This window comes from Euprymna scolopes, chromosome 37 (assembly GCF_053919585.1).
Source record: "Euprymna scolopes isolate OS-2025 chromosome 37, ASM5391958v1, whole genome shotgun sequence".
Lineage (NCBI taxonomy): Eukaryota > Metazoa > Mollusca > Cephalopoda > Sepiida > Sepiolidae > Euprymna > Euprymna scolopes.
The window spans coordinates 52,177,636-52,321,814 of NC_136518.1; the positions used below are offsets into that span (position 1 = coordinate 52,177,636).

Here is a 144,179-nt window from a genome sequence, read left to right on the forward strand (position 1 = left end):
ACCAATTCCCCTCAAACATTCAACTTCTGCTCTTCCTCAGCTATAATCACCTCTCTTTCTATTGTCCTGGGATCTGTCTTTCGTTGGTGGTTATTGTTCAACCGCTCAGAGGAGAGATTCACTGAAGATAAAATCCAACTGGTCTCTGGACATTGTTTCTCTCACCAAGCCAATCCTTACTTTTTTGAACAAAGAGAATATCTCTTGGGTGGTCTGACTGGCCAAGGATACTTTCAACTCTTTGTATCTTCCCCCTCTTTCTCTAGTCAAGCATCTATTATTGCAACGTCCGCAATTAACATGTATTAGCAAAATATGTGCTGTATAACACATTTACAGCTGTCTTGGTGCCTACACTGGTACCAATGCATACCTCTGGATCTGTTTCAATGCCTACATTAGATCCAATGGAATACATCTGGAGTTGTCCCAATGTATGAATGTTTGAAACTGCTTTGATATCTTATATTTTGCCGCAATGCAATTTTGGATGCTTTTGGGCTGTCCAAATACATATTTCAGGGACCACTTGAATATATGCATTGAAGGCTGTTTCCTCAGCATATACCGAGGTTTACATAAATTTGTGTCAGAGATTATTTGTATGTATATATATATTATTCCTTAATTGGAATTTTTTATTTTGAGATGAGCATTTTTATGTTAATTTTATTTTTATTTCGGACTATTAGTCTCATCTTTATTAGTTGTTGTTTGTTTGTTTTTATTGGTTCACAACGTTTCGGCCAACTTCCTCTGGCCTTCGTCAGGTGGTAACCGCGACGGATAGGAACTTCGAATCTCCTAACTGCATTCTCAGCCATCACTGCCATCCGTAGTTGTCGTCGTCTCACCACATTTTTGACCAATTACCTCTGGCACGCTTTGGGTGGGATTGAAACCGCTATCTTCAGACAATGTTCATCTGGAACCGTAGAGATTCAACGTCTCTATCAACTGCGCCACGGTTTACATAAATTTGTGTCAGAGATTATTTGTAAGTATTTGACTTTTCCTTAATTTCTATGTCTTAGCTGACCTAATCTGCCCATTAGAGGGCATGTCAATGTAATCGCTTTTACATTAAAAGAAAATTGTGTCCGGAAACATATCTGATTGTTAATACCGAATTGGAAAGAATTAGAAAATGTATGTTGGAATGTGTCATAATATATCCATTTTGGAACTGCTCTAGTATAGGTTAAGAGAACTACCTTGAGTATGTGACACTGTTGACCTGATACATACTTTAATAGCTATCCTAATATATATATATATATATATATATATGGCAAAGATTAGCCTAATATTCCCACTGGAGTCTGCCTTTATATATATATGTTGGAAATAAGACTAATAATTGTATTTGAAACCGCCTTAACCCTTCCAATCCTATACGGGCTGTATATTGGCTTTAGCAACATAACTAAAAAGACAGCGTGATCAATATTTCGAGCTAATAATGTTATCAAATTATTTTTTTTATCGCTTATCGTCTTCAAAATAGAAAAAAAAAGGTTCTTGTCTTCACACCAGGATCAAAGTGTAGTATCTGTTCGGATGCTGCTACTTTACTTTTTTGGTCTCTGTTAGTGGAGGAGAAATCCTTCATGACTGATACATTTTTTATTTTTGTTACTAACCAGAATGACCCTTTTTTCCCCCCCCCCTCACATTAAAAACCGATCTTGTGTCTAACCCTGCCCTCATGGGCAGACAAGTAAAGAAAAAAGAAAGAAATCGTCTTTTTGCCTAATTATTGCTGATTTGGGTCAGGGTCCAAAGGGTTCATACCTTCTGATCTGCTTGAGCAAAGTTCAGGAAGCTGCTACCAGGATGGTGCAAGAAGAGAGATGGTCAATTGAAGGCATGGCTCCCAGTGGTCAAAGCTGACTTGGAAGCTATGATCGACCCTTGTGTCTTCGGTGTGCAACGATCGAATTGTGAATGGCTGAAGTATGCTGAGAGGTCAGCAGCGGACAGTTCTGGATTGATTTTTGATGCATCAAATTCACTTGGAGCCCGCTCGACTCACCCCAGGTGAATGCCATCACAAGTATAAATAAATGAAGCTGCTGCTAATTCTTATATTCTGGTACATTTCCTTTAAGATTTAGGACAGTCTTTTCAGTCTCTATCTGTTCTGCCATGTGCAGTGAGACATGGATCCCAAGCCCTTCTGATCTGCAGCGGCTTCAGTGTAGTGACCATGCCATGATCTGGTGGACTTGTGGTAGCAAACTGGAAGAAAAGAATCCTGTCAACCGTGCTTCACTAGAAACTTTGTTTTGGTGAAATTATGGATGCCTTACACATTCCGTGCCTCAAGTGGTTCGACTATGTCCAGTATGTCACCTCATGTCAATTTCATAATGCACCTGGCTGTTCCAAGCACAAGGGAATATTGTAGACCGAGAAAGATCTGTTTTAAGTGCATCAAAATATATATCATTACATGCAATCTAACTTGGCCTTTTGGCCAAGATCAAAGTGTAGTATCTGTTCCGGCAGATGCTGCAAGCTATGACTAGCTATGACTAGCAAAGACCAGATGTGGGGGCAACCCCACATGCCTGACCATTAACCAGCTCCCATTTCCCATCTCTCGGGAGCTGGTCCCCTTTTTCCCTTCCCCCTCCCTTCACTCCTCACATTAAAAATCGGCCTTGTGCCTAATTTGCTCGGTGGGGGAGCAAATAAATACCATCTGTTCCGGCAGATACTGCACTTAAGATAATTTGTACCAGTCAATGGAGGGGAAACCCTCTATACTGGGACAATTATTATTTTTGGTAACCAGAGTGCCCCCTTTTTGCCTACTTTTAGGGGAGCTGGTTTTTACCTCACATTAAAAACGGCCTTGTGCCTAATTTGCTCAGTGGGGGAGCAAATAAACACCATCTGTTCCGGCAGATACTGCAAGCTATGACTAGCAAAGACCAGATGTGGGGGCAACCCCACATGCCTGACCTTTAACCAGCTCCCATTTCCCACCTCTTGGGAGCTGGTCCCCTTTTTCCCTTCCCCCTCCCTTCACTCCTCACATTAAAAATTGGTCTTGTGCCTAATTTGCTCGGTGGGGGAGCAAATAAATACCATCTGTTCCGGCAGATACTGCAAGCAAAGACCAGATGTGGGGGCAACCCCACATACCTGACCTTTAACCAGCTCCCATTTCCCACCTCTCGGGAGCTGGTCCCCCTTTTCCCTCCCCCCCCCTCCCCTTCACTCCTCACATTAAAAATTGGTCTTGTGCCTAATTTGCTCGGTGGGGGAGCAAATAAATACCATCTGTTCTTCAGATGCTGCACTTCCATTTCTTGTTCTCTTTCGGTGGAGGAGTAGTCCTTCACAACTGAGACAATTTTTTATTTTTGTACCTGTTCTCCACGTTAAAAAACGACCCTGGTGTCTAACTCTGTCCCGTGGAGAGGCATTGTAAATAGGTACATGCAATGTAACCAATATCAACCTCTTTGGATCAAACCAGATAGAGAGTAGTAGATGTTAACTGGCATTGCCCACTCTGCGCAGTGTTGGTGTACCTTAATAAGCCTGTTAGCAGACTGATATTTAAGAATCCAGTTTGATATCTGTTGCCAACCCAATAATCGGGGACAGTCACTGAATCCTAAATACTAAAATCAGATGATGATGATGATGATGATAAGAGCTGTCCTGAAATATGTGTAAGGGGTAATATTTGTATTTGGAGCTTTCCTAATATTCGAGCTGGCTCCAAGTGAATTCGATGCATCACAAATCAATCCAGATCTGTCCGCTGCTGACCTCTCAGCATATTTCAGCCATTCACAATTTGATCGTTGCACACCGAAGACACGAGGGTCAGTCATAGCTTCCAAGTTAGCTTTGACCACTGGGAACCATGCCTTCAATTGACCATCTCTCTTCTTATACCATCCTGGTTGCAGCTTTTAAGTTGCCCTGATATATGCTTTTAGCGTGTTAAACGTTCTCATATGTACAAGCAGCTGTACTTAATGTGTAGAAAGAAAAGTCGAGACACCTTAATAAGTGTGTTAAAAGACTGCCTTGATGTCTCAGAATCCAGCTTGATATCTGTTATACAAAGGGTAATTGTCTGTCTGTATGTCAAGCTAAAAGTAAAAAAAAAAAAACTACAGAACAAACGCCCACAAAGTTGGTATATTCTTAATCAACGTTGCTTTTTCATGGTCAACTATACCACAATTTCTTTTTTGGAGGTGGAGGTGTATGGGTCATTTTTAATGTTCATATGTACTAATTTGGATAGAAAGTGTCTACTCATTCCTCAATGAATTTATATGAAGGAGAGTTGTCTGTGTGTGTGTGTGTGTGTGTCCAGAAAGAGGAATGGGCTGGCCAGAGGAGAAAGATAGGGTTAGAGAGAGGGGGAAAGAGAAAGGTAGCAAGATAGAAGTTTTGACAGAAATGTTACCTTTTCTGCCGCGGGCAACGCCGGGTAGCCCTGCTAGTCTTAATTAAAGGCCATTCTGATATTTGAATCGTGGATAGCCCATGATTCAAATATGATGCGTTCAAAATCCGTGATCATCTTAACATAAGCTTTGAAATGTCTCTTAAAATGTCATCAACAATTCTGATGCTTGCGAGATGATTCATTAAATATGCTTTGCAAAACGGTCTTGTCCAGATGCAGAAGTGATGTGCATCAATATCGGCACATTTGTATGCATATGGACCATTAAAAAAAATATATTAAAAATTTGTATGCATTGGCATAAATCGGCAGTTGCCATCCTTTTCATATTACTATGGACCATTAAAAAAAATATATATTTTGGATGGACCACAAGTTCAAAGTTGCTGATGGTTTTGTGGATTGGTTTGATATTGAAGCACAAGGAGGAACACATGCTAGTGTAAATGGATTGAGGAAGTTCAGGGATTTTCTCCCATTATAACTAGCACTATGCTAATCAAAAGATTCTATTGGTTATGTGTATGCAGTGTGATGATTTAGAGCTAGGGCAACAGAATATTTTTATTGTTTTGACTCTCTAGTATATATGCGTTGATATCTTATATCTAGAAAAGGGAGAATGTGTGTGTGTGTGTGTGAGGACACTTCTCGACAAATTTTTGATTTACAGACTTGAAATTTAGTATCTAGGGTATTCAGACATATGGACAACTTTAATTGGTTTTCATCCGGAAAAAACGGCTGCTAAAGGGTCAAAATTAAAAAATTGGTATGTGGGGGTCATCAGATTTTTATCTGTTAATCAACTGTTTCATGAATGCGCATGCGTGAATTGTGTACATGACAGATTCCTTATGTTAAGAATAAGTAGGTTTGAAAAATCTTTTTAAAGGTCACATCAAGCTGGCCTAATGGTTATTGTACTTGACTCACTGTCTTTGGGTTTTAGTTTTGATCTCTCCATGAACTGTTTAGAAAAAACATAATACTTGCATGCATATGTGTCCGTTTCTTTTCATTTTTATTTTTTATTTTAAAGAATTTAACATTTGATTAATAGGAATGCTTATTGAGACGAATATTATTTATTCATTTTATTTATTGCGGACTATTATCCTCATCTTTTAGTTGTTTTATAATGTTATGGCCAAATATTCACCTGGCCTTCATCAGGTGGTAACCGCAATGAGATAGGAACTCTGAATCTCTTAACTGCATCCTCAGCAATTACTGCCTTCCATAGTTGTCGTCTCACTATGTTTTGGCTACCTAAGCTTCTGGCCAGCTTTGGGTAGGATTGAAACCGCTATCTTCAGACAATGCTCACCTGGAACCTGTGGCGTCTGTAAAGGTAACTCTTTATCACCCATGGTTATCGATGAGGTTCTCTTATTGTCCATGCCAGAAATCTATTCGCTGAGGTCAGAGAGCTGGGTTATTAGCTTATGCTGATAACTTGACTCTCCTCTCCAAGACACCAATGGGGGATGCCGAGGAAAATTAATCCAGTGGACAAAGCCTTGGACGCAGTAGGAATGGTACCCAACCCTCCGAAATTCCTTTTTGCTTACCATTAAGGCCTACAGGAAGCTTAGCACAAGTGAGGGTTCCATCAGAAAACCTTGTTTCTGGTGGCTCTTTGAGTATTTGGGTGTCAAGTACGATTGGAAGGACATCCTAGCCTTTCCTCCATCATCACATGATTCATGCCTGGATTGAGGAGCTTACGTCTGCTCTGCTGAAGCCACACAAATGAATAGAGGTGAGGAGCTATGTGATCCCACGACTGTTGCACATCCTTGTGCTTGGGAACGTCCACAGCAACACGTTAAAAGCCCTTAATGTTAACATCAGGGAAGAAGTACACTGATGACTAAGGCTCCCAAAAGATTGCCCAGTCAGCTTCTTTTACACTGCCATTTCAGATGGAGGGTTAGGTCTGGCAGTCTCGGTCCCTCTTATGAGGCAGCACAATAAGGAAGGCAGACTAAGGGCAACTGCCAGAATGGAGACTTTAGATGTCGAGGACGATGCAATCAAGTAAAGAGCTTGGGACACATCGAAATACACTGTGCAATAAGGCCAGATGTACACGCCAAAACAAAACAATGATTTCTGGCAAAGTCTCTTCAGCAGAAGGGCCTAATGGTTCAAGAAGAACCTAGGGCTTCCTTAAACCAAACCTTGTGGAAACCTCATCAAGCGACTTGGTACCGGATGTGACTGTCGTTGGTGATGACGGCCTTGGCCCAGCGTACAGTGGGGGAAAAAAGTACAACTTCCTCCAATTCAACGATACCCTTCGTTCCCAGGTGCTCAGAAAAAGCACCTCTTTTCCGGTGAAACCTGTTGTGCTCACGTACCCTAGTTTGTTCCACCCTACGAATGAATCCTCCCTCTGGTTTCTAGGTTTCTCCCTGCAGGATTTGGAAGACATAGCGTTCCTGTTAATAGTTGTGGACTCCTTTAAATATTACGAAACATATATGCGAGGTATGTGAATACCCAATCACTCCTGTTAGAAATAGGGTACTCGCTGGGGGAGTGTTCCCGCTATTTAAGACGTCCTACTCTCGGTCATCAGGTCGGTTGTCACGGGCTGGACACCTCCAGGTGTCTACTTCTGTGGATAGTCATAGTCATGCGCATGGTCAGCTGGCAGTCCCACCGTTGCCTGGAGGGTGCACACACCATTATGAGGAGGTGGTCAGTGCCCGGCTCATGTTCCTTGCCCTTGGGTGAACTTTCCAATCCCTACCGATTCCCTGTCTAGGTCAGTGGAGAGAAGGCAGACCAATGCCTGCTGACCAGCCACAAACAAACAAGTTACACTAGCAGGGTTAGTTGTCAAGAGGAAGTGATAAGGATGGACTTGAGGGAAAGAGGGATAAATAAAGGCCTGGCCAGAGGTAAGTTAGTATGGAAGTCAATTTCTAGAAGTTGTTCAACACCTGCCAGTATGTAAAATGAATGCTAAACCGAATATGATAATGATAGTTTCATTGGCTAAAAAGACATCTAATGTGTTCTCGAGATGAGAGCAGTTATCGGCAAACCTGCATCTCGCTGAATATTCTGTGTAGCAAGTTTAACTTCACAAGTAAAATAGCATTTATTGAAAAATGTCTTACGTTTTGTTCTTTTTTTTTTTTTTATAAAATCAATGGATAAAAAAAATTAATTTCAGAACTTTTCTATTGATTTTTATGTAATTTATTTTTACGTTAACTTTCGACTTAAAAGAACAAATGAAATTAGTTGTTAAATTGTAAAATAAGTCTAATTTCATATATTTAAGGATGAAGTGCTCGAACGGTGATTGGGTGGTTTGATCAGGAATTTTCTGAACTCTGGGCGAAAAGTTACGTATTTGTTGTAACAGCATTCACCCTGGTCGGCTTGCCTTCCTCTTGGTCTGCACTACAACTCGAGTCCTTCATGAGTGGTTGGATATGATGGCTAACTAATCGTAACTCCAACACTGAAGGCTGACTAATTGTGAACCTGAGAAGTCAGCCAAGTCCTCTTTGATGATCACTGTCCAGATGCTCAGCTGTCCATCGACATGCTTGCACCAATCAGATAGGAAAGATTAGATTATGAATTAGCTCTCTTTATCCAAGTGACGGGCTATGTGTCCAAACCATCAAAGTCGCTGCAACAGGATAGATCGCAGACCAGATTGAAATGTTGTTATTGTTCAGCAATGCAAAATGCAGGGGAGACAATGTCAAAAACTTCCACCTTCTACCGATCGGTCATATCTCGCAGCTGTAGAAGACGATCTACCGGTTGAGATTCAGCTCTTTGTTGATATTGATGTCTCAACATCCTCGTAAGGGCCACTGAAGGTGCATAAAAGGTGATATAGCTGACCCAACTCTACGATCGATCTCTGTTGCATCTTAAACAACGATAAACCCAAGGTACACAAATGACTTCATGTAGTTGAAGATAGTGGCATTTAGAGACTGATTCAGTCATTTGCTTTTTAGCAGAATCCTATTTAAAAGAATTTTTTATTGAAAAAAAGGTGAAATTATTTCATTTTTCTCTGAGAATTCAAAAAAGATATATATTATATATATATATATATATATATATATATATATATATATATATAATATCTTAAATTTATCTTTGAAGAGCCCATCTTTGAACATTTTTCATGAATTAATAAATATTGTAATTATTCAATTTTTATTTTCATCAATTTTTCTTATTTCTTTAAATGTTTATATATATATATATATATATATATATATACACACACATGCATAATATATATATGATTACTTCATTTAATCACAAATTAATATACGAAGATATAATTTTATGCATAAATTTTTCAGTATTTACTTCAACAGTGATCAATACATAGGTAGAGCTAGGTAGTAAGTTATGAAAATATATATGGCAATTAAACTACACAGAATATTCCACGTTTCATTTTCGTGAGAATTCAACAGTCTTAAGCCTATTATATATATATATATATATATATATATATATATATAATTTGGAAGTTATCTCCTGATTAATTTTAAGTTATTCCACTTACATACTTTAGATTTCTCAGGAGTACCTATCTGCCTATGCAGGGTGTTGTGTGTGTGTTTTTTTAAGAGGGGTGGAATATTCTAGTCGATTATAACTGAACAAATTGTAGAAAAAGAGAACTATTTTCTGCATTAATTTTATAAAATTAATTTAAATCATATTAAATCCTAACCTGAACCTTTCCACGTCTACAACTTTTCACGGCGTAATTTATTTGCTCACAGTTTTCGCAATCACAGTATATTTTTATTGAAATTCAAGCACTTGGGAGAGGCGGGTATCGGGGCTGACCTCTTGCATATTTTAAAAGGATCTCACTGATTTTATTTATCTGTTTGTTTGTTTTTTTTTTTTAAGCTTTTCTGCACATTTGAAAGTCGAACACGTCTAACAAAGGGATATTTCCTGAAATATAACACCTGAACATACTCACACAAGTAAGAATATATATATATAAGAACATATATATATATATATTGACATTTTGTCAAATTTTCATGCATGTATGATTTATCTCAAAAATTTAGTCTTCAGTTCATGTGCTAATTAGCAAAATTTATAAATTACATGAATTTCATTTTGCTAAATGAGGATATGAGCCATTCATTGAAACTCCATGGAATAAGGAAAAAAATTTATGTATTTTCGTGTTTTCTTTGTACTCTTTGACGAAAAATAAATTGTAAAATTTATTTTACAGAATTTAAATCCAATTGTTCTTATATATATATATATATATATATGTTATTTCTTTTTGTTTTTGCTATACATTTTGAATGAATTCAATTATTTACGAAAGTGCATTTGTACCTAAATGCGAGTTGGGAATAATTTTCCCTTTAACCAACTTTGTACCCCCACATGGGGAGTGGCATACATATTGTTTTTAAAATATAATTATCCACAGATATGCGTTTCGCCTAGCCACTCTGATGAGTCGTAGACGACGAAACGCGTGTCAGTGGATAATTATATAATGTATGTCTATTATGTTTCTGAATTTTTGAGATGAAGATTAGTTATTCGTATTTGGAATCTTTGGACTACTGTTCTCATCTTGAGTGTTGTTTTCACAACGTTTCAGTCAGTGTAACCTCAGACCTTCCTCAGGTATATCTTATCAAACTCGGGAATATTTCTGTTGGAGTTTGGGAATTCGGACGGAATTTCGAACGGAACCCTTTTAGTTCACGGGGGTAGCATGGTCTCATTTCGTCAGCCATGACTTGATAGAGGTAATATATTGTATTGATGAATCTTCATAGCTTATTCCACCTTAATTTAATTCAATTTGTGTCGATCCGTTATGTCTCTGCCTTGTATTGATTTCTATAAACCTAAATTTCTTTTATGTACATGTTAAACAATGCTTGAAGCAAACTACATTAAACTCTCGCTTATGTTTAAATCATACGAAGCAGACAGAAAACTCTGAAGATTTGAGCCAATTTTGCACATTAAATCCCCTCCCAGTATAAAATGAATACTTTTTAAGCCCCTAACTTCAGTTTTGTAATTAAAAAAAATTTTTTTTTTTTTAATCTTTTGGGGATCTGTTCACTAAGACTTCTGAAAGGTTCCAAGTGTTTCGTTATTAACTATCGTTGCAGTTAGTATTGTTTCAGCTATTTCGATACAATTCAGTTAACGGTAATCATTTTCGGAAGGCATTTTTACTAGTGTCAATGGTTCTTGTCCAGAATTCCTCGATATTAATAAAATAAAATAAAAACTGTATGATGTATGTACCTGTGACTGAATGAAAATGTCATATTCCAAAAATCATGTAAATTAATCAAGTAGTTAGATTCTTTTAATAAGAAAATCAGCTCTTATGAGTAAACTATCTTGAAACAAAGGGAGATAACTCAACAATAATTCAAACTTGGAAGATCAGTCTTGTAATGCCTACGATTTCCTGTTAAAAATAGTTTTCTTTATAAAAAATAAAACTGCTCGATTAATTTACGTGATTTTTGAAACATGATCTTTTCGTTTTGTTACAGGTATGTACATCATAAAGAGATAAGCATTTTAAGTTGTAAATATCAGTTTTGAGCAAAGTGGCACTATTTTATTTAGCCATTATGGACCTTGTTTCCTGTAGCTGAAGAAAATGGCTACTTTGCTCAGAACCCATATCTACGATAATTTTGAACGCTAATATCTCATCAAACAGGGTTTTTTTATGCAAATAGGTCACGAATGAGTAGATAAAAAAATTGTTTTTTTACTAATTTCCGGACTGTATTTCTTAAATAATGTGTGTCAGTAATAGTTATTATTATTCAAAATTATTATCTAAAAAAGCTGTACTTGTCTGGTTTTGTCCGGGATGCAGTGAAGTAATTTTAATTTGTATTTTTTTTTTTTTTTTTTTCCTGCGCAGGAGAAAAATAAAATTTACTTGTAAGAAGGTACTTGCTCATTTTTTAGTTATTAACTAAAAAAATCACTGCCGCATATATGGAAGCGATACTCCCCTCACCCCTGTAATTTTTTTTATTTTCGTCTAATTTTTTTTTTTTTTTCAGCAGATTATTTATCGAATGTTCACTAACCTACTAGATTATCAAAAAAAAAATTTTTTTTTTTAATAAATTCAATACTTAACAGTTTTTAAGGGGTGCTCCATTTCTAATATAATGTAAATCGATCTCCCATTTTGGAAGCATCGACTTTTTTCAGCTAAATTTTGTGAATTTAGCCTTTTTTTCTTCTTTTTTTTAAAAAGTAGTTTGGCCTTCAAAAAAAAAAAAAAAAGGTTTAAAAAAACTAAATTCGTGAAATTTAGCCGAAAAAAGTCAATGCTTCCAAAATAAATGGGGGTCGATTTACTAGAACATTGTATCAGAAACGGAGCACCCCTTAAAAATGTTGAATATTAATTTTTTTTTTTTTTTTTTTTTTTTGATAATCTGGTAGGTTAGTGACCATTCAAAATAATCTGATGAAAAAAAGACGAAAATAAAAAATGATATACATGCGCCAAATCTTTCATAACAGATTATTAGGCATCTCCAAACCGTTGTGTAGAATGTCATCATTTCGTGTGTTTACTATAGTCTGGATCAATTTCTATGAAAGATCATTTATGCAGAAATTTATGAATAAATAAAATGTACAATAAAAAAAATGGATAAACAATATAAGACTTACCTTTTATAAAACAAATAGATTTTTAATAACGAACTACACAGACGATAAAATTAATTTTAATCATTTCTGTTGATACATGTATCTAAAGATGCTGTTGCTTACAGGCGTCCATACTTTTTTGGAAAAAAGGTGCAAAATTTGATTATCACCCTCTGTCATTTTAAATAATTAAATCCAAACGAATTTTTATTATTAAGAGTCATATATTCTATTATATAAACATATTTTTTTTTATTATTTGTTATATAAAGAAATCTGTTTAAACTTCATATCGCGTGATATTTGAAAATAATATCATTTAAAGCTTTTTAAAAATAATTATTTTTTAGAATTTTTTTTTTCTTTTTGTGATTCAAACCGAGAAAAAAATTCTCAAGAATAAGTGTTTTTTTTTTAACAATAATATTGATTTTATATTCAATTTTATTTACAACTTTAACGTAAGCGAAAAAAAATAACAGGATTTTATATATATTTATATTAATTATTTGATCTTTTCAGCTTTAAAAAATGTTGAAATTTTTATCGAACTACATTTATTTTGTTTAATTTTCGGAACATGAAATATGGGGGTGGGTAGAACACCTTAAAAAAAAAAGATTTCCTCTAATATATTTAACGAGACCTACTTTTATTATGTAGTTTATTTAATAATGAATAAATACCGAAAATTTCAGGATAATATGGCAATTATTTGATATTTGCTAGATTTTTAAGACATGGGTGTGTCTACGGCTTAAAAAAACATCTCTACATAGGAACGTTGTTTTAAAGCGTCGATAATGTAAACACGACTTTTATCTCGCATTTACATTATTTTTGTATGCTGTAAAATTTTAGAAGCTTCTTTTGAATGGTAAAAAAGTTAGGATGATAATATTAAATTACACTTACATATGGGGTGGGGGGTTTAAACTGTGGCACGCGTTGGAGGTACTTATAGATTATGCCCCCCCCCCCCCAAATGAGCTATAATAATTATTACCAATAACACAGTACAAAAAATAACTGAAAATTAGCTAGTCAGAAACAAAGTCTGGTTTGACAGCTTAAATGACCGAGTTTAACTAACATGATTTTATGGATGTATATCAATTGGAAAGTTAAATATTTAAAATTTAATGATAGGAAACCAATATTTTCCTGTAGAATTAAGCGTTTATTTTGACTTAAATCCTAAAACATACCACTGGGCAGCATTTTAAATCAACTTACTGAATTATATTTAATGTTATTTTTTATTTTTTTTAAGACGGTAAGGTAAGACGTAATTTTTAATATTGTCAATTATAAAAAGTCAAACAGAAATTAAAGGGAAATAAATCTGTTTGTATTATTGTTATGTCACAGGGGAGATAATATCCGCCGTGTAACAATTTTTGGTGTTTGTCTAAAATCCAACCTGATTAAAAAAAAAAAAAAAAAAAAAAAAAAAACAACGATAATGTCATATTCCGAAAATTACGTGAATTAATTAGGTTGTTTTTTTTGTGTGTTTTTGCTTGTGCTTTTTTTTATTTCTTTTTTTTAACTAAGAAAATCAAACGAATCCGCTATGTGTTAGAAATCAAGGGAGACAACTCAATTCAACTATAATACCAAGATTTGTAATGGTTAAAAAATATTAATCGCTAAAAAGCTTAATTACGTGATTTTTTTGGAATTCTGCATTTTTCTGTTTTCTTTTTGTTTAATTAGGTTGAAGTTTGGATGTCTTCCCCTCCTTTTTATTTTATTCTTATTTTAACAAAATTGCAAAACATTTTCTTTATTTCCATTTTTATTCACAATGAGATGATCTCCTTTGTTCCGTCATACGAACATCTATTTACCTGCGTGAATTTGTTTTTATCGGCCATATTTAAAAAAAATTATGACTTTTTTTTTTTTTTTTTTTTTAAACGTTTACAATTCAACTTCATCAGAAATTAAAAACAGCAAAAGTGCAATATAGTTAACAACTGAAATACTAAAAAATAAGTAAAATATACACCAGAATAACTTTTACTAAGTACGGGCAAAATGAATGCCGATGTGCGCACCCCTCTCTTTACTTAAAAATTCACCCAAAAATCAGGAAATTAACCAAGTTTAATGAAATGTTCAGTATTTATAAAATAAGGATCACAAAATATAATATGAACCCATTATTTTTATTTAAATCTTAATGGAAATGTATTATTTTGTTTAAACAAAAAATACTTTTATTAAAGTTATAGCTTTCTTTAGTCAACAAAAAAAAAAAAATGAAAGAATTTATTTTTGCTTTTATGAAAATAAAGCATCCTAAATTATAACAATTTTTTAAAAAATTATTTAATTTTTACAGGAACATTACGAAAAAAGTCTGTATTAATTAATTCAACATAACTCGAAGAAAAATGAATTTCTCGACTTACCGATACTACTATTGAATTAAACATTGTTATTTAATATTTTCACAAAAAGAAATTATAATAGCAAAAAGATTTCTACTTTTTTTTTAAATTACAGATTTCGCATAATTTTTATATGCAACATTTTAATAATTTCCTTGCTTGCACGAATGTGAAACTTTCGGCGTAATATAATTTTATATAATCTCGAACAATAATTAATTTTTTTTTATTTAAAAACAGGGACATAAAAAATAATTAAATTAAAAAATGATAAAAATTGATACAAACGTAAAAGGAATGTACGGATGCACGTCTGGGGTGGGGGTGAAGAAATCTGACACCTCTACCTCCTTTTACTATCATGACTTCATTTTGAAATAGCGTTTCGATTGGCTAAAATTTTGGGTTTCTGAATAATTGTTTACAAACCTTTATTTGTTGCATTTTTTAGGAATGGCAGAATTACTTGCTTTTTGAAGGCTAATTAGCCCTCAAAAAGCAAGTAATTCTGCCATTCCCAAAATTCCTATTTTTTTGTACAAATAAGGTGGGTTTTTTTTTGGGGGGGGGTATTTAATTCAATATCTTAGGGCTTTACTTTGCTAATTATCTTTGAAATAGACCCCGAAAACTAATATTTATCTTCTAAAGGATTTTTACAATGAATTTATTTAACTTCAAAATTTAACTTAATTGGTTAGCTCGCCGTGAAAACATTTTCCATAACTTTTTTTTTTTTTTTTTTTCACGTGTACAAATATTTTTTCCCTTTAGGAAATCAACTTTAGTCTCTAATCTTTCAAATGCAATCAAAAAGTAGTCGAAAACCTACAAATAAATTATGATAAATCGGCTTTCAAAACTAGGTCCCTCTATCTTTATCTGCCTATATTTGCCTGTACCTAATTTTTACCATATAATTAAAAAAAAAACAACTTAATTTTCTATTGACCTGTATAGTTTTAAACTTCTAAAACTGTTTTGCCATTTTAAATTTTCATTTATTACTTTTACTTAGCCGAATTCATCAATTAAAATTAACGGATTAAAAAAAATGTTTTTAATTTCAGACTTAAATGATAGTTTGTTTTTTTTTAATTAAAAATAAGCCTACACTACCACTAACCTTAATGGTTTCGAATCGGATTTGGCTTGGTTTCTTTTTTTTATTATTATTATTATTTTTATGAAATTACCGATCACTTCAAAAAACAAAATAAATAAATAAAAAAAAATGTTAAAAAAAATTAATTAACGAATTTGACTAAATGAAAGTAACAAAACATTTTGAATAAAACTTTCAAAGGTTTTAAAAAAACTATGCAGGTCGGTAGAAATTATTATTTTTTTTTTTTTTTTGTAAAAAGTTATTTGTTGTATCTTTTTGCTTATTGTTTTATTCTTCGGCTGTTAACTATACTGCACTTTTATGAAGGAAACCCCCCCCCCCAAAAAAAAACCCATACAATTGCTTTTTATAATTCGAAATTTGTCTTATGTAGATGTAAAATTAATTGTTTGTAAAATGTATATAAAAAGAATAAAATTCTTGTAAAATATCCCAATGGCGTCAAGTATTTTTTTTTTTTATTATGAATATATTTTGTTTAAAAATTTGTTTTTATTAAAAAATATACACAGACGGCCTCTTTCGGGTTACTTGCTTTCTCTATAAAGAATATTGGAAGATCACTAATCATGATCTAAATTAATTTGCATTAATTTTAAAAAAATGCATGCATCAATTATTTACCAAAAATGTTTTTGTATCTTGATTATATGGACTACTGTTCTAATCTTGAGTTTCTTATAATGTTTTGGCCAAAGTAATCTTAAAATTTCTTCAGATGTATGAAGTGCCTTCAATAAGTTTCCATTTTTTTTTTTTTTTTTTTTTTTTCGTATAGGCACCACTTTTATTAATAGTAGTACACACATGAAATTTTAGAAGGATTTTATACAATCTTTTATTTGGAATTTCACTCAAGGACTTTGATATAATTCTTTATTCGGGAACTTTTCTCAAGGATGTGTAGCAGTCACAAATAAAAGTCTATCTCCCCCCCCCCCGCCCCCAGACAAAAGGTGGGTGGACCTGTAAATTCACCCTTGTCCGTTTGTCTGTCTGCACTTTTCTCAATAACTACGCCTTGGAATTTAAAAAAATTTTGCACAAACATTAAACATGATAATAGTAAAAAAGTAACAATGGATTTTCTGGGAATACTCTGGTTGCCCCCTAGGGGTGCCTTTCGGGTTAAAATGGCTAAAATTGACACTTTTGTGTTTATTAAAAATAATTGATGCCTTGGATTTTTATAACACTTTCTGAAAAGTTGTAACTAACTGATTTCTATATTATTTTGTTTGTCTATACTTCACAATAATTTTTGGGTGTACCCCAGGGGCTTTTTTATTTCTTTCCGGTTCTTTTGTTTGTTTTTTTGCCCGAATTATTTCATTTAATTTGTCTATTAAAAACTAGCAAGGGGATCCAATGTTTCCCAGGTGTTACAGGAAAAAGGGCTGTCCCCTTTTCCTTTAAGTAAGAACATTAGATAAGTGGAAAATGAAATTAGGATAAGCTGAGACTCGAACCTTGTAAGCAAGGTTCAGAGATAGATTCAGAAAATGGAATGTTAAATTTTCATATAAAATAGTTAAGATATTGTTTGTAAAAAAAAAAATTAATTGTTCATTCTTTTATGGAAATTGAATTAAAAAGGTCAGCTAAAAAAATAATAAACAATACAATTTAAAAATATATTGAAAAATAGGTTAGTGAGAATTCTTTGTCTGCAGAAGTGTGTTTTGGGAACATGTGCCTAGCCACGTGAGTCGATCATGTTTAGAGCCATACATATGGTGTGATAACAGAAAGGGAATTTCTCAACATAGGAGCTAGTCAGATCGAGAGTTGCAGTCAGGGAGATAGGTTCGAGTAGTCAGCAGAGTCGGTCGGAAAGAGCTGACATGGTCAGAGGAGGGTCCCCTCAGGGGCGAAGGGGTAGAAGTTTAACTATATAGAACCAACGTGGACTTCTGACAATCATCATTTCGACTGGTCAAATGGAATAAAGAACGTCATTGATTTTTGTAACTATTGTCTTCATGTCGTCATTCAAGAATTGAAGGTGATGTGTTAATCATCTTAATGAACTTTGTATAAAACTCATCCTAAGTAATGTGTCTATCATGAGTAATGATTCTTCCCCTCCTGTGTTAAAAGAACTGATCACCCTCCCTCCTCACTAATATATGTTATAAGAATTGACAGAACTGTAATATGTATAAATGTCTTCTCTCTCTCTCTCTCTCTCTCTCTCATCATTGTCAATCCTATATTACATGTTCCATCTCTCTTTAAAATGTACCACTATACGACACAGGATTAAGTAAGGACAAACGAATGTTCCGCTTCAAATAATTGTATTGTCATAAAAATAAGTGAAATCGCCCATTTTTCAATTAAATCAATTAATAACCTGCTCTAGTTGGAGACCCACCGCAATGCACCGGGAGGAAGTTTCACATGCCTCCCCACAGTGACTTAGTCGACAATACATTGTATTTTACATTGCACTGTAGAGAACCTACTGATTTTATAAAAAAAAAAAAATTTTTTTATATAATAGCCTGAATTGAAGTTTAAAATGCAAAAGTCAAGTATCATAGTTCAATTTTGCTCTAAACAGAAACATTCATTTAAAACATGTCCCTGTGACATCAAAGAATCTACTGTTTATAAGCAGGGCCTTTCTGCTTGTGTAGTAATAAAACTTCTCAAATGTACTTGCAATATTAGGCTGTATAACAGTTAACTTCTGTCAAGATCGGACTGTTCCTTCTTTAATTAGATTGTTTCAGTCATCGATACTTATGGGAGTAAACAAAGCCTATCTAAGAACACTCTCCGCAACATAAAATACATTTGTGTGAAAATTAAACAAAAAAATCGGTTCAACCATTTCAGAGTCCATAGGGAATGAACATGCACTCACAGACAAACCAGGTACCTTTTATACACAAGTAGAGATAGAGATATTCTTTTGGACATTAAATTAAGAGATACAGATTCTTTTACCAACAGCATTCTTTCGTATATTAAATTTCAAGAATGAGGTAAGAAAAAAGTATTTCCCAGTTGTCTCCCTTTATTAAATAATCAAATATCACCATCATCAACAGCAGCCCTGCCATTTAACAGCATTAGCAGAAAATTTAATACTTTAATAGCTTCTTTTGGAATTTCTTCCTTGCTTGGCCAAGCATCAAACATGCAAAAAATTAAATGTAATGTCAACAAACACCTTGCTGCCTAACTCCTCACTTAGGTCGTATCTTGCATTTTAAATATGGCCACTATTAAATAGCTTATGTTTCAGTGATAATATGACTTGTCTGTGGTGAATAGAAGAAAACGTGCCTCTAATCTGACGAGGGGATTCAGTGTCAATATTTACTTGACTCCTCATGAGAGCAGAGTTAGACACAAGTGTTTTTAATGTGGGGAAAATCGAGCTCTCCAAAAGAGGGTACTCTAAATTAGGACATAAATTAACAAAAAAAAAAAATAGTTGAGATTGTGTTCTCTGTGATATAAACATTGTTTAAAATGAAATACATATATTATACATTTGAAACCAAATTACAACGCAAAGATTTTGTAAAATAAACGTTTATTTATTTTTTTTTTTTTAAATTATTGATAATTTTGACATAATACGTCTTCAGAATATTTTTTTTTCTGTGTCATGTTATTATGATCTACGAACCCATCCTCAAATCCACAGTTCGAATCCTTGTAATGCAGAATCAACCCTCTTTTCCTTAGTAGAAAAAAAGAAGCATGTTTTCAATGCCTGAAGAAGCTTGCTGGTTGCAGCGACTGAAACGTTGTGCTAATAACACCCAAGATGAGAATAACAGTCCGATTAATCACAAGCAATATATATATTATTCCTTAATTGGAATTTTTTATTTTTAGATGAGCATTGTATGTTAATTTTATTTTATTTCGGACTATTAGTCTCATCTTATCTTTTTATTGGTGCACAACGTTTCGGCCAACTTCCTCTGGCCTTCGTCAGGTGGTAACCGCGACGGATAGGAACTTCGAATCTCCTAACTGCATTCTCAGCCATCACTGCCATCCGTAGTTGTTGTCGTATCACCACATTTTTGACCAATTACCTCTGGCACGCTTTGGGTGGGATTGAAACCGCTATCTTCAGACAATGTTCATCTGGAACCGTAGAGATTCAATGTCTCTATCAACTATCAGACAATGTTCATCTGGAACCGTAGCGCAGTTGATAGAGACGTTGAATCTCTACGGTTCCAGATGAACATTGTCTGAAGATAGCGGTTTCAATCCCACCCAAAGCGTGCCAGAGGTAATTGGTCAAAAATGTGGTGATATGACAACAACTACGGATGGCAGTGATGGCTGAGAATGCAGTTAGGAGATTCGAAGTTCCTATCCGTTGCGGTTACCACCTGACGAAGGCCAGAGGAAGTTGGCCGAAACGTTGTGCACCAATAAAAAGATAAGATGAGACTAATAGTCCGAAATAAAAATAAAATAAAATTAATCACAAGCAAATAAATGTTTGTTTATTTTACAAAACCTTTGCATCGAATTTAGCTTCAAATGTATTTTCATTAAAAAAAAAAAATTATTTTCATATAAAAAAAACTAAAAACTGCTTCAATGTAGAAATCTTTCTCCTTCATTGACTATTAAGAGAAAACATGAAGTGTAGTATCCAAACAGATACTACACTTTTATTCTAGCCAAAATTCAATGTCATAAAAAGAAAAAAAGAAATCCGTTTAAAATCGAAGTTTATTCACAGCCGTTTATATGTACATGTTATTTATAAAAGAGATTAGAACATCCCTGAGTAGATCGTCACACAGAGCACCTCGTGTTGGGTGGGGGAGAAAGGTGGGCGGGGGGTAAAATCCATATATTACAATTTGTCAACAAGTGCGTAAGTAGAAGAGGGGGCAGCAGGGAATAAGAAATACTGGATCTAAATAACAATGAGACGATGCTGAAAGATGGATGAAAAAAAAAACAAAATGGTAGAAAGTGTAATAAGAAGCAGCAGCGGATCAAGAAGATGAAGAAGGCAAAAATGGTCTTCCTCGAAACCTCTGCGTAGAATCACACATAAACGGGGACGGCGTCTTCTGGAAGATGCCAAACGCATTCATCAAACTGAAAAGAAATTCAAAGAAAAATAAAATTTTAACTGTAAATATTTTGTATTATTATTCATTCGACTACTGTTCTCATCTTGAGTGCGATTATCACAACGTTTGGGTCGATATAACCTCCAACCTTCTTTAGGTGTATCTTGTCGAACTTGGGAATTAGGAGGGAATTTCGAGTGGAACCCATTATTTACTTCATGGGGGTAGCGTGCTCTTGTTCTGTCAGCCATGACTGGATAGAGGTCCTAAGTATGTCATGGTTAACGGAACAAGAGCACGCTAACCCCGTGAAGTAAATAAAAGGTTCCGCTCAAAATTTTGTCCAAATTCCAGAGTTCGACAGAAACATTCCTGAGTTCAACAAGATACACCTGAAGAAGGTCGGAGGTTATATCAACCGAAACATTGTGAAAATCACACTCAAGATGAGAACAGTAGTCCGAGGAATCCAAATAATACAAATAACCAATCGTCATCTCAAAAATTCAGAAACGTCATATAAATCTTTTAAGTTTAATATTTTAGTACTGTTTTAACTATAAAAATTTATAATATAAAAATGAAGTCAGCTGGATTTTCAACTTCAGACTTAAATAACTTCCATCCTAACATATTAATATTTCAGTCTGAATAGTTATTTCCTTTTCTTTAACATTGATCCATGTTATTGAAATGAAAAATTGTAGTTCAATTTAATTTCTTTGCAAATGCAATTATTCCTGCTCAAATATTTTTCACGTGGAAGACATCTTTGTCTTTTCTGCAACAAATGTCAATTCCATTCTAGAGTATTTCATTCTGAATAGCCATTTCTTCTTCTTCATAGTTGATTGATGTTATTGAAAAGAAAAATTCATTTTAATTTCTTTGCAAATTAAATTATTCCAGCTCAAAATATTTCTTTCGGGAAAGACATCTTTCTTTTATGGTTCGTCCTTGTGCAACTTTCACTGTAAGAACTTGTCTTTCTTTCACCACTGTTAAAAACTGTCCTTGTGCCTGACATTAAATGGAATTTTCATGAACAGAATTTCTTTACAAGATTTCCTTGAAGACTACAACATGGTCATCTTCAAGTAATGTCATCAAATACAGGGTGACCCCCCCAAAAAAACGGGCCCAAACTCTAATTAGGCCCTGTTTCTTAGTGCTTTGTCCGAATGAAATGAAACTTTGGTCATAACTAGTTTATTATATTCAAAACATCACATCAAAACACTAGGGCCTTTTTTTTCTCCGTTGACTGTAAAATGCTCAGAAAAACAATTGAATGTCCTGTTTTTTTTTGGGTCGCCCTGTACTTTGCCATAGACCATTCCATTTATTATTTTCAATCCTCTCATAATATTCTTCATCATTCAACTGACAATCTATCCATCTTATTAATCCTTATGCTCAAGTGGCTTTTAGACAAGTGGTAACTTGTTAGTAAAAACAAAGGTTCTTGTCCAGAATTCAACCTAATTAAAAAACAAAAAATACAGAAAATCTGTGTGTGTCTATACCCATCACGGAATAAAAAATATCATATTCCAAAAACCATGTAAATTGATCAAGTAATTTCTTTTAAAAAAAAGAAAAAGAAAAAATCAAATCAAATTTTATGGGTAAGCGAAAAGGGACTGTCATGTGTCACCATCTTGAAAAAACAATGGCAGATTACTCTACATTTATTCAAACTTGTGAGATCAGCAATTTAATGATTTCACATTAATCACTTAAAAACGATTTTCTTTATAAAAAGGAAACATTCACAAAAAACACTCGTTTGGCTGAAAACACTATCAACAAATTTCCCCACTCTTTATCTGTGCCTAAACCTAAACGTAGATTCCATGAACAAAGATTCTTTCTTAGAACAGCACACCTGTGGAACTCTCTTCCATTTATCTGCTTTCCAGCTGACTACAATATGGCCGTCTTCAAGTCCAATGTAAACAAGTTCTTGATGACCTGTTCCCCTTAACTAATCCAATTTACCAAATTTACACTTCTAACGATTTCTATGATATTGTCCTTTTGACCAATGTACACTCTTTAATCCTTATCCTCGAGTGGCCTCTGGGCCTTGATAAGTGGGGATTCCTTTGTAAAACAAAAGAAAACTACTTTATTAGTGCAGACATCACAAAGATTTTTCTGTATTTTTGTTTCTTATATTTAGATTTAACTGTGGACTTGCACAAAAAAAAAAAAAAATGCTATAAAAACAACAAATCTCGATAAAATAAAATTATAAAATGTTTGATTTTTTTTTGTTTTTTTTTTAGCAGTGATTGCTAAATTTTTAAAGTTTAAGAACAAACTTTTTTAGCCCTAAAACCTGCAAGAAAATCTTACCTCATTGAATTCGTTTAAAGATCCGTTGCATGCATAGCTTTCTTCACTTTCTAAAGGGACATCAAAAAAGTCAGGAGGGACAAAATTTCTTAACGAGATCTACAAAGAAAAATAGAGAGAAATAAGTTAAATTCTATCAAGACATTCACATTTTGTAGACATACATTTTCTATCACTTTTGTAGGCATACATTTTCTATCCCTTCTGTAGGCATACATTTTCTATTTGTTTTGGGTTCAGTTTATAGAAATGTAGTTTAGTGCAACTGAATTTTTTTTATAGTACTTATAGACATTGGATACACAAGAAAACCAGTGGAATTACTGTTAGGTTAAGAAAGAATAAGAGTGGAACTTGTGCATTTGCAAGAATTCTCAGTTGCCATGCCAACAAGTTTGCGGTTGTTGAATAATGGGGATGGAAGGGGGGGGATTATTGATTACCCACTATTCACCACACAATTATAAATTTTCTAGAAATCAAGAATTCATAATTTCTGCAACTCAATACAGTTTCTGGGAGGCGACGGTTGTCTAGTGGTTAACCATATGAACTGATAACTTTGATGTTCCAAGTTCAAATCCAGTTCCTTTCAGTGAAATCAGTTAGGATGTTAGCAACCTTATTGTACCTATTTACTATGCCTCCCCACGGGACAGAGTTAGACACCAGGGTCGTTTTTTAACGTGGAGAAAAGGTACAAAAATAAAAATTGTCTCAGTCGTAAAGGATTTCTCCTCCACCGAAAGAGAACAAGAAAATGAAGTGCAGCATCTGAAGAACAGATACTACACTTTGATCTTGACCAAAAGGCCAAGCAAAGTCACTCTCGTAAGTACCTGTCTTTCTAGAAAGAATTCGGATTAGAAAATTATCGGGGAAACCAATGCTAACAATAGAATCTTCAAAATATGATGACGACTACATTTTTTGGTCATATCGGTATGCCTTATTCATTGCCTTTCATTTGTGTCTTCAAAGTATTATCCAGAAAGTTCTGTATGGCTTTTCCGGAACAGATGCTGTATTCTAATGATTTAGTACCGGTCTGTGAAACGTACTCATTAAGTTAAAGACTTGGAGGAATGCTATGGAAAGTAAAGGTTTTCAAGATAGTGTTACTAAGACATAAGTAATGATCAGTGGTTGTAATGTTGGAAAGCTACCGAAAAAAGGAAAGTTCCCTTGTTCAATTTGTAGAAAAAAAAAAAAACTTGGGTACAATTTTAATATTTTTGTTGTATCTGTAAGTATTGGGTACACAAGAATTACCGTGGAATTACGGGTAGGTTGAGAAAAAAAAAATCAAATTTGTGTGCAGGAAATGCAAAAGAATGGAGATTGATGAGAACTCAAAATTCAACGTGCTTCAGTAAGTTTCCAGAGTTTTTTTGTACAGGCAGGTTTCAAGTTCAAATGAACAGCTACAGCAGGAATCGGAATACACACTACTAAAGCCTGATTGTCACAGCTAGTGAATTTCAAAAATGCATTCTGGATGTGAGGATACTTTAGAAAAAGGATATAATTCTGTGTTAAACTTGGAAAAAATGCCACAGAAGCATACGGAATGCTAGACTTTTTATTTATATATATTTTTTAAGGTATTTTTCTTTCTTTCCTCAGTTTTTCAAAAAGTTTTGTTTTTGATAAAAATTTTTTTTTTTTTTGAGTCTGAACAAAAATTATTCTCAACTGATAAAAAAGTCTTTGAATTCTGGTGAAAGATTTTTTTTCCCTTTCTTTCCTTTTGAACCATCTTGCATGAATCGAGCATCAGTTTTTGATTAGCATAAGCGATTTAAGGAAGGCAGGAAGTCTGTGAGGGATGATGAGAGGTGTGGGAAGAGCAAGGAAGTCAGAACACCAGAGTTGATTGACCAAATAAAGAATTTCATGAATAAGGGCCGTCGTGTGTCTATAGAGACAATAAGTACATAGCTTGGTGTCAGTGTGGGAACTGTACACACAATGATTCGCGAGCAACTGAAGATGCGGAAGATTTGTGCAAAGTTTGTCTTAAAGATGCTCAGAGAAGATCAGAAAGAAAGACGTTGTCATAACAGCAGGAAGATGGTCAAGGATGCTCTGGTAACCTGTGATGAAAGCACGATTTACCGCTATGACCCAGAGACCAAGATAAAGAGTTCCCAGTGGAAGCATGCTGGCTCTCCCAGACCCAAGAAGGCCAAACAGAGTAAATCCACTCAGAAACTTATGATGATCCCTTTTTTTTAACAGCATGGGCATGGTCTACATGCACTGGGTTCCCACTGGACAAATAGTCAACAAGGAAAACTATGTTGAGGTTTTAAGGGAGTTCAGGAAGAAATTCCGTTGAAAGAGGACAGCACTCTTCAAATCGGATCAGTGGCATTTTTATCAGGACAATGCACCAGTTCACAACTCCATCCTTGTAACAGACTATTTGACCAAGATGGGCATCAAGGCAGTTCCTCACCCTCCCTATAGTCTAGACTTTGCTCCCTGTGACTTTTTATTATTCCCTAAGCTCAAGGAAAATCTTAGAGCCTGCTGTTATGAGACTATTGAAATTGGTATGCTCACACAGAAGGACTTCCATGGGGCTTTTCAGAAGTTGTTGGAACAGTGCAACAAGTGTATTACAGCCGGAGGAGATTACTTTGGAGACTAGAGTTTCGTGTGTGTATTATCAATAAAAGTGTCCATACGAAAAGTCTTATTGAAGGCACCTTATATATCTGAATTGCAGAACTTTTGAGAAGTCTAAGTACCTTGGAGTACAAAGTGCTTATAATTTTTATTTAACATGTAGATGGGATCCAGCAGATGCTACCATTCCAAGTCAAAGTGGACCTGCGAGTATTGGCAGCTAAAGCATGACCAAATTCTCCAGAGCTCCCAAATTTGGGCTTCAGCACTGAATTCACCTTATGGTCATGACAGAGTTTGAATAATTAATAGGGCTTAATCTCTTTCTCACAGAAGAGATGTTGCGAGTTTGCTTTATCGTTATTTTCATGGCAGGTGCTCGACTGAGCTTCAATCTATGGTCCACCCTCACCAAACTTTCACAATAAACACCCGTCTAGCTGAAAACACTATCACTAATTTCCCTCACTCTTTATCTGTGCCTAAACCTAAATGTAGATTCCATGAACAAAGCTTCTTTCTTAGAACTGCACGCCTATCGAATTCTCTTTCATTTTCCTGCTTTCCAGCTGACTACAATATGGTTGTCTACGTTTTCCTGCTTTCCAGCTGACTACAATATGGTTGTCTTCAAGTCTAATGTAAACAAGTTTTTGATGAGCCGTTCCATATAAGTTTACAAATTTGCCGAATTCCAATTACTAACGATTACTATATTGCCCAATTTCTACTGTACATTCTTTAACCCTTATCCTCAAGTGGCCTCTTGACCTTGATAAGTGGTGATGCCTATGAAAAAAAAAAAAAGGATAGAACTACGATCAAGAGGAACTAACACCTTTTCTGTTTCACACGGAGTTATTCCCCCCTTTTACCTTTTGTTCTCATTTCTTCAGTACTTTCTGTTGTTCATGTGCTACACACATATTCATCTTCGGGCACAATCTTCTGCAAAGCATTAATAGTTATGATATGTCAACGGTCCTATTCATAACAAAAGCATTGCTAATTAAAAACAAATTTGGGAGGCTGGTGAAGAATGTATTTCTTCTTACCTGTTTTTCTATTAATGCATTAAAATCAATGCCTTTAAAAAATGGAAGGTTCTGGAAGGAAAAAAGATCTGTAAGCCGTCGATTCGGGCATTTTGTTAACAACTGAAAAATAAAAATAAAATAATATTTAAAATAAAATCATATTCTATCAGTAATCTATATAATTATAATATTCTATTGACCTTGCTTGCTTTCTTGCATCTTGTCTTCGATGATCGGGCGATTCCAGCTTCTAAAAAAATGGGATGATAGTATATATATATATATATATATATATATATACGTAAATTGAATAAAATCACTACCGACATGAATCGAAATTCACTTATTTTGGCGTTAAGCTCTTACAGCTGTTTCGTGAAAGGATGGACAATTACCTCTCGTCCATAGAACTGTAAATCTTCCATCCAGTCACTCCTCAGAGACGCTTACAACTATTCCCAACAAGTTCTTCAATCCGTTGTGAACACGTTTATTTTTTCCCTCCATATTAAATGGAGCTCATATTTATACTTATTTTTTAGTTTCGTACAACCCTTACAGTCAAGAACATCTTCTTATAACTTAGTGGACTTTTAACATTTTATATATATATATATATAAAATGTTAAAAGTCCACGTACGCTTCTAGGATAGTGATTTAAAGGTTATGAGGGTTTTTTGAAGCATGAAAATAAGGTTACTTTGTGTATTTAATATATATTTTTTTTTATATTTCAAGCGGTCCTCTGCTCTTGATCACAAAAAAGTATCAAAATGAAAGACGTTTAAAAAAAATAAAAATTTGTAGTATGGAAAGCGTTCATTCCTAGCAGGTTTGTTGCTAGGAATGAGTATTGTCCATACTACAAATTTCCATTTTTTTCAACCTCTTTCATTTTGATAGTTTTTTGTGATCAAGCGTGGAGGACTGCTTGAAATATCAAAAAATAATAAAAAATAAAATTACTGCCTTCCATAGTTGTTTTTTCACCACGTTTTGAATAAAACAGCAAAAAGATGAGGATAAAAGTCCGCAATAAATAAATGAATAAATAATACTCATCTCAATAATGAATTCCAAGTAATTAAAATAATATATTGTCCGGAGCTATTTTTACAATAAAACAAAATATTCAATTTAGTGTGTTAAGATTAGCAGAGTCATTAAATTTAAATTTATTTGTTGCATCTTTAATGAAGTTCAATTTAATGCGTATGAGAATTGTGCAACAGAGTGTGTTAAACTAAAAATGATGAACCGAGTTCCAGTCTGTTTTTAACAGCAAGAAAAACAAACGATATGAGAATGATATGGACATGCGATTTCAACTTTAGTAACGAGCTTAGATCTGATGACCTCAGCAGAAAATTACATGTGGACAATACAGGGAGATGTGTGTGCAGAACAGGAGACTTTGTTGGTTTGGTCACATTGAAAAGTTCTTGAGTTAGTAGATGTCAAACAGCTGCGGTAGCGGGGTCAGCTGGCAAGGGAAGACAGCCCCCCCCCCAATAAAAAAGAGTTTTCAATCTAATAGATCCCACACTATCAACCAAACACAAACCTCTGTCCCATCACTGCAATGTTGCATCCCTGTATCTGTTTTACGAGTATTTTAATGGAATGTGCTCTGATGAACTCAGAGCAACACTTATGCCTCCTTGACATAATACCCCTAGACTAATCTGACAAGCAGCAAAATTCCACCCCTTCACTGTAGAGATTTTGCGATGCCTTCTACTCTAATAGTTTCTTACCTCGAACTGCTAGATTTTGGAATTCTCTCCTGTTCTCCTGCTTCCCTGAATGTGCTGACAAGCAGAAGTTCAAGTGTAATGTTAACAGACATCTCGCTGCTTAACTCCCTACATAGTGTCACTGTAGATATAGCTAAAATAGTAAACCTTTGTGTTGGTTGGTTGGTTGTTGGTTGTTTTACGGCATATCAACCCTTTTCGGGTTATTTAATGCCGAATCCAAAGATTCGGAAGAAAAATTTTTTTTTAATAGAATATATTTGTTTTCACGTCGATTTCTATTTAACCCAATAGTTGGGACCCTAACAGGTACTACCACTCCGGGTCAGAGTGGAACTGGGAGCAATGGTAATTAAAGGGTGGCTCCACACTCCCCAAAGCCTACAAGCTGGGGCCTCACCACTGAATATAGTTTAAGGTCATATCCAGGACCCCCATTGAGGGACTTTTACCCTCTGCAGGGGGGCAGTCGGCGTATTCTAATGCCCCACTGACAGGGCCCCTTTGTGTTTAAGTGGCACTGTACGTTGTTTGGGGTGAATAAGAATAAAAAAAAATCTTGTTGCTCAACTCCTTACATAGTGTCTTTGTAAATATAGTCTGAAATAGCAGACCTTTACATTCAAGGTACTGTGACTTGTTTGAGGTGAAAAAAAAAACAAAGAAGAAAAAAGAAAAAAAGCTAAAAAAAAAAAACCCAAAAGAAAGAAAAAAACAAAAGAAAAAAAGACAAAAGAAAAAACAAAAGAGAAAAACAGAACAAGAACAGAAACAGAAAAAGAACAGAAAGAAAAGAAAAAGAAAAAAAAGAAAGAATGAAAAAACAAAGGAAAACAATGATGAAAAGTTTTTTTTTGTTTAAAAAAAAAAAAAAAAAAATTACAAAAAATATTTTTTGAATGGAAGTTGTACTTACCCGACTGACTACATTTTCACATTTATCTGTAATATATGTTGGTAAATAGTATTCACACTCGGACACAAGGTTAGCCATTTCAAAATGATTTGCAGCTCCGTCAACTGGGTACTAAAAACAATGACAAAAATACAGTATAAGAATATAGTTAACGTGAAATGTTGATTTCCTTAAGGCTTTGTTCCTATATCCTTTAATAACACGAAATACATGCTAAAATATACTTTAGTTCTAGGATTGAGTTATGTTTGAAAAAAAATTCCATTTTAATGATTCTAATTTGCCATAATTTATAATTAACTGAACATATCACTCGTTTCTCTCTTAGCTATCTATGTATTTCTCTCGCTTCCCCACCTCTCATTCTATGCTGATTCAGTCTCTAATATTTCTTAATGTTTCTGTGAGCATTTAGAAAAAGAGTGACTCTCTCCGCATTCCATGTTTAAAAAGAATGTGTCCTCTATAGTATCAGACCTGACCGAATGGTTAAGTGTAGGTATAGACCGATTCATACCATCCAAAAAATTCCAGCAAAAGCCTTATAGCCAGCCAGGGTTCTTCCCAGAATGTGCTGCTGCCATCGCGCACAAAAATCACTTTTTCCATAGCTACCAACGTAATAGATGTACTGAGACTAAAGCTGCTTTCAGGACTGCCAGCAACCACTGTAAAAGAGTAATAAAAAATGCAAGACAGCTATATGCTTAGTTCGTTAAATCCAAAGTAGCTGAGCAGTGGCTTGGTTCCCACTAGTTTTGGCAAATAGTAAACAGGATCAACTATCATCAATTGACCTGAGGTCATCTCGTCAGCATCAGACAAAGCCAAACTATTTGCCAAGAACTTTGCAGCTAATTCTACCCTATGCGACCAAGGCCATCAACTCCCCATATTTCCTCCTATAACAAACAACATGCTATGCAACATATCTGTGCGTGATGTCACCAAGCTAATCAAGAACCTTGATTCCAGTAAAGTAACTGGCCCTGACGGCATTCCAATTATAGTGTTGAAAAAGTTTCAACCAGAACTTGCCCCCATACTTACAAAACTGTTTAAGTGTTGTCTTAAGGAAAATTGCTTCCTAACACCCTGGAAAACCTCATCAGTATGCCTTGTATTTAAGAATTCAGGTGATAGGTCATCTCCCTCTCAGTACAGACCAATAAATCTCCTGTGTGTCATGAGTAAGTTGCTGGAATCCATATTAAATAAAGAAGTAGTCAACCACCTCAGCAGAAACAACCTTCTTAATGACATGCTATATGGTTTCTGTTCTGCTAGATCTACAGCAGATGTGCTAATGGTTATATCTCATAAAATTTAATGAATCTCTCGACAAAGGCTTCCTTTCTAGAGCAATTGCTCTTGACATATCAAAGGCCTTCGATAAGATATGGCATAAAGGCCTACTTCACAAGATTTCTAGCTACGGTATAACTGGAAATGTTTTCTCAATTATTAAATTATTTCTCTCTCATAGGCTCATAAGAGTAGTGGTTGATGGGCAGAAATCAGAAGCCCACAGTATTAATGCTGGAGTCCCTCAGGGGTCCAACCTGGGCCCAACTCTCTTCCTGATCTACATTAATGATTTCCCAAAACACATACTTAAATCATTTGTTGACTATGCTGATGACATGACCATCTATGGCAACACATCAAAGGCAGTAAATGACAAAGTTCTCTGATTTTCTCTCATCTGATCTTGAGCGCATAGTACAATGGGGGAAGAGGTGGCTGGTTACTTTTGATGCATCTAAAACCAAGCTTCTATTTTTACATCATCAATGCTCTGATCCCCATCTGGCATCAACTGAAATGAATGGCTCTCGTCTTGGGGAGGCTCGATGTTTAGACAAGTTTCTGGGATTGACCTTTACTCCTAATCTGAAATGGAACATGTACATCAGATCTGTTGCCAAAGTTACTGGAAAAATGGTAGGATCCTTCTACCGCTTCAGTAGATATCTCACTACTGATGCAATTCTCTATCTATATAAAAGCCAAGTATGTCCAAGGATGGAGTACTGCTGCCACATCTGGGCAGGAGCTGCTAAAAACAGCTAATCCTGCCTTGACAGAGTACAAAATAGACTTTGTAGCTTAGTGGGGGATGCCCTTTTCTCTTCCCTGCAACCTCTCTCCCTCAGAAGAGACGTTGCGAGCCTGTCTTTGTTTTATCGTTATTTCCATGGCAAGTGCTCGTCTGAGCTCCAATCTCTTGTCCCCCCTTGCCAATCTTTCACAAGAAACACCCGTCTAGCTGAAACCACTGTCAATAATTTTCCCCACTCTTTATCTGTGCCTAAATTAAAATGTAGATTCCATGAACAAAGCTTCTTTCTTAGAAGTACACGCCTGTGGAACTCGCTTCCGTTTGCTTGTTTCCCACCTAACTACAACTTGGATGTCTTCAAGTCCAACATAGACAAGTTCCTGATAAACTGCCCCCTTAAGTAATCCACTTTATCTAATCTCCATTACTAACGATTACTACGATATTATTCACTTGATTACTGTACACACAATAACCCTTATCCCCGAGTGGCCTCCGGGCCTTGATAAGTGGTGACTACCATGTAAAAAAAAAAAAAAAAGTATCGGTACACAACACAAACATGTGAATTATATGGAAAAAATCAAGTTTCCATGTTTACATAATAATAATCTATATATCTATAAAAATGAAATTGTCTGTGTGTGTGTGTGTGTGTGTGCCTGTCTGTCTGTCTGTGTGTGTATATTTCCTACCAAAAAGAAATTTGACATAAGGGGTATTGAGATTTGGGAAAATCTTTTTAATCGGTTTTTGGCCAGAAATTTGGTTGCGAAGGGGTCAAAGTTCAATGATTTGAGCTTTGAAATCTCTATCAAATTCCTCCACTAATTTTGGGTCTAAACATTTGAAATTTTATATAATGGGTATCCAGACATGCAGGAAGTTTTTTTTAATCAGTTTTGGGGCGAAAATTTGGCTGTCAAGAGGTCAATGTTGAAAGAGTTGACCTTTGCAGACTCTACCAAACTCCTCCACCAATTTTGAGTCTAAACACTTAAAATTTTAGATGTAGGTTCCTGGACATGAGTCAAACTTTTTAATATATATATATATATATATATATATATATATATATATATATATATATATATATATATATACACACACACACACACACACACATATGCACATAAATTTATGTACAGTACATAGGGCTTGAGCAAAGCTGGGCTGAACTGCTAGTACTTCTATATAATAGTGGCTCACAAAGAAAAACTAAATAAGAAACATGAAGAAGTAAAACAAAAGAAGATTGAGACAATACAGAAACAAATCAGAGCAGTATAAGATTTTTGAAAACAGTGAAACCAGTTTTATCAAAATACTAGCAAGCTACCTGGCATTGCCCAGTCGTAAAATGTTTAATTATATTTTAATTCATGCAGATTTCGTATTTATTATTATAGCACCAATACTATATTGATTATTATAGTGTACCTAATACACAGTAGCGATTTCAAAAGTAAAAAAATGAATGACTTATGTGCCATCAGCTAGAAATGAAACCAAAACACAGCTCTCCGGCCTTATTTACCTAAACCCAAACGTATACAAAGCCTGCAAAAAATAATGTTGTTCAACCTATAACTTTTAAATTAGCGCATGCGCAGATAAAAATGGGTATCATCAAATTACACCAAGATCAATGTTCTTTTTTTTCAATTTTGATAACTTAGCAGCTATTTTACTGGCTAGAAACCAATTAGAAAGAGTACTACATGTCTAAATACCCTATATATCAAATTTCAAGTCTGTAGACCAAATATTAAGAGAGGAGTCTGGTAGAAAAGTCATATATACATATATATATACATATATATATATATATATATATATATATATATATATGCCTTGGAAGATTTTTAACCTTTAAAACTATATAAAAAACTTATTTAATTTTTATATTTTGTTATCTTTCGTTAGAAAACTATTTAGTCAGTAAGTCATTTAATCACCTGTAATCGCAGGAATTTAAAAAAACAGTATGACTCCCCAGTAGTGTTGATCAAACACCACTTTCCTTAATCACAAGAACAAAAAAAATTTTTGTTCCAGACATTGAATCTAGTTTCCTTCTCTAGATTAATTTAGCTAACCTGCATATTTCTGTGTGCTAGAATGTTTTCATCTTAAATTCTTTGCAATTATAAAGAATGTAGAAACTATGCATAAATAGAATTTAGCGTAATAATGAAATGAAACGAATCATTTAATAAGAAAGCATAAAAAAAATGAATAAATAATTAATTAATTAACACTTGTTTATCAAAGGAATATGCAAATTAGTTAATATTCATGTAGTCGCTTGCACGCCCACGATTGATTTCGTTTTAATAGTTTTTGAACAGAAAAATAGGCTTTTAATATCAATGTAAAAAAAAACTCAACTTGTGGAGAAAATACAAGGTCAGAACACCCATTCCCAACAGCATGAAAACATTTCTATGGCAAGATATTACGGAAGTAATAAGAACACAATAGAGATGCTGAATGGCTGAAAAACATGAATGTCTTCACAGCAAAACTACAAAATGAAGAAGCTCTCAAGGAAACTCAAAGAAAAATATCCAACCACATGGATCACGATAGAAGACTCTGATCCCCATCTGGCATCAATTGAAATGAATGGCTCTCGTCTTGGGGAGGCCTCATGTTTTGACAAGCTTCTGGGCTTGACCTTTACTCCTGATCTTAAATGGAACACATACATTAAATCCGTTGCCAAGGCCGCTGGAAAAATGGTCGGGTCCTTCTATCGATCCAGTAGATATCTCACTGCTGATGCAATTCTTTATCTATATAAAGGCCAGGTATGTCCAGGGATGGAGTACTGTTGCCACATCTGGGCAGGAGCTGCTAGAAAGGACTTATCCTGCCTTAATAGAGTTCAAAATAGATTTTGTAGCCTCGTAGGGGATGCCCTTTTCTCTTCCCTGCAACCTTTCTCACAGAAGAGATGTTACGAGTTTGTCTCTGCTTTATCGTTATTTTCAAGTGCTTGGCTGAGCTCCAATCTATGGTCCCCCCTCGCCAATCTTTCACGAGAAACACCCATCTAGCTGAAAACACTATCTCTAATTTCCCCCACTCTTTATCTGTGCCTAAACCTAAACGTAGATTCCATGAACAAAGCTTCTTTCTTAGAACTGCACGCCTGTGGAATTATCTTCCGTTTTTCTGCTTTCCAGCTGACTACAATATGATTGTCTTCAAGTCTAACGCAAACAAGTTTTTGATAAACCGTTCCATATAAGTTAAATTTACTGAATTTCCATTATTAACGATTACTATATTGTCCAATTTCTACTGTACACTCTTTAACCCTTATCCTCGAGTAGCCTCTTGGCTTTGATAAGTGGTGATGCCTATGTAAAAAAAAAAAAGAAAAGTACTGTTGTCATAGTTGGGCTAGTGAATCTGTGTCCCATTTGAAGGTTCTTGATAAATTTGTAATTTGACTGGCTTCAAACTTTCTTCTTCACTGCAACGTCTCGTTCACAGACGTGATGTTGCTAGTCTCATTTTTTTTTTATAAATACTATTATGACAAGTGTTCTTCAGAATTGTCTGATCTATTCCCTGCTTCCTTTGTTTCAGCTCGTTTGACTCATTGATTTAACAGTCTTCATCAATTTGTTGTTTTAATACTCCATTGTAATACAAATTTTTATTCCAGTAGCTCCTTTCTGCAAGATTGTGGAATTCTTTTCCTGCTCACTGTTTTCATTCTACCTTAGTCTTTTCAAGATTAAGGTCAATAGGCATCTCCAGTCTTTACAATAATCAGCTTTCATACTTGTTAGCTCCTTGCATCAAGTGGCTTCATACCTTGTGTAAAGCGATTTCCATTAAAAAAAAAAAAAAACAAGTGCATACTGATTTTAAAATTTCACAACCTTACATGAAAAGCTAATGCAAAACTTGAGATGTGTCCACAAAACAAAAATACGAAAAGACATTGATAAAGAACTACAGACCAATAACCTGTTTACTGACTATGTGGAAATTGTAGAGAACAGATTTATAACTCTCTTAAAAGTCATGGACTACTTCCAGAGGAACAGAAAAGATGCCAGAAAGAGAAAAAGAGAGATACATGACCCGTTATACATAGACTCAAAGATCATAAAGGAGGTAAATAGCAGAAAGAAACAAAAAACAAACATGGCATGGATCAACTACAAGAATGCCTAAACAGAAGCATGGACAATTGAATGCTTAAGGATGTACAAAATATACAAGAGTATTCATTTTATTTAAAAAAAAAAAAACTATAGAAAGCAATGGAAACCTGAAGACTGGAATTGCCAGCTGAAGGATAACACCTGACTGTGATTAAAAATACATATGGTGTTCTTTCAAGGAGACTATTACCATTTTTGTTTATTATAGCCATGATAGCACTGAACAACATACTCAGGAAATGTGATGCCAGATACAAATTTACAGACACAGAACAAACCACCTCATGTATATGGACAATTTGAACCTATTCAAACAAAAAAAAAAGGAACTTGAAAAGCAGATAAACATGAACAGAATTTTCGGCCAAGAGATTTAAATGAAATTCTGAAAAGAAAAATATGTAAGGGGGGGGGACTGAAAACAGCAAAAGGAATGGAACTGCTCAACCAAGAGAAGATAAGGGAATTTGGCGAATATGATATTTATAAATATTTGGGAATTCTAAAAGGAGACATCAGCAAATCAACAGAAATGAAAGACAAGATTGAAAAAATATATGTGAGAACAAGAGAATTCTTAGCAATCACACTATGTAATAATAATAAAAGGATATTCTGTACCATTGATATGCTAGACAAGAAAAGAAATTAGGCATTTCGATTAGGCATAGGAGACTAGGAAACTAATGACTATACACAATGCATTACACCTGAAAGATGATACTGATTGATTCTATATGAAAAGGAAAGAGGACTTGTAAGTACAGAAGACTGTGTGAATACTACAAAAAAAGAATTGGAAAAATACATAACTCAAAAAACACTAACGCTAGTCACCACGATAAGAGACAGTAACAAAATTAACAATTCAGGCAACAGCAAAACAAGAAACAAAAGGACAAGAAAAGAAAAGTTGGGAGACAAATCTGATGATTCACAAGAATGACAAGAAACTCTGGACATGGCTACGAAAAGGACAGAGAAACAGAATCGCTACTGACAGCTGCAGAGAACAACGTGATTAGAACTATATCAAAGCTAAAATAGACAAAATTAACCTATTTTGAACTCAGGTGATTGAACGCTGGTGGTTAGGTTTCTCTTAGTCTTGGTTTGACTTAAAGTGATTCTATTCTTCTCTCCCTTTTTTATCATTAGAATTAACTCCTTACAGCAAGCAGCTTCACACCTTGTCTGGAGTGATTTCCATAAAAGAAAAATCATCTGCACTGATAAAGATATGTGATGGATGCAAATGACGACACCACTGTAAAATTAAGATTTATGTAGAATTCTAAGAGGATAACAGAAACAAATGGGGTTGGATACTCTAAAATAAGAAGATTTCAAGATGGCCAGACTTCATCTTGACCAAGCTTTTGACCATGCGTGATAATAGATAAGAAAATGGTGATCAATATTTAAAACATAAAATGAATCTCATGTAATATTTATATTTGTGGTGTAATAAAAAAAAAAAAAAAAAAAAGAAAAGGTGTTTTTTTGGTATTAGAGAGAGATTCAAAAATCAAAATATTGAATTTCAAGTAAAATCAATGCTATCTACTTAATTGTCTTGTCGCAATAATGAACATATCCAAAAATTATGAAAAACAATAAGGTAGAAAATTAATTATCAATGAAAACAGTTTTTGAAGACAATTAGACTCAAGTTTCGCAAATTGTCTTCAAAAACTGTTTTCATTAATAATTAAATTTCTACCTTATTTTTCGTAATTTTTGAAATGTTCATTACTAAAACATGACAAGTAGATATCATTAGTTTTATTTGAAATTCAATTTTTCGATTTTCATTCTAATAACGATGAAATAAAAAATCAAAAAAAAAAAAAATCAGTGCTTGCAGTATAATCAGGTTTCAAAAAATGCATTCTAAGTTAAAACACTATTGCATATATTTTTGTGTTGAAATTAGTAAAAATTCAAAAAATATTGAATAGAAGATCTACTAGAACTATGTTTTACAAGAAAAGAAAAAAAAACATTTGCGGTCTGCCATTTTCTATTTTGAATTAGTGAATTACAATTATTTTGTCAAAACCATAGACTGCAGTTACCTCCCCTGGATTTAAAAAAAAGTCTTCAGCATTAACAAATACAATAAAATATTATATAATAATATAATTGGATAAATTTTATTTTCACTTGTAATTATCTTTTATTCTCATCATTTTTCATAGTTAAAAATTTTTTTTTTACTAATTTCGACAACACGCAAGTACGTAATAGTGTTTTTTTTATCTAAAATACATTTGTTTGAAATCCAATATTATTATACTGCATACTCATAGACTTATTACGCACATTATTATGCACAAGCATCCAAAAAAATATCAAACACTTACTTCTCCAGTAAGCATCGTGTACATAAGAACTCCGAGAGACCACCAATCTGCAGTGTGTCCGTATGGCATAACCGAGAGAACTTCAGGAGCTGCAATGGAATGCAATGGAAGGATCATAGTCACATTTGAAAAGAAGAATACAGAAAACAATTTAGATTTGTAGAGGATAAACTGGTTGCTATAATAAAGCAGTGGTTCCCATAGAATGATTATTGGTGTGCAGTGAAGAGGTTATATAGTTACAAGTTATTACAGGCATAAAAAGTTTTCATATCGTTATGTTTGTGTTAATAAATACTAACTCACACATTATTACTTTGTTTTTTTTTTCTTTTCCTTTATTAAGCCATGGTCATAAAACCATTAGCAATAGACAGAGGCTACTAAGCTAATTAGGGAATGCATAAAACTTAGGAATATCACGATAGACAATAAAGAACTCTGAAAATGTGACAGTGATACATGTTTATTCACCCAGTTCTGAGGCAGCAGGTTCAGGACTGCAGAACACAATGCAAAAAGAAATTGCCAATACATCTCTGAACAAACACCGGTATCATTATGCAAAGGGTCTAAGGTGAATGTATATCATTGCAGATTTGGTCTGTTCAGCCACAGCACAGGACGATATTTAAGCATTGCGGTGGGGCAAGAACCATGAAATAATCTGTAGACAACAGAAGCAACTGTTACATTCTGTCAAGTAGACAGCAGATATAATCAAAGCATATCATGTACTCCAGAGGGAACAGGGTCGCAGTAGGGAATATATAGTATATATCTGATGACACAATGTTATAGATGCTTAAAAGAATCAGAGAACACTTTGCCAACTCCAGCGAACACTAGGGACCCATATTCCAAGTGGGGACAAATCATTGCCTTGTAAAACCTAGTCAGCAAATGCCATTCACAAGGAATATGGCAGCTCAGGATATGCAACACTTACGTGATATTGATGCTTAAATGATAGAAATAAAATGTATATCCTTTGTTTGAATTGTTAGATATTTTCAATTTTCCAGAACAATAAACATTAGTAAATGTTGTTAAGCAATAAACATTAGTAAATGTTGTTTTACAATATTAATAGATTTAAAAAAAAAAAAAAATTTTAATTTCTTATTCGATGTTTATGTGTTAGGTGTTGTAAATTAATGTTTTAATTGAAGAAATAAAAAAAAATATGATTGAATATGATCAAAATTTCTTATTTGATATTTAGGTGTTTTAAATTAAGGTTTTAATTAAAAAAAAAAACAAAAAAAAAACATAAACAACATAAATGAATCTGAGAAAAATCTTCTTTGATTTATTATTTTATTCAATGTTACATTTAATTCATGTTTAATTTATGGACACATTTTCTAAAAAGAAAAGGTGATAATGACAATAATAATTCTATAACTTTATTAAAATAGCAAAAGTTGACCGATGCTATAGTGATGATTGCTTGAAATTTGGATTTCACTGGATTGGAGATGCACACATTCCTTCCCCACTGTGTTTGTGCAACCAAACGTTGTCTATTGAAACAATGGCTTCAAGTTAGATGAAAAGACACCTTACTACTAATCCTTTTAATCTCAACACTAAACTTTATTATTTTATTGCATAAAAAGGCTTTACGAGTAGAAAATATTGATTTTTTTTTTGTGATAAGTGTGCTGTGAGAATCTAAAGAGCTCAGTAGTGTGCCACCATGTAAAAAAATAAGTTTGGAAATCACTGCTATAAAAGGCTATGGGTAGGATTCTGATGCAATAGGCCCTCTTAAAAGGGGCATAACTTTGCTGATTATTAATATCCTCTTGATTAATTGACTGTCTAGGGAGGAGACTTCACCATCTTCTTTCATAATTATTTTCACATGGTGCACAGACTTTTTTCTCTGTATAGTCACATTCATCTATATATCTATAAAAGTGAAAGTGTCTGTCTTTGTGTGTGTGTGTGTGTCTGTGTATATTTCCCTACGCAATAACTCTGTCAATTTTCAGTCTACAGACTTGAAATTTGATATACAGGGTATTGAGATTTGGGAACATCTTTGTGATCCATTTTCGGCCAGAAATTTGGCTGCAAAGGGGTCAAAGTTCAACGATTTGACCTTGAGAACTCTATTAAATTCCTCCGCCAATTTTGGGTCTAAACACTTGAAATTTTAGATATCGGTTTTTTGGACATAGCTCTAACTTAATAACTTGATTTGAGCCTAAAACAATAAATGTTAAGGGGTCATAATAGGGATCAAAGTTTAAAAAAAAATTAACCGCTTTTGTCTCTACCAAATTACTCAGACAATTTCTGGTCTAAACATTTGAAATTTTATATAAAGAGTATTCAGAGATAGGGCAAGCTTTTTAATCGGTTTGGGTCGAAAATTTGAGTTACCAATATATAAATGTATGTATGTATGTTTGCATGTCTGCCTAAAACTTTTGACAGAGGCGATGGATTTTTACAAGATCAGTATAGTTTTGAAGTTCGACCTTTCAGACGACAAATATCGAAAAATTGGCTAAAAACATTAATGTCTTCACCTTCAACTGGGCATTTTTCTACCGGGGGGGGGGCGCTTTTTTTGCCGATATTTTCGAAAGTCATCCTCTCCTTTTGATTGCCTAGCCTTAATTAAAACCTACGTCACTTCCGGTTTGACGGTGGTCGTAACAGCAAAGACATCACGTTTTTTTCCTATTCTTTTCCTTCTTTGCGATTTGCGGTACAGGTTTGAGCTTGCCTGCCTTCCTACAACCATTTTTTTTTTTTGCTCAACATATACCTCCAAACACCCGGGCAACGCCAGGCTGAAATGCTAGTTCATGTATAAAGATTTGATTTTGATTTTTTTTTTTTTTTGATTTTTAAGTAACTGTTAAGGAGTTTGGCAAAAGAATACCTTTCTAAGTAAGATCATATTTATGCATGACATGAAAAGAAACTGAAATCTTTGAAAGATTTTCATCATTCCAGTAATTATAGGAACAACGAGACTCATTAAAAAGAACTTCAAAAACTACTTGGTAAGTATACCCAGTATACCAAGTGCAAGAGAGATCCAAAAAATTGCACTTAAAGGGACGGTTAGAATCTTAAAAAGATCTCTCAGTTGAAATGTATGAGAAAGTGGATGAATGTCTGACATCCGGTAGGATGCCTCATGAAATAAGAAAATTACAAAAACAAAACAAAAACAAAGTTAAATAAAAACATCTTTCTTCTTGGTATTTATATAGTTCTTGCTAAAATATAGTGTGGCACAAGGTTGGAAAGTGAGAGGAAAGTAAGCCAGTACCCCAGCAGATGGCAGGATAGCCTCTTAAAAATTACTTGAGCAGCTCGTTCGGCATTTCACAATGTGGGCGTCTCACATAGTTAGCTAACTCCTTCTCAAAGAGGGATGGTAAGGCCTGGAAGGGTAGACCATTTAGGAATACAGAGAAAAAAATATCATAGCCTGACCGATTAAAAATGGCCACTGAAATGACTCAGTTTACACCAGACTGATTGCAGAGAATGTATCCTCAATTGGTATTTTTAAGGAGATACGATTTTCGCTAGCTAAATCATTTTCTCTTATGGTACCTGACGAATGATAAACAGGACTAGAAATAAAATATTTCATAACACTTACCCATATACTGTAATGTACCGCACACAGTTCGAGTCCGTTCTCCAAAATTTAACCACTTTGCCAATCCAAAGTCTGTTATCTGGGTGTGGCCTGAAACAATAGAAAAATAAACTAGAATAGCACTTGATAGTGAGCATACCTCCACTAACAGTTTACTTTCATTTAGTCAATTCTTATCCAAAACCAAACTCAAAATTTTATCTATATACCTATAAAGTTGACTTTTTTTTTCTGGCTCTGACATTGAGATTAAAAGCTTGCTTTTTCTATGGGAAAAATTATTAAAACAAGCTTTTTAATATACTCAGTCATAGATATGTGAGCGACTACATGAAGGTTAACTAATTTTCATATTCCTTTGAAAAAAAAACCTTCTTTCATCAATTATTCAGTTTTTTATGTTTTCTTATTTTCTCTTTAATAATAAATATGAAATCTGCATGAATTAAAATATATTTAAGTGTATTTCATGACCGGGCAACATCAGGCAGCCTGCTAGTGTTTCTCAATTTTTAACAACAAATAAAACTAAACTATCAAAAATTCTAGTTCATTACTAAAATTTAAGTTTACTGGCTTTAATAATATGTAGCAGTACTGATAAATGTGGCCAAGCATAGTCTTATACAGGTTGGTGACTATAAAAATACTGGCTGTTGTTAGTTGATCTGCTACTTGTTACTGCTATTCTGCAGTTTGTGTTGTTATTTGTTGTGTAAACATGCACTAAGCAGTTGTATGTTTAATGTTGCACGTTTTTCGTTCATGCGAATAGCAGACTGTTTGGTTCATGTGAATAGCAGACTTATTTTTGGTTTATGCGAATAGCAGACTTTTTTTGGTTCATGCAAATAGCACTTTTTTTGGTTCATGCGAATAGCAGACTTTTTTTTAGTTCATGCGAATAGCAGACTTTTTTTGGTTCATGCGAATAGCAAACTGGTTTTTTGGTTCATGCAAATAGCAGACATTTTTGGTTCATGTGAGTAGCAGACTTAATTTAATCAATTCTTATCCAAAATCAAACTCAAAATTTATCTATATCTATAAAGTTGATTGAAATTATTATTCATCGGACTACTGTTCTCATCTTGAGTGTGATTTTCACAATGTTTCGGTCGATGTAACCTCCGACCTTCTTCAGATGTATCTTGTCGAACAGAAAACATTCCTGAGTTCGACAAGATACACCTAAAGAAGGTCGGAGGTTACATCGACTGAAATGTTGTAAAAATCACACTCAAGATGAAAACAGTAGTCCGATGAATAATACAAATAACCAATTCTCATCTCAAAAATTCAGAAACCTATAAAGTTGAGTTTTTTTCTTGCCCTGACATTGATGTTAAAAGCCTACTTTTTCTATTTAAAACTTATTAAAACAAACTTCTTAATATACTCAGTCATGGATATGTGAGCAATTACATGAAGATTAACTAATTTTCACATTCCTTTGAAAAATAAGCAGTAATATTAAATAAGAAAAGAATTGAAAATATCTAATTGTGATTTAGGCACATTCAAGAAATATGTCTTTATTTATTTGGTCGAATTAGGATAGCTGAGAAAGAACAAAATCTAAGAATTCTATCTGAAATACACATATCCCATGAGTAGGACAGGGCAATTAAAGCTGACCTTCTAGTCTTGAGGCAGACAGTTAAAGTTGGACGCGTGAGTGTTAATTAAATTTTTCTGCCTCTCTGAGAAAAGTTAACTTCTAAGCTCTAAACTAAGGAGATTGTGTTGTGGTTTCTTTAAGCTAAAAAATCTCATTTTGCAACCCTGCTGTTCACCCCCCCCAAAAAAAAAAATGAGCGTTATTTTAACCTCTAGGGGGGGGGGGACTCTCTAATAATTGCTTTTAAACTTGAGTGCACATCTCCCTTAGTCAGCTTCTGGGTGGTCAAATGGTGACCACTAACACAGGCTAGAATCTGAAATTTTTGGTCATGGAAAGAGTCCAAGAGACGGGAAGCATAGACAGTTAGAGCCACTTATGGACAGGACTCAGATAGTTGGATTTTTTTCCTGATGATTGGCAGTCAGTTGGATAGGCATGCCCCCCTGAGCAGCTCTTTGAGCAAGGTGGGTTCTTTGGAGTAAAAGATGTTGATTGGACTTATATATCCACTAGCATGGATATCCAGCGTTGCCAGGGTCAACATGAAGTTCGGTTTGGCGACACCTGCTATACTAAGAATATTGAGCAGTTTTTCATTATGTATGTCAACTCTATCGTTACCCCCAACAAAAATTTCAAAAATAAAAGAACGAATGAAAACACGAAAATGTAACCGCCCCCCCCCCTCCAAAGAAGATATTTCGGTAGAAGGGATACGAAGAGAAGCTATTCTCTGGATATTGAGCACCTTTTTATGACTATATTCCAGCTTAAGCGAATTTCTTTTATGCTACCTCAGTCTAGGAAGATTTGTCTTTATGGTCTGTTCCTTATGTTAAGAATAAGTAGGTTTGAAAATACTTTTAAAGATCATGTCAAGCTAAATATGCATGTATTTTTTCAAACATAAAAACACGTTTATGTGTGTATGGGGGGGGGATGATTTATAAATTTTAGTTTTACTAATAATAGTTATCGTACTTGACTCACTGTCTTGGTTTCAATCTCAGCTCTAGTATTTTTTATTTGACTCGCCTTGTGACACTCTGTGACCTTCTGACTCTCCGAGACAATTTGAAAAAAAAAATGGAGAAAGACAGACAGACATAGTGAGTTTTATAAATGAGATTAACAAAACAAAAAAATTCAACTCACCATCAAAATCAAATAAAATATTTTCCATCTAAAAAAAGAAGAAAAAAAAAATCATATAAATGTTAAATATTAAGGTGGGTATGTTGCTAGTAGATATAAGCCGAGATAGATTGGCAGTTATGTTGGGAAACGGGAAGTATTTTGGACATATGTCACTAGGATTATGACGCATCAAAATTGAGAGAAAAGAAAATCTATATTTATTAGTTTGGTTGTTTCGTTTTATGGTATATCAACCCTTTTCAAGTTATTAAATGCCGAATCCAGTAATTTTTTGAAAAAATTTTATTCTTCAAGTTCTTTATATCTTCAAATATCTATCCATGGTGTTTGTGTTGATTTTATTTTAGAAGTAAAATGTTTTGTTTTTTGACTTTATAATTGAATATAATTGAATTCTGCAAAGAGAAAGGAAAAAAACAATAAAATCAATGTTTGGCGCATTTTTGGTCAGGAATCCAATATCTTCAAATAGCCTGATTTGCTAGCATGAGACGCTCTAACAGGTATTACCACTTTGGACCAAAATGGACCCGAGAGCAATGATAACTAGGGCTATGACAACAGCATATTCTTTTCATTATTTTGACTCAAGTATATATCCGACACAGTTAATCAACCGAGAACCACATCACTCTATATAAAAGCATATAAGATATCAGATACACACTCAAGAGGTAAAACAATGAAAAGAATATGCTGTTGTCATAGCCCTAATGATAACTAAGGGCTAACTCTACATTTCCCACTACCCTCAAATGAGGTGTCACCATTGGATGTCTTTTAAGGTCATACTCAGGACCAAATCAATATTTTATTTAGAAAGCGAAATATTGATTCTTCTATAAATAGGACACTGGGTACATATGATATATTTTAGAAATTAAAAGACTATGCATTCAAGATAAAACTTATGCATTATGATAAAGAGTAAAACTCTTCACACAAAGAGTTACATTGCACTTTTGGTAATAAGTAAGTGGTCACTATTGCAAGACTCATTTATATAAGTTCACACATCATCAAACAAATAGAATTTTAGCAAATTTCACAAGAATTTTTAAGAAGGTTCCAACAGATTAATTTTATCCTTTCTTCAGAGTAATAATGCAGTAAGCAGTACTATTATGTATAATAGATTTTAAAAATAAATTATTTGGTGTCATATTTATAGGACAGTCTGACCTAATGGGTTAAACAAATACCAAAATTTTTCTCTTTAGAAAAGCATGATATCCATTGATTTTGGATTTTTCTTCCTGTTCCTTGTTTCCTTAACACTACCAACATGCAGAAATTTAAATGTAATGTGAACAAACACCTTGCTGCCCAACTCCCAACCCATATTGCTTCACTATAAATCTCCCTCCTATCACAGTAACCCCCTTATGCTTCATTAGCAATATACCATCGTCCGAGCTGAAGAAAAGTTGATAAAAATTTTTATTAAAACATATATTTTTCTTTTTACTTACTTTCATGTCTCTGTAAATAACTCCAGATTTATGTAGATAATCTAAAAAAAAAAAAAAAATAATATAATTTAATAAACATTCGTCTTTGAAATTGGAAATAGATTTCTTGTGACAATAAAAATGTAAATGGAACATAATCTTTCTCTCTCATATATATATATGTATATATGTATATATATTGTCATCCACATACAGTACTGTTTCGTTGTATCACAATTCATCAGTGCGGCTAGACAAACACCTTTCCCCAGCCGTGAATTGAACCTACAACCGTCGCATTGACAGTCGGCAGCTCTCACCATTCGGCTACGAATCAGTGCTGTAAATATTTCTCATATATATATATATATATATATATATATATATATATATATATATATATATATATATGTGTGTGTATGTATATACACACACACACACTAGTATAAAAATATACTTAAGGAAAACAAGGTACTCAGAAACGTCTGTGTCTTATTCTAGAGGGAAATCATCAGGCAATTAGCCAGATGATCTCTCCCAGGAATGAAACACAAACGTTTCTGTGCAGCTTATTTCCAATAATTATATTAAGCCTTACTCATACATTGCACACTGGTGAAGTAGTTAAGAAATAAAAAATACATGTGTAATATATTATTTTCTAATATATATATATATATATATATATATATATATATATATATATATATATATATATATATAAAATATATATTAGTGATGGGACTATTTCAATATTTTTCCCCTGATTCTGATACAATTACCAATTCCGATTCTTTATAAATCTCTAAATATTTAACTATAAAGTTATTATTTTTTTTTTTCGATTACCATAAAAACACATGTTAAATATGTATGTATTCTTTCAGACATAAAAACACATTTATGTGTGTGTGTATGGGGGGGATGATTTATAAATTTTAGTTTTACTAATAACTTAAAATCAATAAATATTTATTATTTTATGATTACTACCAACTATGGAAGATTTTGTTTTAAACCAAATCAAATAAAAAAAAAAAAGATAACTAAAAGAATCTTTTTTGGCGTCAGAAAGTAGATACAATTTTTCCAATTACAATACCTGCAAAAGTTCTGATTTTTCTGATCTCCGACTCTGATTAATCGTCCCAACACTAATATATACAGATGTATACATTCCTAATTTGTATAGTTATGAAAAAACAACCATTATATTCCTAAATAAACACCAATTTTGCTTGATAAAAAATCTTGTTTATGTCAGAAAATTTATAACTGCTCTGGCATCACATTAGTAACTTTGGAATATGTAAAATACATTAAGATTAACTACACACCAATATATATATATATATATATATATACATACATGTCTGTTTATTATACAAACATTATGTGCATACATGTTTCACAATGTGTGTGTGTGTGTGTACACACAGGGTGGAACGATAAAAATGTTGCCCTAGAAAAGGTGACATGATTCCATTTCCGTTTGATGAAAACCAGTTTTCTTTTCTTTTGTTGCAGACCATCTCCTAGTTGGCCAGTTGTGTACAAATCCCAAGAGTGATAGGAGCCTTCTATCATGGCTGAAAGCGACATAATGTTCAACGAACAAGATCGGAGATGCGCCCCTGTATAACTCATGCTCTCTGACGATTCAAGTTATAACAAGACCATTGCCAGCATCCTCAAAATGCATTGCTGGATTGCCATGATGTCCCCAGGGATGTTCCCAAGGTGATGAAAACAAAGTTTCCTTTAGGGTGAAAATTTTATAGTTCCACCCTGTTTGTATATATATATATATATATATATATATATATATATTCATGGATTTTAAATGTCTGAGAGAGTGGCACTTGTCTGACAAGACGTTGCAATCGTCATATATATATATATATATATACTTGTTTATTGTTATATAAACATGCTCACATCCCGCTGCTACAAATAGCCACTTGTTTCAATCAAACAACAGATATCATCAGGCAGCGACTTGACTATTCAGATTGAACTTCTGAATAGTCAAGTCGCTGCCTGATGATATCTGTTGTTTGATTGAAACAAGTGGCTATTTGTAGCAGCGGGATGTGAGCATGTTTATATAACAATAAACAAGTATTATCAGCTCTTTTTATTGAGCACTATCTAACAACCTCGTTGAATTCATTAGTCCATTACTTTTGAATATAAAAAAACCCGCGTATATATATATATATATATATATATATATATATATATATATTAGTGCAAAATTTTGTTGAAATTCAAAGACGTACATTTTTTCTTTTATATAACTCTTGTTTATTTCATCTTGGATCTCTTCATTACAGCCGTTTAATTAATGGGATGACAATTCGATGATTTTATATTTTCATAGAAATTTTCTTTCTCATCAACTCATCAGATGCGATTTCAATCTAATGTTAACAAAAAGTTAATTTTGTACATGATGTGTTCATTTGGAAAAAAGGAATTCCATCCTTACATTGGTACAGGTCGGTCATCTTGGGTACCATGCAAACCAAAATTCTTGTTTTAAACCTTATTTTCGTATTGTTTATTTTTTTTTTTAGTCCTAATTTCCATTTTTTTCTATTATTATTATTATTCTTTCCTATGTTTTTATAATTTTTATTACTATATCTATGTGTATTTATTCTAATATTCATTTTGTTTGGTTTCGAATTACTATTGATTTTTGCAGTGATGGGACAGAGGTTTGTGTGTGTGTATATATATATATACATATATATACACACACACACACAAGAGGAAAAATATCAACAACACAAAAATATATACTAGCACATATACATTTAATTATCAGTTCAATAACAAAGATACATCAATGGGAGTAGGGGTTATCAAAGCTATAAGATGGAAACCAGTGTGTTAAAGTGATTATGCTGTACATCCAACACATGCTGCATTTTTGTCATCCAGGAACCTCAACAGTGAAGGGGTGAGATTTTGCTGCTTGTGAGTATGTATATCAAGGGAGCATAAGTGCTATAAGTTTATCAGACCACGTTCCATTAAAGTACTTGTAAAAGAGGGGCAAGGATGCAACATTGCGGTGATGGGACAGAGGTTTGAGCTTAGCTGATAATGCGGGATCTCTTAGATTTGAGACTCTTTTTTTGATCCGTTTCTAACGAGTGAAAAAGAAGTAGAAAAAGAAAAGGATAAAAATGAATGTGCAGAAGATGATAGAACTTACTTATTACAACTCCTAGTTCAGCTATCTGGTACCTGACTAGAGTTTCCGGGAAATGTCCGTGATAACTCCACAATGTAAACATGTCACCATAGGGGACAAAGGTAAGTACTGTAAATATGAAAGTAAAAATAGAGATAGATAAAGATAAGAAATGTTGAAAAATTTGATATTCCAAGCAATATTTTTAATGTTATAAAATGCGAGTACCATGCAAAACAAAAAATAAAACAATATGGAATTTACATTTTAAAACAAGATAGAGAAGTGGGGTTAGGGTTAGGGTTAGGGTTAGTGGGGAATTTATATGGTACAGGTAGAGAGATACAAAAAAAACTTACATGATACAAGAAGTGAGAGACAGTGAAAAATATTATATAATATGGAATGGAAAAGGGAGAGAGAAGTTACGTCATACATTGAGAGTGAGAAAAAAGAGAGAATATTAAGTAGGAGAGAGAAAGAGGGGTTCAAAAGTTACATTGTACAAAGAGAAAGCAAAAAAAAAAAAGAAAGTTAAGCAGAAAAGAAAAAAAGAGAAGCAGGAAAGAAAAAGAGAAGCAGGAAAGAAAAAGAGAAGCAGGAAAGAAAAAAAGAAACAGGAAAGAAAAAAAGAAGCAGGAAAGAAAAAGAGAAAGAGGTTAAGCAGGAGAGAGAGAGAGGGGTTAAGCAGGAAAAAAAAGAGAGAGAGAATAAGCAGGAAAGAAAAAGAGAGAGAGGTTAAGCAGGAAATAAAGAGAGAGAGAGAGAGAGAGAGGTTAAGCAGGAAAGAAAAGAGAGAGAGGTTAAGCAGGAAAGAAAAAAGAGAGAGAGAGAGGTTAAGCAGGAAAGAAAAAGAGAGGTTAAGCAGGAAAGAAAAAGAGAAGCATGAAAGAAAGAGAGAGAAGTGAGAGAGAGAGAGAGAGAGAATGAAGTTAAGCAAGAAAGAAGAGAGAGAGAGAGAGACATTAGGTTGAACGAGAGAGCACGAAAAAGAAAAGGAAAGAAGTTAAAAGAGGAAAGAGATGGATGTTTTAAAAAGTTTAAAGAAAAAACTGTAAAAGTTTAAAGATACAATTAAAAAGTTCATTCTTTTACACACAATGTTTTCACATAACGAAAATGAAATAAACTTACCTATATACAAATGACTTCTAGATTGCCAGAATTCCAGAACTTTGACAATAAATGGATGATGACCCAACATGGACTAAAGAAAAGAATACAAAATAATTAAATTGTGTAGATCAAACATATAATATATATATATATATATATATATATATATATATATATATATATATATACACTAGACTACCCATGACCTGGTGGGTCAGTATATTATATTAGTTATGGAATTAATGTATGAGCGCAACACTTGTGACATAAAGAAAATAGTTTTTTGTGACATAACAGAAACATTTCTATGAAAGTATATTCAAATGAAAAATCACGGATAGATCACTCAATCATGAAAAAAAAAAAAATCCTCCCTATTCATGTAAAGTTACCTATTTTTCTGAATAATCGCTCAAAAATCGAAAATTAAACATGATTAAGTTATAGAAACTTAGAATCTAAAAATAAAATAATTAATAAAACCTGAAGCAAAAAAATAAAACCTAAATAAATAAAATAAAATAAAACTTATATTGAAACAGATTAGTAAATGTGTCAACAAATTCACCGTTCTCACACAACTATTTTGTATCAAGAAATGTAAACAGAAAATAAAAAAGAAGGAAGGAAGGAAAGAAAAGGGATGGATAGAGAGTAGTAGTAGTAGTCTTGGCTTTACTACAATTGTTCTTATGGTTGTCAACGGGTTAAATTTGTTTAGTTGTAAGAAAATAGAGACAGTATAAGTTGTAATAAAGAATAGTTGCAAAACACCCCCACTCTTCCCATGTTAAATAATAATTTCGAAATAATAACGTTAATATTTCAGTACGCAGGTCACAATCTGCAAAAGAAGCGATTTGTGCTTATTTGTTTACATTGTTATGGGTTAATGTTTATGGGCGCATGCACAACCGGATGTCGTAAACCAGAAAGTGGGTTACATCACTTGTTACAAGGTCATTTGAGTTTTATAATTTTCTATATATATATATATATATATATATATATATATATATATATATATATATATATATATATATATACACACACAGGGTGTACTGATAAAAATGTTGCCCTAAAGGAAACAACACTACAGTTTTATTTTAAAACCTTTATTGAAAAAAATCAATTTAGCTAACTTGATTATGTAGTAGAGCTGACATCTATTCAATGTAGCTGCCTTCAGCCTCAATCACCGCCTCAATACGGGTCTGGAACTGGGAGCATGCCTTTTCCACAAGCACGGGTTGGAGCTTGGCAAATACTTGACAGACGACAGCGATCAGGCTGGCTTTGGTCTTGTGGGAGGTCATGTTGGTGATGTTCTCAATGTATAACCAAACAAAGTAGTCCAACAGGTTAAGGTCGGGGGAGGAGGGGACCAGTGAGAGAAGTGTACAAAGTCGTAGCACTGCTTCTGAAGCCAAACCTAGGTCTCTTTGGACTTGTGAACTAATGCAGAGTCCTGCTGCCACACCCAGGGTCTGCCAGTGGCCACTTGATTGCACCAGCAGATCAGCACACTCTTTAGCATATCCAGGTACACTTTGGTGTTGCCTTTCAAGCCGACTACCTCTACCATGTGAGGTGGCATGATGTGGCCCTCACTTGAAACCACACTTAAGACCCAAAGGCCATAACCCTGGCTGGAAACTTTGTTTTCATCACCCTGGGCACGTCACTATTATTCGTGGCAATTCAGCAATGCATTTTGAGGGTGCTGGCAATGGTCCTGTTGTCATAACTTGGATCATCAGAGAATATGAGTGGTACAGCATCTCCAATCTCGCTCGTTGAACATTGTGTCACTCAGACATGATAGAAGGCTCCTATTGCTCTTGGGATTTGTACACAACTGGCCAACTAGAAGCTGGTCTGCAAAAAAAAACAGTTTTCAGCCAACTGGAAATTGAATCATGCCATCTTTCCTAGGGTGATAATTTTATCATTCCACCCTGTATATATGTATATGAGGTACCTTTAATAAGTTTCCAAACATTTTTTGTACATGCATTTAAAATTGTCGTAAACTCTTGAAAATTCACTATGTTATTGCTATACATCTTATGAGATGACTGACCAATTTTTATGATTTCAGGTTCAAACGGACAGTTAAAGCTGGAATTGGAATACACCCTACTAAAACTTGATTGTCACAGCTGGTGAATTTCAAAAATGCAATCTGGAGAGGAGGACAATTTAGAAGAAGGATATGCAATAAAATTCTGTTATTACACTTGGAAAAAAATGCCACAGAAATGTATGGAATACTTCACACTGCTTTTGGACTATCTTGCATGAATCAAGCATCAGTTTTTGAGTGGCATAAGAGATTCAAGGACGGCAAGGAGTCTGTGATGGATGATGAGAGGTGTGAGAGGAGTAAGGAAGTCAGAACACGAGAGTTGATTGGCCAAATAAAGAATTTCATGGATAAGGACCGTCGTGTGTCTATAGAGACAATAAGTGCACAGTTTGATGTCAGTGTGGGAAAAGTACACACAATTATTCGTGAGGAACTGAAGATGGGGAAGATTTGCGCAAAGTTTGTCCCAAGGGTTCCACATCCTTGTCAACGACTATTTGACCAAGATGGGTATCAAGACAGTTCCTTACCCTTCCTATAGTCTAGAACTTGCTCCTTGTGACTTTCGGTTATTTCCTAAGCTCAAGGAAAACCTTAGAGGCTGTCGTTATAAGATAATTGAGGAGATGAAAGAGGCTGTGACGAGGGTCATTGACATGCTCACACAAGAGGATTTCATCGAGGCCTTCCAGAAGTTGTTGGAATGGTACAACGAGTGCATTGCAGCTGGAGGAGCTTACTTTGGAGAGGACTAAAGTTTCCTTCTTAATAGAGATTTGTTGCCTTTCTCCTTCTCCTCTAACAGATAGTGTCTGACAAATATATTTAATATATTTACCCCCCTCCCATTCCCGGAAATCAGAAATGTTTATATATTTTTTCTAAGCTTATTTTTACCGGAAATTAGAGAAATATGGGAAATGGCACTAACCCTATTCAGATTTAACCAACTTCCTCCAAAGGAGAAAGTTTCATGGCAGTATGAAATTCACAAGCGGTCCCCAGTTGCATGTGTATCCCCATTAGGGGAGATGATGACATTATCTTATATACAGCGTCTGGTATTCTCAAATAGTCACCCATCTGGTACTGACTAGGCCCAACATTGCTTAACTTTGGTGATCTAATGAGAACCGGTGTGTCAACGTGGTTATGCCATACAGAAATTAGAGACAACCATTTTCTTTTTTATCTTCCTGAATTATTTATCTTGATCCGCACACTATTAACAGTTAATTATCATGGCATCACTTGTCTGTGGAGTACAATAGACTTATATTACTGGTTTTGATCGGACTATTGTTCTCATCTTGAGTGTTATTTGCGCAACGTTTCAGTCGGTGTAGCCTTCACCCTTCATCAGGCATGTTGGTCATTATCTTAGAAAAGAACAGAGAAAAGTTAATGGCTCCATAGATGGTTTTGTATTCTTGGAGTTGTTTTTGCTTTTTGGCCATGATTTCGTATGCGTGCTTTTTCAAGATAACGACCAATATGCTTGACGAAGGCCAAAGGCTACACCGACTGAAATGTTGCACAAATAACACTCAAGATGAGAATAATAGTCCGATCAAAACAAGTAATATAAGCAATCAACCCTCATCATAAAAATTCAGAACTTGTAAATTTTTTTAACGTTTTTCTTTAAATATTCTTTTACTGCCATTCATTTTCTAGCTAATCTCTCCCAGTGATCTTAGTTGGAGGAGGAGGAGATCTTTCTAACACCCCCCCCCTCTAGTTTTCTCTTCATTTTAATTTGCATGCAGATGTTGGAACCCTAGTAGATAGCGCTAGCCCAGTAAAGTCAAGATGGTCACAGCAGCATCAATCAAGACTCAACATTACCTGAATTGTAGCTTCATCTTTACATTGCTGCACCGCATTCTCAAGAATAATTTGGTTTTTCTCTAGCACCTGCAGGTGAAAAAATGGTAAACATAAAACAAAAAAAGCCAAAAAAAAAACAAAAAAAAAAAAAAACAGAAAAGGAGTTAACTCCCTTTGATCGTAGTTCTATCACAAACAGTAAAGCATAAATGTTGTAAATATTCTGAATAAAATGTTTGACAATTTGCATAAGTGAGTTTATTATAATTTATGTTGCTTTACTTAAGAGGAGAGGTTCTATATAAACTCTTACAAAAGAACTTTCAAAAGAAGGAACTCCCAAATATTAGAGGAAGTTAATTTTGATGGAAAAAAAAAAGAAAAAAAAAGAAGCGCACTTCACCTCTGCTAAACTGATTTTCTTAAACAAGGAAAACACCTTTTAGAACAGCCATTTTTTTTTTTTAAATCACACAAAAAACGACTAAGTATCTCAGATATTCCAACTGAGATCTTTTTAAAATTCTAACCATCACTTTAAGTGCAATTGTTCGAATCTCTCTTGCACTTGGTACATAGAGATCTTCCTAAGATTCCAGTTTCTTTTCATGTCATACATAAAACCTTGGTATTTTGTTATCTTTTCCCTATCAGCTCTGTTTAGCCCATCATCATTGGGAACCCTAACTTCTACCAAGGTTGCTTCTTTCTCCTTGTTCCATATCACTATGTCAGGTTTTAAGGTCCAGTTTTCTAGATACGTAGCTGTAGAAATTGCAGTCATAATGGATGGTGTATGACTTATTTCCAACTGTTCTTTCTGGTAAACATGTTATCAGATTTGCTGCTGCATTCAATATTCAATTTTTTACAGATTGTCCAGTGGAGATATTTACACACTCCATTGTGTTGGGTTGTATAGTAGCCATCTCCCAGCAAAACCTTACAGTTGAATGTTTAGTGGCTCACCATGAAACTTTCTATGTGATTTTTTTTTTTTTTATCAGATTTTAGAATTTTTCATATGTGCACCAATATAGCGCAAAAGAATGATGATGATATAGTACCACGTTTTTTTTTTTTCCATTCAATTTATTCAGACACTATGAAATACTTTTGAACTAAAAATGGTAAAATATTCTAATTTTGTTCACTCTCAGTGTCTATTCAAAGTTAGGTCTTTTTTACAAGACCTAACTATATTGAAAAAAAAGGAGGGGCAGTCATATTTTTAGGTGTTGGCAAGTGGAGCTAGTATCAGAGATGTAAGTTGAGTCTTTGGGAAAGTGTTGTGGTAGTGAAACCGTTGTAATAATTAGGTTTATTATTATTGTTGGAGGTATGTACATTATAATAAATATATATATATATATATATATATATATATATATATATATATATATATATATATATATATATATATATATTAGTGAAGGGACGATTCCAATATTTTTCCCAGATTCCGAGACAATTACCGATTCTGTACTAAATTACCAATTCCGATTTTTTATAAATCTCTAAATATTTTTACTATAAAAGTGTTATTTTGTCCCAATTACTGTAAAAACACATCTTAAATGTGCATCTATTTTCTCAAACGTAAAAACACACTTGTGAGGGTATAATCTAAAGATTTTAGTTTTACTGGATGTTTAAATCAATGCAATTTACTTTTTTATTATTGCTACAAGCAGTGGAAGATTTTTCTTAAACCAAAATCAAATAAAGATAATTAATGAAATCGGTTTTAACATCGGAAAATAGACTCAAATTTTTCCGATTCCAATACCCCCAAAAAGTTCTGATTCCGATTCATCATCCCAACACTAATATATATATATATATATATATATATATATATATATATATATATATATATATATATATATATATATATCTGTATATATATATATATATTAAAATTGTCATTTGGATATCAAATTACTGTCCATCAGATAATGTAATTATTTAATAAATGGCTGCCAGTATTAAATCACAAAAGTTAATTGATGACGACCTTAGTCAGTACTAAATTGTATTATGTTAACTTTGATCAAAATCGCTTGTTACTCCATTCATCGGATTATTTAAATTATCAATACTTAACGAAGACATTCCAACACAAAACCTATCTAAGAACACTGCCAGGCACATGAAGTACCTTTGTGTGAAATTTCATAAAAACCGACCCCCAGCCGTTTTTGAGTCCATATGGAGCGAACTCGCAGACATATAGTTCTTTTTATATAATAGTAGATTACCATCCATAGGACAATAATGCAAGAATCTAAAAACATTTTTAAAGCATTCAAATTCTCCGTCACCATTTACTACCTAAACTTTTCATATATCATTTGGCCTATCTTGCTTCCGTTAGGCCTCTTCATTTTCATTTTTTTCTTATAATTTCCTAAATTCTTTTTTTAAATTGTTTTTTCACTCCAAACAAGGCACAGTGCCACCAAGTCGTAAGGGGCTACTATTTGGGACCAAATTTGCAGGGATACTATGTAGGGAGTTGGGCAGCAAGATGTCTGTTCACATTAGATTTGAACTTTTGCATGTCAGTACAGTCAGGGAAGCAGGGGCATGGTAAGGAATTCCAAAGTTTAGGAGTTCAATGGAAGAAGCTATTTGAGTAGAAGGGTTTTTCGGCATCTGGAGATCTCTATAGTGTAGGGGTGGAATTTTGCTGCTTGTTGGATTTGAAACTTTAAATATATAAATGTAAACAACCCATTATGTTTTTTAATTTTTTTTTAGATTCGTGGCATAGTGGATAAAGTACTTGGTGAGATTCAGTTGTAAATTACACTCTTCTGGTGGTTGAAGCTTCAATCTTCAGTGTGGGCAACATTCAAAATACAACTACGAATTATTTAGGACTCCTAGCCAGTCATGACTGACAGAACGAGAGTATGCTACTTCTGTGGATTAGATAAAGGGTTCAGTTCGAAATTCCCTGCAGATTCCCAGAGTTTGACAAGAAACACCTATAGATGGCCAGAGGTTAGATTGACTGAAATGGTGTGAAAATAACACTCAAGATGGGAACAGTACTCTGAAGAATCCAAAATAATATAAATGACCTAAAGTACAATTTAAGAAAATGACCGTTAGCGTTTTAGCATTTCATTAAATTTTCACTTTCTACATTTTCTATATTGAGATACTAAAATCTGTGAGAGAATGCCACACAAAAAGCAGGAGAAATATCCTGTGGTATATGTGACTATAGTAATAATTAGAACTAGCAGGACCTGTGAAAATTCCACAGAAAATTCCTTCATATGTAATATATTGATGTTGGCATTCTGTAGATGTTCAGCGCTCTGATATTATTGTAGCTCTTTTGTTAAAACTGCAAGCCTGGTCGTAAAGAACACTTTAATATGATATTTTAATTCTTGCAGATTTTGTATATATTATTATAGAGTTAACGTTCAATTCATATATATATATTATAAAGTTGCGATAGCAAAAATATAAAAAAAATATATCCATATAACTTGGATGCATCAGCTTGAATCGAAACCAAAACTTATGAAAAAAAGTGTATATATATATATATATATATATATATATATAAATATATATATATATATATATATATATATATATATAATATAAAGCTGAACGTCTGTGTGTGTGTCTGGTCACGAATAGGCTCCTATATGGTTGACTATTATAGAAAACTGATTACATATAATGATAGAAGATGTATCGAGACACAGGAATGATCTGGCATAATGATGATTCATTAAAATTGGAGTCTGCATACGCGCCTGGTCCACAAAGTATGGAAATAACAAATTTAAAAATAAAAAAAAGTTTACAAGTGTTTTTGATATAGATGTACATGAGAATACTTTGATAAGTATGTTTTAATTTAAATAGGGATGGTATAATAAAATTGTGGGGTCTGCGTTCGTGCCTGGCCTCCATAGAATGGAAATAGGCACAAACTTTAATAAAGACTTTTCATATCTACCTGCGTAAGTATACTTTGATAATTATCTTTCAGCTTGAAGAAATATGGTATAATAAAATTATGGGGTGTTCGTTCGTGCCTGACCTCCATAGAATGGAAATATGTCACAAAGATTAACAAGGTTTTTTAATATAGATCCACAGAATATTGTGATAAGTGTTTCAGTGTGAACAGGTATGGTATAATAAATTATGGGGTTTATCTATTTTCTTTTTACTTTCATCATATTTTGCTTTGGTTTTGATACCCCCAAATTCGAAGCTATCTCTTTACAACTCTTCCTTTTCATAACCTATCATACTTTCATAAATCAGAGTCCATTTTCTGTAGGCTGTTTTTGAACCCAGTCAACGACGGGTACTTTTGCTAGTATATATATATATATATATATATATATATATATATATATATATATATAACACTTGAGTTCTTTCAGCTATAATCGAAACCAAAACCAAAATTAATGAAGAATTCTTGATAAAATTATTCATAAAAAAAAAAAATAGATTACTGAAGTGCCATCAACTGAAACCGAAACCAAAACTTATGAAGAATTCTTGGTAAAATTATTTATTATAAGAAATGGATGTCCATAATAATTAAACGACAGTTACTCGGATGTAAGCATGACACACAAAATGAATAACACACACGCTATCCTGTTAATATATAGATACCACTAATGGCAATAGGAAATAGCATCCAAAAACACTATTGCATCTAGTGATTATATTTTTTCTTTTTTTTTTTAATGGAAATCGCTCTAGGCAAGGCATGAAGCCACTTAATGTAAGGAGCCAACAAGAACAAAAGATAATTATAGCAAAAAACAGCAAATGCCGATTGACCTTAGTCTTGAAAAGACCAATGTTAAAAGTAGGGGGAAAACAGTCAGCAGGAAGAGAGTTCCACAAGCTTGTGGTTCTTGGAAAAAAATCTACTAGAATAGGAAGCTGTATTACAATGAAGTATGAAAATAGCAAATTGATGGAGACTACTAGACCAACAAGTTAATCGAGCTGGAACAAAAGAAGCAGAGAATAGATCAGACAATTCTGAACGCATACCATAATAGTATTCATAGAAAAGACTGAGACTAGCAACATCATGCTTGTGTGAGAGAGAGAGAGCGAAGTAGATAGAGTGAAGCAAATTGGGCAGAGATTCACCAACCCAAATATGGCAACAAAACTGATTGTAGACTTGTAAAAAGGGAATAGCCTCAGGTATGAGCAAGTGTTTTGAACAATATAGAGAACCCACTTTATGTGAAGCAGAAAGAGCAATGGATCTTATATATGGACCCAAAAAAATATTTGATAGGAAAGAAAGACCAAGAAGTTTCGGGGTCAATTTTTCCTCAAGAGCAGAGCTATTCATGAGAATCTCGGGAAGAAAAAGGGACACGCCTACAATTGAAAGGCACAAGCTGAGTTTAACTGGATTAAACGAAAGAAACCATTCCATACCATAGTCTACAACTGAACCCAATTTCAGCTGATCTAAGGGAGGTGAATGAGAAACAATGCCAGAATAGATAGTGGTATTGTCATGGTTAGGGTTAGGGTTAGGGTTAAAAAAAAAAAAAAAATACAGACCTAATGTGTCACAAGATCCAATTGGGGTGGAATCGGAGTCGTGCATCATCTTTTTTGGTCTATTTTTTTCAAATTAGTTCTAGTCACCACAATAACCAAATTCACACAACGGGGAATGCTACTTAATGTTATCCTTAGCTTTCAATGTTTAATTTTTTTTTTTTTTACAAAAAATATATGCACAATTTTCATTCCATCAGTTGGACAGTTGGGGGTGAGGGTTTATGCTAAGAAGAAAAGAAAAAAAAAAAAAAAACGAGCTGTATTCACTGTAAAACAGAATAAAACAGTACTGTTGGTTATTGGACTCCAGGGTGTCATTGTCACCTAACAAGGAGATTATTATTAATGTTATAGAAATGCAGATGTTTTGAACATGAAATATTCATGAGAGAAAAAATGTTATTGAAACAAAATATTTCAATAGGCGATTTGAATTCGAGAAAAATGGAATGTTAACTAAATATGTATACAGGAATTTTAATTTAGAAAAATAAAATTTAGTTAACAAAGATCAAACGACTTGGTTACATAAGTCTTTTGGTCAAGATCAAAGTGTAGTATCTGTTCTTCAGATGCTGCACTTCATTTTCTTGTTCTCTTTCGGTGGAGGAGAAATCCTTCACGACTGAGACAATTTTAATTTTTGTACCTTTTCTCCACGTTAAAAAACGACCCTGGTGTCTAACTCTGTCCCGTGGGGAGGCATAGTAAATAGGTACATAAGTATTGGGTGATATAATTACGTAGTTGGGTTTCAAGAGGAGTTGGGTCTTAACTAGAGACAAATTAGCATGAAAGAAGATTGTCTCCACATTCGGGAAGCTTTGAATAAATGCGATCTTAAGTTGTAGGGATCAAAAGAAGCCGCTGCAAACTCTAAAACCTAAGTATAGTTATATCAAATATATAACCTATTCTTGTTGGATTTCTTCAGAGGGAGATGAACTTGAATTATGTGACGAGACAAAGACACAACGGAGAAAGGTATGTTCTTTGCTTGTGCACTATACAGACTGAATGTTAATGAACTGCTTTATTATAGACTAGCCTGAGTGCCCGGCGTTGCCTGGGTGTTTGGAGGTGTGTGTTGAGCAAAAAAAAAAAAAAAAAGTGGTAGTAGACAGGCAAGCTCGAACCCGGTGACGTGAAGGCAGAAAAGAAAGTAAAAGAAAACCTGACTTCTTACCCGTACTCCATGATGTGACCGGAAGTTCGGGACGTTAAAATTAGGCAAAGTCAATCCAATCAATACGATGACTTGCAAAAATGGCTCGCAAAAAATCGACCCCCTCCTTGTAGAAAAGTGCCCAGTTGAGGGTAAAGGAATTGATGTTTTTGGCCAATTTTTTTGATATTTGTTGTCCCAGACGTTGAACTTCAAAATGATACCGATTTCGTGAAAATCCGTCACCTGTCAAAAGTTTTAGGCAGACATACAAGCATACATACATACACTTAAACAGACAGGTGAGATTTATATTATAGATTAAACCCACACACATACATACAACAATAAAAGAACATTTTAACCACTAGACATCACACACTGTATATATCGCAACGTTAAAGAATCAGCATAGAAGATATCGTCTCCGCATTTGAAAGCTGGGAGAAATGTGACCGTAGCTTAATGTATGAATTAAAAAAAAAAAAAACACAAGAAACGTTGCAAACTCTGAAACGCAAATAAAATTATATCAAATATATCGCCTATAGTTGTTGGTTTCCTTTGAAGTGAGATAAACTTGAATAATGCGAAGAGAAGATGACACAATGGAGAGAGGTATATTCTTTGCTTGTGCACTATACAGACAGATGTTAATCAACTGTTTTATTGTATGTGTTGCACACACCCACACACACATTGCATAAAAAAGACGCTTCCCACACACATTGACCATGATAGACGCTTCTGTTGATACACACATGTGAGGACACAATCCCACACATGGTGTATATAGCAGTATGCAACATATTGTGTTTTGGAATATATACACAAGTTGATACACAGTAATATATAGAAACGGATTATATAGGCCTATATATTAACTAGACTACCCGTGACCCGTTGGGTCAGTATGTTATATTAGTTATGGAATTAATGTATGAGCATGACACTCGTGACGTAAAGAAAATATTTTTTTTTTTGTGACATAACAGAAACATTTCTATGAAAGTATATTAAAATAAAAAAAGAATATAGATTTCTATGAGCCGTTCTGTTTATAATTGTTTATTTTTGAAAAAAAAACAAAAAAAAAACTTACAGCCATTGAATTATAAGTGGTTTGCCATACTTATAGGTAAATGTGCACTGAACAGATACCATGATACTTAAAGTTAAATTCAAATTTTGATATATCTTTTAATTTAAATGCAAAAAAAACAAAAACATTTTATTGATTAATTATTTGTAACGCAAATTTAAAAAAAAACATTTTCGGGGTTATTTATTTATGTTGGTAGTGTAGAAGAAAATGTATGAATGTTTTTAAGAAAGGTGTATTAAAAAATGGAGAATAAATTAAAAAAATAAAATGAAGGCGGTGGGTAAATTGCCGTTGTAAAATGCTCTTATAGTTGTCAATGAGTTAAAGTAGATTTATTTGTAAGAAAATTGCATTAAAATAACTTAAACGTAATACGGTAATGAACGATGTAAAAAATATGCAGAAAGTATTAACAATTGTTTATTTGGATAATTTAAACGCAAAAAAAAACAAACAATTGGGTCGCTGAAAACATACACAGTAAAACAATACATTTTATTGTCGCGTTGATTATTTGTTTATGTATGCATGCACAACCGAAGTCGTAAACCGGATGTTGAGTTACAACACCCGTTACAAGGTAATTTGAGTTTTATAATTATATAGATTAATTCCCTTTTAGTTTTTTCGGTTTTCTTATGGGGTGATCATATTTAGTTAACTATTATGTGTAATTATATTCATGCAGATATTCTACATGGTTTACATTTGCGCAATATTTGTCTAAGAAGTTTATAGTAAACACAAAATTCTTTCAATATATATTTATGCATATGTATATACTTTTGTTTAAAAAATTTTGCCTACCAAACTTCTAGAGTTTTTGGTTGACAGACATGAAACTTCATATATAAGGTATATAAAACTTTGTGAAACTTTATATTTGGGTTTTAGCCCGGGAAAATCGGTACAGAAGCGTGAAAATCAAACAAAAAATGAAATTTGCCAGGTGAAAGTTGAATGCCGGCATTACGAATATGTATGCATAACGTAATAGCTATTGGTTCATGTTCTAATTTTTAGCCTTGCAACAAACGTCTTCATAGCTCAGTCATTAATGATAGAAGCAAAAATAAATCGTAAACTAAACGTTTTGGTTTAAATTCTCAGTGTTAGTGCATTCTTTTTTTAAATCCTTTTAAATTATTACTATATATTGGGCCCAATATAATATAATAATAAATACCGAATCTGCATTAATGAAAATATCATATTTAAGCATATTTTACCAACAGGCAATGCACTTGAGGTTGAAATTATAAAAAACATACATATATTCACACACACACACACACACACACACACATTATATAATACATAGTATATTACATAATACGGTTTGTTCCTTTTTATTTTATATATATATATATATATATATATATATATATGTGCGTGTGTGAACAAATGATTAATAAAACATGTTAAAAAAACATCTTGAAAAAGAGTTAAAAACATATTTAATTTTAAAAAGGAAGCACAAGATCAGTGGATAGTCCTTAATCCGCGGAGTTTCGAAGAAATACTCTCCTTCTCATCAGAGGGCAGGAATTAGCAAAATGCGGGATCGGATTTTGCATGTAAAAGTATTTAATGAAACCACAAGTCAGTCACAGATCTTACTTGGTTAAAAAAAGGGTGAGGTAAGGGGAATAGGAGGTAAAAGAAAAATATATATATATAATATATATATATATATATATATATATATATATATATATATATATTTATATATATATATTAACCCTGTGTATTGCTATATTGCAGGTCCATAATTTTTGTAATTTTGAAACTGCTATGAAATGCAGAAAAGTGAAATTTGGTACACTGGAAGAGCATAACAAGGTGCCTTATTTCCCTGATTTTGGAGGAATTTGAACAAATATTTTGGGAGTTATGATAATTTTTCTTTTTTCTGATAATTTTAAGTGTGTATCACTTTATTGCAAGTGTCTAAAAATGTATACTACATTAACCAGATTACTTAGATAAATGCTTTTACAATTTTAACAAAAGGGTTACAGTAATATCGCGGTGATCTCCATTCATGTTGACTATCCACAGAATGCCCAGCAGCAGTATATTAGATATGAAAGATGCCGTTGTGGAATTTCCACAGGTCTCACTAGTAAATACAAAATCTGCATGAATTAAAATATAATATTTAAGCATATTTTACAACCGAGCAATGCCAGGCAACCTGCTAGTGCGTGTGTATATGTATATATATCATAATTTACTAGATAGAACAAATTGAGCAATTTTATTTAGCTGGGATAGTTTTATATAAAATATTACAGACAATAATATTTTGTAAGACCGATAATCACTGGATTTGCACACCAGTAGATTTATTGTATTTCATTATTCTGAATATTATATATATATATATATATATATATATATATATATATATATATATATTTATTTATTCCTGTGGAAATATTCTTTATTCACTTTTATCTCATTTTTATATATACTCATCCTTATTTAAAAAGCTCAATGTAATTACAGAGCAATATAATGAATGAATGACAAAAGTCTATATTCCAAATTTCATGATGTTGACCATCTTACAATTTATTCCTTTAATTCAGTTGACACTTACAAGTCTTGACAGTATCTGTTTCGTAGCACAAAATCAATCACTTAATATTTATATCAATCAGTGAATCTATTTTGCCCTTAACGCATCAGAAAAAATAGCAACCATCAATCCACAAAAAGGAAATTCTAAGTGTCAGCTGAATTAAAGGAATAAATTGTAAGATGGTCAACATCATGAAATTTGAAATATAGGTTTTTGTCATTCATTCTATTTACATATATATATATGCACTCCCCCCCCCCCCGACCTCATTCACTCTTTCACTCTTCCATCCCATAATAACGAACATTTCTGTAAAAGTCTGAGGAAGCTACAGACGGCTAAAAAAACGGCCGGGTAGCTGAAACAATAATGTAACTTAACAGAAAGATACAGTAATAAAAAATAAAACGCATATTTGCTCTTCAACAGTATTGAGCACTTTCTTCAGTTTTTATTAATTACCATTTCCACTAAATATATATATTTAAACTCCGCGGATTAAGGACTATCCACTTATCTTGTGCTCCTTTTCAAAATTAAATATGTTTTTAACTCTTTTTCAAGATGCCTTTTAACATGTTTTATTAATCATTTGTTCATATTATAAGCTCTATTTCCTTTTCGGTTTTATTGAGCTTTTACATCTGGTTGAGATTACTTTACTTGTAAATATTAACTCTTTAATATTTATAATATATTTTAAGTTTACCATTTTGATTACCTTGGTAAACTTATTGTAATTTTTATTTCTTTATATATATATATATATATATATATATATATATATATATATATATAAACACACAGTGAGTCATAGGAAACGGATGTTTTTAAGGAAAACAAAACTCTGCGAATATTTCAACAAAAATTTTATGATGTACATAAAAACATTTACTAAACTATGCCATTATGAAATATTTAAAAGCGACAAATTATGTCTGACAAATGATGGCCATTTTTCACGAGCACAAATGTGAAGCTGCTTTCTAAAGTTAGCCTCCACTTTCACTAATGTTTTTTCATCTATTTTTTCATGTATTGCAGTCTTCAGTTCTCCAAGTGTGCGAGGTTTCCCAGCATAGATTTAAAAAATCCCCACAGATAAAAATCGCATATGGAAAGATTGGGTGAGTGCGGAGGCCACAGGAGATCTCCAAAGTGTGAGATAGCATGATTAGGGAATGCAGCTCGAACAGCAGTATTGGATAAACAAGTGACAACAAACTAAATGGCATCTTAAGCAGGTTTAAAGATTACCTTCCTTACTCCCTATCCCTTACTCAAGGAGAGTAAGGGATGTTCTAAAAACATCCGTTTCCCGTGACTCACCCTGTATATGTGTATATATATCACCTTTTTCTTCACCCTATTCCCTCTGCTTCACTATTTGTTACCAAGTAAGATCTATGACTTACTTGCAGTTTCATCAAATACATGTGCAAGCAAAATCTGATCCCGCATTTTGCTAAATCCTACCCTCTGATGAGAAGGAAAGTATTTCTTCGAAACTCTGTGGATTAAGGACTATCCACTTATTTTGTGCTTCTTTTTTATAATTAAATATGTTTTTAACTCTTTTTCAAAGTGTTTTTTTAACATGATTTATTAACTACTTGTTCTTATATATTAGACTAACGTTTAAATATGATATTTTAATTTGTTCAGATTTGGTATATATTATTATAGAGTCGTGATTTCAAAAAAAAAGTATTTGGGTGCCATCAGCTAGAATCGAAATCGAAACTGTAGCATTCAAAGCTGGTGACATTACAACTGTACTAATGTGACACGCATATGAACTGATTAAAAATTAAAAATAAACTAAGATGAATGTAAAAAATGTATAACGATTTTCTTTTCAATTTTGACCCCCATTTTTGACCCCTTAAAAACTATTTTAACCGGCTACAGACCAATAAAAGAACGATCTGTAAAAAAAATCCAATCACTTGAGGGCCCTAGTGCTGCTCTGCGACTTTTAGTTTCAGAAGGGATAGAGTTTGAAAATATGGAGACAGATAGACAGATAGCCTTTTATATATTAGATTATTCTTAACACAGTTAATAACATAAATAGCCATGAAAGAATGTATATCTCGAAAAGTGGTTAGAGCACTGTAAAAGTGGTGGACAAATGTTTGTTTAAACAGACATTTGGCGAGATAATTTACGGGCACTGCTCCTGTGGGTCGATTGGTAGAACTGCTGACTGTCAACACAGTGTTTCTAGGTTCAATCCTCGGCTTGGGAGAGGTGCTAGTCTAGCGGCACTGATGAGTTGTGATACAATAAAACAGGACTGTATGTCGATGACTACAAATATATATATATATATATATATATATATATATATATATATTTATTAGACTAATGCTTAAATATGATATTTTAATTTGTCCAGATTTGGTATATGTTATTATAGAGTCGTGATTTCAAGAAAAAAAAAAGTATTTGGGTGCCATCAGCTAGAATCGAAATCGAAACCGAAACTTTAGCACTCAAAGCTGATGACGTTACTACTGTACTAATGTGACACACATATGAACTGATTAAAAATTAGAAAAAAAATAAGATGAATGCATAAAATGTATACCGATTTTTTTTTCAATTTTGACCTATTTTTGACCCCTTAAAAACTATTTTAACCAGCTAAAGAACAATAAAAGAACGGTCCATAAAAAATTGAATCATTTGAGGCCCCTAGCGCTGCTCTGCGACTTTTAGTTTCGGAGGAGATAGAGTTTGAAAATATGGAGACAGACAGACATTAAATATGGAGACAGACAGAGATAAAATATGGAGACGGACAGACATATATTAGATTATTCTTAACACAGTTAATAATGTAAATAGCCATGAAAGAATATTTTTTATGGTTTGAATTGGGAAGACAGTTTAAAAAGGAAAATCTCCAAAGAGGCTTAACAATCAAATAATATAAGAAAATTATGTTAAAACGCTGGAAATGTCTTTCATATGATAAAAATTGTTAATCAAAAGTCAATGTTGTGCTCCCCCCCCTCATCCTCAACTAATCCAAAAGGAATATTTTAGAGACTAATACCCTTTGTCCAATGTAGGAAAAAAAAATCAATATTCGTTTATTGTCTGAACACCTGTGCTTTTTTTTTTTTTTTTTTTTACAATCAAAAAAGATCAATATAATCGATCAACGATGAAATAGAGAAAAGGGGACCCACAGTTGTGTTTAAAGCAACGTGCCAAAATTTCTAAAGAATATGAACCAAGCCTATTTCCGATCTGGCCAACAATATCGAATTAAAATAAAGTACCCCTTTTGACGAACTCTTGAGTGATTGTCATTAATTCACACAAACAAAAGATGAAATATATTATTACGATGGAATTGGCATGCTCTGTTACTTAGTATGTTGAAAGAAGGCGATACTCAGTTGGTAGAATTTGAGTTCAATTCCCATAACAGCAGAGTTTCTTTGTCACCATATAATCCTTCATAATCATATTCTATTCTACATCTATTTCACATGTTGCCATGTGTTGGAACGCTTTAGAAATTGACTTCCAAACTAACCAACGTAAGAGGTCCACTCTCCTGGGCTTTGCCTTCTCTCTTTGAAAATGGGTTAGTTTATTGCTAATCGTCTGAGGCACCATTACTGAGGAATGCTGAATGCCAACGACACTGCCCAGGCACTTATTTTTCTAGGTTAGAGTGCCCTTCCTCGGGGGCGCTGACTTCTCAATTACACTTTTCAACCCTGGTGTCTAAGTTCTTGCAGTAGATTGGTTGGTTGTTTTTGTTTTACGGCATATCAACCCATTCCAAGTTATTTAATGCCGAGTTCAGTGATTTTGAAGAAAAAGTTTTTAGTAGAATATTTTTTTTTTCAAGTCATTTTTTTTATTTAACTTAACAGGTACTACCATTCCGGGTCAGAGTGGTCCTGGGAGCAATGGCAATTAAGAGGTGGCTCCACACTCCCAAAAGCCTGCAAGCTGGGGCCTCACCATCGGATATAGTTTAAGGTCATATCCAGGACCTCTTGTAGTGGAAGAGAACTAAAAAACCCAAAGAACCCTATTTCTGACCTGAATTATTAAATTAAAAATAAAAAGGTGCCCCTTTTGATAAACTCTTGAGCGATTGCCATTAATTCACACAGACGAAACTAGTAGGACATTATGGAAAGTGTTTGGAGGCTGTAAAGCAGAACAGAGGTTATGCAACTAAATATTAATAAATGTGTTAAATACTTCTGCATATGGATAATCAAATTTTTTGTTAATAAATGTTTGTCAACTAAGTATATCTTCGTATTATTTGGATTCAACGAACTACTGATCTCATCTTGAGTGTGATTTTCACAGCGTTTTGGTCGATGTAACCTCCAACCTTCTTCAGGTGTATCTTGTCGAACTCGAGAATGTTTCTGTAATATGGGAACCATTAATTATTAACAATAGATGATATATACAAGTAATAAATAAAAACATTTATATATATTTAGTTATACATTAATATATAGTAATAATTAGCAATAAATAGTGATATTTACAACTAGAAATAAAATAGGTTTAAGGCTCTTAAAATTCATACCAAAATTGTGTCCAAGGATCTGTGGCGCAGTGGTTAGAGTACTTGGAAAAATCAATTGTAAAAAGTGATATTCTCCTGAACGTTGAAGGATCAATACTTATTGCGGGCAACCGAAAAATACAATTGTGAATTACTTAAGAGCATGCTACCCTCGTGAAATAAATAAAGGGGTTTGCTCGAAATTCCATCCAAATTCCTGAGTTTGACAAGATACACCTGAAGAAGGTCGGCGGTTACATCAACCGAAACATTGTGAAACTCCCACTCAAGATGAGAACAGTAGTCCGATGAATCAAAACTCATTTCAAATATTTAGAAACATCCTAAGTATATCTTTATTTCTGTTTTGTTTTTTTCTGCTCAAAGATTGAGTGTAAATTTCATTCAAATTAACTTGATATTTCTTGTGAAATACGAAAAGAAACAATATACCAAATATGTGTATGTGTGTGTATATATATAACTACTTAATTTACTCACATAAAATTAACATACGAAAGTATAGATTTATGCGTAAACTTTAAGTATTTACTTCAAAAGTGCTCAATACGTAGGTAGAGCTAGTTAGTAAGTTATAAAATGTATATGGCGATTAAGCTACACTGAATATTCCACGTTTCATTCACTCTAGGATTCCTCAGGCTTAGGCGCATAAGCCTGAGGAATCCTAGAGTGAATGAAACGCGGAATATTCAGTGTAGCTTAATCGCCATATACATTTTATAACTTACTATATATATATATATATATATATATATATATATATATATATTATATATATAACTACTTCATTTACTCACATAAATTTATATACGAAAGTATAAATTTATGCGTAAACTTTTATGCGTAAACTTTTAACTGAATATTCCGCGTTTCATCCACTCTAGGACACAGTCCTAGAGTGGATGAAACGCGGAATATTCAGTGTAGCTTAATCGCCATATATATTTTATAACTAACTAACTAACTAACTAACTATATATATATATATATATATATATATATATATATATATATATATATATATATATATTGTAACACATCACTCAAGTTTTAGACTTTAATTTTAGACATTTTCACAAATCAAAATCATGTGATGGATTGTGTCTAAAATCGGAATAAAATTTCTAGACATAAGGTTTAGTAGCATTATATCTTAATTTTAATCTCTTTAAAGAAATATAAAAGCATTGCAAAACTTTTGTTTGGGAGATTAATTTTTTCCCATCTTGTGACGGGTATTTTTCTAGTTTATATATATAACAAGAGAGCATTATTTTTCTGTAACCAAAGCAACACGTATAGAACAGAGTAACAAATGGTCAAAATTGTATGAAATGCAGTTAATGTGTCACAGTTGTGATGGTGTCATTAAAAATGGTTGCCCTTGACTTTTCGTAAAGATCATTAAATCTCAAAGTCCTTTTTCACATGCAAAACGCTGCTATCTAAAAGGTTACAGTTCTTGCAGACTGAACAGATGCAAGCATTTGCAAATGCCATCCATTCCATTTGTTGAGTATATCTTATCTAAATAAGTAAAATGTGTCATCTGTATGTTTGTGTGTCTGTATGTATGCTCATAACTTGCTTAGCTACAGAGTTGGTATTTGTTTTGCAGATGGACTTAATGAGAGTAGAAAGCAGAGGGTTTTTTTTCTTATGGGAATCGCTCCAGACAAGGCATAAAACCACTTGATGTAAGGAGTTAAAAAAAAAAAAAGAAAAGAAAAAAGATTAACCCAGAAAACAGAAATTCTTCCCTCTTTGTCAGAAACATCGCTCTTGGAATGTGAGGACTAAAGAATAAAATAAGGGAATCGAGAGTTATGCAGCTGACAAAAGTAAACCCAAGATCAACTTTCTACTCTCCTTAAATTATAGTGTGGGCTCAAGTCAGTAAGAGTTGGAATTTGTTTTTAATGAAAGCAGAAAACAGACGTTTTGTATTTTTTTATGGAAATCCCTCCAGACAAGGCATGAAACTACTTGATGTAAAGAGCTTTTAAAAAAAAAAGAAAAAAGATTAACCCAGAAAACAGAAATTCTTCCCTCTTTGTCAGAAAGACTGCTCTTGGAATGCGAGGACTAAATGGAAAAATAAGGAATGTGAGAGTTATGTGACTGCTAAAAGTAAACTCAAGATCTACTTTCTAATCTCCTTAAATTATAGTGTGGGGTCAAGTTAGTAAGAAACCCTTGAGACTCAAAGCAAAAATAAATATTTGATCACATTTTTTCTGCTCTTCTGTTACATCATGGTCTTCCATTCCAGCCTCATTTTTTTTTTTTTAACTAAAAAAATCGATGCATTGCTCTAATTGATGAAAATATAATAACATTGTTATTTTCCTTTTTGATGTTTTGTTTAGTTATCCGTGACATTTTCAAAAAACAAGAGGTTAACTTTTCTAACTGAGAAACCTTTCGGCAACCTCGTAACTCCCGCATGTCTCGGACGTTACTTAATATGCAATATCTAACATGTTAAGTTATCTTGTTAGACTTTAAAAGTTGAACCTAAATAGCATTTTAGTTGACATATCAAACTTTGATTCTAACTAGTTAGTCTTCATTTTTTTTTTTTTTTTTGTAACATATTGAGGTATACCACATTAATATATAGATCAAACCTGGTTAAATATTTCATCTGATAGTTCCCAAAAATACCCAATTAATTCTTTTTAATTATTGTTATTTTGTGGTCCCCCGACAGAAGGAGGTTTGTCTCTCTGTCTGTCTGCACTTTTCTCAATAACTACGCCTTGGAATTTTTAAAAATTTTGCACAAACATTAAATATGATATGAGTAAAAAAGTAACATAACAGATTTTCCGGGAAAACTCCGGTTGCCTCCCTCCCCACCTAGGGGTGCCTTTCAGGTTAAAATGGCTAAAATTGACACTTTGTGCTTATTAAAAATATTGATGCCTTGGATTTTTATAAAACTTTCTGAAAAGTTGTAACTAACTGATTTCTATATAATTTTGTTTGTCTATACTTCGCGATAACTCTTGGGTGTGCACCAGGGGTTCTTTTAGTGCTAATAAAAACACTCCATTTTTGGGACTATTTTACTATATTTGTCCAAAATTTTCTGTGTATGTCTATTTAGCAGTTTTGCATGGTGCTGAACTCAAATTTAAATATGTTAAGGCCTTCGGGACTTTGGGGCTAAATGGGGAGCGGGAACAAATGATGGACATAGTCATTTCTTTTTTTGTATGGTGCAGAACTCAAATTTACATATGTTTAGGCCTAAAACTGCACCCTTTTTTCATTTTCACCAGGATTTGACATCCCCTTGAGGCTAATGGTCGGGGGGGGGGGGCAAATGCTGAACTTAATCATTTTTTTATGCCTTGTTCACTGTGTGTGGGGGGACCATGCATGCTTCACTTGTTAACATATAAAATTATCTTGTGAAAGTTTAAAAGTTGGACCTAAATAGCATTTAAGCTGACATATCAAACTTATATTCTAACTAGACAATCTACATTTGTTATTGTTGCCCATGTTATTTGCAATATAATAACATTTTTCTACAGTTTATCATCATTTAATTCTACCTAAGCAACTGGTAATGTGGAAATATTTTTTAATTATGACGAAAAATAATACAAAATTCACAAGGGGAATACTTCATATTTAAAATGTTATTTTATTTTGAATATAAAAGAGTTGGCTCCCTTGAAATTGCAATTATATTTCTTTGTCTGTGTAGCAAATGAGGTATACCATGTTAATATTGATCAAATCCACTCAAATATTTCATCTGATAGTTCCCAAAAATGCTGAATTAATTCTTTTCATTGCCATTATTTTAAACATATAAAATTATCTCGTGGAATTCTAAAAATTGCCCCTACATAACATTTAGGTAGGCATATCAAACTTTGATTCTGACGAAATACATTGCATAGGTTATTGAACTATGTAGCACAATATTACTTTCTGAGTATTTATTAGTACTTACTTTATTTCATTTGGGTTAGTTCTATACTTAAGATACAATGGACACTATTTTCATAGAAATGTTAGCCCATTAATGCCTAAATTGTTTTTAGGCAATTTGTTTGGTAATCAAGTTTATTTTTGCTTCAAAATATTAGATGAAATTATTATAAAATGAATTCTACCTATATTTAATATACACATAGATATTTAGTGTTAATTAAAAACTAACTGTTCAGTAAATATTAAACATTTTATGTGTGGTCCTTAAAAAAGGACCTTGGGCATTAACAGGTTAACACATATCAAAAACATATTTGTTGATTAAATATTTATTCATGGTATTTAGTTTAGTTGGGGTTTTTTTAAGAGAAAAATTGTAGTTTTTGCTTTTTGGCTTTGCAGAGCATGGTTGAGTTTTGCAAAGCGAAAGGAAAAAAAAACAATAATCTCGATGTTTGGTATATTTAAATCAGGAAACCGATATCTCCAGACAGCCTGATCTGCTGTCACCAGATTATTGATTTGAAGAATATTTAGCTGGCAATTATTTTTACAGTAAAGAGTTAGTAATTATTTGTTGTTTTAAAAAGAATTAAATTGCTAGAACTTTGAAGTAAGTAAACTAGGAACATATTTATTTTATTTATTTAAAGAATATTAAAAAAGAAAAAAAAAATATGGAAATAACTCCAGACAAGTCATTAAGCCACTTGATGTAAGGAGCTAACAAGAACAGAAGATTATTATCACAAATTATAGTCTTGAAAAAAAAAAAAAAAAAAAAGAAAACAATGTTGTAGGATAGGAGGAAAACAGTCAGCAGGAAGAGAGTTTCACTAGCTTGCAGTTCTTAGAAAGAAACTACTGGAATAAGAATTTGTATTGCAATAAGGTACCAAAAAGATGGAAACCACTAGACCAATGAATCAAATGAGCAGGAACAAAAGAAGCAAGGAATATAGCAGACAATTTTGAAGAACACATGCCGTAATAGTATTTATAGAAAAGATTGATACTAGCAACATCACATCTGTGAAACAGGATGGAGAGAAGAGGAAAAGGTGGAGCCAATCAAATTACAAATACGTCTATGCATGTTAGCAAGAACTTTTAAATGAAAGAGATTAACCAGCTCAAATATGACAACAATATTCGATATTTCAAACATATGCATAATAGACCAACGAAAATGAACAACAGACCGAACAATAAATCATCTTAGAGATGCTTGGACACATCTAAAATGAAGATGTGTTAATCCAATATGAATGTTTCACAAGATTACTTCAAACTGAAGCATGATAGCCCAATGAATATGATATTTCAAACTGAAGTATGACAGACCAACAAAAATGATATTTCAAACTGTAGCATGACAGACCAACAAAAATGTTATTTTAAACTGTAGCATGACAGACCAACAAAAATGTTATTTCAAACTGTAGCATGATAGACAATGAATATGATATTTCAAACTGTAGCATGATAGACCAACAAAAATGTTATTTTAAACTGAAGCATGATAGACAATGAATATGATATTTCAAACTGAAGTATGACAGACCAACAAAAATGTTATTCCAAACTGAAGCATGACAGACCAACAAAAATGTTATTTCAAACTGTAGCATGACAGACCAACAAAAATGTTATTTTAAACTGAAGCATGACAGACCAACAAAAATGCTATTTCAAACTGAAGCATGACAGACCAACAAATTGCTATTTCAAACTGAAACATGACAGACCAACAAAAATGATATTTCAAACTGAAGTATGACAGACTAATGAAAATGATATTTCAGACTTTAGCATGATAGACCAACAAAAATGATATTTCAAACTGTAGCATAACAGACTAATGTACATGATATTTTAAACTGAAGCATGATAGGCCAATAAAAATTTTATTTTAAATTGAAGCATGACAGACCAACAAAAATGACATTTCAAACTGAAGCATGATAGACCAACGAAAATGCTATTTCAAACTGAAGCATGATAGACCAACGAAAATGCTATTTCAAACTGAAGCATGATAGACCAACGAAAATGCTATTTCAAACTGAAGCATGATAGACCAACAAAAATGATATTTCAAACTGAAGCATGACTAATGTACATGATATTTTGAACTGATGCATGACAGACCAATGAAAATGATATCTTGGTTGATAATGGTAATTATTTTTATGAAAAAAAAAAATAGTTATTTCTTCTCAACAGTATTGACTTTTGACGGAAATTTATTATTTCAAAAACAATATTACTTTTAACAGTAAATTATACAGATCGATGTAGAAAGCACTGTGGAATTTTCCACAAGTTATTATAATTACCTTTACGGCATAAAATTGTTCCTCTTCAGCTCTGTGAACTTTCAAGACATTTCCGTAAGCACCTTTGGCAATAACTGACATCACCTAAGGAAAAGAAAGACAAAAACAAAACTAGAAAATCATGTGAGGGATCAAGTTTGAGTCACATCTTTTTAATAATACTCTAAGGCAATTTCATGTTCAGACATACGTTATCACCCTTCACCCCTTTTTTTAAAAGATGGGGGTCACCAAAGGTGCAATACAAAAAAAGTATTTATTTTTTTAAATTTTCATCTGGTGTTATTGTTGTTGTTGTGTCAAGCATGAACCTAGAACTAAAATACACTTTCTTGGTTTTTAAACTAAGCTAGGGATGTGTCGAGGTGATGGCTCATATTGATCAAAAGCATCTCCGACATAATTCATAAATATCGAACTGCTGTGGAAGAGAGGAAGAGATGAATGGTGTTTCTTGTGATCCAGGTTGTAGTGCAAATGGTGGTGCGGACGTCACATCTGAGAGATAACCAAGGGGATTACATCTTATGTTGATCAGGATCTGATAGTGTTCTTCAAGCACCACTGGAAGGTCAAGATTAGATGTGATAGAAAGAGATTACGTTTCTGTTTTTGAAAAAAAAACAAAAAGGTGGATACAGGTAGCGAGCTTGTATGTACAAAGAGGAGTCAAGTATGAGTACATGTTCTCTGCCTGAGCATGGCGTATGTGGTTCCTGGTCCTGTCAAACCCCAACTCATCAGGTAAATTTCTATCCTCTGAGCTGGTTAAATGAATGAACCCCCCCCCCTCCCATCCCCCGCCAATAGAAAGTCTCTAATATGCTAGTTCCCCCTTTTGAATTTATTCGCCCCCTCAGTCTCTTCTAAATTGCATTTATGCTGGAAAGAGCACTCTATCAATTTATTACCCTTTGGCCAAATTTTCAAAAAATATTCAACTATTTACAATTACTATATGCGATTTCCCCACTCTCTAAACTTTTTTTTGTTTTTTACATTTTCACCCCGAACAAGGCACAGTGCCACTTTGGTGTAGGGGGCTACTATCAAGGACATAAATTGTAGGGATGCTATGTAGGGAGTTGAGCTGCAACATATCTGTTCACATTACACTTGAACTTATGGATGCTAGTACAGTTAGGGAAGTAGGAACCCGGAAGGGAATTCCAGAGTTTAGCAGTTCTGGGGAAGAAACTATTAAAGTAGAAGGCTTTCTTACATCTAGGGATCTCTACTATGTAGGGGTGGGATTTTGCTGCTTGTCGGGTTTGACGGAGATATTTACGTTGAGGGGGCACAAGAGATTGTAGTTCGTTGGAGCATCCACCATTAATATACTTGTAAAACAGGCAGAGGGATAGGACAGAGGCTGAAGCTTAGATGACAGTTCAGAACACAGATTCCATGAACAAAACTTCTTTCCCAGAACTGCCCACCTATGGAACACTGTTCTGCTGGCCTGCTTCCCAGTTGAATACAAAATGGTAGCCTTCAAATCCAACGTCAACAAGTTTTTCTTGGTCTGTCCTCATAAATAATCAGATCCTACCTAATTTATACCATTAACGATTATTACACTACCACCTTACACTCATTAACCTTTATCCTCGAGTGGCCTTTGAGCCTTGACGTGACTCCCAAGTAAAACAAACATCACCCATTATCCAAACTCCAACTCCCACTATTTTTTTTCTCTCCCATTTAGATCTCACCACTACTTAGAGATTGGCCTGCTTGGTTTTGGTTCAAAACAAACTGAAAACGAGTGTGTGGTCTATTTTTTTAGAAAAGGTTGGGAGTCTTACTAACCAAACTCTTTATTCTTTGCTTTTTTTCCCACTCTACGATTCTCTCCAATGAAACTATATAGAACTAGCAGGACCCGTACAAATTCTACGGAATAAGAGAAATATATTTAATCAACAAATGTTTAAATAAAGGTGATATTTTTCATTTCTTTTTTTTATAGTGCAAAAAATTAGTTTTTTTGAACAGAAAAACCAATAACAAGCAGCAAATATGAGTTTATTAACATTTCTATGAAAATAGTGTCCATTGTATTTTTATTCATCGGACTGCTGTTCTCATCTGGAGTGTGATTTTCAAAATGTTTCGGTCGATGTAACCGCCAACCTTCTTCAGGTGTATCTTGTCGAACTTGAGAAGGTTTCTGTCAAATTCGGGAATTTGGACGGAATTTTGAGCGGAACCTTTTATTTACTTCACAGGGGTAGTGTGCTATCCATGACTGGATAGAGGTCCTAAGTAATTCGCAAATGTATTTTTTCGGTCGCCACATTGTGGATTGAACCTTCAACCTTCTGGAGAATATCACTTTTACAATTGATTTTTCCAAGTACTCTAACCACTACGCCACGGGTCCTTGCAGACAATTCTAGTACGAATTTTAGGAGCCTTAAACCTTTTTATTTTTATTTCTAGGTGTAAATATCACTATTTATTACTAGATATTAATGTATATCTTTCTCTACATATATATTGATGTTTTTACTTATTACTTGTATATATTAGCTAAATTCTTTACTAGGTCTACTTAGTAGTTGGTTATTCCCCAGCATATGTGCTGCTTCTTTCAATCATCTTACTCTACACCGTTCCTCTCTGTCTATAATTTTTATTTTGTCCCGTAATAGTAGATGGTTTCCCGTTTCCTTCCAGATATGGTCAGCTATACCTGACTTTCCAGTCTCTCCATATACATCAATCGAAACGTTGTGAAAATCACACTTAAGATGAGAACAGTAGTTCAATGAATAATAATACGAATAACCAATCCTCATCTCAAAAATTCAGAAACGTCAGTGTCCATTGTATTTTAAATATAGAACAATGGCCTCCACATTTTGGCCAAGTTTCAGAAAAATCTAGTGGATGGATAAAAATTTATGGGGCAAAAGAGTCATTTTGGGCCATTTTTGACTTCTGAGCCCCTGTGGACACAACGAGAATTTTTGCAAAAAAAAATTTTTTACTATGCACATCTATTTAATGGAATAAAATTTGTGGCAAAATTTCAGGAAAAACTAACGGACGGTTATCTGGCAATCGTCCGGACGCCACTGAAAACTCTCCGATAAATTAGGGGGACCAATATTACAATAAAATATTGTGGGGTCTATGTTTGTGGCAAACACCTATCATATCAGCAATCAGTATATTTGGTTTAATGTTATGCTGGCATGTGTTGGACAGCTTTATAGAAATCAACTTCCAAACTAACTTATCTCTGGCTAGGTTTTTATTTATCCCTCTTTCTCTCAAGTCAATCTTTATCAATTCTTCCGATATTTTCCTTGTGAACCGACCCTGCTACCACAATTATTTTACACTTGGTGAGGGTTGAGGACATATGTTGCATGGAGAGAAATGACATTAGAATCATAGGATGGATGTCTAATGTGAGTTTTAAACACAGGATTAAGGTCAGAATCTGACGAATTCTAGGGGGATTAAAACTGGACAGTATAGGGAGATGTGTGTAGAATAGATTTCAATGTTATGAGGTTGCTGAAAGTAAACTATGTTCACTTCTATGCAGTGGGATGATCCATGCATATCACGAGTCATAAAAGATAGGCTTAGATTTGATGATTAAATCTGGACAGTATAGGGAGATGTGTGCAGAACATAAGACTTTGATGGAATGGCCATCTTGAAAGAATGGACGAGAGTTCTTGGGTTAGTAGATATAAAATGATTGAAGTCTCAGGGTCAGTTGCCAGGATGATGCCAAGGAAACTATGGTAAAAAGTGATAAGAACGGACTTAAATAAATACCTGGCCAGAGATAGGTTAGTTTGGAAATCAATTTCTAAAAGCTGTCCATCACATGTCAGCATGTTATGATACTATGGTCGAGCTGCGGCCATTGAGGAAGGAACTAGGAAGACAAATAAAGTAGGAAATAGATTTATCAACAGACAATGGACAGATATTTGTTCTTATCATAGACAAAGAGAGGTAAGGGTAGATGTAAATTCAGGGTGTGATGAGTGATCAAATGACCGATAGCTAGAGAACAATGGATTAAAGATTAAACAATGTGAATGTAGGCACTTTGAGAGGAGGGTTACTGTGAATCAGGGGAATGATAAGAACGACACTTAATGGTTGGGGGGGGGTGCAGTTGGACACTTAGTTGAGGCGAACTCCGAGGTGGAAAGTTTGACTGACTACAATTGGAGATAGATTGTGGCTTGTACCATGTCAGAAAAGCTTTGGGAAATCAAGATGGACTGACAGCAGCAGATTAACCCAGCCTCGACAGGACGTAGATGAGAACTGTAACATGTAGAAACACACCTAGACTTCAATTAACATAAGTGAAGCATCAGAGTCTGTGCTTTTCTTGTGTGGCATTTTGTATTATTTTTTTTACTTGTAGACCCATGCGTCCCTATCGACAGTCACCAATGTAAAAAGACGATGACGACATGGCCAGAACAAGAATGATGAAAAATATAGAACAAAGCCACAGCAGACAACATCTGGGGTCGGTTAATTGTCAGTGGGGCCATGTGGTAGCACAATGTAAAAGGATGTTAAATCAAATATGATGAGGTTGATTTGAAAGAATATGATTATAAAAGAAGGAACCAGTTTAACCTCTCTTGAGCATACATAGATGGTACTTATTCGAGATGCCATAAAAAGCAACCGGATCAACTGTTCTTGAAATAGGGTTAGCCAACACAAGTACAAATAGATATATAATCATACCTCAAAATCCTGTGTATCAAGATCCCCTCGAACTGGAAACTCTGGAAGAAATAAGGCCTCTGCAAGAGGAATTGTTGTTTGTGGTTCAGAATTCTTTGACCCTACATCTGAAATACTGCCATTGGATGCCAAGCGTGTAAGACGAGCAGAACTTCGAGACTTCCCTCGAACGAGCAGTGGATCAAGAACAAAACTCTGCAAAAACCAAAGAAAAGACAAAAAAAGTCAGTAAAACATAAAATAGGATACCAAAGTTGATTCAAGTTATGAAAGCCCTATTTTGAAATAATGAAAAGCTTGTTTCAGGCGACTTGTATCTATATATTAATACGATAGCCTGCGTGTTATTTTCTGTGTCATGTTTACATCCGGGTCTTTTAATTGTTATGTACTTCATTTTCTTGTCATAAATAATTTTACCAAGAATTCTTCGTAAGTTTTGGTTTCGATTATAGCTGATGGCACTTAAGTCATCTATTTTTTTATAAATAATTTTATCAAAAATTCTTCATAAGTTTTGGTTTCAATTTCGATTATGCCTGAAGGAACTCAAGTTATATATATATTTTTTTTTTTTGTTTTTCATAAGTTTTTATTTCAGTTTTGATTCAAGCTAATGCATGCAAGTTATCTGGAAACTTTTTTTATTTTTGAAATCACAACTTTATAATATATAAAAATCGATAGAACATTAACTCTATAATAATATATATGAAATCTGCAAGAATCAAAATATCATATTTAAGCATATTTTACGACCGGGCTTTGCCGGGTGTTAGTGCTAGCTTAGATAAATACTTTTGCAGTTTTAACAAAAAAAGCTACAATAATATCAGAGCGTCACCATTTACACTGAACATCTATAGAATGTCAACATCAGTATATTACATATGAAGGAATCCCCTGTGGAATTTCCACAGATCTCACTAGTTCTATATTATTATTTTTTATATTATTTAATTAGAATTCATTATTGAGATGAGTATTATTTATTGCGGACTATTATCCTCATCTTTTCTTAGTTGTTTCACGACGTTTCGTCCAACTATTCCTCTGGCCTTCATCAGGTGGTAACCGCGACGGATAGGAACTCTGAATCTCCTGACTGAATTCACTGCAATCACTGCCTTCCATAGTTGTTGTCATCTCACCACGTGTTTGGCCAAGTGAGCCTCTGGCCGGCTTTGGGTAGGATTGAAACCGCTATCTTCAGACAATTCTCACCTAGAACTGTAGAGATTCAATGTCCCTATCAACTGTGCCACAGGAGATTCAGAGTTCCTATCCCGTCGTGGTTACCACCTGAAGAAGGCCAGAGGAATAGTTGGCCGAAACGAAAACTTATTATTATTTTTTACTTTTTAAAATTCAGATCATTAATACACATGACTAATGTTCTCATCCTGCACAGAATTTTGATTAAACCTTTGATTTAATCCGGGGTGGGGGGGGGCTATCTTGCTTTCGTTTTATCAGCCATCATTGGGTAGAAGTCCTAAGTAAATCGAAATTGTATTTTAAGTCTCGCCCGCGCTGAAGATTGAACCTTCAAGCTCCAGAGGAGTGTAACTTCCAACTGAATTTTACCAACTACTTTATTTCTTATACCATGGATCGCCCCCCCTCCCCCTCCATGGATTATATCAAAGATTTTGTTTGAAATTCTGTACAGATTCAACAGTTTGTGAAGAAGGCTGGTGGTTATGCCAACCAAAACAAAACACTCAAGATGAGAACAGTAGCTTGATAATCCAAATAATACAATTTATTAATCCTCATCAAAATAATTCAGAAACAAAGTATTTTTTTTATTCGGCTTTAACAACCTGTTTATGTTTTTATTTATTTCTACTAGTTTGTTGTTGATCCACTATTCCATGGATTAAATATTAAGTACATATTCTAAGTACTTTATCCACTACACCACAGGTTCTTATCATTGCGATCGACATGGAAAGAGGGTTGAAGACTGCCTCAATTTCATAATTGTTACTATTCTAGACCATTTAATGCCAATATCAGTCATTTTAGTAAAATAAAGAAAACATTAATCAAGATCCCAAAATGACTAAGTTACAAGGTGCCTTAAATAAGTTTCCAGACCTTTTTTCGTATGGCCACTTCACACATGAAACTCTAGGCCCCTTTGAAGTAATCTCCTCCGACTGCAATGCACTTGTACAGTTTAAATAACTTCTGGAAGGCCCCATGGAATCCTCTTATGTTAGTGTGTCAATGACTCTCGTCACAGCTTCCTTCATCTCCTCAATTGTCTCATAATAACAGCCTCTAAGGTTTTCCTTGAGCTTAGGGAATAACCAAAAGTCACAGGGAGCAAGGTCTGGACTATAGGGAGGGTGAGGAACTGTTTTGATGCCCATCTTGGTCAAATAGTCTGTGACAAGGATGGAGTTGTGGGCTGAACCAATTTGAAGAGTGTATGCCTCTTCTGACAGAGTCTCTTCCTGAACTACCTTAAAATCTCAACATAGTATTTCTTATCGAGTGTCCAGTGGGAACCCAGTGATGTAGATCATGCCCGTGCTATTAAAAAAGGGATCATCATAAGTTTCTGGGTGGATTTGTTCTGTCTGGTCTTCTTGGGTCTGGGAGAGCCAGCATGCTTTCACTGGGAACTCTGTCTTTTGGTCTCTGGGTCATAGCAGTAGATCCAGCTTTCATCGCAAGTCACCAGAGCATCAATAACTGCAGCATCTAAATTGCTCAGCTCAACCATCTCTCTGCTATCGTATTTCTTCCTCATCTTCTAAGCACCCTTCGGACAAACTTTTTTTCTTATACAATAAATGTAAATCGAGATTGCTAGGCGTATGACTTGCAAAAATGTTGACGGAAAAAGTGACCCCCTCCTCTTTGCAAAAAACGGCTTAGTTGACCAGCACAGAATTAATCTTTTTGGGACAATTTTTACATATTTCTCGTCCAAGACATTGATCTTTCTAATGATACCCAATGTGTCGGTCAAAAGTTTTTGGTCGACATACAAACACACACATATTAACTTACAAACACATACACATACTAAGTTACACGTTTCCCCTTTTATATAATAGATGAAAATATATGTTTTTTAAATGTTTACTTTAAATTCTACTGATTGTTGAAAACTATTGAATTTAAATCATTTACATCCTTAAAAAAAATAATAATTTTTTTCTTTGCAATTCAACTAATTATATTAGAACCAAGAAATAACGTTATTTTTTTTTTTACAAAACATAAAATCGAATTCATTTTCTATTTACAAATTCAAGTTTAAAAAAAAAGTATGACGTTTACACATAATGAATATTTACATTTTGTAAAAAAAAACTCTTCAGCTTTATTAAATACTAGCAGTTCAGCCCAGCTTTGCTCGGGCCCTATGTACTGTTCATAACTTGCCCTACATGTGAATACCCTTTATGTAAGATTTCAAATGTTTAGACCAAAATAGGTCTTGAGTAATATCGTAGAGACTGCAGAGGTTAATTTCTTTTAACTTTGACCCCAATTTTGACCCCTTAACATTTATTATTTTGGTCTCAAATCAAAATACAAAGTTTTATCCATGTCCAAGTTACCTACATCTAAAATTTCAAGTCTTTAAACCCAAAATTGGCAGAGGAATTTGGTAGAATCTGCAAAGGTCAACTCTTTTAATTTTGACCTTTTAAAATGGCCACTATATAGGAACATTGTTTTAAGGTGCTGATAATGTTAAAAAACAAAAAGAAAAAACCCACAATTTTAATCTTGCATTTTCATTATTTTCGTATGTTGAATTTTTTTTTTTTTTTTTTTAATTAATATTAGTTTATTTTAGGCTCCTTTTAAAAATGATACAAAAGTTATAATTTTAACTTATATTAAAGTTGCATCATGTTATATATAGGGGGAGGTAATTCTATGATGCACTTTGGAGGTACCTACGTATCTACAATTAGTTACCACACTTAAAAATTATACAGGTCACTAGAGGATTAAATTTTAATGCGTTTGGCAAAAGTTATTTGTTATATATTTTGATTTGTTTTTCAATTTCTCAGCTGTTAATTATATTGCAATTTTACTTTTAAAATCTGTAGCATTAACTCCCTTTTCAAAACAATTACATTTGGCGCCACTATGTGGCACCAAATTCGATTTATCTCCCCTTGTTATGATGCCCGGAGGGGTCCTGACTTGCCTTATAAAAAGAGATACACAAACTTGTTCTCTCTCTTACTATCTTACTATCTGTTATACATAGCATCAGTCAGACTCCCTTTTTCTCTTTCCCTTATTTGGACTGACAGCTGCTATCACCATGTGCTCAAACACACAAACACACATGCATACAGACACATATATAAGAACTTTTTTCCACTCACATATACACAATACCCAGACTTTCTACTATAGGCAATAGTGTTGGGACGATTAATCGAGAATCGGAAAAATCAGAGCTTTTTGGGGTATCGGAATCGGTATCAGAATTGGGAAATTTGAAGCCTATTTTCCGATGCTAAAACCGATTCCTTTAATTATCTATTTTATTTTATTTTGTTTTTATAAAACGTCTTCCATAGTTTGCAGTAAAAAAAAATAAAAATTTATTAATTTATACCTCCAGTAAGACTAAAATCTCTAGATCACACTCTCACAAGTGTTTTTACATTTGAGATAATACATGCACATGAAAAATGTGTTTTTACAGTAATCAGGACAAAATAACTTTATAGTAAAACATTTAGAGATTTATAAAGAATCAGTATTGGAATCAGTAATTGTATCGAAATCAAGAAAAATATTGGAATCGTCCCATCACTAATAGCCAATCCCAAGACAGTTCGTTTCAACATACACACACATACATACATACATACATCATTCCACTTACACTTTCTTTGTATGTTTTGATTAACACTATTTCATAGTCAGTTCCGCATATCATAAATATTTTATTGAATTATATTTTCTTTGACCTTTTACTTTGCTTTCATCAATACGTGCTTGTAGTTAGTAGTGTGGGATATAGGGGGCTCTGGAAGAGGTAGCACCTTTGTAGCTCGGCTGCTGCACCCTCCAGGGAGGGGGGGGGGAGACGAGTGTCACTGGTTCTTAACCATCTCCTAATTTCTCACATGTGGCTGCACATTGCCATACCCCGGTTCCTTGCTTCAGCAGGCAAGCGAAACCATGTGAGGGGTGCCACTGCCTTGTGGTTAGCTATTGGCTCAGAAAAGCCAGGGGAAACAATCCCTATAGAAAATTTGGAGCAGAGCTCCGCAGGCAAGTCAGTGTGGTACTTCCCACTGTCTCTGACAGCTACAGCGGTTGAGCTGGCCCCAGACGTACTAGTCCCACCATTCCTCCGGAGTACACCAGTGAGATCAGAGAGAGGAATATTGATGCTTGGTCAACTCAACTTCTCCATACCAATGTCCAGGCTTTCACCCTGGAGAGACAACTTCAGCTACACATTGTAGAACCAATCAGAGGAATGACAGCGGTTATAAGCCCAAAGTTAGATTGACATACAACTAGGTGGGAGGGGCCATTCCTGACAGTGGGAAGGGTTGTTATTCAACCCATCGGACAGCTACCGCCCTCCATGCTTGTATTGTGTACACAACTCTATATTATATTTCTCTTTGTCTCTGAAACTATAGAGGCGATCGGGTTGAAATTTTGTATGGACCTTTCTCATAAGGTGCAGCAAACTAAGTATAATGGTATCCGTTCGATGCACAGTTAGGGATTAATAATAGAGATTAGCATTTAATCCACAAATTTAACCATATTCTGCCATCAATTTGGCATAAAGCACTCAATGGGCTATAAATTTTGCCTGTTTTTAACGGACCAAAAAGTGTATAATAATAATAATAATGCATAATATAAATCTCACCTGTCTGTTTAAATGTATGTATGTATGTTTGTATATCTGCCTAAAACTTTTGACAGATGTGAAGGAATTTCCCGCGATTGGTATCGTTTTGAAGCGTGACCCTTCAGACGACAAATATTAAAAAATTGGCTAAAAATATTAATTCCTTCACCCCCAACTGGGCACTTTTCTACAGGGAGGGGTCGCTTTTTTCGCTGATATTTTCGAAAGTCACCCCCTCTTTTCGATTGATTAGCCTTAATTTAAACTTTTGTTACTTCCGGTCTGGTGATGGGCGCAACAGCAAAGGCGTCACGTTTTTTTTTTCATGTTCTTTTCCTCCTTCATGTTACAGGTTTGAGCCTGCCTACTACCACTTTTTTTTTTCTCAACACACACCTCCAAACACCCGGGCACCCAGGTTAGTATATAAGTATGTAATATATTACAAGGGATTCACTACTTATCAAGGCCTAGAGACCACTCGAGGATAAGCGTTACTAAATGTAAGGTAGTTAGTGAAATAATAGTGTAATTATCGGCAGTGGCTAAAATTGAGTAAAATTTTATTATTTAAAGTGACTGCTCAACAAGAACTTATTTGCATTAGACTTGAAGACAAGGATGTTGTAGTCAGCTGGAAAGTAGGCCCACGGCACAGAGTCCCACAGGTGGACAGTTCTAGGAAAGAAACTTTGTCCATGGAATTTGCATTCAGATTCTGGCACAAACAAGGAGTGGGGGAGTACATGGCATCGAGCTAGTGTTTATCTGGAATCCCTCCAAAAAATGTTAATATTAAAAAAATATTAAAAAAATAAAAATAAAAAAAGAGTTTTCAACGTAATCATTCAAGGTTGCTAATGTCAATTACAACAGTCACAACAAAAGCTATTCGGCAATGGTTGTGGAAAAGGAAACAATAAATCCCTTTCTCTGACACAAGTAATGACCGGTTACTGCTTTACTTAATAACACACTCAAGAAGTCTAAACGATTTCACTCGGAAATAATAGTAGTAGTATTGATAATAATAATAATAATATTACCAAAGGGAGGAAGTGTACATGGGCGGCAATGGGTTGTAAATAAAGGAAGTGAGCGTAATAGAGAATGAATGGATTGCAATTGTTGCAATGGTTGAGGTATGGGCGAACCAGCAGTGTATGGCTCCACATTAAACGAGGGCGTGAGAATCTAGCAAGTCTAGGCCTTTTTGGCCAACTACTTTTTTTTTTAAGCGCGGGGAGGGGGGGTGCAATACATGAGATTAGTAAAAATTAAAATCTTATTCATTATTCTAAGCCAAAAGACAATACCGTTGGGATTATTAGTCAAAAACAATTTAGGTCTATGTAGAATTCAACCTAAGGAAAAATCTTTATGATTTGAAACTGTCACATTCCAAAAAATTGACCATTCAAATAGATTTATTTTTATAAAGAAAATCATTTTTATAAGATTTTAAATGATTAATGTGAAATCGTTAGCATTACACGGCTGATCTCGCAAGTTAGAATTATTGTGAACTTATCTGCCATTGTTTTTTCAAGATGGCGACGTGAAACAGTCTCTTTTTGTTTACTTATAAATTTGAATTTCTTGGTTAAATTACATGATTTTTAGAATATGACATCTTCGTTCTGTGACGGATCTGTACATCTTAAAGATTTTCCCTTATTAGGTTGAATTCTACATAGACCTTATCGCATGTTATCTGTAAGAATTGTGGGATATTATGTACTACAATCTTCCAGAAACTGTGATTTTATACAGGAAATCAGGTACTTAAAACTATTTTCGAAATCAGAAGCAGAACATGGATTAAGTGACCTTGTATAAGTGCGCACCGGCTTGTTGATATCAGATATCGTGCTATGCTTCAGCTCACACACGAGGAAGGAGGAGACATGTTGCTAGGCTAGCTGACTGCTTCTTGTGATCATTCCAGGAATGAATCATATAACGGAGACTCTATTCAAGTAAAATCGACTTCCTTCCACAACTACAAATAGCTTTCCTTTCTTCTTCCATTTGCTTAGCATGAATTAGAATTCCCACGGAAAGAGTTTCTTTCCAAGAACTTTCCATCTGTCGAATACATTTCCCTGCAGACTGCAATATGGTCGTCCAATGTAAACAACTAATTGTCATAATGCGTCTTCGTAGGTGTTCAATTTTTGTTCACTCAGGTCATCATTTCATAATATTCATCATTCAACTGACAATCTATCTATCTCATTAACCAAAAGCCACTACAGAAAAAAATGGGGACATTATATATATTATATATTCCCTAAAACCTCTGGCTTTGATGGAGGGGAGATTAAAACTTATGAATATCTCCAGTATCAAATAATCCTTATACACTGTGAAATTTACTTATGTATGAAAACCAAAAAGGGGAGATATAACATATGAGAAATATTTGGAATCAAGTCTCCCCTTACTGTTATTTCAGATCATTTGAAACCATAATAACAAGTTTTAGTCTCCTCTCCATTATGGCCAGAGGTTTTGGGGAAGTATCAGATATTTTGTAATTCATATGCAAAACTAGGAAAACAAATCACTATGGTTGAAACATTTTATGGCTGTAAAAAAGTGCCAAAAATAGGCTCTGAATGATGAATGATCCCCTTAATGTGTAACCTTAAGTTCAAATGTCACATAGCACATTACACAATTCAGGTGATTACCTTTCCAACGAGACTTCATCTGTTAAATTCTGATCAATAGTCGCTGAGATTTGGAACTTATAAAATTGCCAAAAAGATGGTATATATATATATATATATATATATATATATATATATATATATATATATATATATATATATATATATACGAGCAAAGAGTTCATAAAACATGTTAAAAAACACTTTGAAATGAGTTAAAAATATATTTAATCTGAAAAGGAAACACTAGATAAGTGGATAGTCCTTAATCCGCGGAGTTTCGAAGAAATACTTTCCTTCTCATCAGAGGGTAGGAATTAGCAAAATGCGGGATCGGATTTTGCATGCAAAAGTAATTGATGAAACAACAAGTAAGTTAAAGATCTTACTTGATAACAAAAAAAGTGAAGCAGAGGGAATATGGTGAAGAAATCTTATATATATATATATATATATATATATATATATATATATATATATATATATATACACTTGTACCTATTTACAATGCTTCTCCACGGGACAGAGTTAAACACCAGGGTCGTTTTTTAATGTGGAGAAAAGATACAAAAATAAAAAATTGTCTCAGTTGTGAAGGACTACTCCTCCACCGAAAGAGAACAAGAAATGGAAGTGCAGCATCTGAAGAACAGATACTACACTTTCTATACTTGTAGCCAAATTGAATATTGAAATGTTTGGTTCTATGAGACGAAACTAAATGAAAATATGCAGGCTTTTTGAAGATTAGAATGGTTAAAATTGGTAAAAAAGAACCTATATTTTAAAACCAATAACATTTTGCCTACATTTGTTTATATAATGTCCTAGCAGGCAGCTTCAATTTTGTTGCTTCGGTTGTCTCCCTTGTGGCCTTGCCAGGTCACTAATATATATAAATTAGTTCAAATTACAACAAAATGTGGCACAAGACTGGAAAGGCAGGACAAATTAGATACCACTAGCCCTCCTCAAAAAAGAGGTTCTCTGTTTGGATATAAAAATAGCTGAAACCAGACCTATCAGCATTCCTCATTAGGGGTGGCTGGGTGACCGGAAATAATGAATCTACTCTCCAGCCCCTCCTCCTAAAGAAGGAGGTAATACCTTGGATGGTGCACCATTTAGGATGGAGCCGAACCATACTTCATTCCAACAAAGGTCATGATTGGCTCGAGTTCCCTTCAGTCGCATATTTTTGCTAGCTTGGAAATATGGTATGATGAATGAACATATGCTACACTACCTTCCAAAGGGGAAGTCAATGCCTGGGAGGATAATATCCTGACAAATTAACATATATTATACAGGTTTCTCCACCCCCAACTTGAGGAGGTAAAAGCCTGAGAGGATAGTTTCTTGACCGCAGAACAGATATGCATTACAATTTTTTAAACACATTTGAAGATAGATTGAAGAAAGATTTTGTTTTAAATTTTTTTTTTTTTTCCGTGCACTCTTTTAAATTTTTGTAACGGGTGGGGGAGTTTGTTATTTTTCTTAGAAATCGCAAATTAGATGTAAGAAAGTAAATAATCCATTCCACTTTGAATTCTTTTCCTTCCGCGCACCTGCGTTCCCATAGATCTGATTGATCTCCTGACTTTATGAGTAATGATCAAAATAACAATTAAAAAATTGTGTCATATCTCTCAGTCGTTTTTATAAATAGAATTTTATATATTTGGATGTCAAAGTAAAAAAAAAAAAAAAAAAAAAAAAAAAAAAAAATATTATAATAGCAAGTGAAGTTAATTAACGGTTAGTATAGGTTATATTTGACTTTTATTTAATTCTGTTTTTTACCCTTATTATAAAATTTAATAGATTTTTTTCATAAGGCTTGGAACGGATTATACGATTTACGTGTAAAACGCCTTTCAGGATACAAAAACTTTCAAGATACGAAAATCAAGCCGAAGCCAATTAATTCCGTATCTAAAGATTTCGCTGTACTACAGTATAACCCCGGGATACGGTGGCACTAGGATATGTTCCCCCGGTTACGTTTTTTTTTTGGTCTCTGGTTACGGTATTCACCCCGCCTTACGGTGTTATTTATGATGTTATTTGATTATATATATGTGTACTGTATTTTGTTATTAATTTTTAGTGCCGTATCCCGGGGTTCTACTGTATTAATATATTTTATACATAAGTGTTTGTTGTGTTTGCAAGCACAACAGAAATATACAACAAGATAAACAAAGCGTTTTATTGTTCCGGTAATGAATGGTGTTAAAAAGAAAAGAAAAGAAAAAAAACGCTGGCTAGATTGGACTGAAGTCGTGACCTTATGTGTAACGATTAAGATAATGATTAAAAATTTATGTCATACCTCTCAGTCATTCTTTATTAAATAGAATTTTATATTTGGATTAGCCCAGGTGCCCGGCGGTGCCCGAGTGTTTGGAGGTGTGTGTTGAGCAAAAAAAAAAAAAAAAAAGTGGTAGTAGGTAGGCAGGCAGGCTCGAACCCATATGTTGAAGGAGGAAAAGAATGTGACCCCCCCCCCCAAAAAAAAAACTGCCGTCTTTGCTGTTGTGTCCATCACCAAACCGGAAGTGATGTAGGTTTAAATTAAGGCTAGACAATCGAAAAGAAGGGATGACTTTCAAAAATATTGGCGAAAAAGGCAACCTCTCCTTGTAGAAAAGTGCCTAGTTGAGGGTGAAGGAATTAATGGTTTTAGCCAATTTTTCGATATTTGTTGTCTGACAAAGACTTAGGATATTGCAAACGGATGAAAGAATTGTGGGACATGTCCAGTGACTAGCATACATCAAACAAAGAATTGCAGACCAAGCAAAACTTATTCTCAATAGAGGTTAGCTTTCAAAACTAAAACTGAATGAAATACAACGAAAGGCAAATGATAGAACAGACAAGAAATGCCCCTTGTTGGAACCCCAAACATAGAAACTCAAGCTGTAGAAGACCTGCAAACTTGGACACAAGAAACATAGGGACAGAGATCTTAACGAAAATGAATTAGCTGAAGTAGAAAATATCAGGCAACTTATGAACGAGGAAAAAAAAGCCCAAAGCTTCCATCCTTAAGGAACCAAGAGTGGAAGAAAGTAAAAGCTGAAAGAAAGAGATGAACAAACTCCTCCCATACGTCCTAACAGATACCATTACAGACCTAAACAATTTAATTTATGCAGGTGCAAAGGCAGTGAGTATGAAGTTTAGAGTAGAAAAAAAAGACGGAGAAAGAAAAATGGACCAACAAAACTTAGATAAGAATTGAGACTGAAACCCCAGATCAACAAACTTAAAAAAGAAGTCAAAGCAAAAACAAGATGAAAGCAACTAGAAGAGGATGGAAAAGTATAAATGTGACCAGCGGGGAGAGGCTCAACAAGAAACAGGAAGAATTGAAGCAAAAATAACAACAAAAGTATGGAGATTAAGAGGATACCAAGTCTGAACAATGCAAGCAAAACATGACCTTTGAAAATGATGAAAGCCAGTTCTATCAGAATGTGAATGGAGGCAAAACACAAATAGAACAACTGGACCCAACAGAAACAAAACGCTACTGGAGCCAGATATGGGAAAAGCGACAGGATAATAATAGAGATGCTGGATGGCTGAAAGACACAAAGGAAATGTCACAACAAATCAAAAAAAGGCACAGAGAAAGAAATCAGCAAGGAAACACTCAAGAAAACCCTCCGAAAAATGACAAATTGTAGCGCACTAAGCCATGACGGAATACACACATACTGGTTTAAGAAATTCACAACACTACATGAAAGATTAATTCAGAACCTGAAAAAATGCACTCATGAAGCAGACGTACCAGAATGGATGACCAAAGGTAGAACCACACTGGTGCAAAAGGATACGGAAAAAGGAAACATCCCCAATAATTACCGGCCAATAACATGTTTACCTACAATGTGGAAAATACTTACAGCACAACTGAGGAAACAAATTTATCATTTTCTTCATAACCGCAGACTAGTCCCAGAGGAACAAAAAGGATGCCAGAAAGGAAAAAGCATGGATAATAGAATGCCTGAAAATGTACAAAATACCAGCTAAGATAATCCATTTAATAGAAAATGCAATGAGAACATGGAAACTTGAACTGGCACCTGATGGGCAATACATAACTGAAATCAAAATACAAAAAGGGATCTTCAAAGGTGATTCCCTATTACCATTACTGTTCATTATAGCCATGATGCTCCTGAACAATGTACTAAGAAAATGCCATGCTGGATACAAGTTGACTAATACAAAAGAAAGAATGAACCACCTAATGCACATGGATGACCTGAAACTGTAAAAAAAAAAAAAAAATAGAGGCGCTAACACAACCAGAACCTTTAGCCAGGATATCCGAATGGAATTTAGTATAAAAAAGTGCGCACTGCTAAACATGAGGATGGGTAAAACTGGAAGCAACATAAGGTATAGTACTACCCAATCAAATAGAGATGAGGGCACTAGGTGAACATTAGGCACGGCCAAAAAAGAGGGAGGAAAAAAAGGTGGTGATTTTTTTTTTTTAAATGAGTTAAAATCTATTAAAATCCATTATTCTTGAGCAACTTCTTTTTTCCAGCCTGAATTTTATCATATGAAAAGTAGAATAATATAAAACTTTTTCCAATATTTTTAATAGAATTTAAAATTTTCCAAAAAGACACCATTCACTGCAATTTTTGCTTCAATGGGTAACACATTTGAATATTTTTTTAAAAAGGCTTTGGAAATAATTATGTTTTTAATTTTTTGTCTAAATTAGATTTAGGATGATTTGCTATAAGAATATGCAAAAATATTATAACATAAGTACCTGAATTTCAAATGATTCCATCTTTTATCTCAATATATAAATGTCGTGTGGCAAAATTAAAAAAAATGCAAAATTTAACGTTACTTTTAAAGAAACTATGGTAGCCTTTACAAGACAAAATAAATTCATTTAATCCTAACGTTTGTTTTGAGGATTAAGTGAAGAATAAGGGTTTAATTTTTTCATAAACGATACATATATACATAATTTGTTGTCTACATAACCCTCGAAGTTAAGCAACGATGAGGCTGGCCTGTGCCAGATGGGTGACCATTTTGGGGATGCTAGGTGCTGTTTAGTATCACACTTGGTCATCTTGACCCTGTCTTGCCATCAGGACCAAGTGTTTCTAGACAATAGAGTGTGGTAGATGTAAGTCCCCACACTTTTAACTAAGTCAAGCGCAAGTCACGGCATAATCAAACAGTTGACAAACCAGTGATGTTCCTATTTACTTGCCTCCTCAGGAGGGCAGAGTTAGACACAAGATCGTTTTTTAATGTAGGGAAAATAGGTCCCCCTAAAATGGGGCACTCTGGATAAGAACAAACATAAAAATTGCCCCAGTCTAGAAAGATTTCTCCTTCATTGAACGAAGAAAGGATAGGTTAAGTGTAGCATCAGAACAGATAGTACACTCTGATCTTAGCCCCAAAATCAGAGATGTTTGTGGTCTTTATCGACAACAATGGATGACATAACACCCCTCCCTTTTCATTCGTGGTCACTCTTACCCTTAAAATATTTTTTTTAATTTAACCAAACTGAATAAAAATAAATGTCCTTTTTTTAAATAATTGAATTAAATTATAATTCCAGATGCTATGATAAAATACCTTCAATATTATGTTAATTTCATTTTATATTTTTTCCTTCACACTAATTTCTATCAAGCTTTAAAATTTTCCTAGTAAATATTTGTAAATAAAAATAAATTAAAACTGCTTTTTTTTTCCTGATATTTTTGTTTTAAATCGATCATAAATTCTTTTATTTTCAAAAATTGAATGTATTTTTAATTTCAGGATTACAATCATTTTCCCACTTGTGACCTGTAAACCATATACTTATTCCATAAACCATATAAAACTGTTTTTTTCCATAAACCATAAAAAATTAGTTTTCCCACAATTTTTTATAGCATAATTTGTGAAAAAGACTTTCATTTGAATTTATTGGCCCTTAAAATTGTAGCATCGCATAGCGGCAGACTTGAACGTAATTTTGGAAAAAGGGGAGGTAATAGCTGTCTGTAAATACAGATCAACAGTTTGTAGGCCTTATGGTTTTCCGTAGATGAAGTAATATCACGTAACAACAAATTGCCAAAAGAAATCATTGTTATTTTTAGTAAAATGTGCAGTTATTTATCGATTTTTTTTTCTTATTTGGTATTGATTCTTCAAAGCATTTCCCATATGATAGTATATTAGCAATATTGGGCTCACTAAAAAAGAATTATTAATTTATTTTCCAAAGATTTAAAAGTAGTGGTTTTCGTAAAAATAATAATTATTAAATATTAACATATTTAACAAATTTCACACTTCAAAGCATCAGATATAGAAAAATTAAACACATCGGATTTTCAACCTTAAAATCTGATGTGTGCACAGTTTTTTTTTTTTTATCTACAATCCTCACCCTCCCCACAATATATTTTGTTCAGTTTCGGCTGATTATTTTAAGCCTATTTGTACCTAGAAATAAAGAACAGGGGGGTTGTAGGCAAAAAAAAATATATATAACTATCGATTATGAAAATAAATAGACCATCATAAAGTTCATTCTTCACTTAAAAATCAGTGAAAATTTTGTATTGATTGGGTAATTATTTGATTTTTGGTAGATTTTTAAAAATACTTACTCCCTCCTTCTGTTTTAAGCGTGCCTAGTGAACATGATAGCTACAAATAGTTGGGAGTTCTGGAAGCAGACACTATCAAAGCAAGAGAAATGAAAGAGAAAATTGGAAAGGAATACTTCAAAAGAAGAAAACTTCTCAAAACTAAACTAGTAGAAACATTCAATGGTGAATGCTCTGACGAACTGCAAGCACTTGTGCCCCCTCGACGTAAATCCCCCGACAAACCCGACAAGCAGCAAAATCCCACCCCTTTAACAGTAGAGATCCCTAGATGTAAGAGAGCCTTCAACTCCAGTAGTTTCTTTCCCAGAACCGCTGGACTTTGGAATTCTCTTCCAAGTTCCTGCTTCCCCAACTGTACTGACATGCAGAAGTTCAAGTGTAACGTGAACCAACATCTTACTGCCCAACTCCCCACATAGTACCCCTGTAGCTTATGTCCCTGATAGTAGCCCCCCTACAGCAAAGTGGCAATGTGCCTTGTTTGGGGCGAAATTGCAATAAATAAATTAATTAAAGGAATAAACGTGTGAGCAATATCACGAGTAAGATAATCTGGACCAAAGAAGAACGAAGGAATCTTGACCAGAAGACCAGGAAACTCATGACGATGCACAATGTACTACACTCAAAAGATGATACTGACCAACTATATGAAAAATAAAGACAGAGGAAGAAAGCTGCTTTGTACAGAAGACTGTTTAAATAACAAAAAAGAATTAGAAAAGTACATAATGCAGACCACTACAAAGCCCTGCCAGATTGTAGATTTTGCCGTTCCAGCAGTCCAAACAGTGAAGATGAAGGACAATAAGAAGTGGAGCAAATACACAGAACTGGACAGAGAGCTCAAAAGGATCTGAAAAATGAAGAAAGTTAAGATAACACCACTAATAGTAGAAGCACTAGGAACGATACCGAAAAACTTTGGAAAAAAACCCAAAAAAATTGTGAGAGATTGGAATGCAGAGAGATGGCTAAAGATACAACGGATAAAAATAATGAAAACTGCAGAAATATTAAGGAAACCCCTTGAATGTGGAGACTAACACACATGAACTACAGACACAAATTGAACACATAGAAATGACTACAGATGTAAAAGGCAAAGGCACATCACATAGAATCAATGGTATAACCGCTCCCCTCTTTTTTTTTTTGTGTATGGCACCACACCATATAAGTGAGGGTCAAGGAGGATGGAAAAACCTAAGAAAGAAAGCACTAACCAGACCTCCACTGGTTGAGTGCAATGACGACTGGGACCTTGAGCAGGCTTATTGCCACCCGAATTCCAGTGAAGACCAATGGTCGCTGCCAACGAGAAATCAATTGTAAGCGGCTGTTGTGATAACGCAAATTCTTTTGCAAAGGTTATTGAAAGAGGTAGCAAGTACTAGAAATCTGAGGAGACTTGTTGTTACTCAGACTCTAGTGAACAAGAGCAATCTTTGATGATGGCTTATGGATGATAGGATGTGAGAACTAAAGAACAAAATAAGGGAAGCAGAGTTACATGGCTGTCGAAAGTAAACATAAGATCCACTTTCTACTCCTTTTAAAAAGATGAATATATATATATATATATATATATATATATATATATATATATATAGTAGGGGTGGTAATTAATAAAAACCTGAGGAAAGTGCTCAATACTGTTGTAGAGCAAATATGCCTTTCTCCCTTTCCCCTTCTCTCGCACCCCTCCCCTGACATCGTTCTTTCATTCTTCCATAAACGAACATTTCTGTAAAGTCTGAGGAGGCTACAAGACGACCAACCAAAAACGGTCGAGTAGCTGAAACAATAATGTAACTAAACAGAAAAAACGGTAATAAAAAAATAAAACATATATATATATATATATATATATATACTAGTAGGCCACCCAGCATTGCTCGGTCATAAAATATGCTTAAACATGATATTTTGATTAATGCAGATTTCGTATTTATATTATATTTGATCCAATATATAGTAATGATTTAAAAAGTTAAAAAAGAAAAAATTTTAAAAAACGACTTGTGTACCACCACCGAGAATCGAAATCAAAATGTTTGGTTTACAATTCATGTTCCTCTGACCTATGAAGCCATGTTTGCTGCAAAACTAAAAATTAAAACATGGACCAATAGCTATTACGTTACACATGCATATTTGTAATGACATCGTTTGACCTTCACCTGGCAAATTCCATTTTTTTAAATTTTCACCCTTTTGGACAGATTTTCCCCGGCTAAAACACAAATATGAGTTCAAATAACCTATATCTTAAGTTTTATGTCTGTAGACCAAAAACTGACAGAGGAGTTTTGTAGGCAAACTTTTTTAAACAAATATATATATACGTATATATAAATATATATATAGAAAGAGGTTTGTGTTTACTATAACCTTTTTACACAAATATTACGCAAGTATAAATCATGTAGAATATCTGCATGAATATAATTACATGTAATAATTAACAAAAGAAAACCAAAAAAAAAAATAAATAAACGAATAGAGAATTAATTAAAATGAATGTTTAAAAGAATATGCAAATTAGATAGATCGTTTGCAGATGAATACAATTTCATGACCCATATATAACAAAGTTTTATTTTCTTTTTAAATAAATAGAAAAAAAGGTTTTTAATATTAATATCAATACACACAAAAAAAAAGTATAGGAATATATATATATAGGGTGCCCAGCGTTGCCGGGGGGGGGCAAAACAACAGTAACGGGGAGTGCCTGTTGCCCAAATGTGTGCAGGTGGTGTAGTAAAGAACCCCATAGTTGTAAAAAAAAAAAAAAAGGTGGTAATAGCGGCGTTGGAGAATCAAAACAAAAGGCAGAGGTGTTAAAAAAATAAAAAAAGTAGTAGTAGGCAGGCAGGCAGGCTCGAACCCATAACGCAAAGGATAAAAAAAAGAAAAAGAAAAAAACATGATGTCTTAGCCAATGTCTCCATCGTCCAACCGGAAGTTCTGAGCGTTGAAATTAAGCATAGTTAATCCAACTGATATGATGACTTGTGAAAATGGCGGTGCAAAAACCGACCCCTCCTTGTAGAAAACTGGCCAGTTGAGAGTGAAGGAATTAATGTTTTGGGCCAATTTTTCGATATTTGTTGTCAGAGACGTCAAGCTCCAAAATGATACTGACCTCGTCAGGATCTGTTGCGTCTGTCGAAAGTTTTTTGGGAAACATACAAACATACATACATACATACATACATACATACATACATACATACATTTACACAAACCAATGATTGAGATTCATATTATAGATAAATACAAACATAAATATATATTTATAAAATATACAGTGCATGTTTAATAATATTACAAATATGGAATTAAATAAAAAGTCAAAAGTGAGTTAATTGATCTTATTTGTTCTTATGGGATCTTATGGTCCAAGGTAAGCTTATTAGAAAACTGCTGATCTATGGAATTGGTTTTTATCCCTAGAATTGAGAGGGTTCCTATTTACTTGCCTCCCGACAAGGGAGGAGTTGGACACAAGGTTTATTTTTGATGTGGAAAAAATCCAGTTCTTCCAAAAACGGCAATCTGGATTGGAACAAAAATTTAAATTACCTCAGTCTAAAAGGATTTCTCCTTTACTGACCAAGGATAGAATAGACTAAGTACAGTATTAGAACCGATACATTTTGTTCCTAAAAGGAAATTAAATTCTTTTCTTTTTTTTTAAACTTTTATTCACGCCAAACAAAGCATGTTGCTACTTAAAGTGTGAGGGACTACTATGATAGTTAGATTATTGAAATAGCATCAGGTGCGATAAAGTGTTTATAGCGATAGAGAAAACCATAAAAGGATGGTAAACCGGAATATGATAATGAACCAACTACTGCTATTTGAATATCACAGTTCAAAACGGAAAGAATATGGTTTTACTCAGCCCAGCGGTGGCGCTCTGCGACTGTTCTTAACCCAACAAAATCTAGGCCATTCTTGTAATGACCTTCTCTCTGTTGACTGCAGTGTATTGCTGGTCATGTGCAGTTCTAGAAGGTCCACTCTCCCAGGTTTTGCCTTCTCTCTTTGAGAAAGGGTTAATTTATTGCTAATCACCTGAAGCACCCCTACCAGGGAATGCTGATGGGACTACAAGCATTTTTTGTAGGTCAAAGTGCTATTTTTCAGGGGCACTGACTTTTCATTCCAATTTTGCGATCTTTGTGTCACATTTCTCACCATGGAAGATAAATAAATGCTTAATATGGCTCTACTTTAAGGAAGAGAAGAGTTATGGTTAAGCCATGACACCGCCTAAGAGACGATTTTTTTTTTCAAAGTAATCACCCCTTATCAAGACCTGGAGGTCACTCGAGGATAATGGCTAATGAGTGAACAGTAGTCAATGGGACAATATCATAGTAAACGTTAGTAGTGGAAATTTGGTAAAATTGGATTACTTAAGGGGACGGGTCATCAAGAACTTGTTTATGTTGAAATTGAAGATGACCACATTGTAGTCAGCTGGAAAGCAGGCAAACGCTAGAGAGTTCCACAGGCAGTTTTAAGAAAAAAACTTTGTTCATGGAATCTATTTTTAGGTTTAGGCACAGATAAATCTAGGTACACTGATTTTGCTTAAATTTTCTTATCACTTTTTTTTTCCGGGGATGGGGCATTCTACCGGATACCAAACATTCTCCCAATAGTTTAGTTACTCTAACCGAGGGATCTTTTTAAGATTCTAACCGTCCCTTTAAGTGCTATTGTTTATATTTCTTTTGCACTTGGTTCACCAGGTATATTTGCCAAATAGTTTTTGAAATTCATTTTTTTTTTCCTTTTTGTGAGCCTGTGTGTGTGTATGCACACGTAAGTACGTTCAGGATTTTAGTTCTATTCTACTTCTATTCCCCGTTTATTGTGTGTGTCGGGGGGGGGGGCGGTTAAATTCGTCCCCGCCCATCAGCAGAGATAAAAAGGGGCAGGTGCAGGGAGCTTTAAAAATGAATTATTAATATTGCAAAGAAGAGTTCCCTCTTTTCCATTTACACAAAATATTAGTTAAGAGGATCAAATGCAAATAAATAAATAAATAAATAAATAAATGTGAAAAGAAAAAAAAATCAGTATCCTCTTTTTATTACACCGTAAATGCAGCATCTGCCTTGCTTAGCTTCAGATGAAAGTGTGGCATCTGTTCTTCAAACACATATCTAATCGACTTTTTTTTTTTTACACTAAGCACACACAAAACTAAGTATTTAAAGTTCCTTTTTATTACACGCAAAAATCTATCTTCATACTGGATCAAAGTGTAGTACCCTTTCATACAAATACAAAAGAGGATTCTGTCTAGTCGTGGATAGACAACAAGGACTTACTAAACCAAGATTAAATAAAGGAACAAGGACATAGTAAACCGTGGATTAAATAAAGGGTTCTGTTCTAATTTCTGTGCAGCCCCCCCCCCCCTCCAAGTTTGACAGAAAGATTCCAGAGTTCGATAAAGAAAGTCAGAAATTAAATCGATCGAAACATTGTGAAAAGATGAGAACAGTAGTTCGAAAAATCTAAAGAATAAGACTCATCAATCCTTATCTAAAAAACTCCGAAGCACAAAGATAGCCGAGTAACTACGTCGGGCCATTTTTTCCCCCCATGTCCTTCAACACAAATGAAATTTTATTAATATTATCTTTTTTGTATTTTTTGATAGAAATAAAAAAAATGTTTTAAATTTGAGTTTAAGTAGGAACACCCACCCCCTCCCACCACACACACATAAATACAAATTTAAAAGGGTAACCATGATAAAAGATGCTGGCCGAGAGAGAAATCTTTTAAAATTTCCAATAGAGACGAGATGGATCAACCAACCCCACCATCCTCCCTTCTTTTTAAGTTGGCCTTGTGCCTAAATTTTTTCTTCATTTTCCCAATTGTATTTTTTTTTCCTGTGAATAAAAAAATTAATATCTCAAAGTGTAGTATCTGTTCTTTAGATGCTACACCTCAATTTCTCCTTCACGACTGAGACAATTTTCATTTTTGTTCCTTTTCTCCACGTTAAAAAAAAACGACCCTAGTATCTAACTCTGTCCCGTGGGGAGGCATTGTAAATAGGGACTCTGTGTATTATTTGTCAACACTGTTGCATAACATCTTCCAAGTGAAATTTGTCAGAACCTAAAAATAGTACGTTTTCTATGATTTTAGAGTGGGCGCCTTGTTTACTGGATAAATATAATAGCAAAACTTTAACGATCATTGCGTTTCTGGCACAGGTACACAGCGAGAACAAGGTTACCTGAAATCATCTCCTGTTCACTTAACAGAGAAGATACAGACATGAAAGTAGTAAATATGTTATTATCAATAATGAAGACCGTTATCAGAGGATCTTGATCGACTTAGGTGAGATAATATTGGCTATTAACAAAGTCACCATTTATCAAGGCAGAAAAAGCCACTCAAGGATGAGGGTTAATGAGGCAGTTGTTTGTTTAGTCAAACTGAAGAGATGTGATACAGCAAAACAGTCTGTATGTGGATGACACACACACATACACACTATTATATATATATATAGTCTTGAAAGTTTTTTAACCTTTAAAACTATATATAAAAAACTATTTAATTTTTTTCATCATTCGTTGGAAAACTATTTAGTCAGTCATTTAATCACCTGCAATCAATGCATCAACTTGCTCTCTCGAATTCACTATAGTCTTAAGATCAATTTACTGGATCATCAGTTGTTTACCATGAAATACTGTCTCGGGGATTTAAAAACAAGGAGAGAGCCATTCATTTTAACTATGGCAAAGTGGGCATTTGTTTACATTGGACTTGCAAACAGCAATTTACTAACAGTGGTTGTAGCTAGACAAGTCTTTGTTATGAATTTTTACAGAGGGATTATTAGCTTGAAACTCAGAATGAGCACCTACCCTAAAAATAATGAGAGTGTAGAGAAAGCCTAACAATGTATTTTCAATGAGAAAAAGGCAGTAAGGTAGAGACTAGGACACCACCCACTAGATTCTGAACTCGGTTTTATACTTTGTCAAGGCAGAACTTGTTTACATATATAACTAAACTAAAATATGCTTCCTTTCTTGGGTTGAGCATACTGGTAAGTGAAACAAAATGTCATGAGCGTATAAATGCATTGCTTGTTGTGTAATCAAATGGAGCTTCTTGTGTTTGATGTGTTTATTATCATAGTCTTACCTACTTTAGCAGCAGCCAAAATGGTGTAGGCTTTGACTGTCATCTAGACAATCAAGTTTCGATCTCAGCTGGAAACAGTTGCTTGTCTAGCCACGCTGAAGAGTGTAATACAACAAAACAGTCCATGGATGACACACACTATCATTCAAACACGGTTAATTTTTAGTTTTACTCATTTAGAACTGCTTAAAAATTTCACCGCTCACTCATTTTGCGACTAAATTTCAAACAATTTTTACAGTTCATAGGTCACCTTCTCAGCTATATTTTGAAAATAAAATTTTGATTTTCGTTCAGTAAAACAAAAGTTACAATAAGATGACGGTGTTCAAAAATTCTCAGAATCTGTAAGGAACGGAGAGACGTTTTTTTTCTGATTGGCTGTTGGTTACCATAGCAACCAAATCTGTTACACTACCTCAAATATATAATTATAATTTAAAATATTGCAGAATTAATTAAGAATTGATTATATTATGTTAAGTTGAATTTAAAAAAAAATTTTAATACTGTAATATTTTAAGTTATAAATTTATTATCTTTTTTTATTAGAATATCTTGTCTTTTTCTTTTTCAGTTTTAACAACGAGTTCCTTTTACTTTTTCATGCTCGCATTTTTCTATGTAATATATTTTTTTAAACAGTAATCTACAGACATGCATGTTTCGAGGTCCACCTCTCTTCATATATAAATGATAGGGGATCAAAAATTATTAAAGATATGAAACGCTCAACATACGAGATGAAGTAAAGGATACAAATAAAATTATAGGCACGATAAAACGTAACCCTTATCCCTGAGTGGCTTCCGGGCCTTGATAAGTGGTGACTACCGTGTAAAAAAAAAAAAATATATATATATATACTGATATATATGAATCTATTTGTTAGTTGAATAAGGAAAAACATCAATGGGGAGGAAGGACTATAAATGCTCTTTATACCTAGGTATTTCGAATCCTAATGCTTCTCATCAAAAGAGAAGAAAAGAGGTTACAGATATAGAGAAATATAACAACTTTTTTGTATAATGATTAGATCACTCTGACAGACGTTAAAAAGCATTTAAAAAAATAAATGTTTAAAATTCAACAGCATTTCTCGCGGTTAACGGTAGCCGAATGGATTAGGTCCTTGCTAATGAAACCAGGGTTTGCTTCTGTTGCTGGGTTCGGATCTATCAACTGGTGTTAATCGTGGCACCCTGCACTGATGATTCCCGAAAGGATGAAACACAAGTGTCTGTAAGCATTTAATGATTATTATAGTAAATAATTATATATATATATATATATATATATATATATATATATATATATATATAAAACTACTTAATTTACTCACATAAAATTAATATATGAAAGCATAGATTTATGCGTAAACTTTAAGTATTTACTTCAAAAGTGCTCAATACGTAGGTAGAGCTAGTTAGTAATTTATAAAATATATATGGCGATTAAGCTACACTGAATATTCGGCGTTTCATAAGCCTGAGGAGTCCTAGAGTGGATGAAATGCCGAATATTCAGTGTAGCTTAATCGCCATATATATTTTATAAATTACTATATATATATATATATATATATATATAAAAGCTATATGTCTGTCTGTCTCCATATTTTCAAACTCTCTGCCGAAACGAAAAATCGCGGAACGGCACTAGAGGCCTCAAATGATTGGAGTTTTTTATGAATCATTCTTTTATGGGTCTTTAGTCGGTTAGAATAGGTTTTAAGGGGTCAAAAATGGGTCTAAGTTTTAAAAAATCATTATACATTTTGTACATTCATCTTTAGTTTGTTTTTATATTTTTCTTTGTAATCAGTTCATATGTGTGTCACGCTGGTAATGTCAACAGTTTTAATGCTACGATTTTGCTTTTGGTTTCGATTCTAGCTGATGGCACCAAATACTTTTTTTTTTTTTACTTTTGAAATCACGACACTATATATTAAAATCTGGACAAATTAAAATATCATATTAAAAAAGTGTATTTCATAACCGGATAAAGTACCCCCCCCCCCCCGCTAGTGTGTGTGTGTGTGTGAGTATATATATATATATATATATATATATATATATATATATATATATATACGAATAAACAGTTAATAAAATATGTTAAAAAACACTTTGAAAAAGAGTTAAAAACATATTTAATCTGAAAAGGAAACACTAGATAAGTGGATAGTCCTTAATCCATGGAGTTTCGAAGAAATACTTTCCTTCTCATCAGAGGGTAGGAATTAGCAAAATGCGGGATCGGATTTTACATTCAAAAGTATTTGATGAAACAACAAGTGAGTCAAAGATCTTACTTGAAAACAAAAAAAGGGAAGCAGTATATATATATATATATAGTGAAGCACTATATATATATATATATACACATTATATATATATATATAGTGTAACCCGGATACAAGAGACTCCAAATATTAGAAAACCGGATACAAGAGAGGTATTCTCTGGTCCCAAATTAGAGCCTATATTAATGTACCAGGTAACCCGGATATAAGAGAGTTGTAGCTGCCTTGCATAGAAGCCTCTTATATTCGGGTACACTGTACACACACTAGATGTATCGGCCCAGTATTATCTAATATATATATATATATTCAAATTCTCTTTGCAAATATTTTTGTTATATAAGCACACCTTGTTATCTATTATTCACCTTTTATCCAAGCTAAAAGTGAACCTGATTTTTATTTAATAAAATTAAAGCAAGTAAGACAGAGGAATCGTTCAACGATCCATCAATGTCTAAGCAATAAATGAACTTTTGCTTTCGTTAAAAATTTGTACAGAATGAGAAAACATTCCTTTTTAGTAAACACTGAATGAAAAAAAAAAAAAAAAAGGCAAGTAAAGAACAATAACTCTTAAAATAAGAACAAGAGTTAATCCCTTTAATTTACTCTTCTTTTAAGGTGACTATTTAAAAATTTCTAATATTAGAAAAACTGTTGGTTCAAATCAAGTATTCTTTTTAATAAATTGTAACAAAGTATGGTAGTTTACAGCAATTAACATAGTGCAACAATAACAAATGAAAGATTTAAACGAGACATAAGTAAGATATAAGTAAAATAAAAGAATGAATCGGTCAATAATCAATCGATGTTCAAATTGTTTATAATTTGAAAACAATGAAAAAGACGTAATTGTAAACATAATATAAAGACCATTCCTACGATTCAGTTCAGGGGTTAACAAACACTCATTGTGACCAATGTTAATCATGCTGACATAGGTTATGTCAACTTACCCCAGCAAAATTCTAAAACTTTAATCTTTGTTTTTAATTTGTTTTAAAAGTAATCTAACAAAAAAGAGCAAATTAAAAAAAAAAATTTTTTTTTTTTTAATTTAAAATATGGAATAAAAACTGAAGGCAATTATACTTTTGAACTTTGACGAGAGCAATTTTGTTTTGGCCAATTTTGTTTTTTGCATTTCCTATTATTATGGTTTTACTTTATTTTTTTCTACTTTAAAAGAAATAAAACCAAGATAGGCTTCCTTGGTACATTTGAAGAGTAACTCTCCACTAAAACCCTCCTCATGACAAAGCAAAAAAAAAAAAAAAAAAAAGATTCTGTTTATTCAATTATTTATTTAATTTATCTTATGGCTATATTTTAAAATTCATTTATAATTTATAATAAGGAATAAGTTTCATTTATAATCTTAACTCCATTTCCAGGCCATTCTAACGTTTTAGGGCATCTAACAAATTTATTTTTGCTACTAAGACCGTAATGAATATTTTGAAAAATAATTTATTCAAATTTTTTACAAACATAATTTATCAGGAAGAACAAATGTTTTGAAATAAGATTTTTAAGGAAAGGTAAAATGCAGCTTATCACTGCAAATTTTATTGAAAATGTTTGTTTTTTTGTTTTTTTTTTATCATTATAAGAATTCACAATGTTGGATTTGATTATTTTCTGTGTGTGCATTCCAGCAATTGGAACCAAAGTTTTTAGAATGGGTCACACGTTTGTGAATTTGTCTATTTGGCATCTGTTCAGTGTAATTGTAACAAGTTATATTGCAGCATTTTAGGACAGTTAATTGAATTCATTAGCACTAACCCTCAGCACAAGTGGCTATCAGGTAAAATTAGATCAGAAAACTGTAAATGTTTGAAAAATAATTTATTGGAGAAAAAATGTGTTGAACATTTCAAAACCTTAACCACCAATTGCAAGGACAAATAACATTATTTGAATCTTCATAAAGAGATATAAAAGTGGTGCAAAACTGTTCTGTTCAAGGAATTAATTTTTTCATGTTTTGGGATCAATATTTTAGTATACATATATAAACATATACAATAAATATACACATGAAGGTCATGCATAACATTAACACATATGTACGTACACACATTAATGTACCTCAAAATGTTAACTCAAATAACAACACAAGGCTGGATACTCCACCAGATTTGATGAATTCTTGTCCTGGATCCAGTAAGACCAAGAGACCACAAGAAAAGTATACTATAACATATTTAAATGGTTAATTGGGGAGAGGGAAATAATGTTCCCAACTTTTTTACTAACTCTGTGTTTGATAGATATTCAAATATTCGATTACCTATATATCTCATATAGAGATCAAGTGTTAGCCTAGGAAAGGGGCTCCTTGATTTCTGAGAACTTCAACTGAAATAAAATTAAATACTCAGTATTATATATCAACAGACAAAAGTCTGAAAACTACAAAACAAGGGGAGATAACTCTACATTCAACTATTCATGAATTAATGAATAACATCAGGTACTGATTAATGTTGGGAACATAAATTCGAATTGGAATATTGAGAGTTTTTGAGGTTTCAGTGTAGAAATTGAAAAAATTGAAACGATTCCAAAAACGATTCTTTTAATTTTGTTTATTTGTTTAATTTTTCATTGCTGATACTAATGATAAAGTGATAGATATTTATTAATTTAATTTAAAAGAAAATGACCCTGCAAAAAAATGGCACAAGTGGCATAAATGGATACATAGGAAAAATGGCATAAGCAAAAAGTAAAGATATAAATTTCATATCCTGGATAAAATAAAAGGAAAACATTAAGTTTGTCAAATTAAAAAAATATATATATCTATATTTAAAAGTAGATGAGGACTATCTTTTACATCCCTCCCTCTCCCCAAAAAATTCATTTTAAAATCAGAATCAGTAATTGCATCAGAATCAGAGAAAATATTTGAATCATCCCATCTCTAGTACTGATACAATATCAGATCCACAAGTTATGTTTATTTTGGGTTAGGGGTGGGATTACTGTCAAATTGAAATTATTTTATTTTTGTAAGAAAGTTAGGAAATAAACACTACTATACATACAACATTATCTTTAATGATCACTATATTTGGTTTAATGCCCATCTTACATGCTGGCATGTTTTGGGTGGCTTTATGAAATTGACTTTACAGGCTAACCTATTTCTGACCCTTTTTATATCTAAAGTCTATTATTATGACTTCTTATGTTTTCTTTAGCTTTCCTTTTTGAACTGGACCTGCTACCTCAACTGTTCTACATTTACTAACCCAAAAACTCTAATTCATTCTTTTAACGTGGCCATACTATCAAAGTCTCCTGTTCTGCACACATCGCCTTATACTGTTTAGATACAATGACTAGATTTTGAAAATATTTAAACATTTAATTGATTAGTTTCAACATGGGATTGTTTAATAACTTCATTAGCTGTATCTACCCCGCGTCGCTCAAGATTAAGTGAAGCTGTTTTACTTTTTCAATTTTTATTTGTCTGCACATTTGTAAACTTAAGGTAGATAACTCCTACTATATTCTTCAATTTAAAATGAGAAGCAATTTTAAATTTTGTCACATTCCAGAATATTCCTGGGGGCAAAGGGTTGGATTTTTCCCATTATTATCAACTGACTTTGCATTTAACTCTGCCCTTGTGGAAACATAGAATTTCTAGGAGTTCAACAAGATGCACCTGAAGAAGGTTGTGTATTACATCGGCCAAAACGTTGTGAGAATAACAACCACAATAAGAATGGCAGTCCAAATGATTTATATTATATTCTGCTTGTTCCTTACTTAGTCCATACGTTATGCTTTGAAAAGGACCAAATTCATGAAATTTTACTTTAAATTTGGCAATTTTGGACAAGAACATGAGAGTGACCTCCCTTTGATGAAGCTTCATTTTCGAATATCATTATAATAATATACTAGCGGGACCTGTGGAAATTCCACAGGGGGACTCATTCATATGTAATATATTGATGTTGGCATTCTGTAGATGTTCAGTTCAAATGGAGGTGCTCTGATATTACTGTAGCTTTTTTTTTGTTAAAACAGCAAAAGTATTTATCTAAGCTAGCATGAATACCCAGCAAAGCCCGGTTGTAAAGTATGCTTAAATATGATATTTTAATTCTTGCAGATTTTGTATATATTATTATAGAGTTAATGTTCTATCGATTTTTATATGTTATAAAGGTGCGATTTCAAAAATAAAAAAAATATATTCACATGACTTGGTGCATCAGTTTGAATTGAAACTGAAATAAAAACTTATGAAAAAATTATATGTATATTTAAGATTTTCTTATTATTCAGACCTGTATTACAAAGAGTGGGTTGCAAAAAATGAGTTGTGGTGTGAGGAGAAAAATAAACTGAAACAGAGAGAATATTCAGGCCTGTAATAATACAAAGAGGAGGTTGCAAAAATGAGTTGTGGTGTGAAGAGAAATACAAACTGAAATAGAGAGAAGGCGAGTTTTAAAATATAATCTTAAAAAGATAAGATACAAGTTGGAAAAGCATTTCATCCAAGGCATGAAAATTGTTAAACAAAATGTTTTTACTATAGGCTTTAAAAATAAAGGTACAAGATTCAATTTGAAATTTATTTATCTTTAAAGTGCACTTTTATAAATTTTACAAAGTAAGGTATAAAAATTTAATTTAAATTGAATCAAAAAATAACCTTGGATTTATTTTATGTAATGTACATTTTGTTGCACTTTAAAAACATTATCTTTCATCTAGCAATTAATGATAAAGATATAAAATTTTCAATGATTTTTTTTTTTTAAGTGGAACAGAATGTACATAAAATAAATCGTTTACATAAAATAAATCCAATGTAATTTTTTGATTCAAACTTTACTTTGTAAAATTTATAAAAGTGCACTTAGAAGATAAATAAATTTCAAATTGAATCTTGTACCTTTATTTTTAAAGCCTATAGTAAAAACATTTTGTTTAACAATTTTCATGCCTCGGATGAAATGCTTTTCTAACTTGTATAATTGACCATTGTTGTAATCGTGTGAGAAAAGAACTCGTAGTAATTTTAATGTGCATCTGCTCTTCACTGAAGAAAGAAATCAATCAAATGTTACATAAAAAAAAAAAATGGAAGATTTAGAAAGAAATAGAGTAAACAAACAAAAAAGAATATTGTCTGCCAAGAGGTGCTAGACTGAAAGAGTAAATTAAAAATCGTCTCTTACAAAGTGATTTTATTATTTGTATTGAACTATGTAGCACAATATTTACTTTCTGAGTATCTATGAATTTATCTCATTTCGGTCAGTTCTATATTCAAAATACAATGGACACTATTTTCATACAAACGTTAATAAATTAAATATATTTCTCATTCCATGGAATTTCTACGGGTTCTGTTAGCATATAATAAATAGTTGGGCACTTCTGCATTACACGGACGGCGCCATTGTTAGGGGACGATAACTAATTTCTTCTTTGTCAAATAACATGCCCAATAAATAACAAACAAGATTTTTTCCTGCCAAACACAAAAATATTTGGAAAACAAAAAATTTATTGTATAAAAACGTATCAATATATAATTGTAAAAACATTTATTGAAAAGTTTGCATAAGAAAATATAATTTTAATAAAACAATTTTTGAATTAAAGCAACATTGAATTTTTTTTTTCTGAAACATTTTTTGAATTAAAGTAAAATTGGATTTTTTTTTTTTTTGCAAACAATTTAATTATTTAAATGAAACATTTTTTGATTTAATACAACATTGGATAAGTAAAATTGTCACTTTAACAAAATATATTTAACTTTTTTGTTGAAGGTAACAATATATTAGTTTTAATTGTTAAATTAATAATATTAATAAATAATCTCAATGGAGAGAAGCGTCACCTTGTTTATTGAAACGCACTAAAAAAAAAAAAAAAAATAGCGCCGTCCATGTAATGCAGAAGCGCCGAGAATAATTGTAATCTATTATTGATTTTAAATACATAACACAAAATGTCCAACATGTTTTACTTTTTGACCGAAATTTGAATGTCATTTTTGTAGTCGATTTAGAAGGTAATTTGTGACTTGAATTGCAGTTTAAAAAGCAGAAGTCAAGTATTATGGTTCAGTTGTGCTCCCAAAAATGAGAAGTATATTTTTTGGATGTGCCCTTTTGAAGGAGCTGGATTTTTCCCACATTAAAAACTGACCTTGTGGTTAACTATTCTCCCACCCCCACAGGGAAGTAAGTAGGGGACTAACTCTCACATGTCAGAAGACTAGGGCCTTTCACAAACCGGTTTTGAGAGAGGATTTTGTCCTCTGGGCCTTTTTTGGGGTCAGACAAATAAATACCATATGACATAACTACAGTTCAGGGGTTAACAATAAACACTCATTGTGAATAACATTAATCGGGGTTTACCTACTTACTCGAGCAAAACTATAAAAATTTAAATAATTTTATTTTTTTTCTATTCCTTTTAAAAATAATCTTACAAATGAAAAAAAAAAAAATGAATAAAAACAAAAAAGCAGTGAATTAAAACCTAAGGTAAAGAAAACTTTTTTTTTTTTTTTTACTTTTAAGTTTTTCACTCTATAATAAAAAGCATAAATATCCAGCAAGTAAAAAAAAAATGCCAGCCGATGAGAACTCCCCACTACTCCCCCTCTCCTAATGAATTTTAGCATCGGAATCGGTAATTATATCGGAATCAGGGAAAATATTGGAATCATCCCATTACTAGTACTGATACAATACGAGTCATATTTATTTCGGGTTAAAGATAGGATCACTCTCAAATTGAAATCGTTTTTGTTTTTTTGTAAGAAAGTTAGGAAATAAAAACTACTATACACACAAAATTATCTTTAATTATCATTATATTTAGTTTAACTTCCATTTTACATGTTGGCATCTGTTGGACGGCTTTAAGAAACTGACTTTCAAGCTAACCTATTTCTGACCAGATCATTTATATCTAAAAATCCCACCTGCCTGTTTAAATGTATGTATGAATGTATGTTTGCGTAAAACTTTCAACAGAGGCGACGGATTATCACAAGATCGGTATCGTTTTGAAGCTTGACCCTTCAGATGACAAATATCGAAAAATTGGTTAAAAACATTAATTCCTTCATCCACAACTGGGCACTTTTCTACAGGAAAGGGTCGCTTTTTTTGCCGATATTTTCGAAAGTCATCCCTTCTTTTCGATTGACTAGCCTCTTCGCCACTTCCGGTTTAACGATGGACGCAATGGCAAAGACGTCACTTTTTTTTTTCACGTTCTTTTCCTCCTTAGCGGTACGGGTTTCAAGCCTGCCTGCCTGCCTACTACAACTTCTTTTTTTTTCTCAACACACACCTCTAAACAGCCGGGCAGCCAGGCTAGTTAATATCTAAAGTCCATAATTATGACTTCTTATGTGTTCTTTAGCTTTCCCCTTTGAACTGGACCTGCTACCTCCACTGTTTACTAACCCCCAAATTCTCATCCATTTGTTTTTAACGTGGCCATACCATCAAAGTCTCCTGTTCTTTATACTGTTTATGGTAAAAAAAAAAAAAAAACTGCCAGCTGAATCCCAACAAGTAGCAAAATTCCACTCGCTCACTGTTGAGGGCCCTAGATGCCAGAAAACCTTCTACTCTCCTTTGGACTGCCAGACTTTGGAATTCCCTCCTTGTTTCCGGCCTCCCTGATTGTACTAACCTGCTGAAGTTTAAATGTAATATGAAGACACATCGCGTTGCTCAACTCCCCACACCTTGCTGTTAGACACAATCCCAAATAGTAGACCCTTGTGTTTCACGTGGTAATATGCCTTGTATGAGGTGAAAAGGAGTTTTTGAAAATTTTCAAGTATTTAGCGGAATTAAAAAAGCAAATCAGACAACTCTGCCTTTAATCTAATTCCATAATAAGACTTTTTTTATACTGCTTTTCTTTTTCTTTATTTAAACTTTTATTGGTTGAAACATTTTCTTTCTTCCTTTCTATTTTTTTTTTTTTTTTACTTTACTGATGGAGACGTTATTTTATCATGTATATGACTATTAGTATGAACACTGTCGAAACAATTATTTTTTCCTGCGATTTGTGACAAAGTGAATCTACTTTTCTATAATATAGAATCAAAAACTGAAGGAAATTAATAATTATTGAGTAATGTTGGCACTTACCGTCAAAGAAACAAAATGGAGGTCCATTTAGAGTTTTATGTAAAAATAAAAATTAACTGAAAGTAAAAAGAAATACGAAACCAGCACACTACCAAATACTAATACTACCAATAATAATAATACAATATAAAAATATTTTATTCAAAATCTTTAAAAAAAAATTTATTTATATTTAAAAAAAAAAAATTTAACTTTTATTTATTTTAAAGATACTTATGCAGAATACGAACCGTTTTTTTTTTGTTTTTTTTTTTTAAACTAATAAGTATTTTCACCTAAAATCTAGTAACAAAAATACCGTAAAAATTAAATTTAAGTTGAACATCCTATCTAAAATGGCACGGTTCGTATTCTTAAGTTCTATTTTCATGGCATCTTTATTAAATTTTAGGTGAAATTATAGATCAGTTTGAAAAAAAAACTCGATTTATATTCTGCATAAATACTTTTAGAATAAATACAACTATTTTTTTTTAATATAAATAAAATCAAAACATGGTTTTTCTTTTGAAACAAGTTTTTTTTAGTAGGCGGATGGTTTCGTAATTCGTTTTACTTTCAGCGGGTTTCCAGTTTTACATAAAATTATTTCGACTTTCATTTTGTTTTTTGTTTTTCGACGGAACGTATCAACATTTACAATTACTGAATCAGAAAAAAATATGAATTAAGTCGAAAGTGTAATACATTAAAAACGAAAATAAAATGGAGGGAGGGCGAATAAACAAATATACAATCAATGTTACTAAACGATAGCAAATTCGGCACTTCTGCATTTTGCGGCCGAGCGCCATTGTTAGGGGGCGATAACTCCAATTTCTCCTTGGTCAAATAAATAACAAACAAGATTTTCCGAACACACAACGAAAAACACCCGTCTAGCCGAATCCACAGTGAAAAATTTTCCCCACTCTTTATCTGTGCCTAAATCAAAACGTGGATTCCATGAACAAAGCTTCTTTCTTAGAACTGCACGCCTGTGGAACTCTGTTCCGTCTGCCTGCTTCCCACCTGACTACAACTTGGATGTCTTCAAGTCCAACGTTAACAAATTCCTAAGTAAACACTTCATCAAATTCCTTAAGTAAACACTTCATCAAATCTCCGCACTAACGTAATGTACTTGCAATAACCCTTATCCCTGAGTGGCTTCCGGGCCTTGATAAGTGGTGACTACTGTGTAAAAAAAACAAAACCAAAAAAAACACACAAATATTTGAAAACGAAAACATTTATTGTATATAAATGTATCAAAATATAATTGTAAAAACATCGAAAAATCTGCGAAAGAAAATATAATTTTAATAAAACAATTTTGAGCATTTTTGTAATTAACGCAACAATGGATTTTTATAAATAGTTTTTGCTTTTTGTTTTTTAACAAATAAATAATTTTAATGAAACATATTTCCCATTAAAGCAACTTTGAAGGGTTAACAACAAATTTATAATTTAAATGAAACATTTTTCCGTATTAAAGGAACATTGGATTTTTTTTTCCGAAACATTTTTCGAATTGAAATAACAAATAAATAATTTGGTACTTGTACAGTTTAATCAAGACATTAAAAAAAAAAATGAAAATATCGGAGAAAGGTTATATTGTACGTATCCGTTATGGAACGAAGTCCATCGAAAAAAAAATTCACTTAATTTAATTGTAGCTTCTTTTTTTACATCGAAAAAACAATTTGTTATGATACCGAGCAAAAAAGGTTAGATTTTTAGGAAGAAAAGCTAATATTGAAGATGGGGAGGGGGGTGTCGGCGCTTTAACTGGAGTTATCTATCCGTGGCGTGTTCAAAAAATTCAAAGATGGCCGACTTCAACGCGCTCTCATAAAAACTTTTTTTTCCGCTGTAAAAAAAAACTTACTCAATCAAATTAAGTGAAATTTTTTTTTTTTTTTTTAGATCTTCAGTCCAAAACGGATACGTATAATATCTTTTTTTCGATATTTTCATTTTTTTAATGTCTTGATTAAACTGTGCAAGTACCAAAATTTTTAATGAAACATTTATCGGCCCCTGTTCTTTGACTGAAAAGTGCCACCTGGCGACAGTTTAGTGAAATACACCAAAAAAAAAAAAAAAACATGGCGCTCGGCTGCATAATGCAGAAGTGCCGAAAATTTAATATACTAATACCTGAATAGTTTTAAACTTTGAAAACTGTTTTTATGTTTTGTTATCTCAAAATTTGTTTCGTTCGTTACTGTCAGTTAGAATTCGTCAATCGAAGATGGCTGTGAAGTTTTCGCTTTGCGATGGTCATTATTTTTCAAACTAATTGCCTCAAAAAGTAACAATGCACAAAATTGATCTCCCGTAACATTTTTTATTAACTGCTCTAAAACACAATAAATGCGAAATAAAATTATAAAAACATTTGTATTTATTAATCAAAAAAGTAGAATCTATTTATTTATTTTTTGTTATTGTTTTGTTAACTCTATACTTGCCCGGAATGAATAATTATTTTACCTTAAATGTATATGCGAAACTGATTCCCCACTTTAAATTCCAAAATGATTTTCTCTTTTCGACAAATTTTTCAGGATGTTCACATGCAATCGCATAAAAAGTAGAATATCGCAATTAGTAACATATCACTATATTATTATGTAAAACATGTACTTTCACGATCCATTGATCCACCATATTCATATATATATTTTGTCGGGTGCTCTAAAAAAAAAAAAAAGTGCCTAAAGTTTAGTTTGTATAAAATAAACATAGGCACCGCCAAAACTGGGGGGAGGGGGGTCAGTACTTTTTGACGGACCGTCTTTTTAAAAATCTACCAAAAATCAGGTAATTATCCGATCAATACGAAATTTTCAGCGATTATTAAGAGAAGAATGAACTTTATAACAGTGTACTTATTTTTCATAAACGATATATATATATATATATATATATATATATATATATATATATATATTGCTTACAACCCCCCCTTGTTTTGAAGTGGGAACAAATATGCTTAAAATAATCATCTGAAACTGAACACAACATATTGTGTTGTTGTAAGGGACAGAATTATAGATTTAAAAAAAAAATTGTTTGCATACCTTATTTTGACGTCTGAATATCAGAACTTCGATTGTGTTTAATTATCCCGCTTTTGAGTTTTGAAGTGTGAAATTCGGTGAATATGTTAAGTAAAATAATTAATTTAAGTTAAGCAAAACAAAAAAAAAAATTTTTTTAATACTTATACGAAAAAAGCCATTTTAAAATCTTTGATAAATAAACAATTTTTTTTTTTTTTAGCGAGCCGAATAATGCATGACCATTATTAAACAGGGCATGCTTTGAAGAATCGATACAAAAAAAAAATTCGATAAATATTGTGCCCTTTGTGTTAAAAATAGCATCATTTTTTCCGATCCCGTTTGAAAACGTTTGCCGCCTTTCGACTACGGTGGACCAAACGCGCTGAAATAATTTTTTTTATTCTGCTTTAAATTGCCCCCCCCCATTTTGGGGAGCCTGGTCCCCACACACATACACATTAAAAACCAAACTCATACAAATGGTCACCCATATGGTACTGGCCAGCCTCAGCTTAATAATACATTGAAATTTTCGTCACTGAAAGATAAGTTTTTTTTGGCCTGTTTGGTCTTCCATAGTTTGCTTTTTATCAAATGCAAACGTAAACAGTGTCGATCTAGACTCTAGATCGACGCGAAATAACTGGTTGCCTATATGAATAAGTGGAATTATTTGAAATCCAGGTACTTATATTATAATATTTTTGCATATTCTCTTAGAAAATCATCCTAAATCTTAGACAACAAATAAATAAATTAATTCAAAAACCTTTTTTTTTTTAAATATTTATGTACGTTTTTTTGTGCAAGACAAAAAATGTCAATTGTTAACTTTTGGGGAAAATTTAACATTTAAAATTTAATTAAAAATAGTAGAAAAAGTTTTACATTATTCTGTTTTCTATATGATAAAATTCAGGGTTTTCTGGAAAAAAAAAAGTTACTCAGAAATAATGGATTTTAATAAATGTAATTTCGTTTTAAAAAACAACAACTTGATTTTTCTGCCACAAACAATAATAATCTTCTTAAACAAAAATGGAAGATGTTAAATACAGACGTTTGGCTGATGATTTCCATCGGGAATAAAACACAAACATTTTCTCATAGCTTACTTACCATAATTACACTTTCATACTATTAAGTTTTATTCATGTATTGAACACGATTGAAACAATCAAAAACTAGCACTAGTACGTAAACTGCAGAAGTGTGTAAAAGGAACGTTGTGTGTGGGGATTCGTTCCCTATGAATTTGGAAACGGCTGGGCCAATTTTTTTTAATTTTTAATTTCACACGAAGGTCCTTGATGTATCTGGAAGTGTTCTCACGTACGTTTTGCATTGGAATGCCTCTGATAAGTATCAAATCAAAACAAAGAAGTTTGGTTCTAACAAAAGTTAGCACTGTTATACAACCTAACATCACAAGTGCATTTATTTGAGAAATTTGATCACAGCACAAGCAAAAAGGTCCGACATAAAATCAACAGTAGGTTCTTTTATAAAACATGGTCACGTTCAAAATAAATGGTTCTTTTTAGAGCACAATTGAACTATGATACTTGGCTTCTGTACGTTTAACTTTAATTCAAGTGATTATATAAAAATAATTCCATAAATATCAACAGTTGGTTCTTTGATAACACAGGGGCACGTTCGAAGTGAATGTTTCTTTTCCAGACACAATGGAACCATGATACTTGACTTTTGCATTTTAAACTTTAAGCGAAGTCATAATTTACATATAATTTCATGAAATCAACATTAAATTCTCTACAGTGCAATGTAGATTACAATGTATTGTGGACTAAGTTACTGCGGGGAAGCTTTTGAAGCTTTCTCCCGGTACCCCGAGGGTGGGGAAGGGTGCCTAACTAAAGCAGGCAATTGGGGGGGGGCTAACTAAAGCAGGCAATCGTCGATTACAATGTAGATTACAATGTATTGTGGACTAAGTTACTGCGGGGGAGGCTTGTGAAGAAGCTTCCTCCCGGTACCCCGAGGGTGGGGAAGGGGGAAGGGTGCCTGTGCCTGCCTAACTAAAGCAGGCAATCGTCGATTGCCTGCTTTAGTTAGCCCCCCCCCCAAGGTACCAGAAAATCGATTGCCGGAATCGATTTAATTTTTTTTTTTTAAATTGGCGATTTAACCGATTTCGAAGGCACTAAAAGTATGGAAGCGTGGAACATTTGTTTATCCGCATTCAATCCCGGACAACATTGGATCTCCCTACTTTTTTTTTTTTCGATTTTCTTAGCTTTTTATTTTTGCTGAAGATGGGGCATCCTACTGGGTGCCAGACATTCACCGCTATTTTAGAAACTCCAACTGTGTGTGTGTGTGTGTGTGTGTGTGTGTGTGTGTGTGTGTGTGTGTTCATGTGCTGAAACGAATTTAAATATTTACGAGTTATTTTATATCAGGTAATTTTATCTGATGCTATATCAAAACTTTTGAAAAGTTCAATATAAAATAAATATAAAACTGAGATCTCCAATATAGATATAAAATGTTATAAAAAGTATACATATATGTGAGTAGTGTGTGCTTTATGTAGTTTGGAAATGAACAACAGGTAAATTGTTTAAAAAAAAAAGTAAACAGCAAAACAAACAACGACTCTTATTATTCCGTGTTAAAACTCGTACGAAGGTCTTACCTGTGTGTCAGGGACGGACTGGGACTTTCTCAACCTTGGTTTGTTCTGGAAATTGCCCATTTTCCACTATTAACATGTAATACTGAAATGTTCGACACATGATAAAAATTAGAGGCTAACAAAACGCACTTGCCATCTTTGTTGACCTGTGCGGCTTAAAAGTTAAGTGTAAAATGAGGAACGGGGAACCAAATGAAACGAAACCGGAGGTGTGCGTTCGTGTATGGGTGGAGATGGGAGTGGAGGAGACGACTGAAACCTCCGCCCTTAGAAATATGCGCAAAAATAAATCTAAGTTTAGAACAATGCTAAAGAAATGAACAAATGATTTAGTGGATTGTTGGTTTTGTTTATAGCCTTAAAAAAAGTTTTACAATAACTTCAATTGTTAATTAAATTGCCAATTGCCACAATTTCAGAAGTTTTTTTTTTTTTTTTTTTAGTTTTTTTTTGTTCCTATTTACTTGCCTCCCTACGAGAGCAGGTTAGACACAACGGTAAAACTATACAAACACCGTGACAGCGAATTAACCCTACCCCTAACCCTAACCCTAACCCCTAACCCTAACCCTAACCCTAACCCTAAACCTAACCCTAACCTTAACCCTAACCCTAAACCCTAACCCTAACCCTAACCCTAACCCTAATCCTAACCCTAACCCTAACGCTGTCACGGTGTTTGTATAATAATACCGACACAACGTCGGTTTTTAATGTAAAGAAAATCCAGCTCCCCCAAAAAGAGGCATTCTGAATAGGAACAAAAAAAAAAAAAAAAATGTCTCAGTCATGACCGAGGACAGTAAAGATAATGTGTAACATCAGAACTATATTGTAAAAGACGTAACTCTACCTGTTTCCCACGGGTTAGACATGAAATTAATTTAACCAAGTGGGAGCAGCTCCTCGATGGGGTAGGCACCCTAAAAGGGTATTAAAATGGGGTAAACATGCATATTGATCTGTTAGAGCGGGGCCTACGCAAATAGAAGGCCGTTCCACCAAGGGCGCATAACTTGCTGACGTCACAGAATAAAGTACAATGGCCACGGTCAGACGATAGACTACTATTACGAGGATTTTTTAATAATTAAATACACTTTAAAACATAAGACTCTGCTACAGTATTTTCCCGGCAAAAAAAAAAAAAAAAATTAAAAATTAAAAAAATACCCCCCCCCCCCCGTTTTAATTGCAGGTGTCCAAAAGTAAAATAATTCATCTTTTGGAAAAGAAAATACAGTCACTTTTGGACCAGTTTTATAAATCCCTCGACAATTTCTTTGAGTATTGAAACAGAAAATCACTATCCTCATAATATAGTTGTCTATCGCCGAATCCTCATAATATAGTTGTCTATCGCCATCATATTTTTTTTTCTGTTTACATAAACCATGCTCAAATAGTCTAACATGCCTGTTTACCAAAAATAGCTGAGAACAGACCTTTCAGCATGTATTTGTTCGAGTTCTGATAATGTTTCATGTATTTGCTCTTCATTTAATAGAGAAGGAATCCTTCTAGCCAGGGGCAATTTATATTTTTGTCCTAATCCAGAGTGTCCCTTTTGGAGGAGAAACCGATCTCGTGTTTAACTTTTCTCTAGTTGATTAAGAGCCAAGTAAATAGGGACCTCTCATCATTTGCCAGCAGAGGCGCCTCAGACGATCAGAAAGACCCCACTTCATTCTCAAAGGAGGAGAATGAGGTTATATAGTCGGGAGGAACTTTTTTCTTTTTCCCGTCACAGAGCAAGAATATTTTATGATCTCTCAAGGATTTGGGTTAATATCAGAATAGGATATGATTCTGTACTGTCCTTGAAGGCCACTCTCCTACTTCACAAGGGGTAGATTGGTTTATTACCGATCGACTGAGGCACCCCCACCATGAATGGTCGATCACAACAAATTTTGCAATGATTCCAGAGTAGGGTACCCTATGGGTTTTTTTTAATTATTTACTAGCAGAGGCGGGGGGGGGGGCTTTCGCGCAGGTGTAAAATACAGTTAATATGATATTTTAATTTGCCTAGATTTCATGTATATTATTATAGAGTCGTAAAAAATATATATATTATTATAGAGTAAAAAAAAAGTATTCAGGTGCCATCAGTTAGAATCGAAACTAAAGCTGGTGACATTACCACTGTACTAATGTGACATGTATTAAAAATTACCACTGTACTAATGTGACATAATTAAAAATTAAAAATAAACTAAGATGAATGTACAAAATGTTTAACAACTTTTTCAATTTTAACCCATTTTTGACCCCTTAAAAACAATTTTAATTGACTAAAGACCCATAAAAGAACGGCCCGTAAAAAATCCAATCATTTGAAGCCCCTAGCGGCGCTGTGTGACTTTTAGTTTCAAAGGAGATAGAGTTTGAAAATATGGAGACAGACAGACAGACAGACAGACAGACAGACATATGGCCGTTTATATATTAGATTTTTGTTAGGGGAGGGATCATTCTATGTCTCTATAAAACATAATGGTCAAAATGTCATGAGTACTAACTAAAGACTTGCCTTTAAAAAGTGGATTTTTAGAGGTATTTGAGTCTGTTTTGAACGAATATCACATTTAAAATTGTCGCCAAGAAGTAGTTTTCATGATATTAAAACCTTTATTAGCCAATTTATTCCCTATTGTTTCCAGTGGTCGCCATTTTGCCATAGCAATCTTTATTTGAGCATGCGCATTGTTCGACGAATGTCAGAAAATATGGCGACCACCGAAAATCATTTTTCGTTCAGGGACTGAAGATAGCCATTATGTTGAGAGGGCCATGTCTGAATCTATCTGACCAAACTGATTTTAAATGAAAGAGAAGAAAAGGATGACCAGAGTTCCATATAAAAATATCAAAATCTTCACAGTAATAAAATCAACTTCATTAAAACAGGAACATAATAATGTAAGGCAAGTTGGTTCGCCAGGCAGGCTTTAGTTAAAGACAGAATACTGAGTTCTGGAGTTTTGTTTCGTCTTGCCATTTCCTGACAAAGAACAAAATATGTTTTTAATATCCACACAAGGTCGTTATACCTTCCCTGTAAGTTTTCCTGTTAGATCTATGCCACGTGTTGCTTGATCTGTGTAAGTTACTAGGCGTTCTTGTGTGTGTGGCGTGTTTGCTCAATTGGTAGAGTGCTTACCTAGCATACAAGAGGCTTGGGTTTCAAATTCCGAGTTCGGATGTGTCTAACCGATGAGCCCAAATGAGGGCGAAACTCGAGTCTTGGACTTCCGGTTTATTGTCTTTCTTGGCTCGTGTCATCTGTGATGTTGTCTGGATGTGAAAATAATTATATATTCTGAAGAATACATACATATATATATATATATATATATATATATATATATATATATATATATATATATGTCGTGACACACAGTCCTTTTTACTAACCCTCACTGTTCCTTTTTTTTGGAGGGGACAACTTGTGACTTTTTACCTTTGATACTAGTGTTTTCGTGTTTCTTTTCTATTGAGTTACTGCCATGAGGGCTTAGCTGTAACTGCCTTGACATTTCTTCACTCGACGTCAGACCATCGCTGCAAGTTTTGCTTTCTCTCGTTTCCCTATGATTTTCTTTTCTTATTTTTCTATTTCGTTTATATTTTGTTCTCTGGACTTATTCAATTCTTCCATGTTTTTAAGCATTTACTGCATTCCCTTCTACCTCCAAACTTCACACTAATTCTGTTTTATTCTTTCTTTCTGTTTTCAGTTTTTACCTTCTTCAATTCCAATAAACCTGTTAATTTAACCATAAACTGCCTCTCCAGAGTTTTGATTTAAATCAACAGGTTTATTGAAATCAAAGAAGGTAAAAACTGAACTGAAAGGACTGTGAGTCACGACAGTATGCGCAGAAGTGTTTGAATTGCTCAATGTATTTCTGTTGTATTCCCGTGGGGGAGGGTGTTGTATATATTTTGTACCTATATACACATGTATGTAACAAGTATCCTATTGAATGTGCGTCCGTTCTTCATAAATTTTCCCCGCTCTATATCTGTGCCTAAATCAAAACGTAGATTCCATGAACAAAGCTTCTTTCTTAGAAGTGCACGCCTGTGGAACTCTATTCTGTTTGCCTGTTTCCCACCTGACTACAACTTGGATGTCTGCAAGTCCAACATAAAAAAATTCCTGATAAACCGCCCTCTTAAGTAAGACACTTTATCAAATCTCCATTACTAACAATTACTACAATATTATCCCATTAATTACTATACACGCAATAACCCTTATCCCCGACTAGCTTCCAGGCCTTGATAAGTGGTGACTACCATGTAAAAAAACAAAAAAAAAACATGTATTGACATGTGATCACCTAGTTTTCAAAATGTCACAAAACAACTTATGTGGTATATGTTCACATATAAGGAACGGAATAAGGGACAAAATAAACATCTTTGTCTCTTGCCAGACAAAGGAAGACATACCATACCAAAAGGGACAAATACTATTCTATCAGGTTACAACATTTACCAATTATGGAATGTGTGGCACAATGACGTAGCTCACATTTTGAGGGAGCTGGGGGGGGTCTTCTAGATTAATAAACCTTGTGCCTAACTTGTTCTGTACTTGTGGGGTGCAGATTTGTTAAGCAGGTGCTTTGTGATTTTGAAAATGTTAGAATACATCAATCTGGTATGATTCGAGCCAAGAATGTGGTATATGTTCACATATAAGGGACGGAATCTATATAAAAGCCAAGTACGTCCAAGGATGGAATACTGCTGCCATATCTGGGTAGGAGCTTCTAAAAACAGCCTATCCTGCTTTGACAGAGTACAAAATAGACTTCATGGCTTAGTGGGAGATGCCCTTTTCTCTACCCTGCAACCTCTCTCCCACAGAAGAGACGTTGCGAGCCTATCCTTGTTTTATCGTCATTTCCATGGCAGGTGCTCGTCTGAACTCCAATCTCTGGTCCCCCCTCCTTGCCAATCTTTCACGAAAAACACCCGTCTAGCTGAATCCACTGTGAAAAATTTCCCCCACTCATTATCTATGCCTAAATCAAAACGTGGATTCCATGAACAAAGCTTCTTTCTTAGAACTGCACGCCTGTGGAACTCTGTTCCATGTACCTGCTTCCCACCTGACTACAACTTGGATGTCTTCAAGTCCAACGTTAACAAATTCCTAATGAACCGCCCCCTTAAGTAAACACTTCATCAAATCTCCACACTAACGTACTGAACTTGCAATAACCCTTATCCCTGAATGGCTTCCGGGCCTTAATAAGTGGTGACCACCGTGTAAAAAAAAAAAAAAAAGAATGATAGTTATTTATAATATTCAACTAAGTCAAAACGATTTGAGACACTAGAATTCAAAAGGTCAAATCCACAGAACACATCATCGAGGCATACAAAGACAAAACCATATTCACACATTATGTATGAATATCTCTCTTTCTCTCATTTTTTCTTTTTCACTCTCTTTCTCTATTTCTCTTTTTCACTTCCTTTCTCTCTCTTTGAATAAAGAAAGAGAGAATTGAATATAATTGTGTCGTTTTAAACAGTTGAAGCTGGCATCTCGTATGCGACAGACACGGCATAGCAGTTTTTGGCTGCATACGTTGGGTTTCAACGGATTTTCATTTAAATATGCTCCGCCAGTGTTAAACGTAAAATAAATTATATATTTTTATAAAAATACATTCGTTCACTATTTTTGTACAAGCGTTAAATTTCAGTCTGCGGTCCCTGCCATTAATGCAGACGATGGAAATGCTGCCTGTAATGATGCAATAAAGACTAGCGATGTGACCCATGCGAGCTGGTTATAGCCGACGACATAATCATCCATTGATGTTTCCATGTGACTATCATTTGATATCGGGTCTAACAACCGGAACTGGTTTCCTCAACCAAGTAACACTATCTGGCAAACGATAGTGTACTAATTGCACTTGGTCCATCTTTGACCTTGTTGAATGGAAAGCTGCAACGAAAATTCTACCATGAACAACAGACCTCGAGTTTGTTTTGGCAACCTTTATTCCAGAATGTTCCCATCTTGGAAAGGTTGAAACTGATACAGTTCTGTCTACATCTTAATTATTGATCTTGTCCCTGCTTGGCACCAGCCCGTCTGTCAACCATCTCTCTTGGTGACCCGTTACAGACAAATTTTCTAAAGTGTCACTAAACTCATTACATCATGTGTTTACATGTTGAGACACTTGTAGTCTATCTAAACTGTACGAACGAACTGACTAAACCAAGATGGCCGACTCCTATTTATATCACCACAAGCAAGGGAGGTAACCATGTAACTGAAGCAAGGGAGGTAACCAATGTCTACATTAACATTGCTGCTGTCCTCAAGTGAATAATTTATTTCTGATTTAACAAGTCCCTTAGAAGCTCAGACGAAGCTCCTGCCTTGGTCAAACAATCAGAGACCTGATCACAACCCTTGATCCATTCTATCTGTATCTCTCCTCTACTCTTCATTTCCTTCAGCCTTGCTACATCTATTCTCAATCGTCGATCGCTTACCAGATTGTTGGAATTCAATGTCTCCACAAGTGATGCATTATCTGTCTTGCAGAGAACGTCTGGCAATTTAGATAACTGAAATACCTCTTGTATCATAACCGCAGTCAAAACACCAGCATCAGCTCCCTCATTCAGAGCAAGAGTCTCTGAGGCCAATGGGCTTTTTGTCACTCTGTCCAATTTCTTTGACGCCCAACACATGGGGGCCATTTTGTCAGTACTTCCTCCAATAAAGACAACAAAACCACCCTGTGAAGATCCATCTTCCAGACTGGCATAAGAGGCATCAGTATAACACAAAATGTGTAAATCTGAGGGCTTTCCCAATTTTGGAAATGTTATAGAACCCTTCTTGGATTTCAATTTTGATAAGGCTTTATTCGCCTCAAATAAGGCTTTTACTTTGGGATGCTTTCCAGTGTTGCTCATTTTACACACATCAAAAGCTATATCAGGGCGTGTTTGAGTTGAAACCCACATCATCTGACCTGCAAGTCTCTTCAACTCATGCTTTTCTTCTTCATTCAGTTCATCATTTTTCCTCAGTATCCTCCCTTTGCTTATTTCTATTGGAGATATGGAAGATACATATAGATCTTGTTCTATCCCATTTTCCTGTTGATTAACATTCAGTCCAACATATTTGAATGTTCCACTTTCATGAGATCCCACCTTAAATTTTTCTTTCAATGTTGCAATCACATCACTTTCAAACTCTGTGTTTCCACAGAAAACAAAATCATCCACGTGCATAGCAAGAATTCCAGTCAAATTTCCTTTAATATCATGCCACAAAAACAATGCATTATCATAAGCACTTGCTACTCCTTTTAATTCAATCAAAGCCTGAGTAACTCTCTTGTACCATGCCCGTGGAGCATCATTCAATCCATAGATGCATCTTTTTAATTTCCACACTTGAGATTTAGGACAAACATCAGATGGTGGCCTCAGGTACACATCTCTCTCTAAAATACCACCTTGCAAACTGAGGTAAAATCTATGGTCTGCAGCATCCAATTCTTTATTGATGCGGTTAGCATGACCATTCGCATAGCTTCACGGCTACATGTTGGGGAGTCCGTTTTCAGATTACTATTTTCTTCATAGCCTCGTGCTACAAGGCGAGCTTTCATTGTTTTCTGATTATCCTTGAATTTTTCAGTAATCACCCATCTTGTGGATATTGTTTTTTGACCTGTGTATGGCACACATTCAAATACTTCATAGGTGTTCATGTTTTTTATTTCTTTATGCTTGGCATCCATTACAGCTTTCGACTGCTCTTGTTCAGCGGTGAGCAGGACTACATTTTCCTGTTCAGTATATTGGGGCACTTCTCTCCAATGATCAATATGATTCCAGTTGATACAAACTTGATCCTCGTTTTCATCCTCAGGTTCTATATTGATCCAATGACTATATTTGCCAGTTGATTTAGGCTGTACTGACATAACCTTTCCTTTCTTCCACTCCCCACTTCCATTTATTTTATAAGTTATGGTCTTATTTCGGCCAGGTTTTTCAGTCTTATCTCTTAAACTGGTAGAACTATCAACAACTTCTTCTCTGTCTATATCTTCACTTTCTACCACTTGATTCTGCAACTCCTCCTCCTCAACTGAAAGGTATTCATTCTTCCCTTCTGTAGTGTTTCCCAGCATTTCAGCTTTTTTTGTTCTTTTTTCGTTGTTTTTATTCACTTTCATCAATTGGCACGGATGCATCCTATAAAATGCTCCGCCATGTCTGATTAAGACAAACTGGCCTTCTCTGCCTAACACTTTTGCTGGACCACGCCATCCTTTAAAACCCTGCCTCCGATAATAGATTTGGTCTCCGGTAGCATAATCTTCATCAGCATAAGTTCTGACATTAGACCTGAGAGCTCTCCTAATTCTCTCACTGGACTCAGCTTCCAAAAAGTTTCTCCTTGCACTATGGAGAGCATTTAAATTTTTTCTCACCATGTCACTTGTAGTAGAGGACTCCATAGCAGGTAACTGGTCTGTCAGAATTGAGGGTGTATTTACATTGAAACCGAATACAAGTTCATTTGGACTGTGTCCAGAGTAATTGAGGAGGGCATTTTTTGCACAAATAGCCCATGCCAAGGCAATTTCAGGTTCACACTTCTCATCGTCAATTGTTTTTTTCATTGCCTCAGCAACTATCAAATTATGACGTTCTACAGTACCGTTGCTGAATGGACTTTCTGCGGCAGTAGTACAGGTCTCTATGTTGAGTTTTTCATTCATCTGTCTATAGTGTTCGTTGTTGAATTCACCCCCATTATCACTCAGAAAACGAACAGGAGATCCGAAATAGGTAATCCACATCATAAAGATGTTTTTGATGATCTCCTCCTTCTTCTTTGTTTTGATCAATGTTGCCGCTGAATACCTGGTAGTGGCATCAATGAGATGTAGTATCCACACCTCATTGTGGATGAACTCTTTCAAATCCATGCAAACTGTGTGATTAAATCTCAATTAAATCCCACAACCGGTCGCAGTGGAGCTTTTTTAAATCTAAGGCAAATTTGACAGTTTTCACAAACCTCCTCAATCGCCTTTATAAATTCCTTGTCATTGAATTTGCCACTTTTTTTAACCAAGGAAACAAGTTTTTCCTTCGAGGCATGAGCAAACTGTCGATGAAGTTTTTCTGCTTTTTTTTTTTCTGTGAAAGAACACTGACCAAAATTCTGAACATGTAATACAATGTTCTTAGTACCACTATGATCCAACAACTTATTTGTTAAGGGGAGACAATAGTGCCCTGAAGTTGTGGTCTTTAGTTCAATACATTTATCAAAAATCCAGCACATATCTTTCCGGAAATCTAGCACTATTCCTGCTGTCTTCATTGATTTGTGACTTAATAGAAGAGGCAAGTCGTTTTTCACAATATCTGCTTCGATATAAACTCTTATACCTCCGAGTGTAACCGGAAATTTAGCAACTTTAATTGCTGTGACAGCCACTCCATCACCAAAACAAAAACTCCGGTCTGAGTTCGTATACTTCACTAGTTGCAGGTCACTTTCATTTAAAGTATCTAAATAAACATCAAGCCACATTTCGCCAGCCAGTGTGCGAGTACAAGCAGAATCCAAGACTGCCATTCCAAATGTTTCCTTTACAAGATTTGAGATTTTTTCATTTGTACTGTTCAAATAAATATTTTCTTGAATGAACAACGTAATGTGTATTTGTTCTGTCGCTTCCGTAAACCTGGGCGTATTTCTAGGACACTCTCTAATTAGATGGTTCGGAGACTGACATTTGTAACACAACAACACGTTTCCACTTCGGTCACATGGATTAGATTGTCCTCGACGAAAACGCCTTTTGTTGTTACCCGGTTTAGAATAATTATAGTTGACGATTTCGGGCTCTGATTTCACTGCCGGTACATTTTCATCACGATAAATGTCACCAAATACTTTCTTTATCGATTCCTTCATGTTTTGATACGTCAAAACAGAACACGTTGTCCGCGCTAATTTTTCGTTCTCTTCCGATATGTTAACCGCGTTCAAAACAAGAAAAGCTTGCACTCCTTCCGGTAGAATAATGTTGAATTTTTTTAATCTTTGGTACAAAAACTCATAACGAACAAGAAAGTCATTTATACTGGTACCTGACGATCTTTTATAAGTGTAAAATTCCTTAAAAGTCATGTAAGCGCGCGTGTGTTCATCCTTTAAATATATGTCATCCAGTTTCTTTATTAAGATCTTCAAGCCATCTCGTCCGCCGATGTCACTTGTTGGCAATTCACGGACACATTCTCTAATATTCGGTGGTAGCGTCAAAAACACTGCTGGCCCTTTTTTTTCCTCAGAAAGATCCGTGAACAACGACCACATTTCAACGTCTTGTTTCCAGTTCTCGTAAACATCCTCCCCCTCCAACAATGGAGGTTGTTTGTTCGAAGTTGCCATATCCGATATCCGATCTGTTTAGTGCTACAGACAAGCTGTACAAAAAAAAAAATTTTTTTTTTTTTTTTTTCGTTTTGTCGCACACAGAGGGATATCTCTGCTACCATTTGTTGAGACACTTGTAGTCTGTCTAAACTGTACGAACGAACTGACTAAACCAAGATGGCCGACTCCTATTTATATCACCACAAGCAAGGGAGGTAACCATGTAACTGAAGCAAGGGAGGTAACCAATGTCTACATTAACATACATAACCAAAAATCCTTGCCTGGTCTTTTGTCACGTATCTTTGTTTATTAAAACCGGATATTCCAATCCTATATTATTAAACATCCTTCTAAACATTTTATTGTTTTACATATTTCTGGCTTAATTACTTCTACATTGAATTCTAGTCCTATTTCAAAACATTCTTCCATTAACAAAGCATTTTGTTATTTCCATAACATTGTCACCAGTTCCAATATCGATCACTTACCTCTTTACCCAGGACATCCAATGTTGCCCAAGCAATCTTTACCCAAGACATCCAATGTTGCACAAGTTTTGGTATGCTTGTTTTCACCAACCAAACTATAACTAATTATTATACTGCTACATTACCCCTTGCTTAGGCTTTTAACTAATAAAAAAGCGATTTTATTTTTATTGGTTGTGGCTGCACATGAGAATGCATTTAAATGATATGCAAACTGCAACAATGATCTGTATTTTGCTGCAAAGTGAGCAATATTCTTTTGCTGCAAAGTAGAAATATGCTTTTTTGCTGAAAAGGGAAAATTATTCTTCTTTTGTTGCAAAGAGAAATATGTTCTTTCTGCTGTAAAGCGAAAAAATAATCTTTTGCTGAAAAGATATAACATAGGGCAGATACAAAATGACATGAGCAGTAAAGAAAAAAGACTATAAAAAAGAGAAAAAGAATAATCACATAAGAGACGTGGAGCACGGAACGAGAATAATGTTTGAGATCACGTGATTGATGTCATAGCCATAACAATAAAAAAACAAATCTCGTTATTCTTAAATGTTGAGACATTATGTTGAACAAAGATGGTGGCAGTAAATCAAATTGGCGAAGAATCAATGTAGTCCATTGTGTTAAGTGTTAAGTAATTCCTAGTAACAAAGATGGCGGCGAAGAATCAAATGCAGTTTCGATCTTGAGTGTTAAGTAATTCCTAGTAACAAAGATGGCGATGAAGAATCAAATGCAGTTTCGATCTTGAGTGTTAAGTAATTCCTAGTAACAAAGATGGCGACGAAGAATCAAATGCAGTTTCGATCTTGAGTGTTAAGTAATTCCTAGTAACAAAGATGGCGACGAAGAATCAAATGCAGTTTCGATCTTGAGTGTTAAGTAATTCCTAGTAACAAAGATGGCGACAAAGAATCAAATGCAGTTTCGATCTTGAGTGTTAAGTAATTCCTAGTAACAAAGATGGCGACGAAGAATCAAATGCAGTTTCGATCTTGAGTGTTAAGTAATTCCTAGTAACAAAGATGGCGACGAAGAATCAAATGCAGTTTCGATCTTGAGTGTTAAGTAATTCCTAGTAACAAAGATGGCGACGAAGAATCAAATGCATGTTCGTGACAGAGACGACAGCAAACTGATTGAATCCAAAATTCAACATTTTTCATAGTAACTTTTGAAGCTTCTGATTAGTTCTTAAGGTAGCATTCTTTCCGCTTCTACTTAATAATACATCCCAAACATCACTTATTGTGTTGGGGGTGACGGTAACTCAACGGAAAGGCCATTATGAAAACAATCAATACAGGTCAGTAAGTAAGAGTAGCCTTGGTTACTTGGTCAGTGTACAATCTCTCTTTCGATAACCATTGCACATGGTCTTCCATTATCAGAATAGCCGCAATGACCATTGAACTTCTCTAGGATTTGGTTGGCAATAAGCCCCCTCCAAAGTCTCAATACTCTTTGTATCTTTTCAGTTGAAGTTTGCTTAGTGCTCTCCCACCTCGGTCTTTCCATCCTCCTTTACCCTTCATAACTATTTTGCATGGTATCAATCAAAGCTGATGCTATTACATTGTGTGTGTGTGTGTGTGTGTGTGTGTGTGCGTGTGTGTGTGTGTGTGTGTGTGTTTGGAGAAGGGGGGTAGTTTATGAAATTTTTTGCAGTTTCAGTTGGTTGATCCCGAACAATTCGACACAGTACCAGAACCACCTTGGCAGGCTCTCTGGCGTCAGCTTTTTATGACCCTTATAACCCTCGGACGAACTCATTAACTCATTTTTGCTTTAAGTAGGCCCGAATAAATCATTGACGCACCATTCTTAAATCATTGATTTTTATTCACAACTTATTAAGACAATCAAAAAATAAAGGGTTGATAAAGTTAAAAAGTTCAGAGCTTCCAAGAACGTTCTAGGTGAAAAAAAGTTGCTTTATCTTCTTGACTTAAGGTATTAGGTTGTTGCATAAGTTCCCGCCGATTTTTTTTAAGAAAATCAAAGAATTTTAACAGCAAAAGTAAGTTTGTGTAGGACCCAATTTTAACAGCAAAAGTAAGTTTGTGTAGGACCTAATTTTAACAGCAAAAGTAAGTTTGTGTAGGACCCAATTTTAACAGCAAAAGTAAGTTTGTGTAGGACCCAATTTTAACAGCAAAAGTAAGTTTGTGTAGGACCCAATTTTAACAGCAAAAGTAAGTTTGTGTAGGACCCAAGCTCTAAGTTTTTTGTGAATCCCATCGACTGAAAGTGGTGTGAAATTGTTGCAAAATCACACTTCATCGTTTCACCCAATTCTCTACATGTCTGATGGCCATCTTCCTTCAAAAGAACCCTCAGTTGATCTTCATCTATCTTGATTGGTCTTCCAGAACGAGGAACGTCACTGAGATCAAAATTCTCATGTTTGAATCTGGTAAACAAATCTCAAACAGTTATACTGTTACAGCTATAGCGTTTTCTCCATATATGGCACAAATATCGTTGATCACTTCACTCGCTTTTTGATCTCGATTAAAGGCAAAAAGAAAGAGGTGTCGAAAATGTGATTTTTTTTATCTACTTGACAATCCATTTGACGGTTCTGGAAAACGAGAAAATATTATATGAGCAAAAAACGATGACCATTATCTTGTAAAACAGAATACGTGCTTTCTAATGAAGTTAATAACACTTTGCCAAATATCAAAACATGTTTTAGAACACAATTTTTTTATGAAACGACGGGAACTTATGCAACAAGCTGATAAGTATGGTAGATATTTGACGTAAGTCTGTTGCATTTTAAGTCTACATTTAATCCAATAGTTGTGAAGTTATCAGGGTAAGATTAAGAAAAACATTAGAAGAAAATGAGGTACTTGTACAGTTTAATCAAGACATTAAAAAATGAAAATATCGAAAAAAGTTTAAATTGTACGTATCGGTTATGGAATGAAGTTCTCTGAAAAATAATTTCACTTAATTTCATCAAGTAGTTTTTGTTTTACAGCGAAAAACCAATTTGTTATGATACCGAGCAAAAGGGTCGATTTTTAGGAAGAAAAGCTAGTATTAAAGATGGGGAGGGAGTGTCGGCGCTTTAACTGGAGTTATCTTCCCGTGACGTTTCTAAACTCCAAACAAAAATTTTAAAAAATCTACAATGTCTGCCTTCAACGTGCTCTCATAAAAACGTGTTTTTTTGCTGAAAAAAAACAAAAAAAACTACTCAATCAAATTAAGTGAAATTTTTTTGTCGGAGATCTTCAATCCAAAACGGATATGTACAATATAACCTTTTTTCGATATTTTCATTTTTTAATGTCTTGATTAAACTGTACAAGTACCGAAAGTGATAATGGTGAACGCTTTAAATATGATGGCCGCAGTTTTTCACCTGCTACCACGATTGAAATTGTTTTTTTTAATAATTCAATAATATTCAGGTAATTCTAACTGCATAATTTAGAAGCTTATTAGAATTGACAAAAAAAAAAAAAATCAGTTGAAACCAGTTTTTTATCTGAAAACTCCATTTATTGACTAGAAATCCCATCCCAATAGTGTAGAAGTGCCGGATTAGTTAACTGAGATAGGCCAAGGAAAACATGAGAGAGGAGGGGGGAGTGATAAGGATGAACATGAGAAAGAAAGAGGGATAAATCAAGGCCTAGCCAGAGATAGATTAATTTGAAAGACAATTTCCAAAAATTATGCAACATGTCTGCCTGTTCGCTGATTTTTCAGGTTTAAATTTGAAATACCATGTCATTGCTCTGAGAAATTGGTGAAATTAAGTTATTTATTATATGCATCCACATAATTCTATAAAAGGTTCTGTCTGTCTGTCAGTCAAGCAACCCATCAGTCTGTTAATTGATTTTTGGTGATTAAAAAAATAAACACATTGTTTTTGTTTGATTTTTGTTTTGTTTTTTACATTGACTAGTGTACATGTGTCCCCTTACCTTCATCCCTTCATAAATTTGGAGGTGGGGCCCCTAGCACCTGCACTAACCACGCCTACCAACTACTTATACTCATACTCTGCTCCTTCTACCTATATGTCTACAACTCCACTGTACACACACACACGCACACACACACACAACCGAATTAAGCAGATTCGTCCCAGCTGTAAGCAGGAAAATCCATTTTCTTTATTGTTTCATTGTCCACAAGTTGAATGAAATAAATCTTTTTTCAAACTAATCAATTTTGATTCTTTCAGATTATTGGCTGATCTTGTGATAATCTGATAGAATCTTCTTAGTTATATATATATATATATATATATATATATATATATATATATATATATATATATATATATATTATTAATGGGACGATTCCAATATTTTTCCTGATTCCAATATCATGCTAAATTCCTTATTCCAATTCAATTACTGATTCTGATTCTGATTCTTTATAAATCTCTAATTATCTAACTAGAAGATTGTTATTTCGCCTGATTTTCGTAAAAAACACACGTTAAATATGCAGATATTTTCTTGAATGTCAAAATACACTTGTGGGGAAGTATCTATCGATTTTAGCTTTGCTAGTATTTTAAAATCAATAAATATTTATTATTTTATCATTATTACCAGCAGTGGGAGATTTTGGTTTAAACGAAATTAAATGATAAAAAAAGACAATTAAAAGAATCGTTTTTGCATCTGAAAATAGGCATCAATTTTTCCGATTCTGATTCAATACACCCAAATGTCCGTTTTTTTCCGATTCCCGATTCTGATTCTGATTAATCGCCCACATATTAATATATATATATATATATATATATATATATATATATATATATATATATATATATATATATATATATATATTCAGAATCGGAATTGGGAATAAAAAAATCGGAACTTTTTGGGGTACTGGAATCGGTATCAGAATCGGAAAAATTTGTGCCTATTTACCGATGCCAAAAACGATTCTTTTAATTGGCTTTTTTATTTGATTTTGTTTAAAGAAAAATATTCTACTACTAATAATAATACTAAAATAATGAATATCTATTGATTTTAAACTATTAGTAAAACTAAAATCGATGGATCATCCCACCATAAGTGCATTTTTATGTTTGAGAAAATATCTGCACATTTAACATGTGTTTTTACGGTAATCAGTAAACAATAACAACTTTATAGTTAAATTTAAAAAAAAAATTTTTTTTATTACATTTTCACCCCAAACAAGGCAAATTGCCACTTTGGTGTAGGGAGCTACTATCAGGGGCAACAACTACTGGGGTACTATGTAGGGAGGGCAGCAAGATGTCGGTTCACGTTGCACTTGAACTTCTGCACGTCAGTACTGTTGGGGAAGCAGGGACCTGGAATGGAATTCCAGAGTCTAGCGGTTCTGGGGAAGAAACTATTGGAGTAGAAAGATCTTTTAAATCTAGGGATCTCTGCAGTGTGGGGGTGAGATTTAGCAGCCTGTCGGGTTTGTCGAGGGTGCTCACGTCGTGGGGACACAATTGATTGCAGTTCGTCAGAGCATTCACCATTAAAATACTTGTAGAACAGGCAGAGGGATGCAACATTTCGTCGATGGGACAGAGGCTGAAGCTTAGATGCCAGTTCAGAGCCTATCAGCTTTGCGACTCTCTTTTGAACCTTGTCAATGAGAGACTAGTAGCAGATGCACCAGCCCAAATGTGACAGCAATACTCCATACATGGGCGAATGGTTGCCTTATAGAGGTACAGGATACTTTCGGGTGTTAGTAGTTGTCTAGCACGGTAGAGAGAGCCCACCTTTCTTGCAGCGGCCCTGGCAATGCCTTCAATGTAATTGTTCCAACTCATGTTTCCTGTGAACGTTAGGCCAAGGAGTTTGAAAGATGTACTCTCAGATAGAGTCGTTGGCCATTGCTAAAAGTGGTAGAGAGGGTTTCTTGTAATTATTGAATGAAGCTAGTTTAGTCTTGGCGGCATTGAACGTGACCAACCATTTTTGTCCCCATTCCACTACAGATTGGAGGTCTTCCTCTAGTGTTTCTACCATTTCTTTAGAAATGTGTTCATTCATCTTCCTGTCATGCCTGCCATAGAGTGTAGTGTCATCAGCATATATACCCATCTCAGAGGCAATTTTGTTGGGGAGGTCATTTATGAATATCAGGAACAATAGAGATCCAAGGATAGACCCCTGGGGCACTCCCGCATTTATATCATATTGTTTAGATGTACAACCGTCGAGGACAACCTGGATTTTTCTCTTATCTAAGAAGGATTTAATTATATTAAGTATTCTACTAGTGATACCGTATGATCTAATTTTCCTGAGGAGACCCTCGTGCCATACCCTGTCAAAAGCCTTAGATATATCTAGAGCTATCGCTCTGCCTTCCCCTGCTTTGTCCAGTGAATGGTATATACGTTCAGAGATACTTAGATATTTATAAAGAATCAGAATCAGAATTGATAATTGTATCGGAATCGGGAATTTAATACGGAATCAGTAATTTTATCAGAATCGGAAAAAATATTGGAATCGTCCCATCCCTAATATATATATATATATATATATATATATATATATATATATATATATATATATAGTTGTTGTTGTATACGAGGTGCCTTCAGTAATTTTCCAAACTTTTTCTGTACAGGCATTTAAAATTACCATAGACCCTTGAAAATTCAGTATGTTATTGCTATACATCTGATGAGATGACAAATCAAAATTTATAATTTTATATTCAAATGAACAGCTACAGCAAGAATTGGAATACACCCTACTACAGCCTGATTGTCACAACCAGTGAATTTCAAAAACGCAATCTGGACGTGATGACACTTTAGAAGAACGATTTGCAATAAAATTCTGTTTTAAACTTGCAAAAAATGCCACAGAAACGTATGAAATGCTCCATACTGCTTTTAGACCATCTTGCATAAATCAAGCATCAATTTTTGTGTGGCATAAGAGATTAAAAGAAAGGAGGGAGACTGTGAAGGATGATGAAAAGTGTGGAAGGAGTAAGGAAGTCAGAACACTAGAATTGATTGGCCAAATAAAGAATTTCATGGATAACGACCGTTATGTGTCCATAGAGACAATAATTGCACTATTTGATGTCAGTGTGGGAACTGTACACACAATTATTGAGGAGGAATTGAAGATGCAGAAGATTTGTGCAATATTTGTCCCAAGGATGCTCAGAGAATATCATCCTTGTCACAGACTATTTGACCAAGATGGATATCAAGACAGTTCCACACCCTCCCTATAGTCCAGATCTTGCTCTCTGTAACTTTTGGTTATTCCCTAAACTCTTGAGGGTGTGGAACTGTCTTGATGTCCATCTTGGTCAAATAGTCTGTGACAAGGATGATATTCTCTGAGCATCCTTGGGACAAACATTGAAAACTTTAGAGGCTGCCGTTATGAAACAACTGAGGAGATGAAAGAGGCTGTGACCAGGGTCATTGACATGCTCACAAAAGAGGACCTTCATGGGGACTTCCAGAAGTTGTTGGAATGGTACAAACGTAGATTCCATGAGCAAAGCTTCTTTCTTAGAACTGCATGCCTATGGAATTGTCTTCTATTTTCCTGCTTTCCAGCTGACTACAATATGCTTGTCTTCAAGTCTAACGTAAACAAGTTTTTGATGAGCCGTTCCATATAAGTTAACAAATTTACTGAATTTCCATTACTAACGATTACTATATTGTCCAATTTCTACTGTACACTCTTTAACCCTTATCCTCGAGTGGCCTCCTGACCTTGATAAGTGGTGATGCCTATATATAAAAAAAAAAAAATTGCATTGCAGCCGAAGGAGATTACTTTGACGGGGACTAGAGTTTCATGTATGTACTATTAATAAAAGTGCCCGTATAAAAAATGTCTGGAAACTTATTGAAGGCACTTTAAATAATATATATATATATATATATATATATATATATATATATATATATATAAAACTTAGTTTATTGTTAAAAATGATAGAAAGCTTCTGTTTAGTGATACCTTTTTTATTTTTTCAATTTTCAGTATTATTTTTTTTAAACGCAAAAACCTAGCCTTAATCAGGTCGCATTTCGGAAGTATCAGTATACTTAAATGCCTAGCATAACTCCCCCACCCACCCAACCCATTCTTGCTACTGACCCCAGAACTGGCATCCTCTCCTCCCTTTCCCTTTGACACTAACACCCCACCACTGCTAGCAGTCCAAATAACTGAACACCTTTATTCTGAAGTGCGATCAAAATTGTTATTTTTGGTCTTATAAATCTAATTTCTAATCTGGTCTTCCATTGATTTTCATGGTATATTATTTTATTATTGGAATCCTTTGAGATGAGAAATTAGTATATTTATTTATTTATTTGTGGACTGTTATCCGCATCTTCTGCAAACTATTCCTCTGGCCTTTATCAGATGGTTAACCACGACAGGATAGGAATGCTGAGTCTCTTAACTGCAGCCTCAGTAATTACTGCCCTCCATAGTTGTTGTCGTCTCACCATGAAGATAGCAGTTTCAATCCTACCCAAAGCAGGCCAGAGGATTAGTTGGCCAAAATGTGGGGTAGACAACAATAACTATGGAAGGCAGTAATTACTGAGGATACAGTTAAGAGACTCAGCATTCCTATTCTGTTGCAGTTAACCACCTGACGATGGTCAGAAGAATAGTTGACCGAAATGTCGTGAAATGGAAAAATGTCACCCTACGTTAATATGTTTTATCTGTTGTATTTTGATGCAAAAGTTTTTGCTGATTAAAAATGTCATCTTAAAAATAAAAAAACTGTGATTTTAAGAATGAAGATGAGGATAACAATCCGCAAATAAATAACTAAATATACAAAGTACTCATTTCAAAGGATGTCAATAATACAATAATAATTTTCCTTACGTTTTCATTAATGGTTTTTGTCTCGCCTGCAACTAGTTATTATATAACATGATCCACCCTGCTGACTCCTGCCATAGACCAATACATACCCATATAAATTTTAGCCGATATAAGCATTAACATTTCTTTCTACTTGTGGAGAGCAGCCCCTGTAAGGTGATTTGGTCATATAATGACCAATTAGACTCCAGGGCATATTAAATACTACTGGACCTTTGAAGAACTACTTCCGGACCTTTAGGGATTTAGACAGCAGTCAACAGAAAAATTTCTAGCACTAGCAAAGAAAGACGCCCTCCCTCCTACCTCTGTCCTCTGGACAGCTGATCAAGGTTGTTTATTCTCCATGAGAAGAAGTTCAGCTCACAGAAAAGTGGCAGCCGAAGTTTCTTACTTTATTACTTTATTTATTATGTAAAGAATAAGTAAGTTTGAAAACACATTTTAAAGATCATGGCAAATTGGCCTGATGGTTATCATACTTGGTTCACTGTCTTTAGGTTTTAGCTCGAGTATTTTTTTTTTTTTACTTACAAGAAGTGAACTGTTTAGAAAAAAACATAATACTTGCATGCATTGTTATTATCTTTAGAAAAAACATAATACACTGTGGCATTGTTTTAATCTTTGGCAATCTACCTCCAGCGGTGTAGATCACTTAATAAGATGCATGTCATATAAAAAGGGTTTTGTTTTCTTTTTGTTTGATGACCGTTTTATTTAAAAAAAAAAAAAAAAAAATCACATGGGAAATTATTTTGCTCAATCTTACTAGGACAAACTGTAAGAAAAGTAATCACTCTACGTTAATATGTTTTATCTGTTGTATTTTGATGCAAAAGTTTTTGCTGATTAAAAATGTCATCTTAAAAATAAAAAAACTGTGATTTTAAGAATCTTTGTTCACAACACTAAAGACCTTTGCTCTCTATAACTTGATTCTATTTGTCAACGAGTTTATAAATGCCTCGATTGTAAAATTCTTTAGGTTTTAATGTGAAATATGAATCGAACTCATTTTCAATCTTCTCGCATTATGTTAACCTAAGATCATTTAAATGGTTTCGTAATCCTTGAAATAAGTGAGAATCCAAGGGAGCTAAGTCAGGAGATGAGGTAAAATTTCCCAGCCAAATACTCCTAGAAGATCTTTGCTATTAGAACAAGGATTATCATGATAAAAGATGAGTTCCTTTCTGTTGACTAAAGGAAGGTTGTTTTCAGGTCAACATTGGTGAGAATATTGCAAAAAAATATGAATGATGCTTTAATAATCTGAAAGAAAAAGTTATAAATTAATCATCGTGATATGTTTAAGTAATAAAAAAATTGTATGAAATACATTACAATGATTTTAAATTCCTCTTCTACAAACTCGCAAAAAAAATTCTGCACTGATACTTTTTCATTTTCTAAAAATTAAATATTACATATTTAGATGGTCATGTGCAACAGGCATGTCAAACATGTTGTCTGAGTTGCCTGCACCTTATTGCAAACACACTTGCTATGATGTTGTACTACTCTCTTGTGACTTCTTCATCCAGTTGAGGTTCAAGAATGGTCCCATGTAGTCTGCAATCAATTACTGGTCCTCCCATGTGTTTTTGATCTTGGATAAGGACTATAGACAAACTATTGTGGTGCAAACACACAGACACAAATTCGTCTGCATATGCAGCACACAAACAATGTTGCCCTGTTGATCACAGCAGTCATTGAGGTCACTTCCTTTTGACCTGTCGCTTCCGTCTCTTCTTTCTTTCTTCTTTCTGTTTTCGATTCTGACATGCATGAATAATTGATTATCCTGCAACAGCAACTAATGAACATTTCAGAAATTATTCCTATCCACACACACACACACACACACACACACACACACACACACACACACACACACACACACACACACTTATGTTCATCATAGCAAGGTATCGTTCTAAACTAAATGCATGAATATTTTTTCCATTGGTTATAATAAATGTTCTGTTGTATATATATATATATATATATATATATATATATATATATATATATACTAGCGGAGGTGTACGGCATTGCCTGGGTGTGGTGTGGAAGAGGAACCCCAGAGGGGTGGTGTAAAAAAGTGGTAGAAGCAAAGGAGGAAATCAAAAGAACAGTAGGCAGCCAGGGTGTGAAAAAAGGTGTTAAAAAAAAAGTGATAGTAGACAAGCAGGCTTGAACCCATAAAGTGTAGTAAGAAAAGAAAGGTAAAAAAAAAAAGTGACATCTCAGCTGATGTCTCCATCGTGCAACTGGAAGTCCTGAGCATTGAAATTAAGCGTAGTCAGTCAATCCAACCGAGACGATGACTTCGCAAAAATGTTGACGCAAAAACCGACCTCTCCTTGTAGAAAACTGCTCAGTTGAAGGTGAGATAATTAACGTTTTTGGCCAATGTTTTTATATTTGTTGTCCAAGATGTCGAGCTTCAAAATGATACTGGTCTTGTCAGGATCCGTCACAGCTGTCAAAAGTTTTTGGCAGCCGTACATACATAAATACATACATACATACATGCATACATACATGATGATTGCAACATCTTGTCAGACGAGTGCCACTCCCTCAAACACTTAAAGTCCATAGAAAGGTTACATATATACATACACACAAATATACACGGTGCTAGTTGGCCGTTGACCCCGAAAAAGGGTTCATTCGCCCTTTGCATACATACATACATACATACATACATTCACACAAACGACGATTGAGATTTAAATTATAGATAATTCAGTCCTATGTTGTCTTATTTAAATAAGAGAGTCGAGGACACACATATTTATCCTCTACAAGACAGATCACATGCCCGGGACAGTAGGACAAATAAAGAGATAATTCTTAAAAAGAACGTTCTCATAGACGTTCTCAAAAAGAATAAGAATCAAGTTTAAAAGAGCAAGGGAGACAATTTATATAGAGAGCAAAAACCAAAAAAAGATGAGGTACAAACTCTTTCCACTGCTGTTAGTGTGTAACACGGATTTGAATATTAGTAAAAGTTCCCGTTGACAGTTGATAGTGTGGTTTGGGGAGTAAGCATTAAGTCTGGGCTTAGGAGACAAGTTGTAGATACTTGGCAGCAGTGGATCTGAATTTTGATCTGATGTTCACTCTTAGATGGTTTTTCTTGGACTCTCTCTGACTCTCTCTATGGGCCTGCTTATATAGGCCTCAGCATCACCTTTTTTCTCTGCCCATCTAAAGCGTTTTGAGCTTGATTTAGCTTTTTTTCTGTCCATCAATGATGACATGAGCTTTCTCAGCTTCCATCTGATCTCGGTCAAATAGAATTAAATTAGATTGTTTCTCTATCGACTTCTTCCTTCAGTCGGACAGAATTAAATTAAAGTGCTTTTACTATATTTTTTTTTAATTGCATTTTCACTCCCAAACAAAACACAGTGCCACTTTGATGTAGGGGGCTACTATCTGGGACATAATTTATCGGGATACTTTGTAGGGAGTTGAACAGCAAGATGTCTGTTTACATTACACTTGAACTTCTGCATGTCAGTACAGTTGGGGAAACAGGAACCCGGAAGGGAATTCCAAAGTCTAGCAGTCCTAGGGAAGAAGCTATTAGAGTAGAAGGCTTTCTTACATCTAAGGATTTCTACTATGTTGAGGTGGGATTTTGCTGCCTGTCAAGTTTGTTGGGGGTATTTATGCCGATGAGGTACAAGGGCTTGTAGTTCGTCGAAGCACCTACCATTAAAGTACTTGTAAAACAGGCAGAGGGATGCAACATTTCATTGATGGGACAGCGGTTGAAGCCTAGCTAATAGTGTGGGATCTATTGGGTTGGCGACTCTCTTTTGAACCCTATCTAAGAGGGAGAGACTAGTAGCAGATGCATCAGCCCAAATGTTTACTTTTTTATTTTCTTTCGGTCGACCATGCACATGCTAATTAGCAACAGTATCTCATTCTATCCTGCCCATCTCAGCTCAAATGGTTATGGCCGTTCTGTTCTGTCAAGTGGCCAAACGACTTGTAATTAATCTCATTTCTATTAATTCTGTTGTTTTAAGCTGTCCAGTTTAATGAAATCTCAGCCATCAACTTTTTATGAGACGGTCTCTATCAGTTCAAGTTGTTTAATCCTCTAGGTTGTGACATTAAAGAAAGTTGAAGAAGTAGTCACAAGTCAAAATGTTCGTATTATTCACACAAAAGTGTACATATGTCAGTAATATACATATGTAAGTGTATTTGACAGTATAACATTATGTATGCATGTGTGTTGGTTTACCTTGTTCTTGTTAGTATGTGTAAGTGGATAGTGATTTTTTTCTGTTCACCTGACTGTTGCTTATGTGTAAAAATGTATGCATGAGATGAAGAAGGTTATTATGCGATCCAATGAATCCTCTTCATCTCCTTCAGACTAAGGCACAGAGGGTGGGAGTATTAAGCAGCGTTCTGGAGTCCTCGCTTGAGAACTCTGGATAAAAACTGATTTCGTTGATCAGGTCTTATGGAAGTTTCTATGTTCACACTGGCTTATTACTTTAACATATATGTGTTACTTTTTTGCGATTTAGAACAGTTTTCACTGGTTGAAAATACTTTGAGTTAACACTTTCCTGTGAAAACTTATTTGCTTTTGGAACTGATGAAGAAAACGAATTTAAATGAAGCGAGAAAGAAAGAGGATAGCAATTAGAGCCATTTGCTTTTTAGCGTTTGTAGGAATACATTTGCCAGCCACAACATCAGTCATCAGCTGAACAAGGATTTCATCAATGTCATTTAACTCAAAGCATCTGACATCGAGTTAATTTATCCATTCTCAATTTTCCACCTCAATCTTTTGTAGACGTGATACAGTCAGCTATTCCCCTAATTCTCTCTCATCATTCATCATCCACTTAATACTTGACTGCTTAAGGATCTTCCTGATGATAATTCATCCCCCCTAAGAAACCACGGACACCTGAATACCAGGAATACATATAACCTTTGTTTTCTGAAATCCAGTCAAACCACTTGACATATAATCCTATTTCCCAAAAAAAAAAAAAAGGTTTAAGCTCGAACTCAACAATGTCACATTGCAACCTACATAGAAAGATACTGTATTTCATCATTTAGCGGGTAAAATTTCAGTTTTCATAAAATGTGTATTGTTTCCTGAAAAACGGTGTGTTCTTCTTTATTCAGAATAAGGTTTCTTCTCATTTTCTACTTGAAAGAAAGAGGGATAACTAAGGACCCGACCAGAGATAGGTTAGTTTGGAAGTCAATTTCTAAAAGCCATCTCCAATGAATGCCAACATGTAAATCGGATATAAAAATCGAATAAATGATGATTTTTATTGTTGTTGTTGAGTAGGAGGAGGAGGAGGAGGAGGAGGAGGAGGAAGGCAGGAGCAATCAAATTATTATTGTTGGCA

The 144,179-nt window shown here is 33.9% G+C and overlaps 1 protein-coding gene across 1 annotated transcript; it reads right to left on the bottom strand.

Annotated features, from left to right (window-relative positions):
* Positions 1–20,374: 20,374 nt before the first annotated feature.
* LOC145261160 (ribosomal protein S6 kinase-related protein-like) lies at positions 20,375–119,229 on the bottom strand. Its single transcript, XM_080119482.1, has 14 exons — positions 118,901–119,229; positions 80,244–80,438; positions 75,501–75,584; positions 54,195–54,263; positions 50,276–50,348; positions 49,163–49,270; positions 45,958–45,998; positions 44,483–44,510; positions 41,704–41,793; positions 38,067–38,155; positions 29,452–29,562; positions 26,796–26,897; positions 23,107–23,205; positions 20,375–20,770 (listed from the first exon to the last, which is right to left on the bottom strand). Exons 1-14 carry the CDS (start codon positions 118,958–118,960, stop codon positions 20,717–20,719), a joined length of 1,203 nt encoding a protein of 400 aa, XP_079975608.1. The 5' UTR covers positions 118,961–119,229; the 3' UTR covers positions 20,375–20,716.
* Positions 119,230–144,179: the final 24,950 nt, after the last annotated feature.

Bases quoted from the DNA above. Each gene is read 5' to 3' on its own strand.
- LOC145261160 (XM_080119482.1), bottom strand. From the start codon at position 118,960: ATGGGCAATTTCCAGAACAAACCAAGGTTGAGAAAGTCCCAGTCCGTC. The intron at 38,156-41,703 runs GTAAGTGTTATG...ATTCCATTGCAG, and splicing joins CGGTACATTACAGTATATGG to CTCCTGAAGTTCTCTCGGTT. The intron at 26,898-29,451 runs GTAAGTACAACT...TTTATTTTTCAG, and splicing joins GTGAAAATGTAGTCAGTCGG to TTGTTAACAAAATGCCCGAA.